The 121793-nt window shown below is 52.6% G+C and overlaps 7 protein-coding genes and 1 long non-coding RNA gene across 8 annotated transcripts in view; 2 read left to right on the forward strand and 6 right to left on the reverse strand.

The window, feature by feature from the left end:
- LOC128827177 (phospholipase A2 inhibitor gamma subunit B-like) overlaps positions 1-5144 on the forward strand; it is a 6061-nt gene extending 917 nt beyond the window's left edge. The window contains exons 2-6 of the mRNA XM_054010964.1: positions 428-534; positions 2066-2182; positions 3058-3210; positions 3583-3723; positions 4781-5144. Of these exons, the coding sequence (XP_053866939.1) occupies positions 486-534; positions 2066-2182; positions 3058-3210; positions 3583-3723; positions 4781-4995 (675 nt within the window). The 5' untranslated portion in view covers positions 428-485 and the 3' untranslated portion in view covers positions 4996-5144. The remainder of the gene's footprint in view (positions 1-427; positions 535-2065; positions 2183-3057; positions 3211-3582; positions 3724-4780) is intronic.
- Positions 5145-11009: 5865 nt separating this feature from the next.
- Positions 11010-15603, forward strand: LOC128827225 (phospholipase A2 inhibitor and Ly6/PLAUR domain-containing protein-like). Its single transcript, XM_054011042.1, has 6 exons — positions 11010-11120; positions 11783-11910; positions 12327-12443; positions 13673-13825; positions 14190-14330; positions 15242-15603. The coding sequence occupies exons 2-6, from the start codon at positions 11862-11864 to the stop codon at positions 15454-15456; spliced, it is 675 nt and encodes a 224-aa protein (XP_053867017.1). The 5' UTR covers positions 11010-11120; positions 11783-11861; the 3' UTR covers positions 15457-15603.
- Positions 15604-34590: 18987 nt separating this feature from the next.
- LOC128827104 (phospholipase A2 inhibitor gamma subunit B-like) lies at positions 34591-38880 on the reverse strand. Its single transcript, XM_054010837.1, has 6 exons — positions 38477-38880; positions 37670-37797; positions 37064-37180; positions 36158-36310; positions 35647-35787; positions 34591-34942 (listed from the first exon to the last, which is right to left on the reverse strand). The coding sequence occupies exons 2-6, from the start codon at positions 37716-37718 to the stop codon at positions 34728-34730; spliced, it is 675 nt and encodes a 224-aa protein (XP_053866812.1). The 5' UTR covers positions 37719-37797; positions 38477-38880; the 3' UTR covers positions 34591-34727.
- An 8297-nt stretch (positions 38881-47177) lies between these two features.
- Positions 47178-51126, reverse strand: LOC128827103 (phospholipase A2 inhibitor gamma subunit B-like). The gene is made up of 5 exons (XM_054010836.1): positions 50984-51126; positions 49824-49940; positions 48932-49078; positions 48398-48538; positions 47178-47533 (listed from the first exon to the last, which is right to left on the reverse strand). Exons 1-5 carry the CDS (start codon positions 51030-51032, stop codon positions 47319-47321), a joined length of 669 nt encoding a protein of 222 aa, XP_053866811.1. The 5' UTR covers positions 51033-51126; the 3' UTR covers positions 47178-47318.
- Positions 51127-62598: 11472 nt separating this feature from the next.
- Positions 62599-68317, reverse strand: LOC128827481 (phospholipase A2 inhibitor and Ly6/PLAUR domain-containing protein-like). Its single transcript, XM_054011380.1, has 5 exons — positions 68220-68317; positions 67174-67290; positions 64648-64800; positions 64138-64278; positions 62599-63247 (listed from the first exon to the last, which is right to left on the reverse strand). The coding sequence occupies exons 1-5, from the start codon at positions 68266-68268 to the stop codon at positions 63102-63104; spliced, it is 606 nt and encodes a 201-aa protein (XP_053867355.1). The 5' UTR covers positions 68269-68317; the 3' UTR covers positions 62599-63101.
- A 9946-nt stretch (positions 68318-78263) lies between these two features.
- Positions 78264-82987, reverse strand: LOC128826906 (phospholipase A2 inhibitor gamma subunit B-like). The gene is made up of 6 exons (XM_054010453.1): positions 82823-82987; positions 81980-82107; positions 81376-81492; positions 79973-80125; positions 79477-79617; positions 78264-78626 (listed from the first exon to the last, which is right to left on the reverse strand). The coding sequence occupies exons 2-6, from the start codon at positions 82026-82028 to the stop codon at positions 78412-78414; spliced, it is 675 nt and encodes a 224-aa protein (XP_053866428.1). The 5' UTR covers positions 82029-82107; positions 82823-82987; the 3' UTR covers positions 78264-78411.
- Positions 82988-89063: 6076 nt separating this feature from the next.
- On the reverse strand, positions 89064-92222 carry LOC128826908 (uncharacterized). Its single transcript, XR_008442900.1, has 3 exons — positions 91884-92222; positions 90702-90818; positions 89064-89153 (listed from the first exon to the last, which is right to left on the reverse strand). It is a non-coding gene; the product is annotated as an uncharacterized LOC128826908 (long non-coding RNA).
- Positions 92223-97600: 5378 nt separating this feature from the next.
- On the reverse strand, positions 97601-104571 carry LOC128826907 (phospholipase A2 inhibitor gamma subunit B-like). Its single transcript, XM_054010456.1, has 6 exons — positions 104469-104571; positions 103748-103875; positions 101550-101666; positions 99698-99850; positions 99163-99303; positions 97601-97968 (listed from the first exon to the last, which is right to left on the reverse strand). The coding sequence occupies exons 2-6, from the start codon at positions 103794-103796 to the stop codon at positions 97754-97756; spliced, it is 675 nt and encodes a 224-aa protein (XP_053866431.1). The 5' UTR covers positions 103797-103875; positions 104469-104571; the 3' UTR covers positions 97601-97753.
- Positions 104572-121793: the final 17222 nt, after the last annotated feature.

Below are 121793 nucleotides of genomic sequence, written 5' to 3' on the forward strand. Positions count from 1 at the left end.
CAACCAAGGAGTTCTGGCTCCTGGCCCTGCTTCTTTAACCACGGGGCTCCAGTCCCCTCTTGGAGTCAGGAAAAGAATCAGGTTAGGCGAGCTATCTCTCATTGCTGTAGGGAGCAGCCTTCTTTGACACCCTCTGTTTATAGAGTGGCCGGCTGTGTCTCGCCGTCAAACGGAGCAGCCTGTTTTGTCTCTGTCTTGTTTTTGGTTCTTGCTGTATTCTCAGAAATAAAGTCATGTTATGCGGCAATATTCCAGCAGGAGTATTTGAGGTTTCTCTATGACTTCTCCCTGTGCGTGCCACAAAAAACCCAGCCAGGAAGAGGTCAGAGCTGTTGCTACCCCAGGACTGTGGCAAATGGCTCTGTGGCTCTCCCCATCCTTTCAGCCCAATCATGCATATGCAAGTTCCCTTCTGATCTCATTTCAGCCCTTCTGTGAAAAATCCTCCAAAGACCCCAGGGTGGATCTACTGCTCCCCCATAACCATGGAGGCTTCTCTTGTTGTCTGCATCCTCGCTGCTCTCCTGGCTACTGGTGAGTGGGGTCTGTTCCTACAGGGGCTGATTTCCTAACTTCTCCAACGGCTCAGAGCCGCCTGCCGGATGAAACTGTTACTGAACGTAACCGAAAAGAAGCCACAGGCTAACGGGGGCTGAGCTGGGGGCGTCCAAGTGACAGCGTCCGAGGAGGAGAGGGCTGGAAGTTACAAAGTCCCTGTGACAGTGAGTGAAACAATTGTGGAAATGGGAGGAAATATTTATAATTTAAATTGCAAGAACTGTGTCGTGACTGGGCACGTTTCAGAGCTGGCCAGAGGCGAAGGGCATTTCGAACGGGATTGTCTGTTGTGTGACAGGCAGCGGGTCTGAATTTCAGTAGCAGGAGCTCAAGAGAATCTGAAGGGCGGGTCTATGTGATTCCCCATCCGGTGTCAGGGGGGCACAGCTGCACTGGAGTCAGTGGGGCAGGGCCCAGCCGGTGTCAGGGGGGTGCAGCTGCACTGGAGTCAGTGGGCCAGGGCCCAGCCGGTGTCAGGGGGGCCCAGCTGCACTGGAGTCAGTGGGCCAGGGCCCAGCCGGTGTCAGGGGGGCCCAGCTGCACTGGAGTCAGTGGGGCAGGGCCCAGTCGGTGTCAGGGGGACCCAGCTGCACTGGAGTCAGGGGGGCCAGGGCCCAGTTGGTGTCAGGGGGGCGCAGCTGCACTGGAGTCGATGGCAGGTGGGACTCGGCCCTTGCTGCACCGCACTGGAGAGCGACACCAGCTCACACCCGCTGGGGATCTCTCTGGGATTTGTGAGGTGGGCAAACCAACCGGGGAACTAAAATCTGCAGCGATCCTGGGGAGACGCAGCCCCCGAGCAGCGTGAAATGTCTGTAGCCAGTGGGGGCCAGGACCAAACTGGGGCAGCACGGTGGATGAGGGCAGGGCCGGTGGAAGGATGTTTCACGCCCTAGGTGAAACTTCTACCTTGCGCCTGTCCTCGAGCCCCCGCCCTGAGGCACCCGCCCCGCGGCAGCTCCCCACCCCCCACCCTGAAACACACACCCCCCGTGGCAGCTCCCCACCCCCCACCCTGAGGCACCCCCCCCGTGGCAGCTCACCCCTGCCCCACCTCCGTCCCGAGCACGCCGTCGCTGCTTCACTTCTCCTGCCTCCAAGGCTTGCGGCGCCAATCAAGCCTGGGAGGCGGGAGAAGTGAAGCAGTGACGGCGTGCTCGGGGAGGAGGCGGGGCAGGGGTGAGCTGGGGCGGGGAGTTCCCCTGCATGCCGCCCCCCCCCCCCTTGCTGCAGGCGGCCCTCCCCGCGCTCCACTGCCCCAGCTCCCTCCGCCTAAATGCCGGCGGCGACCGGGGCGGCCGAAGATCCGGCCGATGCGGTTGCTGCCGAAGAAAATGGCGCCCCCCCAAATCCTAGTGCCCTAGGCAACCGCTTAGGTCGCCTACATGGTTGCACCGGCCCCGGATGAGGGACCCCGGGGCGCTGTACCCGGAGCTTCCCCACAGAGCCCAAGGGAAGGCGAGGGAGGGACAAATCCAGGTGGCTCATGTTCTCTCTCCGTCCCCAGGGGCCTGTCTGCAGTGTGAGCGTTGTGAAGAAGAAGGAAACAACTGCACGGGGAACCTACTGACCTGCACTGCTGGGCAAAACTCTTGTGGCGTCGTTCTAACAGAATTTACACTCGGTGGGTGAGAGGGACCCTACCCAACGTGGGTCAGGGAACAGTCTGGGGAGCCAGGACGCCTGGGTTCTATCCTAATCTCAGCTCCAGGAAAGGAGTGGGATGGATGGGTCTGAGCAGCAAAGGAGCCAGGACGCCTGGGTTCTATCCTAATCTCAGCTGCAGGAAAGGAGTGGGGTGGGTGGGTCTGAGCAGTGGTTAAGGAGCCAGGACGCCTGGGTTCTATTGCAGACCCTGTGGCTAGCTCCCCAATGGGGCCTTTGGCTCAGCACTGCGATGCCGAACCCCCAGGCGACTCGCCAGTCAGTGGGCCGGGGACCGGCTGCCTGTACAGTGCATGGGGAGAAGGAGGTACCTGAGGAGAGGATGCACCAGAGGCCACTGAGTGGGAGCCACCTAAGCCAGCCAATAGGAAATGTCGAGGAAAGGGGAGTGACCTCTCCCCCCGCCGTCTCCCCCCCCGGCTGTGCATTGTGCAGAGCCTGATCCAGTGGGCATGCTCCAAGGGCATCTCCTGTGTCAGGCCCTGCAGGTGAGACCAGCAGGGAAACAATGAGTCTGTGAATCCCACCACGGCTAAGGGGTGAGCTGGACGCCCGGTGTTCGAATTTCAGCAGCCCAGCATATACCCCCCTGGAGGGAACTCTGGCAGGAGATTTGCGGCAGCTGAGTGGGGAGCAGGACGATCTAAGGGCTGGGTTTAGGTGCTGAAATTGGTTTCTTTAGCCCTGCGGGACTTCGAATGAGTCACTTCCCCTCCCCGTGCCTCAGTTTCCCCATGAGTAGAGGTGGGCTAATGGCACATGGGCATCATTGTAAAGTGGGCGTCAATGGGCTGGGAATGGACGGGGGGAAAATCTCTGTCTTCTCCTGTGCAGGGAGAGACAAGACCCAGACCATTATCAAGGGCTGTGCGACACCCAGCCAATGTAACACCAGGTTTGTCTCAACGAATTTTGGGAAGAGCATGATGAAAAGGACGAGCATCGCCTGCTGCCAGACGGACGCCTGCACACCGGAGCCTGTTAAAGGTACATCTCCCATCCCCTGCACCTCCGGCTGCCTGGAACCTGCCCCACGTTAACTTCCTGAGACTGGTCCTCCCGCCCTGCAGGGGGCTCCCCATGGAATAACACTGAGTCCCTGGCTGGGTGGAGTTTAGTGGGCGGGGCTTTAGGCTGCCCCCAGGTGTGAACCCAGCTGGCCCCACCCGGGGCGGGGTCCAGGGCTCCCTGCTGCAAACCTCTCCCCTGCCCCTGCTGCCCCCGGCGTCCCCAGAGCTACAGCTCCCCCTACAGGGGGCACCCAGGGCTGAGCTGTGCAGCCCCCAACTGCTCTCCCTGCCCCGACGCCGCCTGGGGCTCGTCCCCCGAGCTGACTGCGTTTGCTCCACTTCTTCCCAGTGCCCCCGGCTGACACCAAACCCAACGGCCGGCGCTGCCCAGCCTGCTACGCTCCGTCCTCTGAGCAGTGCCGTGAAGAGACCATACAGTGTACAGGAGCCGAGACCCAATGTATGGACATCACCGGGCCCCTAAATTCTGGTAACTTCCGTTCATTTGTTCTGGGGTAATTTTTCCTTTGCTGTCCCGCGCCCCCAAGGGCAGAAGCGAGATGCTGCGTGTCGTCCGCTAAATAAAGGTATCGGCTGCAGATCAGGACACCTGGGTTCTGTTCCCAGTGCTGGCCTCTGGTGTGACCCTGGCCCAGTGTCTTCCCCACCCTGTGCCTCTGGTTCTCCTCCATCCATTGCCTGTCTACAGTTTAGTCACTAAGGTCTCCGTGGCAGGGACTGGTTTAATATTGGGAGACCCAGTCGTGCCGGGCACTGAACAGACCCCCAGCGAAGATAAGGGACCCATACTCTGCTGGGCGCTAAAGACTTATAGGGAGATATAGTCCATGCCCCAAAGAGCCTGCAACTATAACCCACCCACCTCCTGGGTATGGTGTGGTGTCTTGTCCACTGTAGTGGCACCGAGACCACTTAGTGAGAAGGAGCCTGTTGGCTTTTGCCTCATGCACTAAGCTCTAGAGGTCCCAGGTTCGATCCCGCCCGCCAACACCCGGCGTCTGTTGGCATTACACAATCTCTGTAGGCATAGTGGGGATCATTCTCCTAGTTTCAGAGACTGGGAAACGGAGGCATAGAGTAGTGACATGACTTTCCCAAGGTCACACAGGAAGGCTGTGGCAGAGCTAGGAATTGACCCCAATTTTGCAGGATCCCATCATGATGCCTTAACTCATTATGAAGCCACGCTTCATAAAGATCCCACCTCTGCCACCAACAGGGAGCTGCTACTTTGCAGCATGAGTGGTGTGGCTAATACAGGCCATATCCAATCTCGGTATCCTCAGTGTGCTCTAGATCACGGCTGCAAGTGACTTATTCAAGGACACACAGTGAGTCTGTGTCACAGTAAAGGAGAAGGGGGAGACATGTGGGGGCAGCAGAGCCAAAGGGGAGGCGGTGGGGGGGCCTCGGCGGGGCTCAGAGGGGCAGAGCTGAGGAGGGGCAGGTTGTTGTGTCCTGGTCCAGTTCAAGGAATGGATCGGCACCCCTCACACTGATCACCTCCTTTCCTCCCCCACATGCAGGTGGATCTGCCACGAAGACTGTCATGAAGGGCTGTGGTACTCAGTATGTCTGTGCCCAAATAAATGAGGGTTCTGGGACCTTCGCAGGGATCAAAGAAGAGGTAACCACGGCCAGATGCTCACCAGCCTCCAGCGCGGCCGGCACAGCTCTGGGACCAGCCGGGCTCCTCTTCCCAGCCCTCGCTGGGCTCCTCCTGCTGAAGTTTCTCTCCTGATTCCCCACTCGGTGCAATGGCCACGCCACACCCATAACACCCCGGCCGCCTGCATTAGCCCCTCTCGGCAGCCGCTCTCCCCTCTCAGGGGCTCTGGGCTCCCACCTGGATTCACTTCCCCTTTAGATTGTTCCGCTTAATAAAACAAACTGGAGACCAAAGTCTTTAGAAATCTGTGGGAGGAAATTTCAATTCTCATGGGCGGGGCTGTCAAGAAGCCAATTAGTCAGTGACCCCTAGTGGTGAAATGAGGCAGCACAGGCCAGGAGCTACAATCCCCGGGGGGACCACAGGCTCAGTCCGGGTCCAGCAGACACAGTAAAGAACTTTCCTTTATAGTCATCACAGCCAAGTCCTGCCCCTATTGCCCTCGGCAGCGCCCCCTACAGCAGGTCCACCTGAATTACAGGCCACTTTGGAAACTGTTGGCCAAACCTGCGAGGGATATTGTGTGGCCCAGCTGGGAACAGAAGCCTGGTCTCAAAAGCCCTGACCCAAAACGCAAGCACATGCTTAACTGTAAGCACATGAGCATTTGGGGCTAAGTCAGGTGCTTAACAGTAAGCACCGTGCTTCAGAGCCTTGGTGAATTGGGGCCTGTGGTAGCAGGCACCACGTGTGGGCTGTGAACGCTGGCATCCCTGCGGAATTCGAGCTATTTGTCAGCGATAAGGAGAAGGCCTTGATTGTCCCCACATGGTCCCTCGAAACAGCAGAAGGAGGGATGGAGTGGGGTGAATAGAAAGAAGTGAGGATGCTTCCGAGATCGGTGGGGAAGCAAATCAAACACAATTGGTCCCCGGCCTCTTTATAACAGCCCTGAATGCCTTTGTGGACAGTTCTCAGCTCCCCGCCCCACCTCCCCATTCTTCTCTCAAGACTAAGCGTGCCCAGTTTTTAACCTTTCCTCACAGGTCAGGTTTTCTAAACCTTTGGTCTTTTCTCTTGCTCTCCTCTGGGCTCTCTCCAGTTTGTCCCCATCTCTCCTAAAGTGCGGTGCCCAGAACTGGACCCAGTTCTCCAGCTGGGGCCTCCCCAGGGCCGAGCAGAGCAGGACAATGACCTTCTGTGTCTCAGATACGACACACCCATTACTACACCCCAGAATGAGACCAGCCTTTTTTGGAACTGTATCACACTGTTGGCTCATATTCAACTTGTGATCTGCCATCACCCCCAGATCCTTTTCACTGGTATGACTGTCTAGCCACTTATTCCCCATTTGGCAGTTGTGCATTTGATTTTTTGCCTTCCTGTGTGTCGTAATTTCCACTTGTCTTGATTGAGTTTCATCTTGCTGAATTGAGACCAATTCTCCAATTTGTCAAGGTTGTTTTAAATGCTTCTCCTTCCCTCCCAAGTGCTTGCAACCCCTCCCAACTGGAAGTCATCTGCAAAGCACATGCTCCGCTCCATTACCCAAGTCATCTGTGAAAATATTGACTAGTACCAGACCCTGGACTGGCCCCGGGACCCCATTCGATACACCCTCTAAGTCTGAGAGCGAACCATTGATAACTACTCTTTGAGGAGGGTATAGCGGGGCGGTTACCCCGCTCCTAGGGGAAAAGGTTGAAGGCAGATGAGGCAGGCGGCGTGGGGAGGCAGCCACAGCTGTGGCCACACCTAATCATGCCTCAGCTGGCCTTGATATAAGGGCTAAGGGAGGAGTGGGTCAGTCTCACTCCAGCTGGGAGTGGGAAGGGCCTGGCTGCCTGGGAGCACAGGGTACCTTGGGCAGAGCAGTGCTGGGGAAGGACAAGAGGATCTGGGGAGCTCCAGCCTGGCAACTCCCCAGGCTGAGGCCTTGTTAAAGGCCTAAGGACGTATTGGGGCGGGAGAGGTGCAGCCCGGGGATAGGCAGAGGCAGCCGGTCCAACCCCCTTGCCAGTGATGAGTGGTTTCCAGAGTGCAGTCTGCCCCAGGGAGCAGGGGCTAGATGACGACTGGCAGTAGCCACTGAGGCAAGGTGGGCATTGAGGGTTGGGGGTTCCTCTGGGAGGGGAGACCCAGAGTGTGGGGGGTGCTCTGTGGGGCAGCGCCCCAAGATAAGAGGACACCACAGTCCGGGAACAAATCTCTCAGCTGGCTCTCCTCCTACCTCTTCCTGGTTTGCCTGCCGCCCTGCCGGACTGTGTGAGTCAATCGAGTTGCTCTGGGATCAGCGAGCGACCTGTCCCCAGAAAGCTGATATTCTCCTCCCAAAGGTCTCAGCTGATTGTGCTCTTGTAAAATTCACCCTTCCCATCACCCAATCGCTCAGCTAACCATATCGGGAAATCTCCAGGTACCAGGAATAGATCCAAGAATAAAACGTAAGTGGGCATGGGGAGGGGGGACTTGGTTAACGCTGGGTTAAGGCTGCCTGGTGATAGGTCCTGCCCTTGCAGAGCATCGAGTTCAGAAAACACAAACGTCTGTAACACAGGAAATAGCAGGTTAAGGCAAAGGCCCCTGTAGCACCACTCTGCCCTCTCCCAGCGATGCTCCACAACGCCCCGGGGTCACCTTCTCGCTCGCTGCCTTTTCACGGCAATGGACAGGGGCTCCCTGTACTGCACCTATGTCCCTACACTCAGCTTCTCCCCCGACGTGTGGAAAATGTCACAGCTGCTTTGTACCCTTTTCCGGCCCCTTCACATACTAACTCAGGAACCCACCTAACCCTCTACCTGCCAACTCCCCTGGGCCCTGCTGTGGACATGATCCACCCAATCGTGTATTGACACGTGTGACGAAGTTGGGGAGTTTTGTAGCGTTTTACATGACTAGCATGTGCGCTCCTCAGTTTCCCTGTGTGCTGCATGTTTCACAAAGTGGTGGGAGAGGGTTTGTTGTTGCAGAGGACCAGGTGTGACCTCGCCTGGCAGCTGGGATCCCCGGACACCGGCCTGGAGATGGGGAACCCTAACAACTGGTGACCTGGTGACTAAGAGGCAATGGAAGAGGGGCTGCCAGGAGACCCCAGCGGTTGGGCGCTCAGCTGGGCCATGGGGGAGCCAAGTGGAAACCGAATTGGGCCGGGGTCTTCAGCCCAGATCTCTCCCCTCCTACGGTGGTGCCCGACCCCTTGGCCTCCGAGTGGGTCTCTCAGTCTCCCTTTTTGAAGTTGCCCCACATTGTATGAAATAGTTAAACATTCTCTGGACCCTGATTCCCCCACATCCATGGGGAGCATCCGACCCCCTGGGCTCTTGGGTATATGGGAGGCAACCCCCCTCCATCTCCTGCCCTGGTTGGGCTTTGTGCAGGGCCCGATCCATTGGTTGTGCTCTGAGGGCGTCCCCAGGATCAGGCCCCGCAGGTGATATCGTCAGGGGAAGGCCTAGTCTGTGAATCCCGCCGTGGCTCAGGGGTGAGCGGGATGCAAGGTGTTGGGGTTTGGGTGGCCCTGCACATACCCACCCCCGAATTAATTCCTCGAGCCGACCTCTGAGAACAACATCCCATCTGGATTTACAAATTGTCAGTGATGGAGAATCCACCGCGCCCCATGGTAAATTGTCCCAATGGTTAATTACTCTCACCATTAAAAAATGACGCCTTCGTTCCAGGCTGAATTTGTCCGGCTTCAACTCCCAGCCATTGGATCATGTTAGACCTTCCTCCGCTTGGCTGGAGAGCCCATTGTCAAATATTTGTTCCCCAGCGTTTATACACTGGGATCAAGTCACCCTCTAACCTCCTCTTTGTCAAATAAATGGAGGTCTTGGAGCTCTTCCAGCACATCTCTCCACCATTTAGCACAGCTCCAGTGAATGGCGCTGGAGTGCCGTCGCCATGGGGACAGAGTGATGGCTGCCTGGGCATTTACCGTAACTCGGGATTTCCTGGTTTCCAGAAGGTTGGAGTTTGCTGGACTCGACACTCTGGAAGGACAAGAGCTATCAACGGGCAACCAAAACCCGGTGTTAACCAAGTTTTTTGCCCCCCTACCGTTAAGTTTCATCCTTGGATCTATTCCTGATACCCGGAGATAACCTGGTGACAAGGCGGCGTGGTTGCTTCGGTGACTGAAATATTAGTCCTGCAAAAATGGAAAAGTTGATTGCCACCAAATGTTGATGCCCGGCTCGGCAGGACGCCCGCTCTTGCAGCTAACGAGCGACCAGTGTTGTGCAGAAAGGGGAGCCCCATGACATCTGAAGCAATTTGGGCTGACTTTTCTACGATTCACATCGGTGTTTAGCCGTTTGGTGAACATACAGCAGAACAGCTTGAAGAGGAGAGATTGCAGGACCTACTATGTCAGCGGTTGTATGTCCCTGCGGTTCCAGCCCTCAGCTCAGAAACGGGTGATGCAAGTTCAAATCCCCTTTCCACCTCCGGCAGAGGGGCGAATGAACCCAGGGGAGGATCCTGGCCACTGAACTAGTGGATCTAAGGGATGCCACTTTTGCCACCAACTCCTCCTCTGTGGTGTGTGGAGCCAGTTCTGAGCGCACCTCCTGGATTGAGCCTGGCAGGCAAGATCCTGGCTCCTGCTGGGACACAGGCATCAGGGTGCCTGGGGGCAGAAACTTGAGTATCAAGGGAACTTTTATGGCACAAATGTCGAGGCTGAATGACTTGAGCTGCCCAGAGGGCTTGGCAGAAGCTGGGGGGGGGGAGCGTTTGTGAATACCAGTGGTGCCTAAATCTCTGTGTCCGGGGCCTGAAGTAGCCAGGAATCTAGCCCTAGGCCTGTATGTATTTTGTTGCAGGGCTGTTATTTCCCCCTTTGTGGCCCCGTGCAGTTTAGCCACTATGTGGGACACTGCAAGGCTGTTTCCTTTAGGAGGAGAACTCGATGACGCAAGGCAGGTCTCTCTGCAGTGCAAAGACCGCGCACTCCCTTAGCATCATGCATCTTGGAGATCAGCAGGGACAAACAGCAGCAGCCCGTTTCCATGCTCAGAAATCCCCTCGCCTGCCTTTCTGGTGGGCTCTGTGCCCAAGAAGCTCTCTCTCCCTGCTTCCTCCCAAGGTCCTACCCACCGCTGCTGCTCCCACCTTCCCTCCTTGCCCCTGGGTTTGCAACCAGGCAATCCCATCCGCCCTTGCGGCTCAGCTCTGAGCTGCAGGGTCTATGAGATGGGTGCTTTAGCAGGACAGCTACGGCAGAGCGTAAACACAGGTTACGGGGCAGGGGGGTGTTCTGTGGCTGTAGGACCTCCGCCTCCCCAAGCAATGGTAGCTTCCATCAGCCTAGCTACCTCTACACTGGGGTAGGTTGGCATAGCGACAGTGCTCAGCCCCTAGCCCCCACTGCTCTAACTCACTAGGCCCCACCCCCCACAGCTGGGGATAGAACCCAGGCGTCCTGGCTCCCAGCCCTCCCCCCCACTCTATCCTACTTGCCCCCACTCCGCTCACAGAGATTAAGCTAGAACCCAGGAGTCCTGGCTCCCAGTCCCTCTCCCCCCCCCCAGAACTGTGGATAGAACCCAGGCATCCGGCCAGCTCTAACCCACTAGACCCCACTCCCTTCCCAGAACTGTGGATAGAACCCAGGAGTCCTGACAACCAGTTTTAACTACTGGACCCCACTAAAATTTCTATGGAACCCAGGAATCCTGACTGCCAGTCGCAACCCGACCCTGCTCTAAGTGGTACACCCTACTCCCAACTCCGCAGAACCCAGGAGTCCTGCCACTGCCCGCCCCTACTCCTCTAACCACTTCACCCCACTTCTTCCGGGGCGGAAAAGAGACCCAAGAGTCCTACCCTTGATCCACATGCCCTTAGTAGGCCAGGAAGAGGACCCAGGAGTCCTGCTGCCCCATCCAGTGCGTGACCTGCTTCCCCATGTTGCCCCCCAAGATTTAAAGGAGATGTGGTTTCAAGAATCCCTGTGGTTGTTTCTCAGCAGGAAGGCTGGCGAATTTCTCAACATGCTCGTGTGTCGAAATTGTGTCACTGGTGAGTGGGGGCAGTGCTGGCGAGGGGACTAGGAACTTATGGAACGAAGCAAACGAAGAATGCAGGGATTTTAAAGTTTCAGTATTACATCTGCGCATGTACCAGAGCCCTTCTATAAGGGGAAGAGAGAGACAGACATTGGCAAATCTTTTCTGCTTCACTGAACTATCCATCTGCTCCACCCCCGGCAAACATTACTCAGCCTGAACCACTAAGGAGTTTTGGTAAGTCACATTGGGTCTGTTGGTGCTCTAACTGCCAGACCCTTCTTCCATCTTCAGAGCAGGAATAGAACCCAGGAGTCCTGGCCCCATCCCTCCCTGGTCCAACCACGAGACCAGTGATAGGACCCAGATGTCCTGGCTCCTAGCCCCACTTCTCTAACCACTAGGTCCCAGTCCCCTCCTGGATCCAGGACTAGAATCAAAGTGGGCAAGCTGTCTCCTGCTGTGGTAGGGAGCAGCCGGCTTTGTTTTGGGGTCGTGTGTAAGGGTTGGAAGGGACCTCAGGAGATCATCTAGTCAACCCCCTGCTCAAAGCAGGACCAATCCCCAGACAGATTTTTGCCCCACATCCCTAAATGGCCCCCCTCAACGACTGAGCTCACAACCCTGGGTTTAGCAGGCCAATGCTCAAACCACTGAGCTATCCCTCCCCCTTACTTATCCCTTACTTCTCAGAAAGAAAGTCATGTTACACTGCAACTTTCCAGCAGGAGTATTTGATATTTGTCTGTGACTTCTCTGTGTGGGTGCCATGAACATACCAGCCACTAAGGGGTCAGAGAGGCACAGCTACCCCAGAATTGTGGCAAATGGCTCTGTGGTTTCACTCACACTGTTAACTGGTTTATGCATGTGCAAGTTCCCTTCTGATCTCATTTCAGCCCGTCTGTGATAAATCCTCCAACTGGAGATTTGGTTGCATCACAGACCCCAGCGCCGATCTACTGTTTCCCCATCACCATGGAGGCTTCTCTTGCCGTCTGCATCCTCGCCGCTCTCCTGGCTACGGGTGAGTTGGGTCTGTTCCTACAGGGGCTGATTTCCTAACTTCTCCAACGTACCAACAGCTCAGAGCCGCCTGCCGGATGAAACTGTGAGTTAATGTAACCGAAAAGCAGCCGCAGAATAACGGGGCTGAGCTGGGGGCGTCTGAGTGACAACGTCCCAGGAGGAGAGGGCTGGAAGTCACAAAGTCCCTGTGACAGCGAGTGAAACAATGGTGGAAATGGGAGGAAATATTTACAGTTTAAATCACTAGAATCGTGTTGTGACTGGGCACATTTCAGAGCTGGCCAGAGGCCAAGGGCATTTCGAATGGGGATTGTCTGTTGTGTGACAGGCTATTTGAAGGGCATTTATATGTGATCCCCAGCCGGTGTCAGGGGCCACATCTGCACTGGACTCATGTTCTCTCTCCGTCTCCAGGGGCCAGTCTGCGGTGTGAGGTTTGCGATGGATCAGGAACCAGATGCATGGGCGATCTAGATACCTGCCGAAATAGGGAAGACTCTTGTGGCATCACTGTGACAGAAGACACAGTGGGTAGGTGAGATGGACCCTAGTCAACATGGGTCAGTGAAGATGGTGGGGATCCAGGATGCCTGGGTCCTCTCCTAGTCCCAGCTCTGGGAAGGGCGTGGGGTGGGTGGGTCTGAGCAGCAGTTAAGGATCCAGGATGCCTGGGTTCTATGCCACACCCTGTGGCTAGCTCCCCAACGGGGCCTTTGGCTTAGCACTGCGATGCCGAACTCCAGGTGACCTGCCAGCCAGTGGGATGGGGCCGGGCTCTTCGTTGTGTGCATGGGGACAGGGAGGTGCCTGAGGAGGGGATCCACAAAAGCCAGCCAATAGGAAATGCTGAGGAGAGGGGTGTGGCCTAAGCCCCGCCCCTCACCCTAAGTTCGGCCCTGAGTCCCGGCGACACAGAGGTGCCCAGCTCTGCTTGGGGTCCACAGCCGGGAACCACTCACCGGGAGTCCAGCTTCTGTACCAGGTCAGCCCTTCCTTGACTATGACGGCAGTGGAAGAGGGGCTGCCAGGAGACCCCAGCGGTTGGGCGCTCAGCTGGGCCATGGGGGAGCCAAGTGGGAACCGAATTTGGCTGGGGTCTTCAGCCCAAATCTCTCCCCTCCTACGGTGGTGCCTGACCCCTTGGCCTCCGAGTGGGTCTCTCGGTCTCCCTTTTTGAAGTTGCCCCACATTGTATGAAATAGTTAAACATTCTCTGGACCCTGATTCCCCCACATCCATGGGGAGCATCCGACCCCCTGGGCTCTTGGGTATATGGGAGGCAACCCCCCTCCATCTCCTGCCCTGGTTGGGCTTTGTGCAGGGCCCGATCCATTGGTTGTGCTCTGAGGGCGTCCCCAGGATCAGGCCCCGCAGGTGATATCGTCAGGGGAAGGCCTAGTCTGTGAATCCCGCCGTGGCTCAGGGGTGAGCGGGATGCATGGTGTTGGGGTTTGGGTGGCCCTGCACATACCCACTGGTAGAAACTTTGGCAACAAAAGGACTTTATGGGCAGGAGATTCGGGGCCCCCAGGGTTAGGCATCGGCTGAGTAGGCAGTTGGAGGATCTAAATGCTGGATTTTGCTCCTGAAATTGCTTTCTCTAGCCCTGCGGGATGTGGGATGAGTCACTTTCCTCACTGTGTGCCTCAGTTTCCCGCTGGGTAGAGGAAGGCTAATGGCACAGGGCCGTCGTTGTGAAGAGGACGTCGGTGAGGTGAGAGTGGAATGGGAATAAATCTCAGACTTCTCCTCCTGTGCAGAGGGAAGGAAGACCCAGAACGTTCTCAAGAGCTGTTTGTCACCCAGCCAATGTAAAGCTGGAGCCATCTCCATGAATTTTGGGACGGCAAAGGCCAGAAGGACGAGCATCACCTGCTGCCAGACAGACAACTGCACACCGGACTTTGTTAAAGGTACATCTCTGCAGCTCCTCCCTCATCCCCTGCACCTCCTGCTGCCTGGAACCTGCCCCACGTTAACTTCCTGAGACTCGTCCTCCCACCCTGCAGGGGGCGCCCCATTGAATAACATTGAGCCCCTGGGTGGGTGGAATTTAGTGGGCGGGGCTCTAGGCTGCCCCCAGGTGTGAACCCAGCTGACCCCACCCTGCTGCAAACCTCTCCCCTGCCCCTGCTGCCCCCGGCGTCCCCAGAGCTACAGCTCCCCCTGCAGGGGGCGCCCAGGGCTGAGCTGTGCCGCCCCCAGCTGCTCTCCCTGCCCCAACGCCTCCTGGGGCTCGTCCCCCGAGCTGACTGCGTTTGCTCCACTTCTTCCCAGTGCCCCCGGCTGACACCAAACCCAACGGCCGGAGCTGCCGTGGCTGCTACTCTCTGTCCTCTGAGCAGTGCCGTGAAGAGACCATACAGTGTACTGGAGCCGAGACCCACTGTTTGGACGTTGCCGGGCCCCTAAAATCTGGTAACTTCCGTTCATTTATTCTGGGGGTATTTTTCCTCCGCTCTTTTCCCCCCGCGTAGAGCACAAGCGAGATGCTGGGTGGAGGCCACTCGGGAAAGGTATCGGCTGCAGATCAGGACACCTGGGATCTGTTCCCAGCGCTGGCCTCCGGTGTGACCTTGCGCCAGTGTCTCCCCCTCCCTGTTCCTCTGGTTCTCCTCCATGCGTTGCCTGTCTATAGTTCAGTCTCTAAGCTCTTCGTGGTAGGGTCTGATATAGTATTGGGAGCCCCTGTCATGCCTGGACTGCGCAGACCCCCAGGGAAGAAAAGGGATCCAGGCTGTGCTGGGCTCTAAAAACTCCTAGGGAGATATAGTCTGTGCCCCAAAGAGCCTGCAATCTCTGTAGGCATAGTGGGGATCATTCTCCCCATTTAACATATGGGGAAACAGAGGCACTGAGCAGTGCCGTGACTTGCCCCAGGTCACACCGGGAGGCTGTGGCAGGGCTCGGAACTGAGCCTAGTTTTGCAAAGTCCCATCATGGCGCCTTAACTCACTATGAAGCCACCCTTCTTAGAGATCCCACTCCTGCCACCAACAGGGAGCTGCTGCTTTGTTAGATGAACTGTGGGGATAAAACAGGCATGAGTCAATCCAGGTGTTGTTGGCGGGATCTAGGTCGGGACTGCAAGTGACTTGTTCATGGACACCCTGTGAGTCTGTGTCACATTAAAGGAGCAGGGGGAGGCCATCCAGGGCCAGACATGCTGGGGAGAGCAGAGGAGATGGGGAGATGGAGGCTGTGGGGGGCTCAGTGGGAGTCACAGGGGCAGAGTTGAGGAAGGGGGGCTGTTATTTCTTAGTCCAGTCAAGGAATGGAGCTGCGCCCCTCACCCCGATTGCCTCCTTCCTCCTCCTCCCCCCATACAGGTGGAAATACCGTTAAGATCATCATGAAGGGCTGCGTTACCGAGTCCGTGTGCTCCCAGGTAAATGCAGGTTCTGGGACCTTCCTGGGGATCCGTGGAGATCTACCCAAGCACACATGCAGAGCAGCCACCAGCGCGGCCAGCACAGCTCTGGGACCAGCTGGGCTCCTTCTTCCCGCCCTCACTGGGCTCCTCCTGCTGAAATTTCTCTCCTGATTCCCCACCCCATGCAATGGACCTGCCACATTCAATAACACCCCGGCTGCCTGTGTCTGCCCCTCTCTGCAGCCGCTCTCCCCTCCCAGGGGCTCTGGGCAGCGGCCGGATTCGCTTCCCCTTTAGATTGTTCCACTTAATAAAACAAACTGGAGACCAAAGTCTTTGGAAATTTTAAATTGATTGGGCGTGGGGGGGAAATTTCAATTGTAGTGGGTGGGGCCATCAAGAAGCCAAATTAGTCTGAGAGTGGCCTCTAGTGGTGAAATGAGGCAGCACAGGCCAGGAGCTACAATCCCCGGGGGGACCAAAGGGTCAGTCCGGGTCCAGCAGACACAGTAAAGAACTTTCCTTTACAGTCGTCACAGCCAAGTCCAGCCCCTATTGCCCTCGGCAGCGCCCCCTACATCAGGTCCACCCAAATGACAGGCCACTTTGGAAATTGTTGGCCAAACCTGCGAGGGAGATTGTGTGGCCCAGCTGGGAACAGAAGCCTGGTCTCAAAGGCCCTGACCCAACACGCAAGCACATGCTTAGCTGTAAGCACATGGAGGCTAAATCACGTGCTTAACAGTAAGCACCACGCGTCAGCGTCTCACTGAATCCCGACCCATGATAGCGGGACCCACCTGTTGGCTCTGAACACTGGCATCCCTGCAGAATTCGAGGCATTTCTCAGGGATAAAGAGAAGGATTTGATCATCCCCACAGGGTCCCTCGAAGCAACAGAGGGGGGTGAATGGAGAAAAGTGAGGACACTTCAGGGATGGGTAGGGAAGCAAATCAAATACAATTGATTAATAACAGCCCTGAATGCATTTGAGGACAGTTCTCAGGTCCCCCCCCCCCCTCAGTTTTTTAATCTTTCCTCACAGGTCGGGTTTTCTAAGCATTTAATCATTTCTGTTGCTCTCCTCGGGACTCTCTCCAGTTTGTCTCCATCTCTCCTAAAGCACGGTGCCCAGAACTGGGCCCAGTTCTCCAGCTGGGGCCTCCCCAGGGCCGAGCAGAGCAGGACAATGACCTTCCGTGTCTCATGTACAACACACCCATTACTACACCCCAGAATGAGATTAGCCTTTTTTTTTTTTTGCAACTGCATCATGTTGTTGGCTCATGTTCAATTTGTGATCCACTATCACCCCCAGATCCTTGTCAGAGGTACGACCCCCTAGCCAGTGATGCCCCATTTTGTAGGTGTGCATTTAATCTTTTTGTGTTCCTGAGTGTCGTACTTTGCACTTGTCTTGATTGAGTTCCATCTTGTTGAATTCAGACCAATTCTCCAATTTGTCAAGGGCGTTTTGAATGCTAATCCTGTCCTCCAAAGTGCTTGCAACCCCTCCCAGCTGGGTGTCATCTGCAAAGCACACTCTCCGCTCCATTACCCAAGTCATTCATGAAAATATTGGATCGCACCAGACCCAGGACTGACCCCGGAACCCCACTAGAGACACTCTGCAAGTCTGACAGTGAACCATTGATAACTACTCTTTGAGGAGGGTTTTTGACCAGTTGTGCACCCACCTAATACAGTAATGTCACCTCATCCTCATTTGCCTGTTTGCTTGTGAGGATGTCATCTGGGATGGTGTCAAAAACCTTCAAATCAAGATTTCTCATGTCTGCTGCTTCCCTCCGTCCACTAGGCCAGTTGCTCTGTCAAAATAGGAAACCAGGTTGGTTTGACATGATTTGTTCTTGATAAATCCACGCCGGCTGTTCCTTATAACCTTCCCCCTGACTGAAAAATGGAAAAAGAGAGGGAAGGGGAACGTCAATTTTCAGTTTTCCTCGTTGCTGAAACTGAAAATATTTTCTATACTCATGTACGATACAGACCCTGTCTGTCCTGCCCCAACTCCCCCGGTGTTAGTAACATCCAGTGTTTCCACTCCTAATTCAGTTCCACCCACAGCAGCTTCCAATATACCGTTGGGGGCCTTCCTATGGATTTTTCCATATACCATCATTTTAACCAGGCTGCCCAGCCCTTATGAAGAGTCTACATCTGGGACGCCTTGAGGTGCGACCTTGGATACCTTTAACCCGGTGAGGTCCAAGTCAGTTTGTTTTAGAGATCGTATTGGTGTTACAGTAACTTGTTCCCTATAATCCAGTTTTACCACACGTGGTCCATTCAATGGGTGTCTTCTTGGGTGGTTTTTTTTATATCCGATTCAGTTGCAAGTACCTTCAAGTTTAATTGTACCCAGATGCTTAGCCATGTATATTTACCTAACTGGGTAGGGACAGTATGAAGAAGTGGTCAGACACTGATCTTGTAAGTGAGCGTTAGGCTACTTCTTAATATAGTTACTGCCCTGGGTTTCTTTGATTCACTCGGGGGGTTCCATTTTTCCTATATCCCTAGTATCCACTTGCCAAAGTTCATGGGTACAATCCCCTAATACTCAAAGGACTCCCAGATGTGAACAATCTTACATTCATTGAATTCCATGAGTACCCTGACGTTAGTGTCTCCTCCTGGCCGCCAAGCAAATTCAATAACCTTCAGTATTTCCCATTGGGGTTGTATTGGGGCAGTTGTACCTTCAGTGCAGGGGCAGCAGGTTTGTATAAGTTTTGGTGGTGCCCAGAATGGGTCCAAGTCCCACCCCGACCCCCACACCTGCCTAAGGCTCTGGGATAGAGTTTGGGTGCTGGGTTCAGGCTCCGGGCTGGGACAGGGGGTTAGGGTGCAGGAGGGGGTTTGGAGTGCTGGGTATGGGGTCTGGGAGGGGGTTTGGGTGCAGGAGAGGGTTTGGGGTGCAGGCTCGGTGCCTATGATGCTGCCGTGTTTTTCATGGCTGTGAATTTGGTAGGGCCCTACATATCAGGTAATGTCCAGGTACCAGGAATAAATCCAAGAATAAAACGTAAGTGGGCATGGGGTGGGGGGGACTTGGTTAACGCTGGGTTAAGGCTGCCTGGTGATAGGTCCTGCCCTTGCAAAGCATCGAGTTCGGCAAAACACAAATGTCTGTAATACAGGAACTAGCGGGTTAAGGCAAGCGCCCCCACAGCACCACTCTGCCCTCTCCCAGCGATGCTCCACAACCCCCTGGGGACACCTTCTCGCTCGCTGCCTTTTCACGGCAATGGACAGGGGCTCCCTGTATTGCCCCGACGTCCCTATGCTCAGCTTCTGCCCTGACGTGTGGAAAATGTCACAGCAGCTTCGTACCCTTTTCCGGCCCCTTCACATATAGATTCAGGAACCCACCTAGCCCTCTACCTGCCAACTCCCCTGGGCCCTGCTGCGGACCCCACCCTGCTCTAAGGGGAGCACGGTACTCCCCACTCTGCAGAACCCAGGAGTGCTGCCACTCCCCCCCCCCACACTCCTCTAACCACTTCACCCCACTGCTCCCAGGGGCGGGAATGAGACCCAAAAGTCCTGCCCTTAACCCACATGCCCTTAGCAAGGCAGAAATAGAACCCAGGAATCTGAGTCCTGCCCCCCCCCCACTGTGTGACCTGCTTCCCCATATTGCCCCCCATGATTTAAAGGGGAGGCGGTTTCACTCATCCCTGTGATTTTTTCTCAACAGGAAGGGTGGCGAATTTGTCAACGTGCTCGTGTGTCCAAATTGGGTCACCGTTGGGTGGGGGCAGGGCTGGCGAGGGGACTAGGAACTTATGGACTCAACCAAACAAACGTGCATTACATCAGTCCACGTAGCAGAACCCTTCTATAAGAGGAGAGAGACAGACATTGGCAAATCTTTTCTGCTTCACTGAACTATCCATCTGCTCCACCCCTGGCAAACGCTTCTCAGCCTGAACCCCTAAGGAGTTTTGGTAAGTCACATCCCTCTGGTCTGTTGGTGCTCTAACCGCTAGACCCCACTCCCCTCCCAGAGCAGGAATAGAACCCCGGAGTCCTGGCCCCAGCCTTCCTGGTCCAACCACGAGAACCTACTCCCCTCCCAGAGCCAGCGATAGAACCGAGGCGTCCTGGCTCCAGGCCCCACTTCTCTAACCACTAGGTCCCAGTCCCCTCCTAGAGCCAGGAGTAGAATCAAGGTGGGTGAGCTGTCTCTTCCTGCCGTAGGGAGCAGCCTGCTTTGTCACCCTCTGTTTAGAGAGCCACTGGCTTTGTCTCTTTCTGTCGTATAAAGCAGCCTGCTTCGCCTCTATCTTGATTTGGGTTCTTGTGTGTAATTTTGTTGGATTCTCAGAAAGAAAGGCATTTTACACTGCAACCTTCCAGCAGGAGTATTTGATATTTGTCTGTGACTTCTCTGTGTGGGTACCATGAACATACCAGCCATGAAGGGGTCAGAGGCGCGGCTACCCCAGAACTGTGGCAAAGGCTCTGTGGTTCCACCCACTCTATCAACTGGCTCATACATGTGCAAGTTCCCTTCTTATCTCATTTCAGCCCGTCTGTGACAAACCCCCAACTGGAGATTTGGCTGCACCACAGACCCCAGTGCCGATCTACTGCTTCTCCAACACCATGGAGGCTTCTCTTGCCGTCTGCATCCTCGCTGCTCTCCTGGCTACGGGTGAGTGGGGTCTGTTCCTACAGGGGCTGATTTCCTAACTTCTCCAATTTACAAACAGCTCAGAGCCGCCTGCCGGGTGAAACCGTTAACGCACGTAACCGAAACACAGCCACAGAATAACGGGGGCTGAGCTGGGAGCGTCAGAGTGACAGCGTCCGAGGAGGAGAGGGCTGGAAGTCACAAAGTCCCTGTGACAGCGAGTGAAACAATTGTGGAAATGGGAGGAAATATTTACAGTTTAAATCACTAGAACTCAGTCATGACTGGGCACGTTTCAGAGCTGGCCAGAGGCCAAGGGCATTTCGACCAGGGATTGTCTGTTTTGTGACAGGAAGCAGATCTGAATTGCAGTAGCAGGAGCTCCAGGGAATCTGAAGGGCCGGTCTATGTGATCCCCAGCCGGTGTCAATGGGGCCAGGGACCAGCTGGTGTCAATGGGGCACCGCTGCACTGGAGTCAGTGGGGCCAGGGCCCATAGGGTTACCATACGTCCAGTTTTTCCTGGACATGTCCGGCTTTTTGGTAATCAAACCCCCGTCCAGGGGGAATTGCCAAAAAGCCGGACATGTCCGGGAAAATACCGGCCGGGCACTGCCCCTCCCGCGGCTGCTCTGCTCCTCCCCTGACTCTTCGGCTCTGTTTAAGAGTCGAGCTGCCCGAGCGCTACTGGCTTCGGGCAGCCCCCTTGCCTCCAGACCCCAGCCGCCGGCCGGGCACTTCCCCTGCCGGGTTCCAGCTGCTCTGCTCCGGCGGCGCAGGGTCCGGAGGCAAGGGGGCTGCCTGAAGCCGGTAGCGCTGCAGCAGCTCGGCTCTTAAACAGAGCCGAAGAGTCAGGGGAGGAGCAGAGCAGCTGGAGCCGGGGAGGAGAAGTGCCCGGCCGGGGGCACAGAGTCTGGAGGCATAGGGGCTGCCCAAAGCCCGAGCGCTACCGGCTTCACGGTTTGCCGGGCAGCCTCCAGACCCTGCACCCCTGGCTGGGCGCTTCCCCTCCTGGGCTCCAGCTGCACTGGGGAAGCGCCGGCCGGGGGCGCAGGGTCTGGAGGCTGCTCGGCAAACCGTGAAGCGGGTAGCACTCGGGCAGCCCTTTTCGCGTGGCTGGGAGGGAGGAGGGGGAGTTAGGGCGGGGACTTTGGGGAAGGGGCGGGGAATGGGCAGAGTTGCGGTGGGGAAGGGGCGGAGTTGGGGCGGGGCTGGGGGTGGGAAAGGGGCAGGGCCAGGGCCCGGTGGAGCGTCCTCTCTTTTATTTTTTTAATATGGTAACCCTAAGGGCCCAGCTGGTGTCAGGGGGGCAGAGCTGAACTGGAGTCAGTGGGGCCAGGGCCCAGCCGGTGTCAGGGGGGCCCAGCTGCACTGGATTTGATGGCAGGTGTCAATTGGCCCTTGCTGAGAGTGAGACCAGCTCACACCTGCTGGGGATCTCTCTGGGGTTTGTGAGGTGGGAAAACCCATTGGGGAACTAAAATCTGCAGTGAACCTGGGGAGATGCAGCCCCTGAGCAGCATGAAATGTCTGTAGCCAGCGGGGACCAGGGACTGAACTGGGGCAGCACGGTGGATGAGGGACCCCAGGGCGCTGTAACCAGAGCTTCCCTACAGAGCCCTGGGGAAGTCGAGGGAGGGACAAATCCAAGTGGCTCATGTTCTCTCTCTGGCTCCAGGGGCCTGTCTGCAGTGTGAGGTTTGCAGAGGCGAAGGAATCAGATGCACGGGCAACCGACAGACCTGCGGTGCTGGGCAGGACTTGTGTGGCATTTTTTGGATAGAATCCACATTGGGTAGGTGAGAGGGACCCCACTAGGGTTACCATATTTCCACAATCAAAAAAGAGGACACTGGGGGGGGAAGCCCCATTCTAGCCCCGCCCCACCTCCATTCACTCCCTCCCACTTCCCACCTCCTGACTGCCCCCCTCAGAACTCCCAACCCTCCCCCTGCTTCTTGTCCCCTGACTGCCACCTCCTGAGAACCCCCCACACTAACTGCCCCACTAGGACCCTACCTGTCCCCTGACTGCCCCGACCCTTATACATGGGTGGCAGGTTTATAGAAATTTTGGTGGTGCCCTGAACCCGCCCCCCCAACTCCACCCCCCCACCTGCCTAAGGCTCCGGGAGGGGGATTGGGTGGGGGAAGGAGGTCTGGGGTGCAGGTCCTGGGCTGGGGATTAGGGCGCAGGAGGGATGCCGGGTGCAGGCTCTGGGATGGAGTTTGGGTGCTGGGTGCAGGCTCCAGGCTGGGGCAGGGGGTGAGTGTGCAGGAGGGGGTGAGGGGTGCAGGCTCTGGGATGGAGTTTGGGGGTGGGAGGCAGTGCAAAGGGAGGGGGTGCAGGCTTTGGGAGAGAGTTTGAGGGCAGGAGGGGGTGTGTGGGAAGGGGTAAGGGGTTTGGGAGGGAGTTTGGGGATAGGAGGGGTGCAGGGGTGAGGGCTGTGGGTATGAGGATGAGGGGTTCATGATGCAGGAGGGGGCTCAGGGCTGGGGCAGAGGATTAGGGTGCGGGGAGATGAGGGCTGGGGCTGGGGATGAGGGGTTTGGGGCATTGGAGAGGCTCAGGGTTAGGGTGGATGGGCAGGGTAAAGGCAGCCTGCTTTGCCATTAGTGGATAGGGGGCACTAGGACCCTGGGGCAGAAGACAGCAGTGGCTGCCGGGAGGGCATAGGAATGTGATAGTCCGGCAGCACAAGCAGGCATGGGAGAGGTGGGGGGGGGGGAACGCGCAGATGGGGGGTGGCAGGTGGAGGCCGGGGACCCATCCAACCCTCCCCCTGCTCCCTGACTGCCCCCCCGGGACTCCCCTTACCATGCCCATGCCGGTCAGATGCTGGCTCTTCCACGTGGAGGCAAAACATGCCTCCCTCGCAGAGTGCTGAGGCAGCAGAGGTGAGCAGGGGAGGGGCTCTGGCTGCTGGAGGCCAATGGGAGCGGCTCAATCAGGCCCAGCCGCCCAATCAGCCGCGCCGCATTCTGCATGGAAGGGAGGGGAGGAGGAAAAATCCCGGACCTTTTAACCTTGTTACCAATTCCTCCCGGACGGCTATTTAAAGACGAAAAAGCCGGACATGTGCGGGGAAATACGGATGGATGGTAACCCTAGACCCCACCCAACTTGGGCCAGGGAACAGGCTGGGAAGCCAGGACACCTGGGTCCTCTCCTAGTCCCAGCTCTGGAAAGGGAGTGGGGTGAGTAGGTCTGAGCAGCGGTTAAGGAGCCAGGACGCCTGGGTTCTATGCCAGACCCTGTGGCTAGCTCCCCAACGGGGCCTTCGGCTCAGCACTGCGATGCCGAACCCCCAGGCGACTTGCCAGCCAGTGGGTCGGGGCCCGGCTCCCTGTACGGTGCATGGGGAGAGGGAGGTACCTGAGGAGGGGATCTGCCCGAGCCAGCACGCAGAGCAGACAACTGCCTAACCCAGTCAATAGGAAATGCTGAGGAAAGGAGTGTGGCTTAAGCCCCGCCCCTCGCCCGGAGTTAAGCCCCTAAGTCTGGGCTGAATGGAGGCCCCCAGCTCTGCTTGGGATCTACAGCTGGGAACCCTTCGCCGGGAATCCGGGGTCCGGCCCGGGTCAGCCCTTCCTTGCGAATGACAGCTGTGGAGGAGGGGCTGCCAGGAGACCCCAGCAGCTGGGGACTCAGCTGTAGGGTGACCAGACGTCCTGATATTATCGGGACAGTCCCGATTTTAGGGGACTTGTCCCGCGTCCCGACCTTACACTGGTCGGGACGTCTGGTCACCCTATATGAGGGGGACCGCGGCAAGCCGGCGCCACCGGTGCCACTCACCTTTCCTCTTCCTGGGCCCTGGGGCAGCGTGCAGCTGAGCTCCCGGCACGGCGGCGCCAGCCCACGGGGCCCCTGCCTGGCTGGCAGGAGCCTGCAGAGAGCACAGCCCTGCCCCTGCCCCGGCACACGGAGAGGCAGCGAGGAGGTCTCGCTCCCCTGCGTGCTGCAGCGGGGCAGGGCTTGTAGACTCCTGCAGAGAGCCCCCGCCGCCCCCCTCCCCTCGACCCGACCCGACCCTAGGAAGGGGCCAGAGGGACTGGGAGGGATCTGCCTGCTGGATGCTTCCTGGGAGCCGCTCCAGGTAAGCACTGCTGGGCTCAGCTGGCCCCCTGGCAGGTCCCTCTGGGGGGGCTTCCCTCAGACCCACTGCCCTCAGCCCCCACCCTGACCCTGTTCCCTCAGCCTCTCCCGCAGTCCCCCCTGTGCCTCCCAACCTCAATCCACTGCCCTCAGCCCCCCTGACCCTGTTCCCTCTGCCTCCCCCACAGTCATCTCCTCCCCCCCCCCCCCCCCCCGATCATCTCACCCTGCATGGATGTGGAAATCTGTCCCAGATTCCAGGCTGTCGTTAGCCCCTGGGGCAAAAGATCAGCAGAGGTTTCCAAAGGGAAGTTTGCAGCCTTTGCTCAGACCCAAACATTTTCACTTAAAAAAAAAATACCCAAACCCATCCTGGCACCCATCTGCTCTGTCCAGATTTGCTGTTATCCCTGTTGAGGCCAAAGTGGTTTGAAAAATTAAAAATCCTTGACACCATTGTGTTCCTTCCCCGTGTTGCTCGTTAATCTGATGGACCTGCCGATAATGACTAAAGATGAATGCCCTGGGAGCAATGTGCCAGGCAGACAGTTTGTGAAGTAGGAATGTGAATGCTGAAGCCCTCACAAAATGCAGAGGCTTTTCTTAACCTGAGAACTGGAAAAGAGCCGGATCCCCTGCATGGGTTTGAAAGTGACAAGCGCCTAGCGACTGACCAGAGCAGCATCAGGTTTGACGTGTCGAGGAAGGTCTGTGTCAGGAAGTCTGCATTTCCACTGAGGACTCTTCCATCGCCAGGGGAGCGCTGGCGCAGGTCTGCCGCCCGGCACAGCAATGCTGAGAGGTGCCGGTGTAGACCCGACCCACTGCCCTCAGCCTGCGCCCTGACCCTGTTCCCTCAGCCTCCCCCGCAGTTCCCCCTATACCTCCCACCCCAAACCCACTGCCCTCAGCCCCCGCCCTTACCCTGTTCCCTCAGCCTCCCCCGCAGTTCCCCCTGTACCTCCCACCCCGAACCCACTGCCCTCAGCCCCCGCCCTGACCCTGTTCCCTCAGCCTCCCCCGCAGTCCCCCCTGTACCTCCCACCCCAAACCCACTGCCCTCAGTCCCCGCCCTGACCCTGTTCCCTCAGCCTCCCCCGCAGTTCCCCCTGTACCTCCCACCCCGAACCCACTGCCCTCAGCCCCCGCCCTGACCCTGTTCCCTCAGCCTCCCCCGCAGTTCCCCCTGTACCTCCCACCCCGAACCCACTGCCCTCAGCCCCCGCCCTGACCCTGTTCCCTCAGCCTCCCCCGCAGTTCCCCCTGTACCTCCCACCCCAAACCCATTGCCCTCAGCCCCCGCCCTGACCCTGTTCCCTCAGCCTCCCCCGCAGTCCCCCCTGTACCTCCCACCCCAAACCCACTGCCCTCAGCCCCCACCCTGACCCTGTTCCCTCAGCCTCCCCCGCAGTCCCCCCTGTACCTCCCACCCCAAACCCACTGCCCTCAGTCCCTGCCCCACCCCAAATCTCTTCTTCAGCCTCTCCCGTCATCCCACCCCATCACTCCCCCTGCTGTCCCATCCCCTCAACTTCCCCCCATTCCAGTCCTGCTCCCCTCTGTCTCATCCCTTCCAGTCCCTGTCCCTCTCCCAAATCCCCCGACCCTCCCCAGCCCAGCCCCATTGTCTCCCCCGCCCCGCCCCACTCTACACAGCTCTCTACCCTGTCCCATTCATGCTCCCCCCATCCCAGTCCTGTCCCATCCCCCTCATCCCCCCCGCCTTCCCCCAGTTGCAGTCCTGTCCCCCTCAGTTCCTCCACCCTGCTTCCCCTGGTCCATCCCCACACACCCACTGACTTCCTCGACCTCCCTCCCCCCAATCCCACTGCCTGGACTCATCCCCATCCCACTCAGGACATGCAGGACAAAGAAGCAATGGGCTTAAATTGTAGCAAGGGAGATTTAGGTTAGACATTAGGAAAAACTTCCTAACTGTAAAGGTAGTTAAGCACTGGACAAAGTACCTAGAGAGGTTATGGAATAGCAGTCATTGGAGTTTCTTAAGAGGTTAGACAAACACCTGTCAAGGATGGTCTAGTGTTGTTATTACTCAGTGCTGCCTCAGTACAGGGGTTTGACTAGATGACCTGTTGATGTCCCTTCCAGTCCTACATTTCTGTGATTCACACTGAATTGCCTTGTGCCACTGTCTAGTCGTAATGGCACACAGTTCTCTGACATGCCGGTTTATAAAATTGTAGTTAATATACAGTTTAGAGCATAGCAGTTTTAAAGCCCTGCCTGTTCAGACCAACTGAGCTGAAAATTGTGATCTATAGTATTCAAAACTATTAAGATGTGGGCTGAAATAAATAAAATCAGAATGAATTGCTCAACAATATCAATGGAATCAGCATTGCGCTGCTACATATTGTAAAACATTACAGTGAAATCTTGCAAGTATTACATAGCACGCCGCCTTGCCCAAGTGGTAACTAAGCAGAACATCTTCCTGTTTCAACATTCTTAACGTGTATCCCTCCTAAAAGTTGTTTTTTTTCAAACACTGAATACTGCTAAGTTATGAGTTTTAACAGGTTTTTTTTCTTTTAAACCACAGCACTGAATGTTATTCTAAAATTGTTTTCCAAATATTCTTAAACTCCCAGTTTATCCCCCGCTGATGTTCATTGTGAAAAGTATTGCAGGTCTAATACTAATACTTGTCACTTTTGTAATTCACTGTCCAACGTGTTTTGTGCCCTCCTCTGGTGGATTTTTAGAGGATAACTGTATAGCTACCAGCTAAGGGAGTTAGATCTTGAACTCAAGCAGTAGAAGCTCATGCTTCTAAGTCTGGATGGCTCGGGTTCAATCTTTGGTGACTAGCTATGATGGAGGTTGCTACACTTATCATCCCTTTAATCAGAGGTTCTGAATATGCTTTGTTGTAGGCAGAACTAGCCTATAGTTAAGCAACTGAAAATTTAGAATGGGAAGTGTTGAAATGTTGGGAAGCCTTATAATTTTGCCAGTCTGGAACGAACCTCCCATGTGACGGATGGAGACGGGGAGAGAGGAGAGTGAGACAGGACCAGGAAACTGGGACAAGGAATCCAGAGCGGTAGTGGGGGGCAGTTGAAATCAGATGAGGAGCTGGGGCGGGTTAGACAGCGATAGGATAGACATAGACTGGAGGGGACGGGGAAGAAGGATCTTTGACTACTAGAGACCACTCCAGTCAGGAGCCTGGAATAGACCCAGGATTCCTGAGTTTCACAGTTCCTCTTCTGTCAGCAGATATCTGTGAAACCCAGTGGCAAAAAAAGTGTCTCATCCCCCTATAGAGCTGATCTATCACATACAGGATGACAACCTACTGCCTCTGCCATCACTTACTCCATTAGCTCAAGTGGCAGAAGTCTGTGCAGTGGATCTAAAGGTTCATCGGCAGGGTTGGAGCCATGCGAGTTTCACGATGATTCCACAGGCCAGAATTTCTGGGGCAGTTCAGTTTTTATTTTTACAAAAAAACCTGGGGAAATGCATACAGAATAGGGTGACCAGATACCTGAATAGGGGAATCTCAAGCAGGAGTAGAGAGGTTATTTTATCTCTGTATTTGGCACTGGTGCAACCACTGCTGGAATCCTGTGTCCAGTTCTGGGGTGCACAATTTAAGAAGGATATTAATAAAGTGGAGAGTGTTCAGAGAAGAGTCACAAGACTGATTAGAAGATTATAAAACATGCCTTATAGTGATCGACTCAAGGACCTCAATCTATTTAGCTTAACAAAGAGAAGGTTAAGAAGTGACTTGGTTATAGACTGTAAGTATCTACATGGGGAACAAATAGTTAATAATGGGCACTTCAGTCTAGCAGAGAAAGGTAGAGCATGAGCCAAGGGTTGGAAGTTGCAGCTAGACAAATTCAGACTGGGTATAAGGCATACCTTTTCAATGGTGAGAGGGTTATGGTGTTTTTCTAAAAGCTTTTTCTAAAAGCTATCCTCTAGGAATTATTTTGGGAAAGTTCTATGTCTGTGCTATACAGGTGGTGAGACCAGGTGATCACCGGATCCCTTCTGGCTTTATAATCTCAGAACTAGGTACATCAATTCACATGCAAAGTTCTCATTGAATTCAATAGGTGTCCTTGCCCTGTGGCTTGCGGTGCGGGCTGCAGCAGGGGCCGTACAACCCCTCTCGCAGCTTCCTAGGGCCCCCTCTCATGGCTCTGTCCACCTGTGTCTGTCATTGTCGTCCTTTCCCCTCCCCCCGCCCCGCTCGCCCAATGTGTCCTGATATTTCACTCTTGCGAGCTGGTCACCCTACTCAGCTGGACCCTGAGGGAGACAAGTTCAAATCCCCACTCGGCCTGAATCGGGTTGAGGTCTTCAGCCCAGATCTCTCCCCTCCTACGGTCGTGCCTGGCCCCCTGGCTTCCGGGTGGGTGTCTCAGGAGATGTGGGGCCCCCAGGGTTAGGCAGCAGATGAGTGGGGAGCTAGAGGATCTAAATGCTGGATTTAGGTGCTGAAAACTTAGTGTAGCCCTGTGGGAAGTCGGGGGAGTCACTTCCCCTCTCTGTGCCACGGGTAGAGAGAGGAAGGCTAATGGCATAGGGGTGTCGTTGTGAAGAGGGCTTTTAAAGAGGCTACTTGACTCCGGTACAGTGGACATTAGGAGCGCGTTGGCAAATTATGACCTTTTTCTTGTGAGAAAAATTGACAAAAACAAAATTAACTTTTCTTTGTAAACCCCCAAACTGATTTTTTTTTTTTACATAAACCTGAAAATGTTGTCAAAAGCAGGGGGGGAAATCCACATAGTCAAAAAGGCATTTTCTTTCCCAAAAAATGTTTAGACAGAACATTTTAAAGTGGTTTTAGTGGGCATGAAGCAAAACTGCAATGGTTCAGAACACAAGTAAGTAAGCATGGCTAGTATGAACTCAATAAACTGTTTATGCTTAAACCAGTCAAGCTGGTCAATACAAATAGGTTCAGTTTTCCAGGGCGCACACAGCCTATGGGCCTGTTTCTGGTATCATTTATGCTGTTTCATGTCTGTGTAACACTACTGACTTTAAGGGAGTTGCTTCTAACTTACAATAGTGCAAGTGAGATCAGATCAGGGCCCAAGTGTGTCATTGCTGTTCAGATGGAACATCCATGGAGCTGTGATGTGACACATTGTCACGATGAAACCGACTACTGAATGCAAATTTAAAGAGAGAAATTTTTAAATAGGCCTTAAACGTGATCATGTTTTCTAAAATGGGCTGGAAGATTCCCATTTTCTGTCATCTAATGCCATGGAAGATGAAGATTTTGCGTCCAATAGTCTTCACTCTTACTTTGGGAACATATTACAAATCACTTGTTGGTATCTTCCGTTCTGTTCCAGTTAATTACTAATCATGATGTAAGTGCCTGATTTTTGTTTGCGACCATGCAGAATCTTTTCTTGTTGCTGTCAATGAAAGCTGGCTTTCTATAGCAGTCTCTGTCTCTACTTATTGCTCCTCTTTGGTTTTAATTCAGTCTTGCAAACGCTGTATGAAAGGAGGAGCCTTAAAGAACAAAGGATTGAGATAGTGACATTACAATGTTTTAATAAACTATCAACTTGTTTCCTTTGACTTTATCCAAAGTGAGTAAAGCCTCTTTCTTTAAAGAGGGAGTCTTCCCTCAACTGTAGGCATGCTGAGAGCAAAGAGAAAGAAGACGAGGACTTGCGTAATCACACAATTTATGAATTCTAGTTGATCTGATGAAATTGCTGTATCATTGAATCCCTCGGGGTATATGGAGTCAGCCATATGGTGTCGGACTGTGTCACGTGTCCCTGATCCAGGGGATAATGGAGAGTTGTTAAACCTTGAGGAGATGGTCACATAGGTAAATCCAATTTTCTCCAACCTCACTGCGTGGGAACTAGGGTTTGGAACGGTGGAATTTTCCCACAAGCAGAACAAAATATGTAGTGTGGGAAGAACTAGGTTTAGTATATCTAAATATAAGGTCAGTGCTCTTGGGCTCCAGCTGCAGGGCTAAATATAGCAGTGTAACCATTCAGGCTTGGGCTAGAGCCTGGGCTCTAAAACCTGATGAGGGGAGTCAGTTGACCCAGGCTCTGAGACGTGCTACAGTGGTGGGGTCTTTTGCTGTGTAGAAGTACCCCGAGCCAACTTGGGCGGAGAGACTCGCAGAGACAAGGAAGCTTGGGCAGGAGCAGAGGGGCATGCTTTCATGGCAGAGGGGTCCTCCTGAACTGCAGGACCATCTGAGGAAGAGGGAACCTGACTGCAACAGAGAGAGGCTCCATGATTGAGAGAAGAAGCCATGTACAGGAGGAGGGATCCTGGATTCCTTAGAGGACTCTGACCTAAAACCAAAGAATGCTCAAGCGATGAGGAAACTGAGACAGGGAAATGCATACAGCTGTACTATTTTGTCTTGGTTTGTCTATTTCTTGCACTAGCTAAAGTAAAGAGCAATTGGATTTTGGAAGCCTTACAAAGCATGTGTGTCTGTCTGCTTCCACTACCATGTGTCCTGGAAGAGATGGAGTGTAAATGCAGAGTACCCACAAGGTTGGAACTCGAGGAAATGGTGTGCTTACACTATTGGGGAATCGGGGGGTCAGCAGTGGTCCTGGAGACCTAAGGCAACTGGGTTGCAAGGTCCCATTTCTTTGAAGGGGTAATAGACAGAGAGTCTGGTCCTCGGAATCATGCCAGAGAGACCAAGAAAAGATACAGTGCTAGAACCCACTCAGTCGAAGGGAAGCTTAGGAGCACCCGGAGCCGCTTTGGCAGTTCAGGTGGGTTTTATTTTTTGCTTGGGGTGGCAGGGGGTGCGTGATCAAAAAACTTTGGAGACCACTGGGTTAGAGTAAAGTGGGGGCCCTGGGTTCTATTTCTACTTCTCTTGCATATAGCCCTAGTAGGAGACATCAGCTGGCACTGTTACAGATAATATTACAAGTTTTATTAATCTGAACATATAGGACTTAGACCATGATGAAATGCCTATTGTCAGATGTGGCACAGTTCTCCTTTCTGGTGATATGCTCAGAACAGATTTTAGGAGCTGCTTTAATGGCTCTTTAAGTCAGAATCACTTTCTTAACCTATATGCAGAAACTATACTTATGTCCGCACATATAACTGAAACATTACAGTCCTCAAAAATTACATCACTGGCTTGCTCTGTGACCTAGGCCAAGTCCTTGTAGCCTCTCTCTGCCTTTTTGTTACCCTTCTGTAATACAGAAATACCTATCTAACTAGCTCATAGCGGTGTTGTGATGTTTACTTAATGTGTCTTAAAGCTTTGTGCAATCTTTGAATGAAATGGTTGTCTCTGTGTGCTCCACTTCAGGTGCACGGGTGCCCCATACACCTTCGATCAGTGATTTTTGCTAGCAGTGTCCATTCAGCCCGCACATATGCCCTACACAGTCTTGTGCCCCGCCTTCAGGCTGTGTGGGAAACTGCTCTCAGTCCCTTTACAACTGCTGTGGCTTGAGATGGAGCTTTAGTGCGTCTGCTTTGAGCCTGCCTCAGCTAAAAGATTTTTTCTCCTGCTTGTAGTTTAGTTTTAGATTAGCTAAGTTGAGATGATCCATTTTATTCCTCTCCCCTCCCTCCGGGAGTCTTGCCTTCAGTGGAAGGGCATACTCAGCTCACTGGGGTTGAAATGCTGCCTTGCTTGCCGGAAGCTATCCCACCCCAAGTGCATTCGCTGCCTCAGAAGTGTAACTTATGTCTGGCCCTTAAATCCAAAGCAAGGAAAAACTGGGAGATTAAGTTGAGGCTACTAAAAGGTGGCATGCTCCCTTAAGCTCGCTTCAGAGCCAGCTGAGGAGAACTCCCCTGAACACTGGTCTCTGGGCAGATCCAATGCCCCTTTGACCTTGGCTCATCTCTCCCTGGTAAGGGAAAGACTCCAGACATGATCTTGAAAGGTCATAAGAAGAGTAGCTCTGACTCGCTTCCTAAGGAACTTCCTCCTAAAAAACCTCTCACAAGCTTCAACATCTCATCTTGGTACAGTAGAGGCAAAGAACTTCTCCAGTACCAGCAGGGCTGGAAAGGCCTGAAGTTCCAAGAGCAAAAACAACTCTGACTGAGACTCATGACAAAGAAGGCAAGGAGAAACATTCTTCCAGACTGGTACTGTAGAACTCAGCTTTACTGTCAGTACCTCCCCAGATGGGTACCATGCAAGCCTAAATGTCTGACTCCATCAGCACCCAACTTGGTGCATTCTAAATCTTTAGTATTGTCTACCCTAGGGACAAATACACTGTCAGGTTGGTACCGACTCTTCATTCGGTACCACAAGAATTCAGATATTGGCCTTAGATGCCACCTCCTCTCCCATATGGCCCCCCCACAACAGCCATACTGGGACGCCGGGTGGCATACAGACAACAATTTTCCAAGGCTCCAAGTCTTGCCCACCAGGAAGAGAGAGACACACAATCCCCTTCACCCCGGCCCAGTCCTCAGGATGAGATATTTGAGGAGCAGGAAGCCAGGGCAGATAAAGAGGCTACCACTCCAACTTCTATATCCTTGTCATCTCCATATGAGGTGGTTATGCCTCTACCACTGTTTGTGGCTGATGATTTCCAGCAATTTCAGGACCACATAAAACAGGTGGCAAATGTTCTGCAGATGCCACTTGAAGAGATCAAGGAATTATAACATAAGCTGCTGGACCAGAGTTGTGTTACCTATCAATGAGGTGCTTTTGGATCCAGCGAAGACCATTTTTGGCAGACCCCAACAACAATACCGCTAAGTTCTTCTTCGAGTGATTGCTCATGTGTATTCCACAATAGCTGTGCATGCTCGCCACGTGCACTGGTGCCGGAAGTTTTTCCTGTAGCAGTATCTGTAGGTGAGTGCCCCAGCGACCCCTGGAGTGGCGCCTCCATGGTGCGGTATAAGGGGCGCTGCGCGCTCCCCCCACCCTCAGTTCCTTCTTGCCGCCAGTGAAGGTGCTTCAGAACTGCTTTGCTCCAGCTTTGTTGTAGCTCGGGCCCCAAAACTGCTTGTTCGTTCAGTGTGTGGTACCTGTAGTTAGTTAGTTTCATTTAGCTAGTTACGTTTAGCTAGAGCGCCTGGGCTGGGGCTTGCCCCGTGACCCGGGTTTTAAGTGGTGCAACACTTGTAGGCAATCTATGCCAGTGAGTGATCCGCACACGGACTGTATACGCTGTTTGGGGGGAACCCATCTCAGCGATCGCTGCAAGATTCGCAAGTCGTTTAAGCCTTGGACCAAGAGGGAAAGGGATGTTAAGCTCCGGGCTGTCCTGGAGTCAGTTCTGACCCCAGCTCCAGTGTGCCGCTCTGAGTCGGCGCCAGGCACCGCAGTGTCAGTGCGCAGCGACCCTTCAGCGCCATCGACTAGTCGGCGCCGCTCCCCGTCCATGGGGCATGCCAAGAAGGCTAGGAAGAGGCCTTCTTCACCACGGCACTGGAGGAAACCTGGGACAGAAGCTAAACCCATGTTGGGCAGTCCTCGATCCCCACTGGCCTCTAGGCCTCCGACTCAAGTTGAGCGGAGTAGCCAGAGCCCATTCAGAGCAGGCCTCCCTGGATGTCCGGAGGCCCTGCAGGCAGCCCGGGATGTTATGTCCATGCTGATACCAGGAGCACCGCCAATGTCGGCCCCGCACTCCAGAGGGAAGCCGCCGCTGGGATCACCGTAGTCACCCCCGGCTAGGTACCGGTCTCGGTCGAGGGAACGTTCCCGATGCTGTTCGCCACCCAGCTACCATTCAGGGCAGAGTCCACGTGGATCGCCCTGGCGTGCCTGGCTCATCCTTGTGGCGGAAGTTGAGGACCCTTCACTCTAACAATGGGCCATTGAAGAAACTCCTCGGCCCCCGCGGAGCCACTGGCCAACCCCTGTGATTCAGCAAACCACGTGAAGCTGTGTGGTCTGCTCACGTGACCTTGGACTCCATCTTGGGCCGGTAAGTTTCCCACAAACAGGGGCTGTGGCCTTCGTTTGGGCCAGTACATTTCTGTGCACAGGGTATAAAAAGGCACTTGAGACACCTCAATTTCCCTACCATTTCTCCGGGCTGGCTTTCTAACCCGGAAGCTCTTAACAAGGGCTTGGGTGAGTCCAGAGAGAGACCTCTGACCGGTAGCGATTTATCGCACCCTGCTGTGATCCCACTCTATGGACAGTGAAAATCACTGGTGGGTATAAAAAAAAAAAAAAAAAACGAGGAGTCCAGTGGCACCTTAAAAACTAACAGATTTATTTGGGCATAAGCTTGCGTGAGTAGTGGGGTTTTTAACCCACAAAAGCTTATGCCCAAATAAATCTGTTAGTCTTTAAGGTACCACTGGACTCCTCGTTGTTTTTGTGGATACAGACTAACACGGCTACCCCCTGATACTTGTGGGTACCGCCCGTGAAGTTCTGGGTGTGCCCCTGTTGGACACAGGGCCACCTGCACCATTCACCTGACCCAGTGCGGCCATGCTTCTGTTCTTACCTGGCTTCTTGCCGACCCCACCCATGAGAATTAAAATTTCCTCACTGAAATAAACAGAGATAGAACAAATCCAGAGTTTGCTCTCCAGCGTGTTTTATTCAGCACCATACAAAGGGGATGCGAGTCCACCCGGGAGCCGGGAAGCCCTGGTGGGGAGAGGGGCTAACGCAGGCTGCAGGGTGATGTGACCATTGCACCAGGTGGGGATTCAGGAGAGAAGATTCAGCAGGAGGAGCCCGGCGAGGGCTGGGAGGAGGAGCCCGGCTGCTCCTGGTGCCCCGCCTGCCGGACCATAGGTCTCTTTGCATTCGGCCATGGTTAAACTTGCATTGATCCCTGCGACAGTTCCCGAACCCACTTGTAGCTGGTTGCAGATGGACTGGGAAACACAGCCCTTCATGACCATCTGCACAGGGTTTCGACCTGCGGGGGCGGGAGGGAAGCAGTTGATTGTGGCAAGGAAGCAGCTTCACTCTTTGAGCTGGACTAGGACACAACAGCTTCCACCTCCTCAGGGCCCCGCCAAGCTCCCCCCCAGCCTCCGTCTCCCTGTCTGCTCTGCTCCCCCCAGCATACCTGGACCTGGATGGCCTCCCCCTCCTCCTCTGTGGCAGACACACTGTGTGCCCTTGAGCATGTCACTTAGAGCCCCCAACAGTATTCATAATGGACCAGGCCTATACTAGCCACACCACTCATCTACAAAGCAGCAGCTCAGTGCTGGTGGCAGCGCTGGGATCTCTACGCAGGGCGGCTTTGTAGTGAGTGATAGCACCATGGTGTGACTCCCCAAAACTAGGTTCAATTCCCTGCCACATGTCCCTGTGTGACATTGGGCAAGTCACGGCACTGCTCCGTGCCTCAGTTTCCCCAATCTTTAAAATGGGGAGAACGATCCTTCTTTTGCCTGTTCAGATTGCAGGCTCTTTGGCAGCAGGGATGGTTTCTTCGGAGGAGTCGTTAGCATCTGGCATTAAAATAAAGTCGAGACCCACTTTCGAGTCCTGACCCACAGTTTGTGAACCCCTGACCTCGTGGAACCGACACAGCGTCGTGCTTCTGCCCTATGCATGGGGGGGGGGGGAAACAAAGGAAAAATAACCCCAGAATAAATGAACTGAAGTTACCACTTGTTATGGTTCCAGCAGCATCAAGACATCGGGTCTCAGATCCAGTACATTCTATGATTTGTTCATTGCATTGACCAGCATTCATCACATAGCAGGCTGGGCAGCGGTGGCCATTGGGTTTGGTGTCAGCCGGGGGCACTGGGAAGAAGCGGAGCAAACGCAGTCAGCTCGGGGGACGAGCCCCAGGCGGCGTCGGGGCAGGGAGAACAGCTGGGGGCTGCACAGCTCAGCCCTGGGTGCCCCCTGCAGGGGGAGCTGTAGCTCCGGGGACACCGGGGGCAGCAGGGGCAGGGGAGAGGTTTGCAGCAGGGAGCCCTGGACCCCGCCCCGGGTGGGGTCAGCTGGGTTCACACCTGGTGAGCTCCACCCACTAAACTCCACCCACCCAGGGTCTGAATGTTATTCCATGGGGCGCCCCCAGCAGGGCAGGAGGCCCAGGCCCAGGAAGGTAATGTGGGGCAGGAGGTGCAGGGGATGGGGGAGGAGAGGTGGAAATGGGGAGAGGTACCTGTAATGGTGGTTGTTCTGCAGGCGTCTCCCACACAGCAGGCGACGCCCATCCTTGTTGTCATTCCCTGCCCCAAATTCATAGAGATGGGGCCGGCTCTACATTGGCTGGACATCACACAGCCCTTGTGAATGCGCTGGGTGTTCACTCCCGCTGCACAGGAGGAGAAGACAGAGATATATTCCCCTTTCACTCCCACCCCATCGACGCCCTCTTCACAACGACACCCAGGTGCCATTAGCCTTCCTCTAGCCAGGAGGAAACTGAGGCACAGAGAGGGGAAGCGACTAATCTGAGGTCCCGCAGGGCTAGAGAAAGCCATTTCAGCTTTCTAAATCCTAAATCCAGCATTTACATCCCCCAGCTCCCCACTCAGCTGTCGCATAACCCTGGGGGCCCTGAATCTTTGGCCCATAAAGCCCTTTCGTTGCCAAAGTTTCCACCAGTGGGTACATGCCAGGCCACTGAAATCCCAACGCCGTGCGTCCTGCTCGCCCCTGAGCCATGGTGGGATTCCCAAACTAGGCATTCCCCCGTGTTGATATCACCTGCGGGGCCTCATCCAGGAGACGTCCTTGGAGCACTCCCACCGGATCGGGCCCTGCATAAAGCCCAGCCAGCGGAGGAGATGGGGGTGGGGTGGTCCCCCGGATACCCAGTGGGTTGGACACTCTTTGTGGACGTGGGTGATCAGGTTCCAGGGCATGTTTGAAATAGTTAAACAATATGGGGCGGCTTCAAGAGGGGAAACAGAGACACACCCACACACCCCGGAAACCAGGCACGACCGTAGGAGGGGAGGGATCTGGGCTGAAGTCCCCGCCCCAGAGGAGGGACTAGAACCCAGGCATCCTGGCTCCCCAGCCTGCTCCCTGACCCAGGTTGGTTAGGCTCCATCTCACCTACCCAATGTAGTCATTGTGAGAGAGATGGCACAAGAGTCCAGCCCAGCTGGGCAGGTCTTCATGGTGCCCGTGCAGCTGGTTCCTTGCCCTTCGCAAACCTCACACTGCAGGCAGGACCCTGGGGAAGAAGAGAGAACATGACACAGCTAGGATTTGTCCCTTCCCTTGAATTTAACTGACCCCAGCTTGGATCTGGCCCCCTTGATACCAACGCAGCCATGGCCGACTGACCCCGGGTGGGTATCCTGCAGAAATGCCTTTTATATCGTCTTGAGCTCCTGGAACTGAAATTCAGATCTGCCTTTCAGAGCAGAGACAATCCCCGTCAGGAAGGCCCTTGGCCAGCTCTGAAACTGCCCCGTCAGGACACATTTTAGTGATTTAAAGAGTAAATATTCCCTCCCGTTGTTTCACTTGTTGTCATGGGGACTTTGTGACTTCCAGCCCTCTCCTCCTCGGACCCAGACGCTCCCAGCTCAGCCCCCGTTATTCTGTGGCTGATGATCAGTTACATTAAATTAACGGTTTCACCCGGCAGGCGGCTCTGAGGAGTTGGTACGCTGGAGAAGTTAGGAAATCAGCCCCTGTAGGAACAGACCCCACTCACCCGTAGCCAGGAGAGCAGCGAGGATGCAGACGACAAGAGAAGCCTCCATGGTGATGGGGAAGCAGCAGATCGGCGCTGGGGTCTGTGATGCAGCCACGTCTCCAGCCAGGGGATTGATCACTGATCGGCTGAAATGAAACCAGACGAACGACTGCACATGCATGAGCTGGTCGACAGAGTGGGTGGAATCACTGAGCCGTTTGCCACAGCTCTGGAGTAACGGCACCTCTGACCCGCTTTGCAGCTGGTACGTTCGCAGCACCCACCCGGAGCAGTCAGAGACAAACCTCAAATACTCCTGCTGGAAGGTTGCAGCCTAAGGGGACTGTTTCTGGGGATCCAGAACAATCCTACACAGCAGCCACATACAAGAGAGAGACAAAACAGGCTGCTCCCTAGGATAGTGAGACAACTCAGCCTACCTTTTTCTAGGCTGGTTTCTTCCAGACTGCTTCTGGTCCCATGCTTCCCCGTGGAGCCCCCAAGACTGGCAGCAGGACGAGGAAACTCCACTCCCTGCCCCCACTCTTAAAGCGATAGCTTTCCATTGCAATCAGTCCTCAATACACAACATCCAACTCCCTGCAAAGCAGCTCTCAGCCACGCACTACTTTTCACAGCGGAAGGACCCCGTATCCCTCCTCCAGAGCCCAATTCCCTTGTGTGCCCGCCTCTCGTGTGTGCCCTCTTTTCTCTGGCCGATAGTGCCTGCAAACACAGTTCTTACTGGGGTGGGGGCACCCACCTCTCATGGCTGGCCCCCTTTCTCTCGGTTAGGTGTGACCTGCTTGTCTTTTTTGGTCTTACATCAGGGTGGCAGCTGCCTCTTGCAAGCTGCCACTGGCTCTCTCGGCTGGTCTTCGGCAGCTCAGTCTCCGGCCGAGCCGCACACGCAGTCCCCACTTCCGGGGTATACAGTCCCGAGTTCTTATCACGGCCCTGGTATGGGGCTGTAGCTCAAAGGCTTCTCCCCCGCGGCACTGCCTTCTTCAAGCACCCAGCCGGGGCCCATCTCAGCAATCTCCTCAGGTCTGGCCAGGTTCTGGGCTCAGCCTGCCTGCACTGACATTTTCATGGCCCTGCTACTGGTCTATCCAGCCAGCGAGACACCCAGTGTTTGGCAGCCTTCCCTGGGCTTGGTTCTGCCTGGTGAGCTCTCTGCAATGAGCTGCCTGCAGGCCTGTGGTTTGGTTCGGCTCAGCCAGGCACAAACCCCTTCTCTTTGAGCTCTAGGCAGGAACTAAACTTCTCTCCTCTGCTGCTTGTCTTATATAGGGACCTTCTGGCCCCGGATTGGCTGCTCCATCAGCCCCTCTGATTGGCCGCTCCTCTGCAGCCACTCTAGGCTGCCTGGAGGACTTCTCTCTACTCTATCCTGGGGCAGGGTGAGGCAAGGGCCACAGGGCCTCCAGCAGGGCACCTCCAGACCTAGTCCACCCTGCCACAGCCACCCTCTCCAGAGATCAGGGCCTGGGGCCCCCACTACATCACCCCAGGTTCCCCAGGGGGAGGGGAAATCTACGGACCCCTCCCACCGAGGAGATGGGGTTTTGCTCCCCACACCACACAGCAGTGGTGCCTCCCCCACTTCCTCAGGGTCACTCATGTTGCCACAGACCATCAGGCAGACTGGGGGGGAGACATTCCCCCTCCCTCCTGGCGGCAACTGCCTCTGTCCTGTGCCTCCCACCTCTGTGCACTGCGCTTGGGCACTTCCCACCCTTGGAGGGTGTCATGGCATTGCTCTGCTGCTGCCTCAGTTTCCCCCATGTGTCAGGACACTCAGCCGCCCTCATGCTTTGTTCTGCCCCAGGCTCCCTGGCAAGGGAGGGGTGTGTATGTGAAGGGGTGTGGTGCGGGCTAAAGGCAGGTTGCCCACAGGAGGGAGTTTAGGACCCACAAACCCAGGGGAGCGGGGAGAGTTAGGCGGTAGGAGAAGCCTCAGGGGGAAAGCAGCGAGGAATGGGATAGTGCCGAACTTGGCTGCTGACTACACGGTCCCTGAGCCGGGAGCTGGATTAGAGGGTGGGCCCAGGTCCCCCTCCCAGCTGCTGATGCTGAGTGCATTGGTCAAGAGGGAATTTGATACCCTGGAAGAGGGGGGACACCTACGGTGACCCGGCTGGAGGGCTGGGTCATGAAAAGGAGGCTGCGATTCCTGGAGAGAGAGACGCTGGAGGAGAATGTGACGCCTGGCAGAGCTAATCCCCAGGATGGCCAGCAGAAGGCACCACTAGCGGGGACTGAACCTTGTGACGGGGGGACAGAGCAGATCTCCCTGGTCCCGGCTGAAGGAGTCCAAGAATTGACCCGGGAGTAAATTTACCCCGTGAAGCAGCGGGCGGCTCTCTCATCCCACCCCATCCCTCAGGCTTAGGCAGCTGTTTGCACTCGCTGGTGCTACCCCTTTGAGACAACCCCTCCACACCCATCAGGTGCAAGCCGGCTCTTGCCTTCATTACAATGTGTGTGGTGGAGGAGTGGGGTTGGGAGCCAGGACTCCCACGTGCTATCCCTGCCTCTGGGAGGGGAGTGGTTACTCATGGATAGAGCAGGGGTGGGGCCTGGGAACCAGGAGTCCTGGGTTCTATCCCCAGCTCTGGAAAGGGAACGGGGGCTTGTGGATAGAGCGGGAAGGGGAGGCTGGGAGCCAGGAGGCTGGCTGCGGGAGGAAGTGGGGTCTAGCGTATTAGAGGAGGGCAGAGCTCCAAGCCAGGACTCCTGGGTTCTATCCCTGGCTCTGGCAAGGGAGTGATTCTAGTGGTTAGAGCAGGGGGCTAGGAGCCAGGACTACTGGGTTCTCTCCCTGGCTCTGGGAGGGGAATGGGGTCTAGAGGTTAGAGGTGGGGAGGCTGGGAGCCACGACTCCTTGGTTCTATCCCCAGCTCTGGAAAGGGAGCAGGAGCTAGTGGATAGAGTGGGGAGGGGAGGCTGGGAGCCAGGACTCTTGGCTTCTATCACTGGCTACAACAGGGGAGTGGAGTCTAGTGGTTAGAGCCCCAACAGACCAGCGGGGTATCACTTACCAAAAGCTCCTTGGAGTAAAGTGTGTCTGGGGTGAAATCGGTGGCTAATTCTGCAGAGTGGAAAAGCTGTACCCGTCTCTCGCTCTGTCCTGTCTCTGTCTCTCTCTCTTTTTATAGAAGGGCTCAGTGATGTGCTGTGATGCAATATGAGAACTTCGATTTGCACACCTCTCCTGGGAGAGTCTATAAGATTCTATTCCCCTTGCCGGCCCTGCCCACCTTTTGGGTGTCTGTGCACGCTGAGAAATCCTCCTTCCTTCCTGATGGAAAATCGAGTTAGAGGGATGAGTGAAACCAACTCCCCTTGGAAGGATTGGGATGGCAGCATAGGGTAACTGGTCACACCAGGGACAGGGTGGCAGGACTTCTGGAAGACACTCAGACGCTACAGTGATAGACGTGGTATAAAAATCTATATAGACTAGAATAATGCCTTTTGCACAAATTGTACCATCTGGCACACACCTCTCAAGTCAACCGTTCGGCTTTGCCTTAGCCAAAGAAGAAGAGATCGACTGGAATAAGAATTACAAAATGCTGTATAGAAGATTTACGATCCCAATCCTTTCACAATAGCATTCGCTTGTCTTGCAAAGTTTCCTGAAATAAATTGAACAGTGTGCAAAACCCAACCAACCAAAATGCTCAACCAAACTCTTCGCCAAAGACAGTTTAAGCCCATTGTAGGCTCAGTATTTGTAAATTGTGAAGAAAATTTTCCATTACAAGGTAAAACCCCCTCAGTTACAACTGGTTTTATTTTTGGCAATTACAAAAATCAAATTTGAAAAGAGTAGTCATAGCTTTCTAACTGCTGGCAGGGCCGAGATACCGGCACCCTCTGACACCTCCACCAGCACCTACCTGTTTTCTTGCCTTTTGAGCTACTGTCTTCAAAAACCATGTCTGCCAAACCTCCTCTCTTTTCCTGACCTTTTTAAATGGTTCCTAAAACTGCATCTTCTCCAGTGCCTTCTGCTAAACACGAGGTTTCTAATCAAAGGTCTAATGCAATAAAAAATGACACGCAAAGAAGTTTTACAACAATTATTTATCCTAAACCACCCAACAATAAATGCAAGAACAGATTGCAATGATAGGAGGAGTGAGGGAGATGGAAAGAAACACAAAGACATCCCAAAAGCATGTGAAGAGGCAAATGAAAAATGGCTAGAACAAAGAGACCTTGAAATCAAAGAATATCAGACACAACCACAAAGAGATTCATTGAACCACAAAAAGAACCATGAGACAAATAGAGAAGTTAACAAAAGGAATAAACGCTATCAAAACTAATGAGTCAGAGGATGCCACAAAGCCAACAGCATCCTAGGAAGATGGGTTGAATACACGAAGGAATGTTGGATTATCCTGAAAAACTGGAAGATAGAGACATTGAAACTGGAGAAGAAAAAACACTGGCTATTACAATGTGGAAACTAGAAAGAGTGCTAAAAAGTATAAAGTGAGGTAAAGTAACTGGGGAGGAATGGATTGTGGTTGAAATGCTACAATCCCTGAAGGACAATTCAGAAACTTACCTGCCAGAACTTCTCAATCAGATATGCACACCAGGAGAACTTCTGGAGGACTGCAAGAGGTCAATCTGTATTCCTCTACCGAAGGTTGATAATGCTAGAGACTGTGAAGAACATCCAACTATAAACCCAAGAAGCCGCACACTCACAGATCTGTGGAAAGTTGTTGGCACATGGACACATCTTGAGACAAGAATTAGCAGAAGCCAGCAGGGTATCGCCCAGGAGTGGCTATGAGAGAGGCAATTTTTGCCCTGAGGATCTTATGGTAGCGTGGGAAAGAAGTACTTTGTAGAGTATGGGAAGGGATTTCATAAGCTCCAACACGACAAGATGATACATATTCTTGAAGAATGTAGGATTGACTTCCAAGATCTGTAATTAATAACAGGCTTGTTCTGGGGACAGAGAGCAGCAATCCGAACAAAGTGTGAACTACGTACTGCAGCATCAAAGAGGTGAACCCCATGGTTGCATTGTATCATTGCAACTACTTATCATATATGTAGAAGTTAGAATGAGGGAACATTTAGAAGACACCGACCAGGGCATGCAGGTCAATAGCGCAGACATCAACAATGTAAGACACGCCGAGGAACCAATTCATCACACTGCTTCTTTTTGAGAGCAATGGCAGCAAGAAATATGGAATGAGGATTAACGATACGATGATATCTATGAGGAGATAACTGGCTCTGTGGATACGGGGAAAGCAGGGGACATGATATAAATTGACTTTAGCAAAGCTTTTGATATGGTCTCCCACAGTATTCTTGCCAGCAAATTAAAAAAGTATGGATTGGATGAATGGACTATAAGGTGGATAGAAAGCTGGCTAGATTGTCAGGCTCAATGGGTAGTGGTCAATGGCAGTCGGTATCAAGTGGTGTGCCCCAGGAATCGGTCCTGTGGCCAGTTTTGTTCAACATCTTTATTAATGATCTGGATGATGGGATGAATTGCACCCTCAGCAAGTTTGCAGATGACACTAAGCTGGGGGGAGAGGTAGATACGCTGGAGAGTAGGGATAGAGTCCAGAGTTACCTAGACAAATTGGAGGATTAGGCGAAAAGAAATCTGATGAGGTTCAACAAGGACAAGTGCAGCATTCTGCACTTAGGACAAAAGAATCCCGTGCACTGCTACAGACTGGGGACCGACTGGCTAAGTGGCAGTTCTGTAAAAAAGGACCTGGGGATTACAGTGGACGAGAAGCTGGATATGAGTCAGCAGTGTGCCCTTGTTGCCAAGAAGGCTAACGGCATGTGGGGCTGTATTAGTAGGAGCATTGCCAGCAGATCGAGAAGTGATTACTCCCCTCTGTTCGGCACTGGTGAGGCCACACCTGGAGTATTGTGTCCAGTTTTGGTCCCCCCACTACAGAAGGGATGTGGACAAATTGGAGAGAGTCCAGCGGAGGGCAACGAAAATGATTAGGGGGCTGGGGCTTGTTTCGTCTTCAGAAGAGAAGAATGAGGGGGGGATTTGATAGCAGCCTTCAACTACCTGAAGGGGGTTCCAAAGAGGATGGAGCTCGGCTGTTCTCAGTGGTGGCCGATGACAGAACAAGGAGTAATGGTTTCAAGTTGCAGTGCGGGAGGTTTAGGTTGGATATTAGGAAACACTATTTCACTAGGAGGGTGGTGAAGCACTGGAATGGGTTCCTTAGGGAGGTGATGGAATCGCCATCCTTAGAGGTTTTTAAGGTCAGGCTTGACAAAGCCCTGGCAGGGGTGATTTAATTGGGGTTGGTCCTGCTTTGAGCAGGGGGTTGGACTAGATGATCTCTGGAGGTCTCTTCCAACCCTAATCTTCTATGATTCTATGATAGGAAGACAAAAAGTATGGAAATACGTAAAATGCACATGGAAGGCAACACTGTATCTTGATGCTCAAGTGGTGAAACAAATGAATAGTTTCCCCTATTTAGGGAGTCTAATAACATCCGACTGAAGAGGTGAGGAAGAAACCAGGAGAAGGACACAGCTTGCAAAAACTGCATCCAACAACTTCCCACGACTTCTGTGTCATCTAAAGTTAAAAGGGCCACATCTGCACTGCAGTGCTGCATGTGGTCAGCTCTCCTGTCCAGACGTCCTTAGAAAAAACACTAAGAGATGACGCCAGAGTTTGAGTTTCGGCATTGCAGAAGAAGGATAAAAATTAGCTGGATAACCAAAACTACGACCGATGGGGTGATGAGGAGGATGAATTCTACAACAGCACAATCAGTTGAGACTCTTGGTAAGAGAATAACAGCTTTCTGGGGACACGTCGCTCACTGATCCCTGAGCAACTCCATTCAAGGACACCCACGATCCGGCAGGATGGCAGGCAAACCAGGAAGAGGTGGAAGCAGATTCAGCTAGGTCGGAACCATCACCAGATGAACTGGTCTCCAAAGCAGAGGGGAAGTTTTACACCTCTGTCCCAACGGTGGAAGAGACCGTATCATGCTGGCAGGCTGTTGAGTTGGCTTTATCCCTGCCTTCGAGTGGCCCTGTGTCTGTTCTACCTCCCCCGCCCCCCAAAAAAATGCTTCCTCAAACAACGCTCACCAAAAATGCCTCTGGCCCTACACCAAAAACTCCAGGTCAGGTTCACACCCCCGTACAGCTTAGCTTGTGATTCATTCCTCATTGGGCTGGGAGCTCATCCCCGCCACGCTCTGCTCTGCCCCGGGTTCCCTGCTAAGGGTGGGGCAGAGAGCTGACCTGCAGGGTCATGGCCAAAGACATCCAAGAACATCCATTGGAGACAGGGAAAGTCACGTCTCCAGTACGGGAGCAGGGGGCTTTGCAATTCCACCCGGTCCAACATTAACCGCGGCTGAACTTTAAGTAGCCACTCAGGCGGGAAAGTGGGAACTGCCTCAGCAAAACCCCTGATCTTGCTGCTCTGCAGGGTTCATTTGGAGACGCCGGCGTTGGTGTTCTCGGAGCCGCTGGCGTCTGTCCAGCCCTGTTCCCAGGATAGGCGTTTTCCCGCCGTGGGTCAACAGTTGTTAGCAGATGCCCAAAGCCCTAGATCGTGCAGACAGGGAAGTAGAGGTGAGGGCTTGTTCCTGAGCGGCGTCTGGGCGAGGTCGGTGGGCACCGTGCTGCTCCACAGGGGTCCCCCGTCACAGCCATTGGCCCGCACTCCCCTCTCCGCACCAGGGAGAGAACCCAACAGCCCCGATTCCCCTTTGAAGTGTAGCCGCAGCCCCCCACCCACTCCACTTCACTTTCAAAACGCTGCCACCTGCGGTGCTGTTGGGGAAATGGAAGTGAGAGCCGGCTCGCACCCTGGGCTGGGCCTCACTGTGGTCGGATGCAGCAGCCGGGCTGTGGGCACCGTGCTGCGGGGAGGGGGAGGAGTGACAGCTACCAGACCCCCAGATCTTTCTGTACGGAACCCAGGAGTCCTGACTCCCAACCGCCTCTCCCCTAACCCAATACACCCCACTCCCCTCTCAGAGCTGGGGAGAGAACCGAGGAGTCCTGGCTCCCAGCCCCCCTGCTCTAACCACGAGCCCCCACTGCCCTCCCAGAGCCGGGGAGAGACCCTAGGAGTCCTGGCTGCCAGTCCCCGTTGGAGTTGAACTGACGTTCTCCTGGGCTGTGTAACCCCCAGCCTGTGGTACCTGCTTTCCCCACTGGGGTCTTCCTGAGCCTAATCTTAGGGTATGGAACAGCTCCCATATGAGGCAAGACTAAAAAGATCAGGGCCGTACAGCTTGGCAAAGAGACGGGTCAGGGGGGTGTAGTCGTGTGGTGATCGTCCCTCCCCCTCTGAGTCGGAGGGAGGCCACACCGCCCCCCTACACCGGCGGGACCACCACCTAGTATCAGAGGGTAATTAGCAAACTAGGAGTTAGCATCCCGACCGGTCTAACGGGGTTGGGCCCCCAAACAGGGAACAGACTCCAGCCCCGAGGCAGGAGCAGGGCCTCCCAGGAGTCCCTATGCTCTGGTCCTCAGGCCGGGGGCAGAGCAGCCAACTGTCTATAGTCCCTGGGCCCGTTAAGCAGGCGCAGAGCAAACACCGTAGTCAGGCGTCCTAGCTCCTGCGGGTGGCCGATTGGAGGAGGCCTCTTGACCTGGAGAGGGGAGGCTGCCACCCCGTGGTGGGGTGGCAGGGGGGGCCCGGGCCCACCCAACTCCACCAGGACCCGACCCAGGGCCCCAGCAGTGGTGGAGAAGCCGCCACTGAGTCAGCTGGGAATCCAGCCGCAAGACGCCGACTGTGCTTCCGGCAGCGCGACAGCCAGACTTCCTGTTCTGCTGACCCACTGCCGGTGGGAGGGGCAAGGCGGATCTGGCTCCACCCACCTGGGCACAGAGGGTGGTTCCCCCCCTCTGGGTCAGAGGGGGGCCACACCACCTCACGACAGGGGGATGCGACAGAGGGCTAGAAAATCATGCTATGGGGTGGAGAAAAGTGAGTAGAGAACTGCTATTTCCCCTGTCCCACAGCACCAAAACCCAGGAGTCACCCAAAGAAACGAACAGGCGGCAGGTTTAATACATACAAGGGGCGGTACCCTTCTGCACATTGCACGATTAACCCGTGGAACTCATTGCCAGGGGATATGGGGATGGGCAACAGGATAAGTGGGTTCAAAAGAGAATTACATAAGTTCCTGGAATAAGGCCATAAATGGCAATTAGCCAAGATGGGCAGGGACACAACGCCATGCTCTGGGTGTCCCTAAACGTCTGACTGCCAGAAGCCGTGAGGGGAAGTCAGGGCTGTGTCTCCTCAATATCACCACGTTCTGGGCACTGCCCGTGAAGTTCTGGGTGTGCCCCTGTTGGATATAGGACACTGGACTAGCTGCACCATTCACCTGACCCGGTGTGGTCGTGCTTCTCGTCTTACCTGGCTTTTCACATCCCCACTCACAAGAATTAAATTTTTCCTCATTGAAATAAACAGAGACATAAATCCAAAGAGTTTGGTCTCAGGTTTGTTTTATTCAGTGCAACGCTATCAAGGGGATGTGAGTCCATCTGAGAGCTGAGAACCCCTGTAGGGGAGAGCAGCTAACGCAGGTTGCAGGGTGGATTTCAGTGCGGTGTGGCCATTGCCCCAGGTGGGGAATCAGGAGAGAAGCTTTAGCAGGAGAAGCCCAGCGAGGGCTGGGAGGAGGCGCCCAGCTGGTCCCAGAGCCATGCCCGCCGCGCCGGAGGCCTCTGTGCATTCGACCTCAGTTAGATCTACACTGATATCTGTGAACATCTGCGAAGCCACTTGTGCGATGATGCAGATGGACTCGGAAGCGCAGCCCTTCATGACAGTCTGCTTTTCATGTCCATCTGTGGGGGGGAAGGGGGAAGGAGGCAATTTTTGTCAGGCTATTCAAGCTGGATTAAGACACAACACTCCCCCCCCCCCCCAGTGCCCCACCAGGATGCCCCACAGCCTACATCTCCCCATCTGCTCTGCTCACCCCCAGCCTGTCTGGGCCTACATGGATTCCCTTTCTCCTGCGCTCTGACGCAGGCTCGCGGTGTGTCCGTGAACAAATCACTCACAGCCCCGATCTAGAGACCACCGTCAGTACCCGGATTGGGTCAGGCCAGTTATAGCCCTCGCCAGCTCATCTAGCAGCAGCAGCTCAGTGCTGGTGGCAGCGGTGGGATCTCTAAGAAGGGTGGCTTTGTAGTGACTTAAGGCATCATTATGGGACTGCCACAGCCTCCCTGTGAGAATTTAGGCAAGTCATGGCACAATCTGTTCCACAGTTTCCCCATTTTTTAAATGGGGAGAACGATCCTTCTTTTGCCTGTTTAGATTGCAGGCTTTTGGGGGCAAGGACTGTATCTCACCAGGAGTCCTTTAGCATCAGGCACAAGAGGGGACCCCAATCTCCATCTAAGGTCTGTGCAGCGCCTGGCACAACAGGGGCCACCAAGACTAAGCCAGTCCCTATCACGAGTAGCTTAGAGACTAAACTCGACACAGGAAACGGATGGGAGGAGAACCAGACGCACAGGGAGGGGGAGACACTGGCCCAAGGTCGCACCTAAGCCCAGTGCTAGGAATAGGACCCAGGCGTCCTGATCTGCAGCCAATACCCTTCACTTAGTGACGCCAAAGAGTGACTCACTGCACACCTACGGGGGTGGGCGAGAAACAACAAAGGAAAAATAACCCCAGAATGAATGAACAGAAGTTACCAATTGTTATGGTCGCGGTGGCATCAATACACTGGGTCTCGGATCCAGTACAATTTATGGTTTGCTCATTGCAATGATCAGCGTTCACCGCGTAGCAGCCAGGGCAGCGCCGGCCGTTGGGTTTGGTGTTAGCCGGGGGCACTGGGAAGAAGTGGAGCAAACGCAGTCAGCTCGGGGGACGCGCCCCAGGCGGCGTCAGGGCAGGGAGAGCAGCTGGGGGCGGCACAGCTCAGCCCTGGGTGCCCCTGCAGGGGGAGCTGTAGCTCTGGGGTCACTGGAGGCAGCAGGGCCAGGGGAGGGGTTTGCAGCAGGGAGCCCTGGACCCCGCCCCGGGTGGGGCCAGCTGGGTTCACACCTGGAGGCAGCCTAGAGCCCAGCCCAATAAACTCCACCTGCACACGGGCGCAGTGTTATTCAATGGGGTGCCCCCTGCAGGGTCGGAGGACCAGTCTCAGGAAGCTAACTTGGGGTGGGTTCCAGGCAGCGGGAGGTGCTGTGGGATGGAGGAGGAGACACAGAGACGGGGAGAAGTACCTGTAATATTGGTTCTGCAGGCATTTCCCATGCAGCATTTGAAGCTTGTCCTTGTCATTGCATCACCAAAATTTGCAGAGAAGGGGCTGGCTTTACACAGGTCGGAGGACACACACTTTTTGATAACTGTCTGAGTCTTGCTTCCCACTGCATAGGAGAAGACAGAGATTTATTCCCCTTCCACTCCCATCCCATCGACGCCCTCTTCACAACGACACCCAGGTGCCATTAGCCTTCCTCTACCCATGGGGAAACTGAGGCTCAGGGTGGGGAAGCAACTTACCCAAGGTACCACAGGGCTAGATAAGCGAGTCCAGCACCTACATCCAGCATTTAGATCCTCCAGCTCCCCGGCCCCGAATCTCCTGCCCATAAAGTCCTTTCGTTGTCAAAGTTCCCACCGAGGGTACATGCAGGGCCGCTGAAATCCCAACGCCGTGTGTCCCGCTCACCCCTTAGCCGCAAGGGGATTCACAGACTAGGTGTTCCCCTGCTGATATCACCTGCGGAGCCTGATTCAGGGGATGCCCTCAGAGCGCCCCTACCAGATTGGGCCCTGCACAAAGCCCAGCCACGGGAGGAGGTGGAAGGGTGCCCCCCATACACTCAAGAGCCCAGTGGGATAGACATGCCTCATGGATGTGGGAGACTGAGAGAGACCCATCAGGAGCCAGGGGGTCAGGCACGACTGTAGGAGGGGAGAGGGGAAAGGCCCCGTTGGGGAGCTAGCCCACAGGGTCTAACATAGAACCCAGGTGTCCTGGCTCCTTAACCACTGCTCAGACCCACCCACCCCACTCCCTTCCCAGAGTTGGGACTGGAATAGGACCCAGGCGTCCTAGCTCCCCAGCCTGTTCTCTGACCCAGGTTGGTTAGGGCCCCTCTCACCTACCCCATGTGGAGTCTGTCCAAGCAATGCCACAAGTGTCTTGCCCAACATCGCAGGTCTGTAGGTCACCTGTGCAGCTGGTTCCTGGTCCATTGCAAACCTCACACCGCAGACAGGCCCCTGGGGATGGAGAGAGAACATGAGCCACCTGGATTTGTCCCTCCCTCACCTTCCCCTGGGCAATGTGGTAGGGCCACCTGAGGTCCCAATTTTATAGGGACAGTCCCGATATTTGGGGCTTTATCTTATATAGGTGCCAATTACCCCCCACCCCCTGTCCTGATTTCTCACCCTTGCTATCTGGTCACCCTACTCTGTGGGGAAGCTCCGAGTACAGCGCCCTGGTGTCCCTCATCCCTCATCAATGCGCTGCCCCAGCTTTGTCGATGGTCCCAGTTGGCTACAGACATTTCACACTGCTCTGTGGCTGCGTCTCCCTGGATTTTGCTGCAGATTTCATTTCCCCAGCGGTTTTTCCCACCTCACAAACCCCAGAGAGATCCCCAGCGGGTGTGAGCTGGTGTCGCTCTCCGGTGCGGTGCAGCAAGGGCCAAGTCACACCTGCCATCGATTCCAGTGCAGCTGCGCCCCCCTGACACCAACTGGGCCCTGCCCCACTGACTCCAGTGCAGCTGGGGCCTCCTGACACCGGCTGGCCCCTGGCCCCACTGACTCCAGTGCAGCTGCACCCCCACTGACATCAGCTGGGCCCTGGCCCCACTGACTCCAGTGCAGCTGGGTCCCGCTGACACCAGCTGGGGCTCACATATAAATGCCCTTCAAATAACCTTGAGCTCTTTTTACGGAAGTTTTGATCTGCTTCCTGTCAGACAACAGACAAGAATGTCCTTGTCCCCGTTCAAAATGTCCTTGTCCTCCGCAGCTCTGAAATGTGCCCAGTCACAACACGGTTCGAGTGATTTAAAGAATAAATATTTCCTCCCATTTCCACCATTGTTTCACTCGCTGTCATGGGGACTTGGTAACTTCCAGCCCTCTCCTCCAGGGACGTTGTCACTCAGACGCCCCCAGCTCAGCCCCCGTTATCCCGTGGCTTCTTTTCAGTTACGTTCAGTAACAGTTTCACCTGGCAGGCGGCTCTGGGCCATTGGTACGTTGCTGAAGTTAGGAAATCAGCCCCTGTAGGAACAGACCCCACTCACCCGTAGCCAGGAGAGCAGCGAGGATGCAGATGGCAAGAGAAGCCTCCATGGTCGGGGGAAGCAGTAGATCGGCGCTGTGGTCTGTGATGCAACCAAATCTGCGGCCAGGGGATTGATCACAGTTGTGCTGAAACGAGATAAGAAGAGAGATTGCACAAGCCACATCCAGTTGATAGGGTGGGTGGCTCCTCAGATCTATTTCCACAGTTCTGGGGTAACCACATCACTGAGACCTTCGTGGCTGGTATGTTCGCGGCGTCCACCTGGAGCAGTCAGAGACAAACCGCAAATACTCCAGCTGGAAGGCTGCTGTCTTAAATGACTTTGTTCTGAGAATCTAGGAAAAATACATAGAAGAACCAAAAACAAGAGAGAGAACTCAGCCTCTTTGTTCTCGGCTGGCTTTTTGCATACTGCCTCTGGTCCTACGCTTCCGTTCTGAGCTCTTTGGCGGCAGGACAGGAAACCACCCCACCCCCATTCTTAAGTCACTTATCATTTCAAACACACTCCTCAATACACAATATGTGGCTTCCTCTGAAGTGGCACCAAGCCACACACTACTTTTAATGGTGGATAGGCTGTATCTCAGGAATCCCCCCTCCAAATCACGCCAACTCTGCTTCGCTAGCTCTTCTCTGGCTCCTTTACGGGCATACGGATTTTCGGGAAGATCCAACCATGAATGCAGAAGCCGGAGCACTTGCCAAATGCTCGTTTATGCAAATTCCTGGAAACTCTGACCAAGAATTGCATCTGTTGGCTTACAGTCGCAAAAAGGGAGGGGGGGAAAACAGCTTTCGTTATTTGTTTTAGAGGAACGAGGCATTGTTTTTGAGAAGGAGATCCCTTTTCTTTGCCTTTCGGTTTTTTTAACCCAAAAAGTTTCACCAAAATATTCCTCAAAAATGTTGTCCACGTTTCTCGTTTCCTCCCCCAATTATTTTCTTTTCCACGTCCCTCCATCCCCCTCCCCCAAAAATTGGTTTCTGGATTGGCTGGGGAAAAAAAGGTGGAGAATTTTTTCAACAAGCCCCGATATTTTTTAGAAAAACATAATTGCAAGAAAAGCTTCAATTGAAAGTTGGAGTTTAAAAGGTCAGAGACCTGCCATGAACCAGATGCCCAAAGTAACATAGCTTCTATTCCTGGCCTGCTAGGGGTATGTTGGATTAAACGAGGCATCTTGGATTCTACTCCTGGCTCCCGGAGGGGACTGGGACCTAGTGGTTAGAGTAGTGGGGCCAGGAGCCAGGTCTCCTGGGTCCTATCCTTGGCTCTGGGAGGGGAGGGGAGTCAAGTGGGTGGAAGCTGGAGCACAACTAGAATTTCTCTAAGGAAGGAGCCCAAGATTTCTCTTCACCTGGCGTGAACCAAGTTTTCTGCCACCCCTTACGTTTCATTCTTGGATGTCTATCTGATTCCTGGAGACTCGTCCCTCTCCAGGGCGGCGGGGAACCACACCGCCTCGCTACACTTACCTTGATTCAATAAATCCTTTAACGGTTTGCACCTTATCCCTTTGTATGTTTTGCTTTGGAGGACGGTAACAAACCCGTTGATAGCTGTAGGATCAGGGGGACGAATCGCCTCACCCTCTGCTAGGTACCACGTGGAGGCAGGGATAAAGCTAATGCAGCCACCTGTCAGCATGGTATGGTCTCTTCCACCATTGGGACAGAGGTATAAAACTTCCCCTCTGCCTTGGAGACCAGCCCGTCTGCTGACAGTTCCAACCTAGCTGGATCTCCTTCTATCTCTTCCTGGTTTGCCTGACATCTTGCCGGACTGTCTGTGTCCTTGAATTGAGCTGATCTGCGATCACCGAGCTATGTGTCCACAGAAAGACGTTATTCTCTTTGGTACAACAGGACTGACCACTTGTAGCACTGCAGCAATCTAGTGTAGATGTGTCGTTTTAACTTTTGACGACACAGAAGTCGTGGGAAGTTGTTGGATGCATTTTTTGCAAGCTGTGTCCTTCTCCTGGTTTCTTCCTCCCCTCTTCAGTCGGATGTTATTAGACTCCTTAAATAGGGGAAACTATTCATTTGTTTCACCATTTGACTGTCAAGATACAGGTGTTGCCTTCCATGTGAATTATGGCCTTTACATATTACCATATTTTTTGTCTTCCCATCGTTAATCGTCTTTCCATATTTCTTGCTGCCATCGCTCCCAAAAGTAAGCATGTTCTGAAGTTCCTCAAAGTGATATGAATTGGTTCCGTAGTGTGTCTTATGTTGTTGATGTCTACGCTATTGACCTGTATGCCCTGGTCGGTGTCTTCTAAACATTCCCTTATTCTAACTTCTATGTATATGCTAAATAGTTGGAATTATACAATGCAACCATGGCATTTACCTCTGTAATGCTCCAATACGCAGTTCATACTTCATTCGGATTGCTGCTTTCTGTCCCCAGAATGAGCTTGTTACTAATTACAGATCTTGGAAGTCAATCCTACATTCTTCAAGGATATGTATCATCTTGTTATGTTGGATGTTGCCAAATCGCTTTCAATAGTCTATTTACAAAGTTCTTCTTTCCCATGCTAACATAAGACCCTAGCGGCAAAAACTGCCTCCCTCGTACTCACTCCTGGTCGAAACCCATCTGACTTCTGCTAATTCTTGTCTCAAGACGTGTCCATGTGCCAACAGTTTTCCACAGATCTATGAGTATACGGCTGGCTTCTTGGGTTTACAGTTCAATGTTCTTCACAGTTTCTAGCATTATCAACCTTTGGTGAGGAATAGAGATTGACCTCTTGGAGTCCTCCAGAAGTTCTCCTGGTGTGTATATCTGATTGAGAAGTTTGAGCAGGTAAGAATTTGCATCGTCCTTCAGGGTGTGATGAAGTGGGGGGTTTTCTTGTTTTCTGTGGAGTTTTCAATGGTTTGCATGCGGAGGGGGTGGGACTCAGTTTCCCGGGGTGTTACTGGTTTAACGAGGGGAGGGGAGAGGGAGTGTGTTTTGCAGAGGACCGGAGAGGGAACTTGGGACCCCAGCCAATGGCCGGGAGGATGGATACCCCAGCGACCGGTGACCTGGCGACCTGGTGACCCGGAGGCCCAGCTGAGGAGACGCAGCCGGTTCTGGCCAGTGGGCGGACAATGGGCTGCAGAGTAAGGACCCAGTGACCTAACCAGCCGGTTCCAGCCAGAGGACAGAAGCAAGGAGAGGAGGCCCCGGTTTACGACCCTGTTTACTTGGAGAGAAGACAATGGACAGGGGCGGGGCTTGGGGCCAGTGATCTCAGATGCCCAGCTGGGAAGCAGGGGGGCTCGGGGCTGGAGAGGGGGAGCAGGCAGAGCCCACCTGGATGCAGAGAGACTGGGATGTGCTGGGCTGAGGGAGGCCAGGCCGGAGGCCCTGAGAGTTTCCTGTGCTGGGTTCAACGCTCAATAAACCCTCCTGTGTTACGCTGGCTGAGATGTGCTCGGGTCTAGAGATCAGGGTTGCATCAACCCCTTCAGGGGTGGAGACCCCGGGGGTCCAGAGCGAGGGGACTCCCTGAGGGGGCCCACGGCAGAGACAGACGTGCTAAGGCTCAGAGAGGTGCGGCTCCAGGAGGTGGAGGGGCCTGACCCCGAGAGAGAGTGGACCCCCGAGAAGGGCTGTCGCACTGAAAGGGGCACCCCCCACGGACCGACCTGTAAGTCCGTGACACAGGGATTGTAGCATTTCAACCGCAATATATTCCTCCCCAGCTTCTTGACCTTGCTTTATATTTTTTTAGCGCTCTGCCTAGTTTACGCATTGTAATAGCCGGTGTTTTTTCTTCTCCAATTCCAATCTCTATATTTTCCAGTTTTTCAGGATCAGACGCTCCTTCACGTATTCCATCCTTCTTCCCAGGATGCTGTTTGCTTTGTAGCATACTCTGACTCATTAATTTTGATAGAGTTTGTTCCTCTTCATAACTTCCTTTCCTTAACTTATTTGATTCACGGTCTTTCTATGGTTTCTTTTGTGGTTGTGTCTGACTTCATGTTCTTCTATTTCAAGGCCTCTTTGTTCTAGCCATTTTTCATTTGCCTCTTTGCATGCTTCTGGGATGTGTTTGTGTATCTTTCGATCTTCCTCACCCTTCCGATCTTTGCATTCTGTTCTTGCATTTATTATTGAAAAGTTTAAGATGATTCATATTGTACAACCTTTTTTCATGTCATTTTTATTGCATTAGGCCTTTGATTAGAAACAATGTGTTTAGTTGGAGAAGATGCAGTTTTAGGAACCATCTGAAAAAGTCAGGAAAAGAGAGGAGGCTTGAAAGAGTTGCTTTTTGAAGATAGTAACTCAAAAGTCAAGAAAACAGGTAGGTGCTGGTGGAGGTGTCAGAGGGTGCCGGTATCTTGGCTCTGCCAGCAATTAGAAAGCTATGACTGCTCTTTTCACATTTTAAGTTTTGTAACTGTAGAAAGCCCTGTGTAAATGCAGGGTTTTTACCTGTAATCTAAAATTTTCTTCACAATTTACAAATACTGACCCTACAATAGACTTTTACTGCATTTGGCAAAGTGTTTGGTTGAAGGTTTGGGGGGGGGGGGGGGGGGGTTGCACGCAAGTGAACGCTATTGTGAAAAGCTTGGGACCGTATATGAAAAGTTTTAGACAAATGCCAGAAAATTAATTCTTTGGAGATATTTCAATGTCATGATGAATAAAATGGGTGTGTGCTGGGGGGGGGGGGAGGGAATTGTTTTGCAGGTAGCTCTATAAAATATCACTACAAATGTATCAGGAGGTAGCCATGTTAGTCTGTATCCACAAAAACAACAAGGAGTCCGGTGGCACCTTAAAGACTAATAGATTTATTTGGGCATAAGCTTTCGCGGGTAAAAAACCTCATGCTTTTAGGTTGCACGTTTAGTTACTGCTGTTAAGTGTCCCATATACATTGTGGTAGTGTTGCCGGCACAGAGGCCCGAGGACAGCAGCAGCGGGGTTTGTTGCCCGGTGTGCTTCGCACCAATAAACACACCAGCGGGAGAAGCAAACAAAGTTTATTTGAGATCCCAAAGGGGTGCAAGGAGACTGGCAAGTCTCAAATCAAGCACACCAACAGAAACAGTTTTTCTTCTTTTATACATTTTGCAGTTAAGCCTCACCCCCCCCCTTCTACTCCCTTCCTCTCCCTCTACCCCTCCCTTCCCTGGTAACAGTTACTAAGCAAATAACGATTACATTTAAGCAGTTAAGTCATTCTTGGCAGCTATAAGTTTAGCTCGTTAGTAACTTCTTTAAACCGTTATCGTGTCCTTTTTCACTTCAGCCAGAAACATGCAGGGCTCATTATTACCGCTTGATACCGGTGTGAGCAGGGGGTTGCGCACAGATAACTGGTTGCTTACATATTCCAATTGCACCTGGCTTTTGAGGTTGATTGGAGTTTAAACATGGAAGGATAGAGTTTGGTTCATATAGGCCTAGTGCAGGAAGGCTTCATTGACACTTTGTGGCCTTCCACCCTCCCGAGTTACCTAGGGTTATGCCTAGTGACGTCAACAGTAGCTTCTGCCTTCTGTAGCCAGAGTCTAAAACTGCCCCCGTCTCCAGATTCTTCGGCTGAACAGGACATTTTAAATCAAAGGTCCAGTGCCATTAAAAAAAGACAGGTTTCAGCGTAGCAGCCGTGTTAGTCTGTATCCGCAAAAAGAACAGGAGTACGCGTGGCACCTTAGAGACTAACACATTTATTTAAGCATAAGCTTTCGTGGGCTACAGCCCACTTCATCGGACGCATAGACTGGAACACACAGCAAGAAGATATTTATACCCTTTTCATGTTTTCTGTATGTATAAATATCTTCTTGCTGTATGTTCCAGTCTATGCATCCAAATAAGTGGGCTGTAGCCCACGAAAGCTTATGCTTAAATAAATTTGTGTGTCTCTAAGGTGCCGCAAGTATTCAGAAAAGACCGTCACATAGTTTTAAACGAGCCTTACATTTGTGAACGTTAAACCTGAAAAACAACAACCAGGGCCTGGGGATAAAAGCACTAATCTGGATTTCAGGGAAACCTTTGACAACGGTCTGAAATCTGGTTTGAGTAAGGTTGGTTGGTTTTTTTTCTTAGTGAAACAGCGCATATCTGTTCTTTACCAGTTGCCATGTTTTCTTGTTAGTAAGTGCTTTTCTTAGAGATGTGACCCCCAACATCACAAAGTAATATTCCCCTCCCCCACACTGCATTTTGCGTCTTTCGAATCACTCGTTTCAGCAGGCTGTCGAATAGTAAATCACTAACAAAGGCCCGGGGAGGATCCCGTACCCGATGATATGATGCTGATTTTGAGGCACTTCTAGAAAATATCACTAAACACATAAAGGCAAAGAAGTGTTTTGGGTAGGTGAGTGTTCTTCATCTCTGTTAGAAATGCCCAATCTTGCAGTTTCACCCCTCGTGTGTGCGCCCAGGCCTCTCGACAGCTTTGTAAGAGTGTTTTGTTCGCTGTGCCTGACACTCGGGGGGAAAAGTGTTTCGAAAAATGGGTAAAACCCCAGGGTGGAACCTGATGCTTCATGAGTTTGGGGAGAGATTTTGTCTTGCCCAGGGTAAAACCTTGCCAACTCACAACGAACGGATACGAACGCGTTTCACTACATAGAGTTTTCAAAACATTGTCAAAGTTTCCCCTGAAATCCAGAACAAATCTCTTACCCTCATGCCCTCTTCTTTTCAGGTTACCTTGAAAAAAGTGAGAGAGAGAGAGAGAGAGAGAGAGAGTGTGTGTGTGCGCGCACGCACGCCATTATCCCCACACCACTGAACAAAGTGTACAGGCAGGGCTGGTTAAACCTTTTGTGGGCCCGCTGCCAAACATATTTGTGGGCCCCCATGGGACACTACAGCAGGAGCGCTGAGACCTCCCACCACACTTTCCCTGTGTGACAGGATCCCCCCGGGGTGCAGCCTGGGACTGTGGGACCACTGTGCCCCCCTAACTCTCCCCAGCCTGGGCTGTCTCTCACAATGCCTTGCTAGTGACCAGCAGCAAACCCCTCCTGGCACTGTTATCACTCACCACAACCGCATGTGGAGCCCCACACCCAGCTAGATTGCATGAATGCTCCCAGAGCCACTCACGAATCACACAGAGAAAGGCACCCGCCAGATCCCCCCAGCTCCCAGCGCTGTGCCTCAGGAATGTACCATCTTTATTTATTCATTGGTTCACCACTTCATCAATGGAAAGTGGACATACACCAACCAATTGTTGTAAAACCTGAATATATTTACCACATACTTCAGGCAAACTCACTGGTAAAGATAAACAGTAAAAGAAGTGTTTTGATTACAAAAGACATATTTTAAGTGATTATAAGTGATAGGCAAAAAGTCAGAGTTAGTTACCAAAAGACATAAAATATTAGCCCGCAGTCTAAACTCTCAACCCCATTAGACGGGGCAACATCTAGATTAAGCAGCTTTTCTCACCCCACTGGATATTGTAGTCCTTAATATACAGATTTGCCCCTTAAATCTGGGCCATCTCCTTGGTTGGAGTCTTCAGTCTTCTTCTCAGTGTCTTTGTGGATTGCAGCAGAAGTGGGGGCAATGTGTCTTTTTTATAACCTCAGTCCCATGTGCTTGGAGAAAACAAGTCCAGGCACGTCTGGGGGGCATTGCCGAGTCCCCAGGCAAGGTTGAGCAGTTTCCCTGGTGTGGCCTCATGCCGGTGAGTCATTGCATTGTAACTCCCTTGCTGGACAATGGCTGGTGATGGGTTGTTTGACACCCTGCCAGGCGTTGCTTACTTTCCTCGCTGTTGTCTCTGGGGAGCTGGTATCTGGGTGATTCCCCAACTTGCAGCATGTTTTAGTGACAACCATACAACACAATTCTCATAACTTCATCTGCATTAATGATACACATCTATGGATAGACAAATGATATTCAAGAGATCATAACTTTTCCGCGGATACCTTACAAGGCATGCTTTATATATAATATCACAATTATATAAAAATGAGGAATCTGGGGGCTCCATGATGCTCCCTCAAGGTATAGGAGTCCCACCCTGTCCCACCAGAGTTACCTGCTGGGTGGAGAGGGGGCTTTGTTCTTCTCCCACTGTATCTCCCCCTCCGGCACATTTCTGGGTCACTGTCCTTGGAAAACGAGGCCGGGCCTGAGCAGGGGGCGGGAGGGAGCCACTCCTCATGGCGGCTGAAGGTGGCCACTCCAGGTCACTGCTCTGTGCACCATGGCAGCTGTGCATGAGAGAGCTCAGCTGGGGAGGCAGTGGCGGCCTGCTCTCGCCACTCCCTGCCCGGGCCCAGCTGCCAGGGACAGAGGCTGAGTGGGTGGAAACATGCCAGGGGGGAGATTGGGCTCTGGCTCACTTGGCCTCTGTCCCCGGCAGCCAGGCCAGGCTGGGAGCGGAGGAAGCGGAGCAGGCCACCTCCCCTCTCTCAGGGAGCCGCCGCTCTGCGCAGAGCCGCGACCCTGCGTGCCAGGCCTGAGAGCCGGCTGGTCCTGCCCCTTCTGCTGCCCTCCTGGGCTCGGCTGTCAGGGACAGGGGCCGAGAGAGCCAGGAGGTGGGCGCAGCAGGAGGACAGAGCCCCTGTCCCTCTCTCCTGGTGGGCCAAGCAGAAATCTGGTGGGGGGGGACATGACCTCGCCTGTCCTCCCCACGTCTCCTATGCACCTGGCAACCAGAATGGGGCCCTTCTGAGTACGGGCTCGGCACCACGGCACCTTTTGGCACCATTGTAAACCCGGCACTGCATACAGGAGCCCGGGGAGCCCTGAAGAATCACCGAGCCACCATGTGGCCTAATGGAAAGCCCATTGGACTGGGACCAACCCTGGCTCTGCCATTGGCCGGGTGAGCTACCGTGGGCCAGTCACATCGCGGCTCCATGCCTCAGTTTCCCAGCTGTAAAATGACGACAGTGATGTAAAGTTCTGTGCGATCAACTGAGGCAAAGCGCTGTGTGACGCGGGGTCTTTTGATCATTACCGAGCCACGGTATCATAGCAGCAGCGAACCTGGTGAGAACGACAGCTGCCTAGACTACCAGCTCCGCCCAACCAGCATTTCTCTGGCTGTTTAAAAAACTAGGAAATGAAATGGCAAAAAGCTGGGTATTTGGTTTATTTTGATTTTTTTTTCAAATACAAGAAATCAACCAAAATACCAGATTCATCAGAATACACAAAGTAAATAGGATAAAGGGAGGGGAAGCGACATAGACTCATAGAATGCTAGAAGGGACCTCGCGAGGTCATCTGCTCCAGTCCCCTGCACTCATGGCAGGACTAAGTATTATCTAGACCATCCCTGACAGGTGTTTGTCCAACCTGCTGTTAAAAATCCCCCATGATGGAGATCCCACCACCTCCCTAGGCAATCTATTCCAGTGCTTAACCGCCCAGACAGTTAGGAACATTTTTTCCTAATGTCCAACCTAAACCTCCCTTGCTGCAATTTAAGCCCATTGCTTCTTGTCCTGTCCTCAGAGGTTAAGAAGAACAATTTTTCTATTACCTCCTCGTAACAACCTTTTATCAAGTCCCCCCAATCTTCTCTTCTCCAGACTAAACAAACCCAGTTTTTTCAATCTTCCCTCATAGGTCCTGTTTTCTAGACCTTTCATCATTTTTGTTGCTCTTCTCTGGACTTTCTCCAATTTGTCCACATCTTTCCTGAAAGGTGGCACCCAGAACTGGACACAATACTCCAGTTGAAGCCTAAACAGTGCGGAGTAGTGTGGAAGAATTACTTCTCGTGTCTTGCTTCCCACACTCCTGCTAATACAGCCCAGAATGACGTTTGCTTTTTTTGCAACAGTGTTACAATGTTGACTCATCTTTAGCTTGTGGTCCACTATGACCCCCAGTTCCCTTTCCGCAGTTCTCCTTCCTAGGCAGTCATTTCCCATTTGTATGTGTGCAACTGATTGTTCCTTCCTAAGTGGAGCACTTTGCATTTGTCCTGATTGAATTTCATCCTATTTATTTCACACCATTTCTCCAGTTTGTCCAGACAGATCTATCTTCAGGGTCTATGTTAATCATAGACCTCTGAAAAATCAGCCCAAATTGCTTTGAATTTATCGGCCTTTCCTTCTCTCATTAGCTGTCAGGGCAACCGTCCTACCGAGCCGGGCGGGCACCAATATTTGGTGGAGAGCAACTTTCCATTTTTGCAAGCTTAATATTTTAGTGACCAAACCTGCACATTGGAACCACGCTGCCTTGTTACCAAGTCATCCTCAAACAACACTCAGCAAAAATGCCTCTGGCCCTACTCCAAAAACTCCAGGTCAGTTTCACACCCACGTACATCTTAGCTTGCGATTCACTCCTCGTTGGGCTGGGAGCTCATCCTCGGCCATGCTCTGTCCTGCCCTGGATTCCCTGCTAAGGGTGGGGCAGAGAGATGATCTCCCGGGTCACGGCCGAAGGCAGCCAAGAACAGGCACTGGAGCCAGGGAGAGTCACGTCTCCGGCGTGTGTGCAGGGGGCTTTGCAATTCCACCCGGTCCAACATTAACCGCGGCTGAACTTTGACTAGCTGCTCCGGTGGGAAAGGGGGAACTGCATCAGCAAAGCCCCTGACCTCACTGCTCTGCAGCAGCGTTGGCCGGAGCGTCCCCGGGTTCATTTGGAGATGCCGGCATTGGTGTTTTCAGAGCCTCTGGCGTCTGTCCAGCCTTGTTCCCAGGAAAGGTGTTTCCCCGCCCCACCCTCGCCGTCTGTCAGCAGTTGTTACCTGGTGCCCCAGGCCCTGGATTTTGCAGATAAGGAAGTAGAGGTGAGGGCTTGTTGCTGACTGGCTCTGGGAGAAGTCGGTGGGCACCGTGCTGCTCCACAGGGATCCCCCGTCACAGCCATTGGCCCACACTCCCCTCCCCGCACCAGGGAGAGAACCCAGCAGCCCCCATTGAAGTGTAGACCCAGCCCCCCACCCACTGCACTGCACTTTCAAACCAGTGACTCTGGGGAAATGGAAGTGGGAGCCAGCTCACACCCTGGGCTGGGCCTCACTGTAGTTGGATGCAGCAACAGGGCTGTGGACACCGTGCTGCGGGGAGGGTGTGTGTGACAATCACCAGATTCCCCAGACCTTTCTGTACGGAACCCAGGAGTCCTGAATCCCAGACACCCCCCCCACACACACACTCCAGCTCACTCCACCCCCACTTTTTTCCCCAGAGCCAGGGATAGAACCCAGGAGTCCTGGCTCCCAGTCCCCACTAGAGGCTGAACTGACATTCTGCTGGGCTGTGTAACCCCCATCCTGTCGTACCTGCTTTCCCCACTGGGGTCTTTCTGAGCCTAATCTTAGGGCACGGCATGTTTGAGGCGAGACTAAAAAGATTAGGGCCGTTCAGCTTGACAAAGAGACAACTTAGGGGGGATGCGACAAAGGGCTAAAAAATCATGCCGTGGCATGGAGAAAGTGACTTGAGAACTGCTATTTCCCTGTCCCACAGCACCAGAACCAGGGGTCACCCAATGAAATAAACAGGCAGAAGGTTTAATATGAACAAGAGGTCACACTTTTCCCCACAACGTACAATTAACCTGTGGAACTCATTGCCAGGGGATTTGGAGATGGGGCAAAGGTATAAAAGAGAATTAGATGAGTTCCTGGAGGATCGGTCCATCAATGGCTATTAGCCAAAATGGGCATGGACACAATCCCATGCTCAGAGTATCCGCAATCCTCTGACTGCCAGAAGCCAGAAGGAGAAGTCAGAGGTGGCTCTGTCCTAAATTGCCATGTGCTGGGCACTGTCCCTGAAGCTTTGGTAGTGGCCACTGTCAGACACAGGACACTGGACTAGCTGCACCATTCACCTGACGCGGTGCGGCCACGCTTCTGTTCTTAACGGGCTTCTTGACGGCACCAGGCATGAGAATTAAATTTTTCTCCATTGAAATAAATAAATACATTCCAAAGAATTTGGTCACTAGTTTGTTTCATTCAGTGCAGCAATATCAAGGGGCTTGACTCCATCCGGGGAACCGAGAATCCATGGGTGGGACAGCGGCTGACGCAGACTGCAGGGGCGTATTTCAGTTCGGCGGCGCCGTTGCACCGGGTGGGGAATCAGGAGAGAAGATTCAGCAGCAAGACCCCGCCTGGCCCCTGGTGCTACCTCCACCGCGGGGAGGCCGCTGTGCATTTGGCCGTGGTTAGATCTGCACTGATGCCTGCGAAGGTCCCCGAACCCAATTTTATCTGGGCGCAGACAGACTCGGAAGCACAGCCCTTCATGACCATCTGCACTGGATTTCCACCTGCGGGGGGAGGGGACAGGAAGTTGTCAGGGGAGCAGCTCCACTCCTTGAGCCGGACTAGGAGACAATGGTCCCCCCAGTCCTCAGGGCCCCTTCAGACTCCCCCACAGCCTCTATCTCGCCATCTGCCCACACACACACACACACACACAGCCTGTCTGGCCCTGGATGGCCTCCCCCTTCTCCTCCGCACTGACGCAGGCTCACTGTGTGTCCTTGAACAAGTCACTGGGAGCCCCGATCTCGAGCCTATTGGAGCTAGCCAGTATTAGCTGCACCACTCATCTAGCAAAGCAGCAGCTCCGTGCTGGTGGCAGCGCTGGGATCTCTAATAAGGGTGGCTTCACAGTGATTTAAGGCATCATGATGGGACTCTGCAAAACTAGATTCTATTCCCAGCCCTGACACAGCCTTCCTGTGTGACCTTGGGCAAGTCACGGCACTGCTCTGTTCCTCAGTTTCCCCCAACTTTAAAATGAGGAGAACGATCCTTATTTTGCTTGTTCCAATTGCAGCCTCTTTGGGGGGCAGGAACTGTATCCTGCTGGGAGTCCTTCAGCATCTGAAAGAAAAGGGGACCCCCATGTGGGTCGGGGATCTGTGAAGCCCCTGGCACAACAGGGGCTCTCTAGACTAAGTCAGTCCTACCACAAAGAGCTTAGAGACTAAACTATACACAGGTAATGGACGGGAGGAGACCCAGACACAAAGGGAGGGAAAGACACTGGCCCAAGGTCACACTGGAGCCCAGCACTGGGAATAGGACCCAGGTGTCCTGATCTGCAGCTGATACCTTTCCCTAGTGGCCCCCACCCAGCGTCTCGCTTCTGCCTGACGGGGGATAAAACAACAAAGGAAAAATAACCCCAGAAGAAATGAACTGAGGTTACCAGTTGTTAGGGTCTCGACGATGTTGACACATCGGGTCTCGTCTCCAGTGCACTGTGTGGTCTTCTCACTGCACTGATCAGTAAACACAGCGACGCAGGCTGGGCAGTGCCGGCCGTTCAGGGTGGTGTTAGCCGGGGGCACTGGGAAGAAGTGGAGCAAACACAGTCAGCTCGGGGGACGCGCCCCAGGCGGCGTCGGGGCAGGGAGAGCAGCTGGGGGCTGCACAGCTCAGCCCTGGTGCCCCCTGCAGGGGGAGCTGTAGCTCCGGGGTCGCTGGAGGCAGCAGGGGCAGGGGAGAGGTTTGCAGCAGGGAGCCCTGGACCCTGCCCCGGGTGGGGTCAGCTGGGTTCACACCTGGTGAGCTCCACCCACTAAACTCCACCCACCCAGGATCTGAGTGTTATTCCATGGGGCGCCCCCTGCAGGGCAGGAGGACCAGTCTCAGGAAGGTAACGTGGGGCAGGAGGTGCAGGGCATGGGGGAGGACAGGCGGAGCTGGGGAGAGGTACCTGTAATGGTGCTTGTTCTGCAGGTATCTCCCAAGCAGCAGGCAAAGCTTGTCTGTGTTCTCATTCCCTGCCCAAAATTCACAGAGACGGGGCTGGCTTTACATTGACTCAATGGCATACAGCCCTTGAGAATGCTGTGGGTCTTAATTCCCGCTGCACAGGGGGAGAAAACGGAGATTTATTCCCCTTCCACTTCCACCCCATTGATGCCCTCTTCATAACACTGGCCCTGTGCCATTAGCCTTCCTCTACCCATGGGGAAACTGAGGCATGAAGAGGGGAACGTGAGTCAGCCGCGGTCCCACTGGGCTAGACAAAGCGATTTCAGCACCTAAATCCACCATTTATAACCTCCAGTTCAGAGGCGACACATGGGATGGGGGGCGGTAGGCCTGGGTTTGCTGGCCCCGCTCGGTCACATGGTGCGGCCGGGTCCACTCCCTGCACAGCAGCTGCTCCCGCGGGGAGGAGCAGCAGCAAACAGGTGAGAGCTGAAGGCGGGGGCTGCAGAGGGGAAGGTGGGGGCGTTTGGAGGGGCCATGAATCAAGCTATAGTGAGGACGAAAATTTAAATCGCGTCTCCCCCACACAATCAGCCGGCACCAATTGTCTGTGCTCCAGCTCCGCACTCAGCTGCCGCGTAACCCTGGGGGCCCCGAATCTCCTGCCCATAAAGTCCTTTCATTGCCAAAGTTTCCAACAGGGGGTACGTGCCGGGCCGCCGAAATCCCGATGCCGTGTGTCCCGCTCACGCCTTAGCCGCAGTGGGATTCCCAGACTAGGCGTTCCCCTGCCGATATCACCTGCGGGGCCTGATCCAGGAGACGGCCTCGGAGCACCCCTACCGGATCAGGCCCTGCACAAAGCCCAGTCAGGGGAGGAGTTGTGGGTGGGGAGTGGCCCCCCGTGAACCCAGAAGCTCAGTGGGTTGGACATTCCCCATGGACATGGGGTGAATCAGGGTCCAGGGAATGTTTAACTATTTCATACAACGTGGGGCGGCTTCAAAGGGGGAGACAGAGAGACCCACCCGGACCCAGGGGGCCAGACACGACCATAGGAGGAGAGAGACCTGGGTTGAAGTCGCCAGCCCAATTCAGGCCGAGTGGGGATTTGAACTTGGCTCCCCCAGCGGAGTTCCCAGCCCCTGGGGTCTCCTGGCAGCCCCTCCTCCACAGCCGTCATTCACAAGGGAGGGCTGACCCGGTCCAGATGCCGGACTCCCAGCGAGGGGTTCCCAGACATGGGTCCCAAGTAGAGCTGGGCACCTCTGTGCAGCCGGGACTGAGGGGCCAAACAGGCCACACCCCTCTCCTTGGCATTTCCTATTGGCTGGCTTAGGCGGCTGTCATAAGAACATAAGAACGGCCGTACCGGGTCAAACCAAAGGTCCATCTAGCCCAGTATCTGTCTACCAACAGTGACCAATGCCAGGTGTCCCAGAGGGAGTGAACCTAACAGGTAATGATCAAGTGATCTCTCTCCTGCCATCCACCTCCACCCTCTGACAAACAGAGGCTAGGGACACCATTCCTCACCCATCCTGGCTAATAGCCATTAATGGACTTAACCTCCATGAATTTATCCAGTTCTCTTTTAAACGCTGTTATAGTCCTAGCCTTCACAACCACCTCAGGCAAGGAGTTCCACAAGTTGACTGTGCGCTGTGTGAAGAACTTCCTTGTATTTGTTTTAAACCTGCTGCCCATTAATTTCATTTGGTGACCCCTAGTTCTTGTATTATGGGAACAAGTAAATAACTTTTCCTTATCCACTTTCTCACTCATGATTTTATATACCTCTATCATATCGCCCCTTAGTCTCCTCTTTTCCAAGCTGAAAAGTCCTAGCCTCTTTAATCTCTCCTCATATGGGACCCGTTCCACACCCTTAATCATTTAATTGTCCTTCTCTGAACCTTTTCTAGTGCCAGTATATCTTTTTTGAGATGAGACCACATCTGTACTCAGTATTCGAGATGAGGGCGTACCATCGATTTCTATAAGGGTAATAATATATTCTCAGTCTTATTCTCTATCCCCTTCTTAATGATTCCTAACATCCTGTTTGCTTTTTTGATCGTCTCTGCACATTGTGCGGACATCTTCAGAGAACTATCCACGGTGACTCCAAGATCTCTTTCCTGACTTGTATCTGTCCACTTGGCGCGCTGGCTTTTGTGGTTCCCATCCTCAGCGGGCCCCTGGCCCACGGGCTGGCTAGTCGCCTGGGAGCTCAGCACTGCAACTCGTCCCCGGGGCTGACATAAAACCCAGGTGTCCTGGCTCCTTAACCGGTGCTCACAGCAATGCACTCCACTCCCTTCCCGGAGCTGGGCCCAGGAGAGGACCCAGGCGTCCTAGGTCCCCAGTCTGTTCCCTGACCCACGTTGCTTAGGGTCCATCTCATGCGGTTCTTAATTTGTGCCAGGGCTTGCCAAGGCTGAGCTGCGTCAGTTGTGAAAGTAAAAAGAGTGCTTCAGCCCCAGCACCTCTTTCCTGACCAGTTAACCCCGATCTCCCCTACCCAGCGTGGATTCGGTCAGCGCGACCCCACAGGAGTCTTCCCCAGCCGCGCAGGTCTGTAGGTCGCCTCTGCAGCTCACTCCTAGGCCAAAGCAAACCTCACACTGCAGACAGGCCCCTGGAGACAGAGAGAGAACATGAGCCACCTGGATTTCTCCCTCCCTCGCCTTCCCCTGGGCTCGGCGGGGAAGCGCCGGGTACAGCGCCCTGGGGTCCCTCATCAGCGTTGTGGATGGTCCCAGTTGGCTACAGACATTTCACGCTGCTCTGTGGCTGAGTCTCCCTGGATTTTGCTGCAGAGTTTAGTTCCCTCGTGGGTTTTCCCACCTCACAAACCCCAGAGAGATCCCCAGCGGGTGTGAGCTGGTGTCGCTCTCCGGTGCGGTGCAGCAAGGGCCAAGTCCTACCTACCATCGACTCCAGTCAAGCTAGGGCCCCCTGACACCGGCTGGGCCCTGGCCCCCCTGACTCCAGTCAAGCTAGGGCCCCCTGACACCGGCTGGGCCCTGGCCCCCCTGACTCCAGTCAAGCTAGGGCCCCCTGACACCGGCTGGGCCCTGGCCTCCTGACTCCAGTCAAGCTAGGGCCCCCTGACACCGGCTGGGCCCTGGCCTCCTGACTCCAGTCAAGCTAGGGCCCCCGACACCGGCTGGGGATCACATATAAATGCCCTTCAAATAGCCTTGAGCTCCTGCTACTGAAATTCAGACCCGCTGCCTGTCACACAACAGACAATCCCTGTTCGAAATGCCCTTGGCCTCTGGCCAGCTCTGAAACGTGCCCAGTCACGACACGATTCTAGTGATTTAAACTGTAAATATTTCCTCCCATTTCCACAATTGTTTCACTCGCTGTCACAGGACTTTGCAACTTCCAGCCCTCTCCTCCTCGGACGCTGTCACTCGGACGCTCCCAACTCACCCCCCGTTATTCTGCGGCTGCTTTTCAGTTACGTTTGTTAACAGTTTTACTCGACAGGCAGCTCTGAGCTGTTGGTACATTGGAGAAGTTAGGAGATCAGCCCATGTAGGAACAGACCCAACTCACCCGTAGCCAGGAGAGCAGCGAGGATGCAGAAGGCAAGAGAAGCCTCCATGGTGATGGGGAAACAGTAGATCGGCACTGGGGTCTCTGATGCAGCCAAATCTCTGGCCAGGGGATTTATCACAGACAGGCTGAAATAAGATCAGAACAGAGATTGGACATGTATGAGCCAGTCAACATGGTGGGGGTATCCTCAATTTTGAGGTAGCCAAAACCCTGACCCCTTCGTGGCTGGTGTGTTCGTGTCATCCACCCGGAGAAGTCAGAGACAAACCAGAAATGCTCCTGCTGGAAGGTTGCAGCATAAGGTGTCTGTTTCTGGGGATCCAGAACGATCACACACAAGAACCACAAACAAGGAGGAGACAAAACAGGCTGCTCACTATGTCAACAAGAGACAACTCAGCCCACCTTGTTCTAGGCTGCTTCATTACAAACTGCCTCTGGTCCCACGCTTCCCTGCAGAGCTCCTTAGACTGCCAGCAGGACCAGGAAACCCCACAAACTCCCCCACCCCCACTTTTAAAGTGATAGTTTGCCATTGCAATCCTGTCCTTGAGACACAACGTCCAGCTCCCTGTAAAGCGGCTCTCAGCCACAGACTACTTTCAACAGAGTAGGGATCCCAGGGCAACCCCTTGTCCCTTGTCCAGAGCCAAATTCCTTCTGTGTCCCGCTCCCCAGAGATCAGGGTCTGTGGCCCTGCACCACCACCCCAGATTCCCAAGGGGGAGGAGGAATTGTACTGACCTCTCCACACATCACATAGCAGGGGCACCTTCTCCACCTGCTTGGGGTCATTCACGTTGCTACAGACCATCAGGCAGCCATAGACTGGGGTAAGAAATTCCCCCTCCCTCCTGGCAGCAGCTACCTCTGCCCTCTCCCTCCCCTCCCCCTGTGCACTGCGCTTGGACACTTCCCACCTTTGGCAGGTGTCGCAGCATTGCCAATGCTTTGCAGCTGCCTCAGTTTCCCCACCTGTGTTTGGGAGCTCAGCCACCCTCAGGGTCTGTTCTGCCCCATGTTCCCTGGTAAGGAGAGGACAGAGCTGATTTCGTGGTACCGGCTGAAGGAGTCCAGGAGAGTACACAGGATTCAGAGAGTCACCTCTCCAGTGCGGCAGCGGGCGTCTCTCTCACCTCACCCCACCCCTCAGTCTCAGGCAACTGTTTGCACTCGCTGGGAAGAGAACTGGAGCGCAACGATATTTGCCTTTTGATATGACCCCACTGCACCCGCCAACTGCCCCATTTGCACGCTGACTCTCGCCTTCATCGGCATTCATATGGTGGAGGAGTGGGGCTGGGTTCTATCCCAGTTCTGGGAGGGAAGTAGGGGTCAGAGAGCGGGCAGGGTGAGAGCCAGGACTCCTGGGTTCTGTCCCAGCTCTGGGAGGGGAGTAGGGGTCAGAGAGGGGGCAGGGTGAGAGCCAGGACTCCTGGGTTCTCTCCCCAGCTCTGGGAGGGGAGTGGGGGTCAGAGAGGGGGCAGGATGGAAGCCAGGACTCCTGGGTTCTCTCCCCAGCTCTGGGAGGGGAGTGGGGTCTCGGGGTTAGAGCACCAACAGGTCAGAGGGGTATCACTTACCAAACGCTCCTTAACGTTTTCCTGGCATGAAGCGGGTGGCTGACTGCAGAGTGGAAAAGCTGTACCGGTCTCGCAGTCTGTCCTGTCACTCTGGGGCTGTCTCTGTCTCTTTATATAACGGCTCAGGTACCTGCTGTGATGCAATACAGGAACTTACATGGATCTGCTCACTTCGCCTGGGAGAGTCTATAAGTTTCTATTCCTCTCGCCGGCCCTGCCCACCCTTTGGGCGTCTGTGCACACTGACAAATCCTCCTGCCTTCCTGCCGGGAAATCGAATTAGAGGAATGAGCGACACCAACTCCCCTCGGAAGGCTTGGGGTGGCAATGGGGGGTAGCGGGTCACACCAGGGGCAGGGCGGCAGGACTCCTGGGTTCTGTTCTCGGTGCCATGTCGATTAAGGGCAGGACCCTTCGGTCCCACTCCTGTCCTTGGGGGAAGCAGGATCCAGTGGTGAGAGAAGTGGGGGTGGGAGTCCGGACGCCTGGGTTCTATAGACTGGAAAGTGGGTCATAGTCAAGTTGTAGTAGCAGGATTTTATGTTTGTAATTTGTATAATTTAGAATGAAGGATAAAGAATAATAATGTAGCATGCATTAAATGTATTGATGTAGGATTTGACCGTATTCTGCCAGCCACCCTTTCTGAAGGCAGGAAGGAACGGCCTAGTGGGCCATTGGTAAAAATGCATCAGCCAGAATCTTGTGTCTGGAGCTGATTTCAATGCAGTAACAGACCTTTAGGGTCACCACTTTGTTGTAGGTTTGAAATTAGCATTTCGAAATAAGTAAAAGGATGCCAGGATTGTTTTCTCCTGCATTGCAATTTGATGTTCCTGCTCAAATGCGCCGTTTAAATCAGTCCTGTTTTGCATGTGAATGAGGACTGTGGCCATCACCGGACCAGATCGTCTAGGGAAGACTTGAGAACAGACGTAAAGGCACCAGGAGATTGCAACACGCCCCTATTGAGATGTCAGAGGAGGGCAGATTGATGACTCTAAAAGATGGGGCAGGAACCTATTAATGGAGATAAGACAGCTGATCAAAACCCACATGGGGTAACTCCCTGAGAGACTGATGAAGGAACAAGATAAAGGATGAGAAGGACAATGAAAGAAAACAAGCACTTGTCAATCAGTTGATTACAGCACGAAGGTGCAAAACTCATTGTCCCAATGAAGGAAGATCACTATATAAACAGGGGGCTTTGGATAGTAATAGGGACTGTTCCTGTGAGTGGCTCAGAAGATTGTACCACCCGGACGGCTGCTAGACACTCACATTCATAGGGATCAAAATTTATTTCTGCTCCTTGTAATTTCCTGGATTCATATGCTACCAGCACTAGCTTTCCTTCTTTATTGTTTTGCAATAGTGTGGCAGCCAAGGTCATGTTAGTGGCAGCCAAACGAATACCAAAAGGCTGTGATTCATCAGGGAAACGCAGGGCTGGGGCTGTGAGAGCCTCTGTTTTAGCAGGGTTAAAGCGGAGCCCTGCTCTTTTCCCCAATCGCATCCTGTCTTTTCCTTTAGCAGTCTCCACAAGGGGTGAGTGATTTCAGCATATGTATAAATGACTGGGCTAAGGAAATGGAATCCTCCTAGCAGAACTCGTAGAGTGGGCGTCCATAGGGGCCGGCATTTCTACCAGTGCCCTGACCTTCCTCTGATCTACCTGTCTCCCTTCTTGTCCAACGACTGCGCCCAGGTGTGTAACCGGAGGTAGCACCAACGGAGCCTTGTCTCAGGCTACTTTGACCCCCGTTTCCTGAATTAGTGCCAAAACTTTCCCCGTTAGTGTTTGAGTTTGTGCCTTAGTTTTCCCAAATATTAAAATGTCATTGTAGCCGTTCAGACTCACCCCTGCGGCGCCTCCTGCTGGTTTTCCGTGGGAATTAGCTCTGCCAGCCTTGGAGTGCCCTCTGCAGGCTGGTGATCCGCCTTGCCCCATGTCCCTCCCAGGACCCCGGTGCCCCTTTCTCTGGGTGCTGCCCCCTGGCAGTGCCCCCTTTCTCTCAGGGTCTCCCCTCCCTGGGAAACCCCCACCCACTATCCCCACCTCGCCTCAGTATAAGGCTACTGCCAGTCATCGTCTAGCCCCGCGCCCTGGGGCAGGCGACATTATCAGCCTATTCATTACTGGCAAGGTCGGGTATAGACGTGCTCCCTTGGCCTACCCCTGGGCTGCCCTCTGCAACCCCCAGTACCTTTTAGCCCAATGCTAGGCCGCAGCCTGGGGCTTTCCAGGCTGGAGCTCCCCAGCTCCTCTGCCTGTCCCCAGCCCTGCTCCACTCAGATACCCTGTCTCTGTTCCCTGCAGCCAGGCCCTTCTCTCTCCTGGCTCACAGCCTTTTTATACAGGCCAGCTGGGGCCTGATTGGGGCATGGCCCAGCTGCGGCCACTTCCCCAATCAGCCCAGTTTTTACCCCTGCAGCCCTCTTTCAGGGCTGATTTCAAGACCTTCAGGGCAGGGGCGGGTGTCCACCCCGCTACAGTCATCTACATCTGAAAACACAAAAGGCCTTTCTTGTGGACTCAACTGGTCTAGCATATCCACAACATGCCGATGGGCAATAGCCGGGCTGTTGTGATATCCCTGGGGTAACCGACAAAAGGTCCGTTGTTGCTCCTTTATTGTAAAGGCAAACCGACCTTGGGAGTCTGGATGCATGGGGATGGCAAAGAAACAGTTGGCCAAATCAATAACTGAGAAATGTTTAGATGTGGCCTGCACTCTTTGTACGACCTGTGTCACATCGGCCACAATAGGAGCCGTAGGGATGGTGCCCTTATTGATTCTTCTGTAATTAATTGTTAGACGCCAGGATTGGCCGTCTGCCTTCAGCATTGGCCACAAAGGATAAATTTGTTTTTCGAATGACCCCTTGTTGCTCTAATTCCTGGATGGTTTGCACCAGTTGGGCCTCTGCCTCTCTCAGGTAGGAGTATTGTTTTTGGGGAGGCACAAATTCCCCAGCAGTCTTAACACAAGCATTAATTTTACCGCAATCTGTTTTCTTTTGAGTCCATCCTGAGGGGAATTTCAAGCACCACTTCTCAGCTTGTTGGGCTGTAAGTGCGGCTACTGGTCTCTCTCCCCTTTTGTTAACATAACATCCTGCCCACATTTTCCTGAATGTGAAGGGGGAATTTCTAACCTCCAAAGACTACCTCTGGGCATATCAATCACCACATGGTTTTCGAACAACCAGGTGGATCCCAGAATAATTTCATCAACCATGTCAGGGGTCTGCCCTTGTACTGAAAAAGGGACTTACGTCCATTCCCACACAAGACTAGGTTTCCCTTGAAAGGATTTCAAAGCTACTTGTTTTAATCTTTTTCCTGCTTTTGGGGCTGTTTTGATTAAGGATACAGCAGCTCCGGTATCTATTAACTCTAATGTAGGGGTATATCTGTGATGGGTTGGGTCACAGAAATCCCCTTGGGACTGCCACCTGATGTGCTGAGACTAGCTCTGAGCCCATTTTACCTGGGATCTTGGGACTTCAGTACCCTGTCTTGTTGAGCCAGACACGCTAGCCTGCTGCAAACCCAGACCCAGGTCTGAACCACATCCCCTACAAGCTGCAGGCTTAACTGAAAACAGCTTAAGAAGTGCTCCTGTCTCCAGCACCCAGATACCCAGTTCCCAATGGGGTCCAAACCCCAAATAAATCCGTTTTACTCTGTATAAAGCTTATACAGGGTAAACTCATAAATTGTTCACCCTCTATAACACTGATAGAGAGCTATGCACAGCTGTTTGCCCCCCACCCCCCAAGAATGAATTACTTTCTCTGGGTAAAAGTAAAAGTGATTTTATTAAAATAAAAAGTAGGATTTAATGGTCCAAGTAATAGTAGATAGAACAAAATAAATTACCAAGCAAAATAAAACAAAACTACGCAAGTACAGTAGGAAACTAAATGCAGGTAAATCTCACCCTCAGAGATGTTCCAGTAAGCTTCTTTCACAGACTAGACTCCTTCCTAGTCTGGGTCCAGCAATCACTCACTTCCCCCATAGTTACTCTCTTTTGTTCCAGTTTCTTTCAGGCATCTCTTTGGGGGTGGAGAGGCTATCTTCTGAGACAGTTAAGGCAAAATTGGAGAGGCTTCCGGGGCCTTTTATATTCTCTCTTTTGTGGGCGGAAACCCCTTTGTTCTCCTGTGCAAAATCACAGTAACAAGATGGAGTCTGTAGCCACCTGGGCAAGTCACATGTATGAATGATTCAGCTTTTTGCAGGCCGACGCCATTGTGTGGGAGGAATTTTCAGTCAGAGGCAATACCTGAATCGTGCAAACTGTCCGGCATAGCCAAAAGCCAAACAACACCCTGTCGCCCACCAGGAAACGCTCAGTGCGAGAGGTTTCACCGGACCACACGTGGCCTCTCTGGACGCTCCCACCTGAAAAGCTGCGGGCCTGGTAGGAACATCTCCCTGAGCTGGGCTTGGTCAACAACGGCCACACCCATTCGTCGACGGGTCATGCTCCTTTTTATCTCCTGGTCGGGAGAGATCCCAGGTTCCCATTAGCTATTCTGGACTGGGAGGGCCCTGAGGAGGATGAGATGACTGGGTCAAAGGTCACCGTGACAGGATGGAGACACTTGATAAATAGCACTAACGATGTACCGCGCCTAGCACAGTGGCGTCATGGGCCATGACTGCGGTGTCTGAGTGCTACCGTAATACACCTAATAAATAGCAATCACAATGTACAGTACTTAGCACTGGGGGGGAATCCTAGTCCCAACAATAACAATCAGATATTTGAACTCTTTCCCCTCCAGCAGAGGCTGAGGGGTAGGTGCTTTATCAGACAGGTGCTGCTGTCTCTTTCGATGGAGCAGCCCTCCTGGGCATGTTATTACTGGGTGGAATCAAACCTGCAACCGCTGGGTCCGTCAGCCCAAACCTGCGCTACCGGGTCTCGGGCGAGAGCAGCGGTGCAGCCCCAGACTCAGAAACCTCTGCCACAGTGCAGCCACTAGAGGGGGCTGAAGATGCACGCTGGCTCAAACAGGTGTGCGGGTCTGCGCTAGGCCAATGTCCAGCAAACTGAAAGTAAAAATTAAAGCCAGTAATTAGCCGGCCTTTTTCTATGGCTCCGGATGTACGGGGAGATTTTGGCAAACCAGTAAAGAGCCTGAAACCACTATGGCTTATTGTTAAAGCAACGTATTAAGCAGCCTCAGCTTGACCAAGGCAGGAGGGGAGGGAGAGTTTTGGGTGCCACAGAAAGGGCAGCTTGACCCCGCGTCCTTCCTGAGAAGAATTGTGTTGAAGTTGCTGATCCATGCATTTTAGAAGAGCAGGATGTACCCTCAGGAATGTCTATTGGGGTCTCAAGGCTGCAAACTCTGGAAAAACCCACACCTGGTTAATCAATAATCAGAAGGGGCCTCTTGCTTGACCATTGGAACCGCTTGCTTAACAAGTTTTCTTGAAGGGACATGTCATTCTATTACTGATGTATAAAGAAGGGGGAAAAGCTTGAGATAGTTGGACGCTTTTTGGACTCTCCCTCTGGATACATCTTGCGGTCCCCACCGGCAGACGGAAGATTTGGCCACCGGAAGCCTGCCGCTGTGTCACTCGAGAGCCAAACTCAGTTTTGGTAATTATTGAGGGATGGGGGTGTTTTATTAACCTGTTGCGGACGTGTGTAAGTGCTTGAGACTAAGTTAAGTTTAGCTTTAAGTGAAAGCACTCTTGTGTTGTCCAGTTTGTGCCAGCCATCTATCAGTCGGACTGCCGTGTCTCCCCTGATTTATTTCCTGACACCACCTCGCACAGAGTAAAAGTTACCAAGAGCTTTGGGTTGAAAGAACGCCGGGTAACACGGACGCTGGGGACTGAGGAAGAGACGGGAGCAGATCCTGACCAGAGTGGAAATCAGAACGTTATGCTGGATGCCTGTAGTGCCAAGGAAGGGCCGTGTCTGGAACGAATGCGGGAAGCGGGAAGGTGGCACCCATGAACAGCAAAGGGAGTCCAGGCTGGGGGAAATCCGAAGAATATCTAAGAACCAGGGTGTTAAACTTCGCAGTGGAGGCTCAGAGGCGGGTTCGAAGACCCAAACCGAGATGGATGGACAGCACACAAAAGCAGGGCCGTCCCTAGACATTTTGGTCCCCTGTGCAACCCCCATGTGGGAGAGAGGGGCTGTCCCTGGCCCCAGGCCTCCGCGGGGGGGGGGGGAAGCTGTCCCCCAGCACGAGCCAGGTCATTCCACTTCCTGCCGCCTGGTGATTGCAGGGCAGGCCCGACCCCGCACTCATAGGGTGGCAGGAAGTGGAGTGACCCAGACCCAGCCCACTCCACTCTGCTCCCCTGGCTCCCAGTTTTGGGACTTGGGGGTCCAGGGGGAACTGCTCCCCAGTACTCACCGGGACACAGCTCAGGGGAAGGGGTGGAGTGGGGGCGGGGCTAGGGTGGAGCAGGGGCAGGAAGAGGTGGGGTGGGGACGGAGCAGGGGCAGGGTCCATGGGGAAGAGGCAGAGCAGGGGTGGGGGCAGAGCAGGGGTGGAAAGAGGCAGTGCTGGGGCAAAGAAGGGGCAGGGGCTATGGGGAAGAGGTGGAGCAGGGGCGGGGCAGACCAGGGGTGGAAAGGGTTGGGGTTGGGGTGGAGCAGGGGCAGGGGCTATGGGGAAGAGGCAGAGCAGGGGCGGGGGCAGCTTTCCTGGGTGGCTCAGTTAGGGGATCGGGCTGGCCACTGGAGCAATTTCCTTTTGCCCTACACAGCTGCGTAGTTTGCGCACAGGTAAGGACGGCCCTGCACAAAAGGCTCTGATTAATTGCGGCCCTGCTAAAGGGCAGACTGAAACGGAGCAGGGGGACTCGGGGAGTGGGGCTAAGGCGAGACGGACGTGTTGCAGCACCCCAGAGCGTCCCGTGCGTCTGACCATGATACAGGCTCTCTGGGAATGTCTCCTTCTTATCGCCAGGCCCCAGAATCCCACAGGACATCCCCACGGCTCCGCTACTGATCCCTGGCTCCAGCACGTGTTTCGTACCATGGCTCCTTTGACAGGTCCCAAAGCGTTTGCACCCCCGCTGGAGGCTGAACTGACGTTCTCCTGTGTCGCTCCCAGCCTGGGCGTGCCAAAGTGGGAATTTTCTTAATGGTTTGTCTGAAGCCTGTGTGTGCCTCAGTTTACCCTGTGCGTTGCACCAGTATCTAGGTGGTGGGACAAGGGTGTGTGATTGTGCAGAGTTCCCTAGAGGGCAGGTGTGACCGCCATGTTCTCTAGCTGCCTGGGCCCAGACTCTGTATCCTGGCAACAGATGGCCGGGGCCCATCCTCGGCAAGTGCCAGCCAGAGGAGCTGGGAACAGAGGAAGGTGGAGGCCGGGTGACCCAGCATGGAGGAGGGGTACCTGGGTGTTACTGAGGGTGGGCTGCTGGAAGCTGAGTGGTCTCCTGGTTTGGGAATCGTGGGCGGGGGCTCTGGGTCCCCCCGAGATGGACTTTGCTGAACCTTCCTGTTTACTGTGCTAACAAGCTCTGTTCTGCACTGTATTTCCGACAACTAATAACCCGTTTGTCACACGCTGGCTGAGGGTCACTGCTGACTGCAAAGTTGGGGTACCTGGCCACTTTTGGGGGGCGAGTATGGCTTCCCCAGAATCCCATTCAGGGGCACTCGTGGTGTGAACAGGGGGCTGAGCGGGCCGAGGTCAGAGGCTGGCCCTGGTGAGAGTCTGGCCCGAGGGGGTCACTGCAGGAGGGGCCTGTCTGAACTTTATTCCGAGCCATTCCAGAGCCCCCAGCCTGGTGCCCGGGACACGGTGCTGCCTAAGTCCCCACTGGGGTCTTTCTGAGCCTGATCTCAGGGCACCGAACGGCTTCCATAGGAGGCGAGATTAAAAATATTGGGGCCGTTTATCTTGGCAAAGAGACGACTCAGTGGGGATGCAACAGAGGGCTAGAAAATTATGCCATGGGGTGGAGAAACTGACTAGCCAACTGCTATTTCCCCTGTCTCACAGCACCAGAACCAGGGGTCACCCAATGAAACGAACAGGCAGCAGGTTTCATACAAAGAAGAGGCCGTGCTTTTTCCCACAATACACAATTAACCTGCGGAACTCATTGCCAGGGGATTTGGTGATGGGCAAAAATATAAGGGGGTTCAAAAAAGAACTAGATAAATTCCTGGAGGATAGGGCCATCAATGGTTATTAGCCAAGATGGTCAGGGGGACAGCCCCATGCTCTGGGTGTCCCTAAACCTCTGACTGCCAGAAGCCGGGAGGAGAAGTCAGGAGTGGGTCTGTCCTAAATTACTGTGTTCTGTGCATTGCCCCTGAAGTTCTGGTTGTGCCACTGTCGGGGACATGACACTGGACTAACTGTGGCCGGTCTTAAGTTCTTAACAGGCTTCTTGATGGCACCACCCAAGAGAATCACATTTTTCCCCATTTAAATAAATAAATCCAAAGAGTCTGGTCTCAGGTTTGTTTTATTCAGTGCAACAACATCAAGGGGATGTGAGTCCGTGCGGGAGCCGAAAACCCCTGCAGGGGAGAGGGCCTAACGCAGGCTGCAGGGTGGATTTGAGTGCAGTGTTGCCTGTTGCACTGGGTGGGGAATCAGGAGAGAAGCTTCAACAGGAGGAGACCAGCGAGGGCCGGGAGGAGGAGCCCAGCTGGTCCCGGAGCCACACCCACCGTGCCGGAGGCCACTGTGCATTTGTTTGTGGTTAGATTCGAACTGATCCCTGCGACGGCTGACAAACCCACGTTTAGGTGGAGGCACATGGACTCGGAAATGCAGCCCTTCATGACCATCTGCGTTGGGCTTCCAACTGCGTGGGAGAGGGGAGGGGAAGCAGGTGATTGTCAGGGGAGCAGCTCCATTCTTCAAGCTGGAGCAGGACACAACAGAATCCCCCTCCTCAGGGCCCCATCCAAACTCCCCTCCCCCTCAGCCTCCATCTACCCATTTGCTCTGATCCCCCCCAGCCTGTCTGGCCTTGGATGGCCACCCCCTCTGACGCAGACTCACTGTGTGTCCTTGACCAAGTCACTTGCAGCCCCAATCTAGAGCCCACCGACAATACCTGGATTGGATGAGGCCTGTATTAGACCAACAGTTCATCTACAAAGCAGCAACTCAGTGCTGGTGGTAGGGGTGGGATCTCTAAAACAGGTGGTTTTGTACTGAGTTAAGGCAACATGATGGGACTGCACAAAACTAGGGTCAGTTCCCAGCCCTGCCACAGCCTTCCTGTGTGACCTTGGGCGAGTCACGGCACTGCTCAGTGTCCCATCTCTTAAATGGGGAGAATGATCCCCACAGAGATTGCAGGCTCTTTAAAAACTATGAGTTTTTAGTGCCCAGCACAGGATGGGTCCCTTAACTTCGTTGTGGGTCTGTGCAGTGCCCGGTGTGATGGGGGCTCCCAGGACTAAATCAGTCCCTAGCTTAGAGACTAAACAACAGACAGGCAATGGATGGACAAGAACCAGAGGCAGAGGGAGGGGGAGACACTGGCCCAAGGTCACACCGGGGGCCAGCACTGGGAACAGAACCCAGGTGTCCTGATCTGCAGCTGATAACTTTACCTAGCAGCCCCCACCCAGCGTCTCACTTCTGCCCCACGGGGGGAAAACAGTGAAGGAAAAATAATCCGAGAATAAATGAAGAGAAGTTACCAATTGTTACAATCCCAATGGTATCAATACATTGCGTCTCGACTCCCGTACACTCTATGGTCTCTTCAAGGCAGTGTTCAGTGGTCAGAGCGAAGCAGGCTGGGCAGTGCCGGCCGTTGGGTTTGGTGTCAGCCGGGGGCACTGGGAAGAAGCGGAGCAAACGCAGTCAGCTCGGGGGACGAGCCCCAGGCAGCGTCGGGGCAGGGAGAGCAGCTGGGGGCTGCACAGCTCAGCCCTGGGCGCCCCCTGCAGGGGGAGCTGTAGCTCTGGGGCACGGGAGGCAGCAGGGGCAGGGGAGAAGTTTGCAGCATGGAGTGTTATTCCATGGGACGCCCCCTGCAGGGAGGGACGAGTATTCCCAGGGGCTCAGTACTACTTAATGGGGCGCCCCCTGCAGGGCGGGAGGATCAGTTTCAGGAAGTTAACGTGGGGTAGGTTCCGGGCATCAGGAGGTGCAGGGGGATCGAGGATAAGAGGCGGAGATGGGGAGATTTACGTGTAACATTGACTGTTCTGCAGGCGTCTCCCACGCAGCAGGCGATGCTCGACCTTGATGTCACTTCATTCCCAAAATTCATAGAGATGGGACCGGCTTTACATTGGCTGGATGTCACGCAGCCCTTGAGAATGCTTTGGGTCTTAATTCCCACTGCACAGGAGGAAAAGACAGAGATTTATTCCCTTCCACTCCCACCCCAATGACACCCTCTTCACAACGACAGCCCTGTGCCATTAGCCTTCCTCTACCCTGGGGAAACTGAGGCACAGGGAGGGGAAGCAACTTACCCAAGGTCCCGCAGGGCTAGACAAAGTTATTCCAGCACTTAAATCCAGTGCTTAGATCCTCCAGCTCCCCACTCCGCTGCTGCCTAACCCTGGGGGCCCTGGATCTCCGCTCCATAAAGTCCTTTAGTTCCCAAAGTTTCTACCAGGGGGTACATGCAGGGCCACCAAAATCCTGATACACAGTGTCCCGCTCACCCCTTAGCCACCCCACAGCGGGATTCACAAACTAAACGTTTCCCTGCTGATATCACCTGCAGGGCCTGATCCAGGGGACGCCCTCGGAGCATGCCCACCAGATCCGGCCCTGCACAAAGCCCAGCCAGGGAGGGTGTGTATTTGTGTGGGGGGAGGGGGTTGCCTCCCATATACCCAAGAGACAATTGGACGTGGGGAAATCAGGTTCCAGGGAATGTTTAACTATTTCATACAATGTGGGGCGGCTTAAACAGGGGAGACCGAGAGACCCACCCTGAGGCCACAGGGCCAGACACGACCGTAGGAGGGTAGAGACCTGGGCTGAAGTCCCCAGCCTGATTCGGGCCGAGTGGGATTTGAACTTGACTCCCCCATGGCCTAGCTGAGCACCCAGCTACTGGGGTCTTAGGGCAGCCCCTCCTCCACCGCTGTCATTGGCAAGGAAGGGCTGACCCGGTCCAGACTCCCTGATATTTACAATGGCTTTGCTACCAAAAATGTCTGAGACGCTTTCTTACAGCGAACTCGTTCTGTTCAGTTCATCGCAGCCATGTCCGGTTGGTGGTATTCTTCCTAGCACCTCTTCTTCTTCTTCACACGGTCCGGGTGTCTGCCCGTACTGCCGGCACGTCAACCTGTCGCCAGGACAGTGTTTGAACTGGCCAAGCTGCAAACCCTGTGACTGCCTGGGCCTTTCATTTGAGAACCGCTGCTTGCAATGCTGAGTTTAAGCCCCATTGGGAGGTAGCCCACAGGGTCTGGCATAGAACCCAGGAGTCCGGGCTCCCAGCCATTGCCTGTTTGAACCCAGCCACCCCACTCCCATCCCATCCCAGGGGAAGGTGTAGAACAGAACCCAGGAGTCCTGGCTCCCCAGCCTGTTCCCTGACCCAGGTTGTTAGGGTCCATCTCACCTACCTACTATGACTTCGGTAAGAACGAAGGCACAAGAGTCTTCCCCAGCAGTGCAGGTCTGCATGCTGCCCGTGCAGTTGTTCCCTGGTCCATCGCAAACCTCACACTGCAGACAGGACCCTGGAGAAGAAGAGAGAACATGAGGGTCTAGATTTGTCCCTTCCTTGCACCCTCACTTTCTCTTGAATTTTATTGGGGATCTGACCCCATTGACACCAATGGAGCTACAGTCCTTTAACCCCAGCTGGGGATCGTGCAGAAATGCCTTTCATATTGTCTTGAGCTCATGTTAGTGAAATTCAGATCTGCCTTTCAGACAAACTCGTGGGGAAAATCCCCCTTCAGGAATATCCTTGGCCTCTGGCCAGCTCTGAAACATGCCCAGTCAGGACACGGTTCTAGTGATCTAAAGAATAAATCTTTCCTCCCATTTCCAGCCCTCTCCTCCTTGGACGTTGGCACTCTGACACTCCTAGCTCAGCCCCCGTTATTCTGTGGCTGCTTTTCGGTTACGTTCAGTAACAGTTTCACCCGGCAGGCGGCTCTGAGCTGTTGGTACGTTGGAGAAGTTAGGAAATCAGCCCCTGTAGGAACAGACCCCACTCACCCGTAGCCAGGAGAGCAGCGAGGATGCAGATGGCAAGAGAAGCCTCCATGGTGATGGGGAAGCAGTAGATTGGCGCTGGGGTCTCGGATGCAGCCAATTCTCTGGCTGGGGGATTGATCACAGATGGGCTGAATTGAGATCAGAAGAGAGATTGCACATGCATGATCCAGTCGACAGGGTTGTGGAACCACTGAGCCATTTGCCACAGTTCTGAAGTAGCCCCACATCTGACCCCTTTGTTGCTGGTATGTTCGTGGCACCCACACAGATAAGTCAGAGAGAAACCTGAAATGCTCCTGCTGGAAGGTTGCAGCATAAGGTGACCTGTCTCTGGGCATCCAGAACAATCACCCACAAGAACACAAACAAGAGAGACAAAGCAGGCAGCTCCCCATGGCAGTGAGAGACAACTCAGCCCAGGTTGTTCTAGGCTGGTTCTCTGCAGGCTGCCTCTGGTCCCACGCTTCCCTGCAGAGCCCCCAAGACTGCCAGCAGGACCAGGAAGCCCCCCTCCGTCCCCCCTTAAAGTGATAGCGTGCCATTGCAAACAGCCCTCAATATAAAACATCCATTAACAGTTATATGGTGGAGGAGTGGGGCTGGGAGCCAGGACTCCTGGGTTCTATCCTTAGCTCTGGGAGGAGAGTGGGGTCTAGTGGATAGAGCAGGAGGGACAGGGAGCCAAGACTCCTGGGTTCTGCCGGCAGTTCCAGGAGGAGAGTAGGGTCTAGTGGGTTAAAGCAGGGTAACTGGGAGCCAGGACTCCCCGATTCTATCCCTGGCTGCAGAAGGGGAGTAGGGTCTTGTGGTTAGAGCACAAGCAGATCAGAGGGTATCACTTACCAAATGCTCCTTAGAGTAAACTTTGCCTGGGTGAAGTCAGTGGCTAATTCTGCAGAGTGGAAAAGCTGTGCCCGTCTCTCCCTGTTTCCTCTAACACCGGGGCTGTCCCTGGCTCGCTTTCTCTTTTTATAGAAGGGCTCCGGTACCTGCAGTGATGCAATATAGAAACTTTAACGGATCTGCACGCTTTAGGGTCTGTACGTTCCTGGTCCCTTCGCCAGCCCTGCACGTTGGATGTCTGTGCACATTGACAAATTCTCCTCCCTTCCTGCTGGGAAATCAAATTAGGGGAATGAGTGAAAGCAACTCCTCTTGGAAGGCTTGGGGTGACGACGAGGGGTAGCCAATCACATGCCTGCAGGACGCCTGGGTTCTGTTCCTGATGACATCTAGATTAAGGGCAGGACTCCTGCGTCCTACTCCTGTCCTTGGGGAAGCGGGATCCAGTGGTTAGGGAAGTGGGGGTGGGAGCCAGGACGCCTGGGTTCTATAGAGTGGAAAGTGGGGCACAGTTGAGTAGGGTTTCGTGGGCCTTGGAAATCTGGGTTTCATAAGGACATGGGGTCTAGTGGGTTAATGCAGGAGGAAGGGGGCCTGCAGGTCAGGACTCCTGGGTTCCATAGAGAAGGGAGGGGGGGTCTAGTAGTTAAAACTGGTTGTCAGGACTCCTGGGTTCTCTCCCCAGCTCTGGGGAGGGAGTGGAGGCTAGTGGGTTAGAGCAGGGAGCTAGGAGCAAGGACTCTGGGGTCCTGTTCTCAGCAGGGAGCAGGGTTTTGTGGGTTTGACTCTCAATCTTTCCAGACGACTGTTCCCCTTGCAGGACTCTGATTTGTTTTGCGTACCCCCAAGTTTCCCCTCACTTAAAAACGACTTGCTCATAAAATCAGACATAAAAATACCAAAGCGTCACAGCCGCACTATTACTGACAAATTGCTGACCTTCTCATTTTTACCGTATAAATATAAATACTGCACTTGCATTTCATTGGGTAGTCTAGAGAGCAGTATGAACAAGTCAGTCCCTTATGAAATGTTAGTTCGTAGTGACTTCGCTAATGCTTTTTATGTGGTCTATTGTAAAACTAGGCAAATGTCTAGATGAGTTGATGGACCCCCTGGAAGACCTCCACATACCCCCAGGGGTACACAGATCCTTGGTTGAGAATAACTGGATTAGAGAAAAGTCAGCAATTTTTCAGTCAAAATGTGCTGTGACTTTCATTTTTTTATTTCTGCTTTTGTAAGCAAGTTGTTTTTTAAGTGAGGATACACAAGAGAAATCAGACTCCGGACAGGGGTACAGTCATCTGAAAAGGTTGAGAGCCACTGGGTTAGATCGGGGCTTCGACCCAGGACTCCTGGCTTCTCTTCCCAGCCCCAGCAATCACTCCATGTCCTTTGTTAAATCACAGGACCCGTCTCTCCTTTTCATTGTAAACATTATAACAATATTGCCAGCCTCCACCAGATCTCGTAATCGTAATAACCTTTGCAGAGTTCTTGGTACCTTGAAGTGCTGGGCATGGGGAGGGCTAAAGCGCTGAGGGTGTTTTTGTTCTTTTCCCTCCTTTGTTCCATTGACACTCACGTTCAGCCCCATTTAAACACAGAGTGGAAGAGAGGGAGCTGGGCATGAAGAAGAGCTAGGGACACCATCCCTGCCCATCCTGGCTAATAGCCATTGATGGACCTGTCCTCCATGAATTTATCTAGCTCCCTTTTGAATCCTGTTATAGTATTGGCCTTCACAACACCTCCTGGCAAGGAGGTTGACAGTGCATTGTGTGAAGAAATACTTCCTTGTGTTTGTTTTAAACCTGCGACCTATTCATTTCATTTGGTGACCCCCTTGTTCTTGTGTTATGAGAAGGAGTAAATAACACTTCCTTATTTACTTTCTCCACACCACTCAGGATTTTATAGACATCTATCATATCCCCCCTTAGTCGTCTCTTTTCCAAGCTGAAAAGTCCCAGTCTTATTCATCTCTCCTCATACGGAAGCCGTTCCAGACCCCTAATCATTTTTGTTGCCCTTCTCTGAATCTTTTCCAACTCCAATATATCTTTTTTGATGCGACCACATCTGCACACAGTATTCGAGGTGTGGGTGTACCATGGATTATATAGAGGCAATATGATATTTTCTGTCTTATTATCTATCCCTTTCTTGATGATTCCCAACATTCTGTTCGTTTTTTTGACGGCTGCTGCCCATTCAATGGATGATTTCAGAGAACTATCCACAATGACTCCAAGATCTCTTTCTTGAGGGGTAACAGCTAATTTAGACCCCATCATTGTATGATGGCCTCATGTCCCATTCCCTGCCCCTCTGTGCCAGCTGGTCCCCCCACCTTGGGGTCAGATGAGAGTCGGTGCCCCCTATAGGAGAACATAAGAATGGCCATACTGGGTCAGACCAATGATCCATCAAGCCCAGTATCCTGTCTTCCGACAGTGGCCAATGCCAGGTGCCCCAGAGGGAATGAACAGAACAGGGAATCATCAAGTGATCCATCCCCTGTCACCCATTCCTAGCTCCAGCAAACAGAGGCTAGGGACACCAGCCCTGCCCATCCTGGCTAATAGCCACTGATGGACCTATCCTCCATGAACTTATTTAGTTCTTTTTTTAACCCTATTATAGTCTTGGCCTTCACAACATCTGCTGGCAAGGAGTTCCACAGGTTGACCATGCGTTGTGCGAAAAAATACTTCCTTTTATTTGTGTTAAACCTGCTGCCTATTCATTTCATTTGGTGACCCCTAGTTCTTGTGTTATGAGAAGGAGTAAATAACACTTCCTTATTCACTATCACCGCACCCTTCAACATTTTAGAGACCTCTATCATATCCCCTCTCAGTCGTCTCTTTTCCAAGCTGAACAGTCCCAGTCTCTTTAATCTCTCCTCATACAGAAGCTGTTCCATCCCTCTCCTCATTTTTGTTGCTCTTTGTACATTTTCCAATTCCAATAGATCTTTTTTTCAGATTGGGTGACCAGATCTGCACACAGTATTCAAGGTGTAGGCGTACCATGGATTTATACAGAGGCAATATGATATTTTCTCTCTTATTATTTATCCCTTTCTTGATGATTCCCAACATTCTGTTCACTTTTTTGACGGCCGCTGCCCATTGAGTGGAGGTTTTCAGAGAACTATCCACAGTGACTCCAAGAGCGATCTTTAGTGGTAACAGCTAATTTAGACCCCATCATTTCGTATGTATAGCTGGGTAATATTTTCCAATAGGCATTACTTTGCATTTACTTTCCTTTATCAGTTTTGGAGCCTTCATACAAGAACTAATAACTTTAACTGGTAAATAACATTCATGTAGAATATTTGCTCAATATCATTATCCTTACGTCGTCACACCAATCCCCCTCAAACACCCAAATACTTGGTTATTTTCATGTATATTATCTTTTGGAAAATTATAAGCAAGCAAATATACGCACTTTTAATTATTATATCTCAATTCTCATGAAAAAGTTATGAAGTAAAGCAGTTGAGTTTTCCCGCAAACATTCTTCTAAAACATGGAATAACTAATGAATTAGAGAAGTTTGTTCTGGCACTAGTTTAAAAAAAAAGAAAAACAAAAAGCTTTAAAAGTGATAATTGGAAAGAAATGATTACAATAGATTGGAAAACCCATGTTGGCCATCCGCTCTACAACATTGGAAGGTGTATTTCCAGTAGATAACAATGTTATCACCTTTTTCCTGTGGCGATGTGTTTTCTTTTCTTATGAAGTTACTCAGTAACTAGAAATAAAGTCTTAAACATTGTAATCTATTTATACAATGGATCTGATAATTCCCCAGCACAAATGAAACACCCTCCAGTTCAAGGAACTCAAGGTGTAAAGATTCAAAACAACAAATTGATAAATTGAACTTGTATTTACAAAGAGCTGAAATAAAAGCCGGTTTTAGCCTCTGGAAGCTGTTCAGTTTTATAATGTCCTATAGGAATCCAGAGTATGGACCTGCAGTGACCCAGCTGGACGATTCTCAACATGCCTTAAGGAAAATACAATCTGACACGAGACGTCTTAAATGTTATCAAGAAATTTTGCCCTTTAAGCAATGTCATATCTAGGGCACACTCAGATATTAAAGAAGTTGGAAAAGAGACCTGTTCCCAGGCTGTAACAACCTGGTACGATTAAGAGCCATCCAGGAACTGTGAAAAAGTCCCAGGGTCCCTAGAATAACTTCAGAAAGCAAACATTTGTATTTGCTGATGGAGACACAGAGGTACAGACAATAACACCCTCTGGTTTCCATCAGGAGCGACTGAAACGTCTCAGGGCAGCACCGACGGTGACACTGGAAATAAAACTGCCCGGCTTTGTGGGGGAGACTCCTGGAGCTCAGCTCTCACCAGGTCCCTTCTCTGTGCCAAGGCTGCCCAGGACCTGCCCTCCCCTGGCTCCCATCCCACCCGCGGGGACCGAGGAGCTATTTCCCCACAGGAAGGGCTTTGAGTGCCCGCTGGTGCCGGGGCTGCGAGCGCTGCTGCTGGCTGCGGGGGCTGGCAGGGGGGCTAATGGGCGCCCAGGCTCTCAGCCGCCCAGCCAGAGGGGGCATATGGGGATCTCATTATACCCGCTCTGCTCAGGGTGGGGGCGGACAGAGCCACGCAGACAGCTCCCCCTTCCCCCCCTCCCGGCCACGGAGCAGCCCACACAGCCGGGGATTTACATTTCCCGCCATGGGCCACGCGTGAACCCCTCATTCGGGGATGTTATCACTCAGGCCCGCCCGTTCCTCCTAAGGTCCTGCCCCTGCCCTGCCCCTTCTGTCCCCACCCTCTCCAAAGCCCTGAGCCCCCCACCGCAGTTGGAGGACCCCACCCCAGCTGCCCTGAGTGCCGGCTCACCAGCCAGCCCAGGCCACAGGCTGCCCTGAGTATGGTTTTCGACTGGAACGTCTGGTCAAAAAGGGACCCTGGCGGCTCTGGTCAGCACCACCTACCGGGCCGTTAAAAGTCCGGTCAGCAGCGCAGCGGGGCTAAGGCAGGCTAGTCCCTGCCTGTCCTTGCTCTGCACTGCACCCGGGAAGCAGAAAGCAGGTCTGGCCCCTAGGTGGGGGGGCCTGGGGCTCCGCACGCTGCCACGACCCCGAGCCCCAACCCCCTGCCTTAGCCCTGAGCCCCCCCCAATGCAGAGCCCCCTCCTGCACCCCAATCCCCTCATTCCCAGCCCCACCCCAGAGCCCCCAGCTGGAGCCCTCACCCCCTCCCACACCCCAATTCCTTGCCTGAGCCTGGAGCCCCCTCCCACAACCTGAACCCCTTGGCCCCACCCCCCCAGCCTGGATGCTCCTCCTGCACCCCAACCCCCCCATCCCCATCCTGTTCCTGCAGCGTAACTCCCTCCCAGACCTTGCACCCCACACCCTGAGCCCCAGGATGAGAATGCAGAAAAAGAGTGAAAAACGGGGTGGGGGGAGATAAGAGAGAATGTTCCCCCCCCCCCCGAGGAATTTGAAGCTGAGCACCGGGCCCCACTAACTCTAAATCCCCCACTGCGCAGTAGGGTGACGATACATCCCCGTTCTCCGGGGCCAGTCCCCAGGCGAGGTCCTGTGTCCCTGGGCAAACACCGTCCCCAGGAGAGTCACGTCGGCGCTATCTCAATGTATCAAGAACTTGCTTCGCTACAGCCATAAAACACCTCCGTGCCTGGGGAAAGCACACAGCTGCGTGGAGAGATTTGAAGTGTCTGCTTCTAAAGCCAGCTCCATTCAGATCTGAGACGGACGCAGCAGTCGAGTTACTGCAGGGGAAATGCCCGAATGTGACCATTGGCGAGGAGGCGCTGTTGGATGGAGTCCCTCGGTTAAAGGAGTTTGTGATGGTGGGAAACTGTGTGGCTGGAATGACACCACTACAGCGATCACAGTACGTGGCCAATGGGATGAAGCAATCAGACATCTCAGGCAATCCTCAGTGTCACACGCAGAATGTAGCCTCTGCCCGCCTGGCCATAATGCTTCAGTGCAGAGGGTGTTTTCTGCTCTGAATGACTCTGTGCCCAGCAGAACAATCCGGATCCAAGGCTGAAACGCCGGAAAGCCATTCTCAGCTCCTGGACAAACTGCACTTTGCCCCATCTTGAGTTCTTCAACCAACCGAGCAAGAACATTACAATTCCAGAACAGATGCATTCATCAGAGAAATGCAGCTATTAATCCAGCCAGCTGCCCCAGTGCTGCCAGCATCGGGAACACCGGTGAGTACAATTTCTTGTGTGTGCCCACGGGTGGGAGTTTTCCATCTATAGAGGATTTCTGTCCCCTAGACATTTTGGGGGAGCTGTGAAAAATTAAGAGGGACTTTTTTTGAATTACGTTCCATATAAACTGTATAAAATCATTTTGTCTGTAGTTTTTCAATGCACCACTAGGTGGTGAATGTCATTTCTGTTAATGACCATTTCAATGATTTACTCCTGGGGGAATTCTGCACCAAAAAATTAAAAGTTCTGCGCACAATATAGTAAACTTCTTTAAAATTCGGCATAGGTTATCTGTCAAAAGAACACAGTATAATCCCACCAGTTTCAATTATTCTGGTAATTTATTTCAAAATACCTGTCAACAAGTAAGTCTGAAAAAGTACAGACAACGAAAAAGATTCGGGAAATGTTCTTTGACAAATAGATTTCTTACTAGGCACATTCTTACTAGGGGGGAGGGATAGCTCAGTGGCTTGAGCATTGGCCTGCTAAACCCAGGGTTGTGAGTTCAATCCTTAAGGGGGCCATTTAGGGAACTGGGGTAAAAATCTGTCTGGGGATTGGTCCTGCTTTGAGCAGGGGGTTGGACTAGATGACCTCCTGAGGTCCCTTCCAACCCTATGATTCTATGATTAATACAGCACTCTGAGTGATAATTAATTTAAACTACAATACAGAACCGTATTTCCTGCACCCCTCAGAAGCAGTGCAAAGGCTGTGGGGAGTCCGGGGTAATGGAGGAGCTGAGGGAGAGGGAAGGAGCTTGGGAGTGAACACGAAGGGTTGTTAGGTGCGGCCGGGAGAAGTATGGAACAGGTTTTTTCAGGGGGGGCGGGCAGGGATTGTTAGGGAGTTGGGGAGCCTGCCTCATGCAAACCCTGGCTGACTCCTGGCCTCTCCCTTTCAGTCAGGCACATCTGCCAATGGCCACACGTGTCCCTAAACCCCCTTCCCCATCCCTATGTATCCCTTCACCCCCATTCAGCCACCCCCTCCCTGGCAACTGATGGCCGGGGCCCATCCTCTGCACGAGGCAGCTGGAGAACAAAAATTCACAGGAGCCGAGAACCCCTGCAGGGGGAAGGGGAGAGGGGCTAACGCAGGCTGCAGGGTGTATTTCAGTGCGGCGGCGCCGTTGCACCGGGTGGGGAATCAGGAGAGAAGTGTTAGTAGGAGGAGCCCAGCGAGGGCTGGGAGGAGGAGCCTTGTCATTCTGTACCCAAAATTCACAGAGATGGGGCTGCGTTTACATTCGCTTGATATTGTACAGTCCGTGAGAATGATCTCCCTCTGCACAGGAGGAGAAGTCTGAGATTTGTTCCCCTTCCACTCCCATCTCATCACTGTCCTCTTCAGAACAACAGCCCTGTACCATTAGCCTTCCTCTACCCATGGGGAAACTGAGGCATGGAGAGGGGACATGACTCAGCCATGCAATGCTGAGTCTAAGCCCCATTGGGAGGTATCCCATAGGGTCTGGCATAGGAGTCCTGGCTCCCATCCATTGCCTGTTTGAACCCAGCCACCCCACTCCCGTCCCAGAGGAAGGTGTAGAACAGAACCCAGGAGTCCTGGTTCCCCAGCCTGCTCCCTGACCCAGGTTGGTTAGGGTCCATCTCACCTACCCTGTATGCTGTCAGTAAGCAAGATGCCACAAGAGTCTTGCCCAGCGGCGCAGGTCTGCATGCTGCCCGTGCACCTGTTTCCTGCTCCAGCGCAAACCTCACATTGCAGACAGGTCCCTGGAGAAGGAGAGAGAACATGGGGGTCTAGATTAATCCCTCCCTTGCCCCCTCACTTTCTCTTGAATTTAACTGACCCCAGCTGCGGATCTGGCCCCATTGACACCATTGGAGCAACAGCGCATTGACCCCAACTGGGAATCATGATGTAGAAATGCCTTTTATATTGTCTTGAGCTCATGTGAGTGAAATTCAGATCTGCTGCCTTTCGGACAAACTCGCGGGGAAAATCCCCTTTCAGGAATATCCTTGGTCGCTGGCCAACTTTGAAACAATGTCCAGTCAGGACTCGGTTCTAGTGATTTAAACTGTAAATATTTCCTCCCATTTCCAGAATTGTTTCAGTCGCTCTCGCGGGCTGCTCCCTATGGCAATGAGAGACAAATCACCCCACCTTGTTCTAGGCTGGTTCTTTGCAGACTGCATCTAGTCCCACACTTCCCTGGAGAGCCCCCAAGACTGCCAGCAGGGCCAGGAAACCCCAGCCCCCCAAGTCACCCACTCTTAAAGCAATAGCTTGCCATTGCAAACAGTCCTCAATATAGGTTTCAGAGTAACAACCGTGTTAGTCTGTATCCTCAAAAAGAACAGGAGTACTTGTGGCACCTTAGAGACTAACAAATTTATTAGAGCATAAGCTTTCTTGGACTACAGCCGAAGAAGTGGGCTGTAGTCCACGAAAGCTTATGCTCTAATAAATTTGTTAGTCCTCAATATAGAACATCCAATAACATGATTAGGGTTGAGGAGTGGGGCTGGGAGCCAGGACTCCTGGGTTCTCTTCCCAGTTCCAGGAGGGGAGTGGGGTCTTGTGGGTTAAAGCAGGATGCCTGGGAGACAGGACACTCAGGTTATTTTCTTGGCTTCAGAAGGAGAATTGGGTCTAGTGCTTAGAGTGGATGGGTGCGCTCGCACCTGGACTCCGTGCTTCTATTCCTGGCTCCAAAAATGGAGTGGTTAGAGCAGGGGGGCTTGGAGCTCAGATTCCCAGGTTCTATCCTTGGCTTCAGAAAAGGAGTGATGTCTAGTGGTCAAAGCACCAACAGAGCAGAGGGTATCACTTACCAACTGCTCCATTGAGTAAAGAGTCTCTGGGGTGAAGTCGGTGGCTAATTCTGCAAAGTGGAACAGCTGCACCCGTCTCTGGCTGTTTCCGTCACACCGGGGCTGTGTCTGTCTCTCTCCCTGGTTTTGGTAGAAGGCTCATGTACCTGCTGTGCTGCAATACAGAAATGTGTACGGATTTGCTGCTTCATCGGGTAGAGTCTATAAGGGCACGTCTTCACTAGCAACGTTCACACGCTGCCCGTGCTTTAACGTGGCTTGTGTTGTCGCGGCGCAGCGCTTGGAGAGAGCTCTCCCAGCGCTATAGAAACCCCACCTCCACGAGGGGAAACTTGCAGCGCTCGGGGGGGGGAGTGTTTTTTCACACCCCCGAGCGAGAAAGTGGCAGTGCTATAAAGTGCCAGTGTTGACAAGCCGTAAGTTTCTATTCGCATCGCTGGCCCCACCCACCCGTCGGGTACAATGACAAACTCTCCTCCCTTCCTGCCAGGAAATCGAGTTAGAGGAATGAATGAAACCAGCTCCCCTTGGAAGGCTTGGGGTGGCAACGTGGGGCAGCGGGTCACAAGGGACAGGGCGGCAGGATTCCTGGATTCTGTTCCTGATGCCATGTAGATTAAGGGCAGGACTGTTGGGTCCTGCTCCTATCCTTGGGCTGTTACATTGCAGGAAAGATCTGGACAATTTCGAGAAAATCCAAAGAGTAATAAAAATGATTAAAGGTCTAGAAAACATGACCTATGAGGGAAGATTATAAAAAGTGGGTTTATTTAGTCTGGAGAAGAGAAGACTGAGAGGGGACATGATAACAGTTTTCAAGTACGTAAAAGGTTGGTACAAGGAGGAGGGAGAAAAAGTTTTCTTAACCTCTGAGGATAGGACAAGAAGCAATGGGCTTAAATTGCAGCAAAGGTGGTTTAGGTTGGACATTAGGAAAAACTTCCTAACTGTCAGGGTGGTTAAGCACTGGAATAAATTGCCTAGGGTGGGTGTGGAATCTCCATCATTGGGGATTTTTAAGAGCAGGTTGGACAAACACCTGTCAGGGATGGTCTAGATAATACTTAGTCCTGCCTTAAGTGCAGGGGACTGGAGTAGATGACCCCAAGGTCCCTTCCACTTCTATGATTCTATGAGAAGCAGGCTCCAGTGGTGAGAGAAGTGGGGGTGGGAGCCAGGATTCCTGGGTTCTATAGAGTGGAAAGTGGGACAGAGGAGAGTAGGGTTGGGGGGGCCTTGGAAATCTGGATTCCTGGGTTTCATAAGGACTTGGGGCCTAGTTAATGCAGGAGGAAGAGGGCTCGCAGGTCAGGACTCTGGGTTCGATTGATGAGAGAGTGCGGCCTAGTAGTTAAATCTGGTTGCCAGGATTCCTGCATTCTCTCATAGCTCAGGGTAAGGTAGGGAGTCAAGTGGTTTAGAGGTGGCAGACAAGGAGCCAGGACTCCTGGGTTCTCTTCCCAGCTCCACCCATCACTCTGTGTCTTTGGGAAAGTCACAGGGCCTGTCTCTCCTTCTCATTTTATATGTTAGAACAATATTGCCAACCTCCACCAGCTCTCGTAATAACCTTCACAAAGTTCTTGGTACCTCAAAGTGCTGGACCTGGGGAGGGCTAAGCCCCATTTAAATGCAGAGTGGAACGGCGGGACCTGGGCATGAAGAAGAACCAGGGCCCTCTAATGCAGTTGAGATTCTACCATTACGGCAAAATCATTCCAGGGGCTTCCATCAATGACCTTGACAACAGCGCTGGTTGTAATTTGGGCTTATTCTCTGTGTCTCTTTCTCCTGTCCGTCAGCCCCAGCTCCCTCACACTGTGTCATAAATGTTATGCAAGAGTAGAGCTGGATTCCCGCCCCCAACCCAGAGGAAACGTCAGATTTTATCAGAAAAAAAAATAACCGTGAAAACCTCCAAAATCTGAAACAAAACTTTTGGCAGGAAATTGCAGGCAAAAGAAATTCAGCCCAAAATGAAAATTATTCAAGCTGAAAATACAAAATAATGTTGGTTGAAAAGCGCTAAAACCTGGAAACATTTTGGCTACAAACTGAACCATTATTGGTGTAAACATGAATAATTTTCTACCTAAACCCAGAAATGGTTTGAGCCCAAACTGTCAAAACGGAAACAGTTTTCAGCAAAAAAAAAAAAAAAACAGGTGGAAAATGTATTGGTTTGGGCTGAAATCTGAACAAGTTTTTGGCCAGAAACTGTCAAAAACAAACCAATTTTTAACCAAAAAAACTCAAATGAAGAGAACATGGCCAAAAACTGGGGAAAACACATAATTTTGGTGGAGGGGGATTGACAAAAATGGAAAAAATTGGAGGAAAGCAGGTCCCTGCTGTGAAATTTTTTGAGTTGAAAAACCTGATTTTCCATTAAAAAAAAAAAACAAATTGTGATGGGAAATTTCCTCACAGCTCCACGTGGAAGTGCCGGGGGCTGTGGCCCCACACTGACACGTGGCACGGGGGGTGGAGGGATGGCCCTCTCCCAGTACTAAAATAAAGGGGAAGGGTCGAAGACAAAGCAAGATCCTGAGACTGACAGGCCCCGGGGCCAATGGGGAGAGGCCAGCGCTCCAGGTCAGCCTGATTGACAGGGCGGGCAGGCCAGTGAGGGAGTCAGGAGTCCGGGTCCCATCCTCTGTGTGAGCTGGGGCTGGCTGAGGCAGGGTAGGGCAGAGTTAAGGGGAGAGCAGCAGCCCGAGCTGGGCTGGGGGCAGAGAAGGGGGAGCCGGGAGCTGGAGCAGCCATGCCGATGGGGAGCCAGGTCCCAGCTGCAGAGGGAGCCGCAGATGCGAAGCCGGAACAGCAGGCACCAGCCCTGCCACACATGCCACTGGTGCCGAGCACAGCGAGCAGCTGGGGAGAGCTGGGGGTGGGGGGCTGGACAGAGGGCCCAGTGCAGGGAAAAGTCACCTGGCACGAGGCCTGGCAGACTGGACTTGACCCTGACCACAAGTACCGACACTAGGGAGAAGGGTCCTGCCCCCTAGCGCCTGAGGGCCTTGTCCAAGGCCCCATACAGGCACTGGGTTGCAGAGAGAGGCAGCAGGTCCAGACCCAACCTTCCCTATGATGAGTGGCTGACACTGCAGTCTGCCCCAGGGTGCGGGGGCTAGCTGGTGACTGCCAGTAGCCTATGACTGAGGCGAGGTGGGGATAGGGGTTCCCCAGGGAGGGGAGACCCCGAGACTGAGGGATGTACTGCCAGGGGGCAGCACTCCAGATAACGGGGCACTGGAGTCCTGGGAGGGACACGTGGGCCAAGCAGCAGCGGCACACCAGCCTGCAGAGGGCGCTCCGGGGGCTGGAAATGCTAATTCCCAGAGACGACCAGCAGGAGGCGCCGCGGGGTGAGTCCCGCATTGCTACAGGGGCCAAATACAAACCAGCGTCGGCAGTTAACGCAAGAGCATGAAGGTCAGACCCACCCTGAGCACAAAGGTCAGTGGCCAGGAGTGCTAAGATGTCACTCTACCATCGCAGACGACGGGAACGAGGGATGCTCGCAGGCCCAGCAGGACAGGAGGCAACAGGACCATGGACAGGTAGCTGCTCTTTCCCTGGCTGGCCTTCCTCGTGAAAACGGGGCTCCGAACAGCTACGTCGGCCTTCTCCCACTCTGGTCTTCTTTCCCCGTGTCGCCCTGTGCGTGTGTACGTGCTCCGGAAGGACAGCCGATGGCGTGCAGGTAGGTAGCCCTACCCCGAAGACCAGAGCTGTTATGGACTTTGCCTACCTTATGGGCTAACAACCTAACCCTAAGCGGGCGTTACTAGCTGCCTCTCGGGCGGACAGCCCTGAGTGGCCGGGGAGATGGCCTTTTATAACCTCCCATTGCCGGGTAGATAGAGGAGTTGGTCATGTGTTCTTAGCCTTTCCCGCCTTTTCTCCAAAGGGCGGCAATCTAGTGGACAAGAAGGGGAACAAACATGGATGCCCAACAACAACAAAAGGCAAAACAAGATGGCCCTATAGGGAAAGTAGATGTTAACCAAAATTTGCCCTGCACTGGGTGCTCTGCCTCCTGCCCCTCAAAACAGGTTCCTCAAACAACGCTCAGCAAAAGCGCCTCTGGCCCTACTCCAAAAACTCCAGGTCACGTTCACACCCATGTACGTCTTAGCTTGCAATTCACTCCTCTTTGGGCTGGGAGCTCATCCCCGGCCATGCTCTGTCCTGCCCTGGAGTCCCTGCTAAGGGTGGGGCAGAGAGCTGACGTCCTGGGTCCTGGCTGAAGGCAGCCAAGTACGGCCATTGGAGCCAGTGAGACTCACATCTCCAGCGCGGGAGCAGGGGGCTTTGCAATTCCACCTGGTCCAACATTAACCGCGGCCGAACTTTGACTGGCTGCTCGGGTGGGAAAGGGGGAACTGCATCAGCAAAGCCCCTGCTCTCTCTGCTCTGCAGCAGCGCTGGCTGGAGGGCCCCCGGGTTCATTTGGAGATGCCGGCGTTGGTGTTCTCGGAGCTGCTGGTGTCTGTCCAGTCCTGTTCCAAGGAAAGGCGTTTTCCCGCCCCGCCCCTGCCAGGTGCCAGCGGATGCCCCAGGCCCTGGATTTTGCAGATAAGGAAGTAGAGGTGAGGGTTTGTGCCTGAGTGGCACCTGGGTGAGGGCAGTATGCATTGTACTGCTCTCCTGGGATCCTCCATCACAGCCATTGGCCCGCACTCCTCGCCCCACGGCAGGGAGAGAACCCAGCAGCCACAATTCCCCGTTGGAAGTGTAGACGCAGTCCCCTTCCCGCTCCACTTCACTTCCAAACCACTGTCCTCTGCGGTGACGCTGGGGAGATGGATCCGAGACCTGCTCACACCCTGGGCTGGGCCTCGCTGTGGTCAGACACAGCAGCAGGGCTACGGGTACTGTACTGTGGGGAACGAGGGAGGGTGTGACAGTCACCGGACCCTCAGTCCTTTCTGCATGGATCCCAGGACTCCTGGCTCCCAGAGCTCCCCACTTCAACCTACCTCCCAGAGCCGGGGATAGAACCCATGGGTCCTGGCTCCCAGCCCCCGTCGGAGGCTGAACTGACGTTCTCCTGGGCTGTGTAGCCCCCAGCCTGTGGTACCTGCTTTCCCCACTGGGGTCTTTCTGAACCTAATCTCAGGGCATGGAGCAGCTTCCTTAGGAGGTGGGACTAAAATGATTAGGGCCATTTATCTCGGCAAAGAGACAATGGAGGGACGGATGCAACTGAGGGCTAGAAAATCATGCCATGGGGTGGGGAAAGTGACCAGAGAAATAATATTTCCCCTGTCCCACAGCACCAGGGGTCACCCAAAGAAATGAACAGGCAGCAGGTTTCAAACAAACAAGAGGCCGTGTTTTTCCCAACAATGCACAATTTACCTATGGAACTCACTGCCAGGGGATGGGCAAAAGTATAGCAGGGTTCAGAAAAGAACTCCATCAGTTCCTGGAGGATAGGGCCATCCATGGCAATTAGCCAAGATGCTCGGAGACACAACCCCCTGCTCTGGGTGTCCCTAAACTTCTGACTGCCAGAAGCCAGGAGAGGAAGACCAGGGTGGGTCTGTCCTAAATTATTGTGTTCTGTGCACTGCCCCTGAAGTTCTGGTTGTACTACTGTCGGAGACAGGACACTGGACTAGCTGTGGCCACTCTTATGTTCCTAACAGGCTTCTTGATGGCACCACACACACACACTATCTTTTTTCCATTTGAAATAAATACAATTCCAGAGTTTGGTCTCCAGTGTGTTTTATTCAGTGCAGCAACATCAAGGGGATGTGAGTCCATCCAGGAGCCGAGAACCCCTCGGGGGGGAGAGGGGCTAAGGCAGGCTGCAGGGTGTATTTCACTGCAGTGTCAACGTTGCACCAGCTGTGGAATCAGGAGAGTAGCTTCAGCAAGAGGAGCCCAGCGAGGGCTGTGAGGAGGAGCCCGGCTTGTCCCGGAGCAATGCCTGCCGCACCGGAAGCCTCTGTGCATTTGTTCCTGGTTAGATTGAAGCTGATCCCTGTGAAGTCCGACGAACCCACTTTTAAGTGGGAGCACACGGATGCAGAAACGCAGCCCTTCATGACCATCTCCGTTGGCTTTCCACCTGTGTGTGGTTGGGGGACAGGCGATTGTTGTCAAGAGAGCAGCTCCATTCCTCAAGCTGGAGTAGGATACAACAGCCTCCCCCTCCTTGGGGCCCATCCAAACTCCCCACAGCCTCCATCTCCCTGTCTGCTCTACTCCCCACAGCCTGCCTGGCCCCGCATGCCCTCTCCATCCAATGCAGATGCACTGTGTGTCCTTGAACAAGTCACTTGCAGCCCCGAGCCAGAATCCACTGACAGCACTCACATTGGATCAGGCCTGGATTAGCAGCACGTCTCATTTAGCAAAGCAGCAGCTCAGTGCTGGTGGCAGCGCTGGGATCTCTAAGCAGGGCAGCTTTGTAGTGAATTAAGGCACCATGATGGGACTCCTCAAAACTAGGTTCAGATCCCAGCTCTGCCACAGGCTTCCTGTGTGACACTGGGCAAGTCACGGCACTGCTCCGTGCCTCGGTTTCCCCACCACTTAAATAGTGACAATGATCCTCACTATGCCTACAGCGACTCTCGGCAGCATGGACTATATCTTCCTATGAGTTTTTAGCACCCAGCACAGCACAGGTCCCTTATCTTCACTGGGGTCTGTCAGTGCCTGGCATGTCAGTTGCTCCCAGGCCTAAACCAGTCTCTAAGCTCTTTGATGTAGGGACTAAACTAGACACAGGCAATGGATGGAGGTGCACCAGAGGCACAGGGAGGGGAAGACACTAGTCCAAGGTCACACCGGGGGCCAGTGCTGGTGTAACACCGACAGACCCTGGTCGTCTGCAGGCGGGATTGAACCTGGGGCCTCCGGAGCTTAGTGAATGAGTCCCTACTGCATGAGCTAAAAGCAAACTGATGCTTAGCTAAGGTTTTAAACCAGACTCATTTTCTCTCTCTCTGAGTGGTCTCAGTGCCACTAGACGGGGCAGAACCCCACTCCCAGGTGGTGTGTGGGATACACTGGGAACAGGCACGCTGGGTCAGTTTGGAGAGTGGGGGTGCTGAGAGCCATGGAACCAAACTGCAAAACCTGCATATGATGGAAACCACCCCCAGCAACCCGAGCTCCAACACCTATGGCTGGGAACGGAACCCAGGTGTCCTGACCTGCAGCCAATACCTTTCCCTAGCAACCCAGCATCTCGCTTCCGCCCTGCAGGGGGGAGAGCAAAGGAAAAATAACCCCAGAATAAAAGAATTGAAGTTACCAATCGTTATGGTCCCGGTGTTGTTAATACATTGGGTCTCGTTTCCAGTACACGCTATTGTTTGTTCATTGCAATGATCAGTGTTCATCATGTAGCAGCCACGGCAGCTCCGGCCGTTGGGTTTGGTGTTAGCCGGGGGCACTGGGAAGAAGCGGAGCAAACGCAGTCAGCTCGGGGGACGAGCCCCAGGCAGCGTCGGGGCAGGGAGAGCAGCTGGGGGCTGCACAGCTCAGCCCTGGGTGCCCCCTGCAGGGGGAGCTGTAGCTCCGAGGTCGCTGGAGGCATCAGGGGCAGGGGAGAGGTTTGCAGCAGGGAGCCCTGGACCCCGCCCCGGGTGGGGTCAGCTGGGTTCACACCTGGTGGGAGCCTAGAGCCCCACCCACCAAACTCCACCTCCCCCAGTGGCTCAGTGTTATCCAATGGGGCGCCCCCTGCAGGGCAGGATGACCAGACTCAGGAAGTTAAGGTGGGGTACATTCCAGGAAACAGGAGGTGCAGGGGAACGGGGAGGGGAGGCGGAGATGGGGAGATTTACACGTAACGTTGTCAGTTCTGCAGGCATCTCCCACGCAGCAGGTGACGCTCGTCCTTGTTGTCATTTCACTCCCAAAATTCATAGAGACGAGGTCGGCTTTACATTGGCTGGACGTCACGCAGCCCTTGTGAACACTCTGTCTCTTAATTCCCACTGCACAGGAGGAGAAGACAGATTTATTCCATTCCGCTCCCACCCCATTGACGTCCACCTCACAATGATGCCCTGTGCCATTAGCCTTCCTCTACCCATGGAGAAACTGAGGCACAGAGAGAGGACGTGACTTACCAGAGGTCCTGCAGGGCCATAAAAAAAAAAGCAATTTCAACTCCTAAACTGAACACTTAAATCATCCAGCTTCCCATTCAGCTGCCACCTAACCGAGGGCCCCAAATCTCCTGCCCAGAAAATTCTTTCGCCGCCAAAGTTCCCACCAGGGGGTACGTGCCGGGCTGCCAAAATCCCAGTGCCAGGCGTCCAGCCACCCCTTAGCCATGGCGGGATTCACAGACTAGGCGTTCCCCTGCCAATATCACCTGTAGGGCCTGATCCAGGGGACGCCCTTGGAGCACACCCACCGGATCCGGACCCTGTACAAAGGCCAGCCATGACAGGAGATGGCAGGGTGGGGGGTTGCCCCCATATACCCAGGGTCAGACGCTCCCCATTGGTGTGGGAGAATCAGGTTCCAGAGAATGTTCAACTATTTCATGAAACGTGCAGCGTTTTCAAACAGGAGAGACCCCCCCGGAGACCAGAGAGCCAGGCATGACCACAGCAGGGGAGAGATCTGGGCTGAAGTCCCCAGCCTGATTTCAGCCAAGTGGGGATTTGAACTTGGCTCCCCCATGGCCCATCTGAGTGCCCAGCCGCTGGGGTCTCAGGGCAGCCCTTTCTCTACCACACCCGCCATTGACAAGGAAGGGCTGACCCGGTCCAGACTCCCGGCGAGGGGTTCCCGGCTGTGGAGCCCAACCAGAGCTGGGCGTGGATTTAGCGCCGAACTCTGGGTGAGGGGTGGGGCTTATGCCACACCCCTCTCCTCGGCATTTCCTACTGGCTTAGGTGGCTTCTGCTGGCTGTGCTGGCTTTTGCGGATCCCATCCTGAGTGGGCCCCAGCCCACGGGCTGGCTAGTCACCTGGATTGATTCCCAAGCGCAGCTACTGTGGCCACATGTGGCCACCAGAGGCTTCAGTTGCAGCCGCTGTGACTTTTGGGGTCCCAGAGCCCCATCCCCGAGTTCCCTGCCCCAGCACCGGCTCTGCCCCCTGGAGCAGCACTGTGGGGGCGGTGGTGTTTCCTTAGAGCGCCGTAGGGCAGCTGGCTCTGTCCGGGGGAGGAAGATCTGGCTCTCTCTCCTCCCCCTCTTTGCCGTGAATGAAATAGAAAATCATTCCCTGATATTTACGACGGCTTTGCTAGTAAAAATGTCTGAGACGCTTTCTTACAGCAAACTCCTTCTGTTCAGTTCATACAGTTAGTCACAACGATGTCATGTTGGTGGTATTCTACCTATCACCTCTTCTTCACACGGTCCGGGTGTCTGCCTGTACTGCCGGCACGTCAACCTGTTGCCAGGACAGTGTTTGAACTGGCCAAGCTGCAGCCACTGTGAATTTGCTGCGCCTTCCATGTGAGACCCACTGCTTGCAACACCGAGACTGAGACCGCCGTGGTGTACTAGCCCACAGGGTGCAGCACAGAACCCAGGAGTCCTGGCTCCCAGCCATTGCCTGGTTGAACCCAGCCACCCCACTCCCGTCCCAGAGGAAGGTGTAGAACAGAACCCAGGAGTCCTGGCTCCCCTGCCTGCTCCCTGACCCAGGTTGGTTAGGGTCCATCTCACCTACCCACTATGACTTCAGTAAGGAAGATGGCACAAGAGTCTTGCCCAGCGGCGCAGGTCTGCATACTGCCCGTGCAGTTGTTTCCTACTCCAGAGCAAACCTCACACTGCAGACAGGTCCCTGGAGAAGGAGAGAGAGGGTAACCAGACGTCCAGTATTTAAAGGGACAGTCCCCTATTTAAGGCCTCCTGCAGATGCCCCAAATTTTTCTTAAAAACAGACAAAATGTCCTGTATTTACTGTCTCCCCCATCAGTACTGGCAGGTCCTGCTGCTGGCCGGATTCCTGCTCGCCAGCTACCCACCCACCAGCGGTGAGTGGGGGGGTCCAGTGGCTGACGATGGGGGTGGGTGTGCAAGGCTGGTGGTGGGGCGAAGATGCAGCGCGCGGGGCCGGCCGCTCTCCCCGCTGGTCTGTCAGTGCAGCCCCCGCTGCGTGTCGGCTCTCACACAGCAGGGTCCCACCCTCCGTCTTGTTTCCGGCCGGCGCTCGCTGCTGAGCGGGGAGGCACCAGCTGGTTATGTGTCACCTCTGCTGCCCTTCATATGCTCCCCCTCTCGCTGTCCTCTCCCTGCTTTGCCCCTCAACCCCCTGGCCGGCAGCTCCTCCCTCCACCCACTGCCTCTGACTGGGCCGGTGTCCCGGGAAAGCCAAAGACCCTCCGGCTCAGGGCGCTGGCCAGGAGGAGCCGAGCCCAGCATGTGCCAAAGCCCCGCCCAGCGCTGGCACGGGGAAGGCGCCCCGCCCCTCAGCTAAGCTCTGGAGTTGGGGCGGGGGGAGGAGAAGTGATTTCCAGCCTTTTCCCACCTCGAACCTGCAGGATTCACAGCATCCCTGGAGTGGGAGCTTAGCAACCTCTTCACTGAACACCCCCCCCCCCCGGGTCCTGCCCCCAGGGAACACGGCGCTGCTCCATTCCCCGGCACCCGCCCCTGCTGAGCCACCTCTCTGGCCGGGTTCGCTAAAGTCCCTGCAGTCAGGTTCCCTGGCCCGGGTTCAAACTGCATCCTTAGGGCTTAACCCCTTCTTGTCCGTGCTGGAACCAGGACACTGGATGGCTGGGTTATGTCTGTGGCCAGCTTCCAGCCACAGGGAAGCCATGGTTGGGGGTTGGGATGGAGAGATGAACTCTGCAAAGACACAAGCCAGGTCATCTCTTCCCCCCCCCCCCCCCAACACCCCCTGTGGCTGGAAGCAGCTCCCATCCCTTCCCTCCCACACAGGGCCGAAAGGCTGCTGCTGGCCATGTTCCAGTATGAACCCTGGCAGAAATCTGGGGGGGCGGGGGGGATTTGACCCTGTGCCTCCCCCGCGTGTTGTCTTGGGAAGATGCAGCACCGGGTACTGGGAGAATCGGGCCCATCCTGAGGGCCCAGCCAGTAATGGAGGGTGGAGAGCACCAGTCAGGGAGAGGAGGGTCAGTCGGTCACCCCCACCGCCTGTGTGAAAGAGGTGTGTGTGTGTGTGTGACCTCCCCCATGTGGGTGTGCGTGTGTCACCCCTCCCTGTCTAAACAATAAAGCCTTAAAGATAAGAAGGTAAGTAGAAAGAATCCAGCTACGCCCGATTTCTTTTTATCAGGCGCTCTGCCAGCTTGATGTTAATTTGGACGTTTGTACTGCACAGTTCTGATTGATTGCCACTGGAATACGAGTAATTTGACCAGGTGTCCCATATTCAGCACAGGGAAATATGGTCACCCTAAGGAGAGAGAACATGAGGGGTCTCGATTTGTCCCTTCCTTGTCCCCTCACCTTCCCCTGAAGGAAATTGAGGTCCATTGACACCAACAGAGCTGCGGCCCATTAACCCTATCTGGGGATAGAGTAAAATGCCTTTTATATCATCTTCAACTCTTGTGAGTGAAATTCAGATCTGCCTTTCAGACAAACTCGTGGGGAAAATCCCCTTTAGGAATATCCTTGGCCTCTGGCCGGTTCGGAAACACACCCAGTCAGTGATTTAAAGAATAAATATTTTCTCCCATTTCCACAATTGTTTCACTCACTGTCACGGGGACTTTGTAACTTCCAGCCCTCTCCATGGATGTTGTCACTCCGATGCCCCTAGCTCAGCCCCCATTATCCTGTGGCTGCTTTTCGTTTACGTTCAGTAACAGTTTCACCTGGCAGGCGGCTCTGAGCTGTTGGTACATTGGAGAAGTTAGGAAATCAGCCCCTGTAGGGACAGACCCCACTCACCCGTAGCCAGGAGAGCAGCGAGGATGCAGACAACAAGAGAAGCCTCCATGGTGATGGGGAACCAGTAGATCGGTGCTGGGGTCTTGGATGCAGCCAAATCTCTGGCCGGGGGATTTATCACAGACAGGCTGAAATGAGATCAGAAGAGAGATTGCACATGCATGAATCCATTGACAGTGGGTTGAAACCTCAGAGACATTGGCCACAGCTCTGGGGTAGCTGCACCTCTGACACCTTTGAGGCTGGTATGTTCATGGCACCCACATGGAGAAGTCAGATGCAAAATTCAAATACTCGTGCCAGAATGCTGCAGCGTAAGGTGACTCTGTTTCTGGGGATCCAGGACAATCACCCACAAAAACTACAAACCAGAGGGAAACAAAGCAGGCTGCTCTCTATGCAGCGAGACAACTCAACCCACCTTGTTCTAGGCTGGTTCTTAGCAGACTGCCACTGCTCCCACAATTCCCTGCAGAGCCCCCAAGCCAGACAGCAGGACCAGGAAACCCCACTCTCCCCCAGTCCATTAAAGTGAGAGCATGCCATTGCAAACAGTCCTCAATACAAAACCTCCATTAATAGTCATACGGTGGAGGAGTGGGGTCTAGTGGTTAGAGAAGGAGGGGCTGAGAGCCAGGACACCCGGGGTGTATCCCTGGCTTCAGAAGGGGGGTGGGATCTAATGATTAGAGCACAAACAGACCAGAGGGGGATCACTTACCAAATGCTCCTTAGAGTAAAGTTGCCTGGGTGAAGTCGGTGACTAATTCTGCAGAGTGGAAAAGCTGTGCCCGTCTCTCCCTGTTTCCTGTCACACCGGGCTGTCCCTGTGTCTCATTCTCCTTTTATAGACGGGCTCAGGTACCTGCTGTGATGCAATATAGAAACTTTAACGGATTTGCACACGTCTCCTGGGACAGTCTGTACGTTCCTGTTCCTCTTGCCGGCTCTTTGCACGCTGACAAATTCTCCTCCCCCCGTGCCGGGAAATTGAATTAGGGGAATGGGCAATACCAGCTCCCCTTGGAAGGCTTGGGGTGAAACATGGGGTCACAGGTCTGAGCAAAGGAACGGAACGGCAGGACTCCTGGGTTCTGTTCCTGGTGCCATGTTGATTAAGGGCAGCACTCCTACATCCTACTCCTGTCCTTGGGAGAAGCGGGAACCAGCGGTTAGAGAAGTGGGGGTGGGAGCCAGGATGCCTGGGGTTTATAGAATGGAAGCAGGGCACAGGAGAGCAGGGTTGGGTGGGCCTTGGACATCTGGGTTCCATAAGGATGTGGGGTCTAGTGGGTTAATGCAGGAGATAGGGGGCCTGCGGGTCAGGACTCCTGGGTTCCATAGAGGAGTGAGTGAGGTCTAGTAGTTAAAATGGGTTGTCAGGACTCCTGCGCTCTCTTCCCAGCTCTGGGACAGGAGCTAGTGAGTTAGAACAGGGGGCCAGGAGCCAGGACACTGGGGCTCAATCCCCAGCTCTCAGAGGGAGCAGGATCTTGTGGGTTAGACCCTCAACCTTTCCAGACTCCCGTATCCATTGCAGGACTCTGATTTGTCTTAGTTTTCCAGGTGAGGGGAAACTTGGGGGAACACCTCTGCTTACATGGGCATTGGCAGACAAGGGGTGTGTGTGTGTGTGTGTTGAGGGCTGTTGGGGTGTGTGTGTGTGTGTGTTGAGGGTGTGTAAAGGGTGTGTGTGTTGAGGGTGTGTAAAGGGTGTGTGTGTTGAGGGTGTGTCAAGGGCGTGTGTGTTGAGGGTGTGTCAAGGGCGTGTGTGTTGAGGGTGTGTGTGTGTGTCTGTGTGTGTATTGAGGGCTGATGGTGGGGCGTTTTCATGTCCCTGTGTTCCCATCTGCAGGGTCAGTATTTAAACTTCTCTTACATTTCAATGGATAGTCTATAGAGCAGGGTAAACAAGTCATTGTCTGATATTTTAGTTTGTACTGACTTGACTAGTGCTTTTTCTGTAGCCTGTTGACAACCTAGGCAAATGTCTAGATGAGTTGATTTACCCCCTTGAAGACGTCTGTGTACCAGGGATACAGATCCACTGGCTTAGAGAAAAGTCAGACACTGACTGAAAAAACGCAGTGATGTTAGTTTTTGTATTTCTGCTTTTGTAAGCAAGTAGTTTTCTAGAGAGGAAACTCCTGAAAGGGGAACAATAGCCTAGAAAGGTTGCGAGCCACTAGGTTAGAGAAAAAACGAGGAGTCCTTATGGCACCTTAGAGACTAACAAATGTATTTGGGCATAAGCTTTCGTGGGCTAGAACCTACTTCATCAGATGCATGGAGTGAAACATACAGTAGGGAGGTATAAATACACAGCACATGAAAAGATGGGCGTTGCCTCACCGGCAACCCTCTGTGGAGAAAGAAGTGGTTCGGGACTATTTAGAAAAACTGGACGAGCACAAGTCCATGGGGCCGGATGTGCTGCATCCGAGGGTGCTAAAGGAGTTGGCGGGTGAGATTGCAGAGCCATTAGCCATTATTTTTGAAAACTCATGGCGATCGGGGGAGGTCCCGGATGACTGGAAAAAGGCTAATGTAGTGCCCATCTTTAAAAAAGGGAAGAAGGAGGATCCGGGGAACTACAGGCCAGTCAGCCTCACCTCAGTCCCTGGAAAAATCATGGAGCAGGTCCTCAAGGAATCAATTATGAAACATTTAGAGGAGAGGATAGTGATCAGGAACAGTCAGAATGGATTCACCAAGGGGAAGTCATGCCTGACTAACCTAATTGCCTTCTATGATGAGATAACTGGCTCTGTGGATGAGGGGAAAGCAGTGGATGGGTTATTCCTGGACTTTAGCAAAGCTTTTGATACCGTCTCCCACAGTATTCTTGCCGCCAAGTTAAATAAGTATGGGCTGGATGAATGGACTGTAAGGTGGATAGAAAGCTGGCTAGATCGTCGGACTCAACGGGTAGTGATCAATGGCTCCATGTCTAGTTGGCAGCCAGTTTCAAGCGGAGTGCCCCAAGGGTCGGTCCTGGGGCCGGTTTTGTTTAATATCTTTATTAATGATCTGGAGGATGGCGTGGACTGCACTCTCAGCAAGTTTGCAGATGACACTAAACTAGGAGACATGGTAGATACACTAGAGGATAGGGATCGGATACAGAGGGACCTAGACAAATTAGAGGATTGGGCCAAAAAAAACCTGATGAGGTTCAACAAGGACAAGTGCAGAGTCCTGCACTTAGGACGGAAGAATCCCATGCACTGCTACAGACTAGGGACCGAATGGCTAGGTAGCAGTTCTGCAGAAAAGGACCTAGGGGTCACAGTGGACGAGAAGCTGGATATGAGTCAACAGTGTGCTCTTGTTGCCAAGAAGGCTAACGGCATTTTGGGCTGTATAAGTAGGGGCATTGCCAGCAGATCGAGGAATGTGATCGTTCCCCTCTATTCGACATTGGTGAGGTCTCATCTGGAATACGGTGTCCAGTTTTGGGCCCCACACTACAAGAAGGATGTGGAAAAATTGGAAAGAGTCCAGCGGAGGGCAACAAAAATGATTAGGGGTCTGGAGCACATGACTTATGAGGAGAGGCTGAGGGAACTGGGATTGTTTAGTCTCCAGAAGAGAAGAATGAGGGGGGATAGATAGCAGCCTTCAACTACCTGAAGGGGGGTTTCAAAGAGGATGGAGCTCGGCTGTTCTCAGTGGTGGCAGATGACAGAACAAGGAGCAATGGTCTCAAGTTGCAGTGGGGGAGGTCCAGGTTGGATATTAGGAAAAACTATTTCACTAAGAGGGTGGTGAAACACTGGAATGCATTACCTAGGGAGGTGGTGGAGTCTCCTTCCTTGGAGGTTTTTAAGGCCCGGCTTGACAAAGCCCTGGCTGGGATGATTTAGTTGGGAATTGGTCCTGCTTTGAGCAGGGGGTTGGACTAGATGACCTCTTGAGGTCCCTACCAACCCTGATATTCTATGATTCTATGCTGACAGTGGCCAGTGCCAGATGCTCCAGCGGGAATGAACAGAACAGGGAATCAAGTGATCTATCCCGTCACCCATTCCCAGCTTCTGGCAAACAGAGCTAGGGACACCATCCTTGCCCATCCTGGCAAATAGCCATTGATGGACCTATCATCCATGAACTTATCTAGTTCTTTTCTGAACCCTGTTATAATCTTGTCCTTCACAACATCCTCTGGCAAGGAGTTCCACAGGTTGACTGTGCGTTGTCTGAAGAAATACTTCCTTTTGTTTCTTTTAAACCTGCTGCCTATTAATTTTATTGGGTGACCCCTAGTTCTTGTGTTAAGAAAGTGTTATTTACTCCTTCTCCTATCTACTTTCTCTACACCAGTCATGATTTTATAGACCTCTATCATATCCCCCCTTAGTCATCTCTTTTCCAAGCTGAAAAGTCCTGGTCATATTAATCTCTCCTCATACAAAAGCTATTCCATGCCCCCTAAACATTTTGTTGCTCTTCTCTGTACCTTTTCCAAGTGTAGTATCTTTTTTGAGATGGGGTGATCAGATCTGCACATGGTATTGAAGATGTGGGCATCCCATGGATTATATAGTAATATGATATTTTCTGTCTTATTATCTATCCCTTTCTTAATGATTCCCAACATTCTGTTGGCTTTTTTGACTGTCACTGCACATCGAGTGGATGTGTTCAGAGAACTATCCACACTGACTCCAAGATTTCTTTCTTAGATGGTAACAGCTAATTTAGATGCAATCATTGTATATGTATAACTGGGATTATGTTTTCCAATGTGCATTACTTGGCATTTACTTTCCTATATCAGTTTTGGGGCCTTAATACAAAAACTAATAACTTTAACTGGTAAATAAAATTCAGGCAGAATATTTGCTCCATATCGTTGTCCTTACCATGTGCCACCAATCCCCCTCAAACACCCACAGACTTGTTTATTTTCATTTATATTGCCTTTTGAAAAATGATATACAAGCAAATATACACACAAATTAAAAGTGCATCTCATTCCTCATGAAAAAGTTATGAAGTCTAAAGATGCTGAGTTTCCCCGTCACACATTCTTCTAAAACAAATGGAATATCTAATAAGTGATTGAAGAAAGTCATTTTGGCTCTACCTTATAAAAACAAGGAAAGACAAAAAGCTTTTAAAGTGAGAATTGGAAAGAAAATATTACAATAGATGGGAAACCCATGTTGGCCAATCAGCTCTAGGACACCTCAAGGTGTGTTTCCAGTAAATACATACATTATCACCTTTTTCCAATGGCGATGTGTTTTCTTTTCCTATTAAGTTGCCCAGGAACTAGAAATAATCTATACAACACCTTTGATCTTTCTCCAGCACAAATGAAAACACACTTCAGTTCAAGGTACTAACAATGTAAAAACATAAAAATGAATTTTAAAATTGAACTTGCGAGGTCCGCCCCACAACCTGAAGCAAATACTCACCAGCAACTACACACCACACACCAAAAAACACTAAGCTAGGAACCAAACCCTGCAACAAAACCCGGTGCCAACGCTGTCCGCATATCTATTCAAGGGACACCATCATAGGACCTAATCATCTCAGCCACACCATCCGGGGTTGTTCATGTGCACATATACCAATGTGATATATGCCATCATGGGCCAGCAATGCCCCTCTGCCATGTACATTGGCCAAACCAGACAGTCTCTACGCAAAAGAATAAATGGACACAAATCTGACATCAGGAATCATAACATTCCAAAACCAGGAGGAGAACATTCCAATCTCCCTGGTCACTCAATAACAGACCTAAAAGTGGCAATTCTTCAACAAAAAACTACAAAAACAGACTCCAACATGAATCTGCAGAACTGGAATTAATTTGCAAACTGGACACCATCAGATAAGGCCTGAATAAAGAATGGGAGTGGTTGGGTCATTACAAAACCTAAACTTAATTTCCCAAATACTAATGTCTCCCTACTCTGTTACTCACACCTTTTTGTCAACTGTCTGTAATGGGCCACTCTCTTACCACTTCAAAAATTATTTTTCCTCCCTTGGTATCCTGCTGTTGATTGATTTATCTCGTTAGACTGACCTCCTACTTAATAAAGCAACCCCCAGCCTTTCCTGTATTTATACCTGCTCCTGTATTTTCACTCCATGCATCTTATGAAGTGGGCTCTAACCCACGAAAGCTTATGCCCAAATAAATTTGTTAGTCTAAGGTGTTTTTGCTGATACAGACTAACACGGCTACCACTGTGATTTCTGTTAACGATCATTTAAATTATTTACGCATGTGGGTATTCTGCACCAAAATATTAAAAATTCTGCCCACAATATTGTAAAATTCTTCAAAATTCTGCATATTTTGTCAAACTAACAATATCTAATCACTTTCAATTATTTTGGTAATTTATTTCAAAATACCTGTCAGCAAGTATGTTTGTAACAGTACAGACAAGGAAAAAGATTCAGGAAATGTTTTTTGATAAATAGACTCCTTACTAGGCACATTAATACAGAACTTTGCTGTGTTGTAGTTTAAATGAATTATCACTCAATGTGTTTCCTGTACCCCTCAGAAGCAGGGCAAAGGCTGGGGGGAGTCGGGGTAACGGAGGAGCTGAGGAAGAGGGAAGGAGCCTGGGAGTGACCCTGGAGGGTTGTTGGGTGTGGGTGGGAGAAGTGTGGAACAGGTTTTTTCGGGGGTGGGGGGAGGGATTGTTAGGGAGTTGGGGAGCCTGCCCCATGCAGACCCTGACTGACCCCTGGCCTCTCCCAGTCAGGCACATCAAGAAGAATGAGGGAGGATTTGATAGCTGCTTTCAACTACCTGAAGGGGGGTTCCAAAGAGGATGGAGCTCGGCTGTTCTCAGTGGTGGCAGATGACAGAACAAGGAGCAATGGTCTCAAGTTGCAGTGGGGGAGGTCCAGGTTGGATATTAGGAAAAACTTTTTCACTAGGAGGGTGGTGAAGCACTGGAATGGGTTCCCTAGGGAGGTGGTGGAGTCTCCTTCCTTGGAGGTTTTTAAGGCCCGGCTTGACAAAGCCCTGGCTGGGAGGATTTAGTTGGGGTTGGTCCTGCTTTGAGCAGGGGGTTGGACTAGACACCTCCTGAGGTCCCTTCCAACCCTGAGATTCTATGATCTGCCAGTGTCCACGTGTCCCTTGTAACAAGGCACCTTCTCAGTCTCAGGAGCCTCCGCTGTTTTTAGCCTTGGTGAGATGGGCCTGGGGTAAAACAATCCCTTTGGGCTGCACAGGGGCAGTCCGCCCTTCTCTCAGCCAGTATTTTAGGCTTGTTTTTCTCCCTTATGGGTGGGAATGCCGCCTCCCCCCCCAGAGAGCCTTCCCCGGTCACTGCTACTCACCGACTGGTAGCTTGACTCCTTCCTTCTCTCTCTCCTCCACTTCCCCCCCCCCCCCAGGGGAGGGTTTAAAAAAGGTCTCAGGCAGCCCTTCCTTGGAATCAGCTGATCCTCACTGACCTCTGGTAACCCCTTCGGAGCTGAACCTGATTGAGCCATAGGCACCCCTCCCCAGTTGATAGGGAGGAGGGCCTATTAACCTTCTGGGACTGCTTTCTACCCTCCCCCCCCTCAGCCATTTGTCCTGAGTTTAATACACCCTAAGCCCTCCTCCCCCATCCCTATGTGTCCTTGCACCCCGATTCAGTCACCCCCATCCCTGGCACCTGATGGCCGGGGCCCATCCTCTGCACGAGGCAGCCGGAGGAGCTGGAGAACAAAAATTCATGGAAGCCCATGACCTGTCTCTGATTTTACTAAAAATAACCGTGACAAAATGGGGCATGGGGGGGGGTCCAGTACCCGCTGCAGCTCCAGCTTCAGGGTTTCCTCCCCACCACCATGGTGGCTGGGAGCTGCGGGGGCCCCCCTCCACCCACAGCGACTGGGAACAGTGGGAGCCCCTGCCGCCTGCCACGGTTTGGTGCTCTGGGGCTGGCAGCCGGGAGCTGCACGGGACCCTGCTGCCCACGGTAGCTCAGAGCTCTGGGGTCCCCACTGGCTGACAGCTCCAGCCCCACTGCCCCGGGGCTGAAGCAGAAAGTGTCACAGAGGTCTCTGGAAGTCACAGATTCCATTACCTCTGTGATATAATCGTAGCCTAATCGACCCTTCTGTGTCACACGCTGGCTGAGTCACTGCTGACTGCGACGCTGGGTGGAAGGTCCCTTTGCGGGGGCGGGTACGGCTTTCACAGGTGTATGGTTCAGGGGCACTCCCTGCGGGGAGCTCGCGGTGTGAACAGGGGGCTGAGCGGGCCGAGGTCAGAGGCTGGCCCTGGTGAGAGTCTGGCCCGAGGGGGGTCACTGCAGGAGGGGCCTGTCTGAACTTTATTCCGAGCCGTTCCAGAGCCCCCAGCCTGGTGCCCGGGACACGGTGCTGCCTAATTCCCCACTGGGGTCGTTCTAAGCCTGATCTCAGGGCACCGAACGGCTTCCATAGGAGGCGAGATTAAAAAGATTAGGGTCGTTCAGCTTGGCAAAGAGACGACTCAGGGGTAGGGTTACCATATTTCAATAGTGCAAAAAGAGGACACTCCACGGGACGCCGCCCCAGCCCCAACTCCGCCCCTTCCCTGCCCCCGCCCAACTCCGCCCCCTCCCCTGAGCACCCCACATTCCCCCTCCTCCCTCCCGCCCCCCGGCTGCTGCTGCGCTGGGGCAGTTGGTTCGGCCCCCGCCGCGGTGGAGAGCGGCGGGAGCCGGGAAAGTTGGAGCCCGGGGAGGAGGCGGTCCCCTTACCATGCCTCCCTATTTTCCCGGACATGTTCGGCTTTTTGGAAATTCCTCCCGGACGGGGATTTGAGGACCAAAAAGCCGGACGTGTCTGGGAAAATCCGGACGCATGGTAACCCTACCTCTGACACTCACCTCTCCCTCCACTGGAGGGACTCCCCTGTCCATACCTGTCCCGGGGTCTTCCTTTAAAGGGGCATCCCCATATCAGCAGGGTCTACTTGGAAAAGATAATATTTACTCCCTTGTGTGGCTGAGCTGGGCTGTGACAATCCAACCCATCATGCGTACTGTGAGAAATGGGGCCCAACACTAACCAAGGCAGTGTCATTTCAGGGACTGTATGGGCCTCGAAGTTCAAACAAACAAACTATATAAAGTCCTTTTCTTTACTGGGAAACCAAATGGAAGTTTTTCTAGAAGGGTATTTTTAGAAATCTCAGTATAATGACAAATTTCAAGCTCAGTTAAATAACTTTTTTGTGAAATGATGCAGAGCACAATTAGTACAGAGACATGAATAGTGAGAGATCCAAGCTGGTTTGCCTGATATTGGGTAAAAATGTGTGTAACTTTGCTATAGAAGGCCTTGCCAAACTAATTATTGAAGCATATGCAACCATCATCGTAGACAGTGACTTGTTTATACTGCTCTATATACTATACCAGTGTTTCTCAATCTGGGAGTCGTGATTTATTTGATCATTTATATGGTAAAAATGAGAAAATAAGCAATTTTTCAGTAATGCTGTGCTGTGATACTTGTATTTGTATGTCTGATTTTGTAAGCAAGTAGTTTTTAAGTGAGGGGCACTCAAGACAAATCAGCCTCCTGAAGGAGGTACAGTAGCCTGGAAACATTGACAACCACTGCTCTAATCGACCTGGATCAAGAATGTCTTTGTTTTACTTTCTATTTCTATAGTAAGGCTATTGGGATCTCAGCATTAAAATACAGTCTCAGAAGGATTTTTTGAATCATGTTTTTAAGACATTTCATAAATGGACCACTGCACTTCCCCCAAATTAATGAGTCTGATGGTTCATTTTTTAAGACCAAAGGTCCCTGCATCTTCCAAGTATTAGAGTGAGTTGTTTTCCAGAAACCCAAAGGTGGAAGTTGTCAAAGTTAGACTCAGGACTCATAGTTTGTCAGACCACTCTGTTCTATTAGCACAGCGCTCTGCTAATACATTCAGATAATGTGAGCACCATGCAAGAGTCAAACAGTCTTATTTATACAGATAAAAGGGTGCGAACTAAACAAAGGGAAAGAGAGAGCAAAATTGTCAAATGCGCATAGGGCACAATATGCATATCCTGCTTCCTTATTAACTCTTATCGATCTAAGGCTAATGCTTCACCAATTGCCCTTAAGTGGGGCAATTCATTAAGCAGTTAATGTCTGCTTTCCTGCCCCCTGGCTTGCAGCATTTCTCATTTCTACTTAAAGGTACATACAGCATTCTTTAATTCATTCTATTTCTTTAATATAATTCATTTCACTTTCACAATCCCTCCTTTTGGTCAAGCTTACACAAAGACCATCAATTACTGGGTTCCACATATTAATCATTCTTTATCTCTTCATTCATCAGTGATATTTCAAAATCATCATATTAGCACTCTGTTTTGGGGCAGTCACTTGGGTGGCATACCTTACACAATTCTGGATACAACAGGAGATTAGCTGAAAACATACAAAAATCATTAAGATTTCAAACAGGATAGTCAGGGCTCCCTGAAACAACCAGTTTCCTATGCCAGAGAAATTGAATAGGTTACTTAGCCACTTCCATAAAGAACTCGGCTCTTCATAGGGAAGATATACGATTTGTTCTAAGTGACTAGCGCGATCTATTACCTCATTGGTGTCGTCAGGTATGAACACACAACAATTCTTTTCCAATGAGAGCACAGGTCCCTCCTTTGGCCGCCAGCACAAGGTCCAATGCCTGACGGTTTTGGAGGGCCATCTGTCAGATCGCCCGTTTCCTTGGCCAGGGTTTTTTAAACTCTCTCCGGTTTCATTTGCCATTATTTCAACTACTGCTTGTAACCTCAGGAGCCTTTTTGCATGGTGTTGAAAGATTGTATTGTTTTCACTAAGATTACTGGAGGGGGAACATGACATTGATTTTTTTCTGTTTGATCCCAGGTCAAGAAAAACTTCATATCCCCATACCCGGCCCGCCACTTTTTAGTTTTGTTCGAATAATCCCATACACCATTGGCCATAATATGCTGAAGGCAACGGCTTTTCCCCAGATCCAGCCCTGTTCATTACACACTCAACACCAATGACCTTTTCCCTCCATCACACTTATCCATTTAGATACATTTATTCCCACTGTTTCCCAAGTGTCATTATTGTTCCATGTTTTGTTAAACGAACAAGGTCCTCCAGTGAGCTCTGGGGAATTGAGTGGGATTTCCAGGACAAGAACACCAGCTTGAGAGTGAGCTGGGATGTGGCTACAGACCCAGCAATTAGAGATATTAAGGGTCTGAGCTATCCACACTTGCTGCTGGATAAAAGAATTGTCATTATGGACTCCCCAGACCTTAAGACACCAGCAGCCGAGGAACAGGCGCCACCAGAGGCTCATGTCGGAGGCAAGGCCCTTCCGGTTCTGACAACCTCAACGGAGGGAACCGCAGTCACGGTTTTACATCCACCAGGCAGCAGGCGCTAGGCTCACTACTGCTTCTTTTTGGGCCTTGCTTTAGGTCGTCGTCTGCTTCTGGCAACCCTTACGAGAGCGTAGATGGTAAGGTATTGCAGGCTGTTCCTCTACGTCTTCTTCTGGAGTCAAAATTGACTCTGCGTGGTCCTGAGGTGAATGGTTTGCTGGGGGGTGCCTTCTTACACTGCGAAGCATGTATGCACGCTGTGATGCCAGACAGTTTAACAGCCATCTGGATAGTAAGCAGTACCTGATGATTCTTTGATGTCCTTTAAGTCTCTTTACTTCTTTTTCCTTGACTCTGGCTATAACAATGGTCTTCACACCTTATCTTTTTCTGATGCATACATTCCTTATTCACACAGATTGGGAATACAAACAGTAGTATTTTATATCGAGCAAAAAGGCATTGCAAATTAAACCTTGCTAAGTTTTACAATCAATAACCAAGACAATTTACATTGAGACCCAGGCCTTCAATGTTCCTCTAATCTACTTAACCTAGACACAATAGAGAATCCTGTCTCTTACTTACTAAACCTTAAAACAAAGAAATGTATATTTAACTAGAGGCCTACTTTGTAATACATATAGGAAACCATAGTAGACATTATAACTTATTCTAAAACAAAAGAGTGACCATAATCAGTCATAAGGATTGTTCTGGTCTGTCATTCCTTTCTGCTATTCAAAAAGGGTGGCTGACAGGGATGAAATCAAATCATACATTAATTCTTATGGGACATTATAAGATCCTGCTCCTACATATCCCCCTTTTGACACTAAGATATTAATCGCCAGTGTCACTTCTTATTTAGTCCACGTAATAGAAAATACTGGGAGGTGATTTGGGCCTGTGGCTCTAGCTTTGCATACATTTGTTTTATCCAACAGCACATTTCAAACGTTACAATTAAACACATACAATTTAAAACCAAACCCAATTAGGGTTAGTAACATTAGTACGCCAGTAGTTGTGGGAGACCATTCAGAAAATATATTATACCAATGGTAAGCTGTTCTGTCTTTCTGCAGTGGCAATTCTTAACATGTTGCCATTGGCGTGTATAATATGAATGGGTCGGTTTCCCACATTGCCCTTTTGTTTGTTTTAGGAACTATGTTACCTTTTTACCTTTTGTAAACACATTACTTACATTACATTTACATTTGTCTATTGGAAGGTTGCTAACACTTCCATTCTTTTAAAACACTTTTCCCCCCAAGAATTAACACATACACATAAAAACAACAAGGAGTCTGGTGGCACCTTAAAGACTAACAGATTTATTTGGGCATAAGCTTTACTTTGGTCTCATTATTCATTTTATCCCACATACAGGATCCTAGTGAGATGTCTTTACTACAGGGCTTTGGAGCAACAGGCATGGATGGATAAGCATACCCACTTTTGTTTGTTTTTTTTATTAGGTTGTCCTGTAGCTGATATTAGCTTTTTCTGAAAGACAAAAATAACATTTTTCTACCCCTTTTGGGGTGGCATTTATTATTGCTTAAAATATCCCTTTCTTTTACAAATACCCTTGCTGATTGCAGGCAAAACAAGAGGAATTACCTCCATATTTTCCTGTGTTTTTGTTCTATAGGCAGGCCAGGTTTCAATGGCTTCTATCTTTTAAGAGTTATGGGGAAATTATCTCACTGTTCAGTCATTAAATCCATGAGGTGGTGTACCTCAGTGTTCCCTTTACAGCAGACCAAGGTTACAATGTCTTTCCTGCTGTGTTAAGCTTTAAGTTTGTTCACAGGTAACAGCTGAAAAGCATCATTACCATAAAGGATTTTTCCAAAAATCATACACACTATACATTGTTACAGGGGTACTTATTAACATTACATTTATTTTAATTAAAGGTCTCTTGTTATCCCGTGCCTTTTATTTAGACAATTTGTTTGCTGACCAGGTATGTTCTTTATCTGCAACTTCTTTGTGCTGGCAGTTCTCTTCTTCCTTTATCAGTTAGATAATTTGCATCATCACAGGTTTGGCTTTTGGATTCAAAACTATTAGCAGAGCTCAGAGACTCTGTCTTAAAAGGAACACAATTAACTTTTACCAGAGTTTTGATGACTTTTAACTTTTGCTTCCAAAACACACAGAGAGCTGAAAAAGAAAACACAGTCTATTGTGGCTCCTTTGGAGCCCTAATAGGATTTTAATTAAGTAGCATGTTTCGTTTGCATTTCTTTCCCCGCCCCCCCCCCCCCATAATATACACTGCACACGTCTGCACATTCCTTTTATACTTTAACTTTTAAAACATTCGCCATATTCATTTTTACATAGGGTGTAACTGTTTCTTTTGTTCTTACAGAGTTTTATGTACCCTTATCCAAGTGACAGTCTGATTACACAGAGCCATTTTAAGGCTGTGTTTCTAACATTGCTTCTTTTTGTTTTGTGCACCTCACCCCTGCTGTTGCTTCAGAGGGCCACTGTCTTTATTCTTTTCCTACAGCTTTCATCTGCTATTTTGTTACAAAAACAAACAAACAAACAAACTGAATCCAGAATCTCTCCCTATTCTTTTGATTTTGACTGTCCTGCTGCAGCCATGACTTGGTCTTTATTTGAAAACATTTAAATTTTGTAAAGAATCAAGTTAGCCCTTAAGGGTTAACTACCAAATCCCAAAGCCAACCAACGCTGATTACCTGTGTCTGGCAAAAAGGTCTGTTAGTTTTGCAACTTTGAATTAAAGAGTCAAATGGATTTTTAGTGGCATTATAAACAAAACTAAACCAATTTATCTTAAACCTACAAAGCAGGAGTTTTACAAACCTCACATATTCCCACAGACAGACGGATACATACATTTTCTCTCCCTTAACATCCCTTTTACACGGCTTTGTTTTTACATAGCTGTACATAGATTACATTCCCTTTATACATTTGGGGCAGTTACGTTCCAATAGAAAACCCCCTATGTTCTTTTAGCAAATCTGACTAAATTGTTTATAGTCAAATGATTTTAATAAGATAGTCTCTTTACCTGGATTATTTACAGACATTCTTTTGGAAAAGGGCCCATTTTTCCTTTAGAATGGCTGCAAAGAAACCAAGAATTATTTTAACAAGGTTCTTAACATTTTTACAAGGTTTAACTGCTTAATTCTCTCCAGCCTTTGTAGAGTTAACTTTTCACTCTCTTTCCTTAAATCACTTGTTTATCTCTCAAACTGACACCTTTATCAACTCAGATTTTACCTAGGTATTGTTCCAGGAGTTCTTACTTGCATTTACTCCTGACACTATGCCCTTAGGGCTTCCAACCTGTTTTTTTTTTTTTTTTCCAGTTTCTTCATCTGTTGCTTGCCTGGGCCCGATCCTGCTTTTTCCAATGAACCATTTTTGTGAGTGATATTGTGGTCATTTCACAATTTTGAAAGAAATGTTTAAGGAAAGGGACCAGGAAGGGTGGGGGCTAGTTGAGGAGCCCACCCTCCTTAAAGAATCAGTTTCTGAGGCAGACAATGAAGGGGAACAAAACAAGGGGCTTTTTATCTTTTTTACAATGAGATCGGAGTATGGAGGGGGTTGGGATCGATCCAGGGTTGTTGGTTTTTTTTTCTTTTCAGAGAACGGGGTAAAGGGGAGCGCTCAGTCTGGTGGTGGGAGAGGAGGCTTTTAATAAAGCTTTTAACTTATTATTTGAATATATTTGAGAGAAGTGAGTTTTGATTTTGTCCACCTACGATTTGCCTCTTCCCACCACTGCATGAAACAATTAACCTCTCCTTTACCCAATTTAGTTTTAGGTTAGCCGAGTTTGTCTTTTAAAAGTTTGTCTGTTGCATCCAAAGAAGTGGGCTGTAGTCCACGAAAGCTTATGCTCTAATAAATTTGTTAGTCTCTAAGGTGCCACAAGTACTCCTGTTCTTTTTACGGATACAGACTAACATGGCTGCTACTCTGAAATTTGTCTTTTAAGACGTCCACTCAGTCTTTGTTCCAAGATTTTAACAGTGGCCACTGAGTTTTGGGATCTCCCTGAGTTAGCCTAGACCATTTTTCCAGAAATTTACAGGAGTCCAGACCCTTTCTAAAACTGAGCCGGCGTTCCTTTAGGGAACTGTCCCAACTTAGACGTCTGGTTACCAATACAGGAGGACTTTACACACACCAATCACACAAGAAGGAAATTCAGGTTCGTCAGAGCGATGCCCGGTGCAACACACAAAAGGAGCCCACAGGCTACTGCCTCAATCGCCCTTGCTTTCACACCAAGGGTTTTACCCAAGGTGCGGTGCGGCTGCGATTGTGCAGATTTCACTCACTCAGACCGCGGGGACAGGAACCCCTTGGTCGGCCGATCCCCGGACGGAGATGGTACCCAGACTCAAACACTCCACAGGAGGACGGATAGACACAGAGACAGGACAGTCCTCAGTCCGGACAAAACACAGAAATAATTACCTGACCAGGTTCCTGATGTCAGATCCCGGGATCCCTACCAGAACAGAGTGGGAACCAACAGGTTCGATGGCGTAGACCTCACTGTGGTCGTGCGCCCTTCTGTTCAGGAGGAGGACCGCTCGGGCCAAATGCCCAGGTGCCGGCTGCCACGGTCATCCTACAAAAATGGTCAGGAATCACACGGCCCCAGTGAAGACGGTTGCCATCTTGGTGGAACCTCCAAATTGTCAAAGTTAGACTCAGGACTTATAGTTTGTCAGACCACTCTGTTTTATTAGCGCAGCACTCAGACAACTCCCACCTGTTCATGCTCTCTGTATGTGTGTATATATATCTCCTCAATATATGTTCCATTCTATATGCATCCGAAGAAGTGGGCTGTAGTCCACGAAAGCTTATGCTCTAATAAATTTGTTAGTCTCTAAGGTGCCACAAGTACTCCTGTTCTTTTTGCGGATACAGACTAACACGGCTGCTACTCTGAAACCATTCAGAGAATGTGAGCCCCCATGCAAAATTCAAACAGTCTTATTTATACAGATAAAAGGGTGCGAACTAAACAAAGGGACAGAGAGAGCAAAATTGTAAAATTTGCCTGGGGCACAATATGCATATCCTGCTTCCTTGTTAACTCTTATCGATCTAAGGCTAATGCTTCACCAATTGCCCTTAAGTGGGGCAATTCATTAAGCAGTTAATGTCTGCTTTCCTGCCCCCCCTGGCTTGCAGCATTTCTCATTTCTACTTAAAGGTACATACAGCATTCTTTAATTCATTCTATTTCTTTAATATAATTCATTTCACTTTCACAAAGTTCCTTAGCAATCTATGTGTGTGTAATACATTTTATAGTAACAAATAAAAAGGAAGTCACAACTGGTCTAGTCAAATTTGCTTCCTGCCCTCTAGTCAGGGACATATCTCCCTGCTGTCAACAGTTCTCTCCGGAAACAGCAAAAGAAAGATCCCAGATCCATCTATGAAACTGAAAAGGGTATTCCCAGAAACACTGATAAAATGAATGCCAAGGGCTTTTGTTACACTTTACGAGGGAGCTCAGGAGTGAATGCACCAAACCGAAAACTCACTGCTGCGGAAATAAACACTCAGGGCTAGACTCTGCTTGGAGACAGCAGAATCTGCTACCATTTGCTGCTCTGAGGGGTACAGTGCCTCACAGAGCTGGGGAAAGGAGGCAAGACCGTGGCTGGCAGTGCAGGAGAGAGTAAGGTGCATCACTGGCCTCCCCGCTGCGCTGCTATGGGGCCGAGCACCCCCCTCACCGGGCCCCCCAGGCGGGGGGTGAGGTGACACCCCCATGTGCCCCAGGCCGGGCGAAGCCGCGGTAGGGTCCCTGTCCCTTTAAGAGCGGGGCTGGGCTGAGCCGAGCCGGCGGGGGGTGGCTCTGCTCCCGGCTGCAGGCTGATGCCGGAGCCAGACTCGTCTCCTGCACCAGCTCCGGGCGAGGCTTTGCTGCGGCTCCCCCAGTCCCCCTGGGCCGGGTCGGGCCAGGCTGGGCCGCCGCACGGTGGGGGGCGTTGCTTGAAGCAGGGCAGGACCCGGTGGGGCCGAGGGCTGAACAGGCCCAGCAGGGCGGTGCGGGGGCTGCTGGAGGGGGAAGCTGGGGAAGGGGTGGCATGGCCTCAATCCCCTGGGGCTGCCTGCCCCCCGGAGGAGGCAGAGGGGCACAAGCCGCAACAGGACCCCAGCCCCCCCGGGGGAGGGGATCTGGGGCCAGCCCGGGGAGGCAGGAGCAGCCCCGGAGGTGCTGGGCACATGCAGGGCAGAGCCCCGGGAGAGCCCCAGCCCCATGGCGGGTGAGGGGAGCCCCAGACAGGGGGAGCCAGGCCTCCCGCACCCACCTCTCGCGGCCGCTCCATGCTGCTCCCAGTACTGCTTTCCGCCGGCGCGGCTGCCCTGTCAGCCGCTTTTGGATCTTTAAATAGCCGTCCGGGAGAAATCCCGAACATTTTTAGCTTTTTACAAATCCCCCCCGGACGGCTATTTAAAGACCCAAAAGCCGGACATGTCCTGGGAAACCCGGATGTATGGTAACCCTACTCAGGGGGGATGTGACAGAGGGCTAGAAAATCATGCCATGGGGTGGAGAAGGTGACGAGAGAACTGCTATTTCCCCTGTCCCACAGCACCAGAACCAGGGGTCACCCAATGAAATGAACAGGCAGCAGGTTTCATACAAA

This window comes from Malaclemys terrapin, chromosome 21 (assembly GCF_027887155.1).
Source record: "Malaclemys terrapin pileata isolate rMalTer1 chromosome 21, rMalTer1.hap1, whole genome shotgun sequence".
Lineage (NCBI taxonomy): Eukaryota > Metazoa > Chordata > Testudines > Emydidae > Malaclemys > Malaclemys terrapin.

Bases quoted from the DNA above. Each gene is read 5' to 3' on its own strand.
- LOC128827225 (XM_054011042.1), top strand. From the start codon at position 11,862: ATGGAGGCTTCTCTTGCCGTCTGCATCCTCGCCGCTCTCCTGGCTACG. The intron at 11,911-12,326 runs GTGAGTTGGGTC...CTCCGTCTCCAG, and splicing joins CGCCGCTCTCCTGGCTACGG to GGGCCAGTCTGCGGTGTGAG. The intron at 12,444-13,672 runs GTAGGTGAGATG...CCTCCTGTGCAG, and splicing joins TGTGACAGAAGACACAGTGG to AGGGAAGGAAGACCCAGAAC.
- LOC128827104 (XM_054010837.1), bottom strand. From the start codon at position 37,718: ATGGAGGCTTCTCTTGTCGTCTGCATCCTCGCTGCTCTCCTGGCTACG. The intron at 36,311-37,063 runs GTAGGTGAGATG...CCTCCTGTGCAG, and splicing joins TCTCACAATGACTACATTGG to CGGGAGTGAACACCCAGCGC. The intron at 34,943-35,646 runs GTAACTTCAGTT...CCGCCCCCGCAG, and splicing joins TGCTGGAACCATAACAAGTG to GTCGAAACCCTGTGCAGATG.
- LOC128827103 (XM_054010836.1), bottom strand. From the start codon at position 51,032: ATGGAGGCTTCTCTTGCCATCTGCATCCTCGCTGCTCTCCTGGCTACG. The intron at 49,079-49,823 runs GTAGGTGAGAGG...TCTCCTATGCAG, and splicing joins TTGGACAGACTCCACATGGG to TGGGAAGCAAGACTCAGACA. The intron at 47,534-48,397 runs GTAACTTCTGTT...TCCCCCCCACAG, and splicing joins CACCGCGACCATAACAATTG to ATGGACATGAAAAGCAGACT.
- LOC128827481 (XM_054011380.1), bottom strand. From the start codon at position 68,268: ATGGAGGCTTCTCTTGCCTTCTGCATCCTCGCTGCTCTCCTGGCTACG. The intron at 64,279-64,647 runs GTACCTCTCCCC...ACTTCTTCCCAG, and splicing joins CAGAACAAGCACCATTACAG to TGCCCCCGGCTAACACCACC. The intron at 63,248-64,137 runs GTAACCTCAGTT...CTCCCCCCGCAG, and splicing joins CGTCGAGACCCTAACAACTG to GTGGAAATCCAGTGCAGATG.
- LOC128826906 (XM_054010453.1), bottom strand. From the start codon at position 82,028: ATGGAGGCTTCTCTTGCCATCTGCATCCTCGCTGCTCTCCTGGCTACG. The intron at 81,493-81,979 runs GTGAGTGGGGTC...CTTCTTCTCCAG, and splicing joins CGCTGCTCTCCTGGCTACGG to GGTCCTGTCTGCAGTGTGAG. The intron at 78,627-79,476 runs GTAACTTCTCTT...TCTCCCACGCAG, and splicing joins CATTGGGATTGTAACAATTG to TTGGAAGCCCAACGCAGATG.
- LOC128826907 (XM_054010456.1), bottom strand. From the start codon at position 103,796: ATGGAGGCTTCTCTTGTTGTCTGCATCCTCGCTGCTCTCCTGGCTACG. The intron at 99,851-101,549 runs GTAGGTGAGATG...CCTCCTGTGCAG, and splicing joins CCTTACTGAAGTCATAGTGG to TGGGAATTAAGAGACAGAGT. The intron at 99,304-99,697 runs GTAAATCTCCCC...GCTTCTTCCCAG, and splicing joins CAGAACTGACAACGTTACGT to TGCCCCCGGCTAACACCAAA.